This window comes from Sus scrofa, chromosome 15 (genome assembly GCF_000003025.6).
Source record: "Sus scrofa isolate TJ Tabasco breed Duroc chromosome 15, Sscrofa11.1, whole genome shotgun sequence".
Classification (NCBI taxonomy): Eukaryota; Metazoa; Chordata; class Mammalia; order Artiodactyla; family Suidae; genus Sus; species Sus scrofa.
In genome coordinates this window covers 54869929-55014107 of record NC_010457.5, presented here as the reverse complement: position 1 = coordinate 55014107, position 144179 = coordinate 54869929, and the positions used below count along the sequence as shown (strand labels likewise).

The 144179-nt window shown below is 41.9% G+C and overlaps 4 protein-coding genes across 5 annotated transcripts; 2 read left to right on the top strand and 2 right to left on the bottom strand.

The window, feature by feature from the left end:
- On the bottom strand, positions 61022–80118 carry SARAF (store-operated calcium entry associated regulatory factor). Of its 2 annotated transcripts, XM_001924775.4 has the most exons (6): positions 79783–80118; positions 72901–73079; positions 68406–68823; positions 65198–65327; positions 64450–64604; positions 61022–61797 (listed from the first exon to the last, which is right to left on the bottom strand). In XM_001924775.4, the coding sequence occupies exons 1-6, from the start codon at positions 79883–79885 to the stop codon at positions 61772–61774; spliced, it is 1011 nt and encodes a 336-aa protein (XP_001924810.1). In that variant the 5' UTR covers positions 79886–80118; the 3' UTR covers positions 61022–61771. The 2 variants fall into 2 exon arrangements, with proteins under 2 accessions (XP_001924810.1, XP_020932001.1); XM_021076342.1 differs by lacking the exon at positions 61022–61797 and having other exon boundaries at positions 62527–64604; positions 79783–80082.
- Positions 84250–98071, top strand: LEPROTL1 (leptin receptor overlapping transcript-like 1). Its single transcript, XM_021076343.1, has 4 exons — positions 84250–84463; positions 89678–89753; positions 92010–92196; positions 93012–98071. Exons 1-4 carry the CDS (start codon positions 84448–84450, stop codon positions 93126–93128), a joined length of 396 nt encoding a protein of 131 aa, XP_020932002.1. The 5' UTR covers positions 84250–84447; the 3' UTR covers positions 93129–98071.
- MBOAT4 (membrane bound O-acyltransferase domain containing 4) lies at positions 102859–111595 on the bottom strand. Its single transcript, NM_001190423.1, is given in 5 exon segments — positions 102859–103850; positions 103853–104178; positions 104181–104455; positions 107365–107589; positions 111407–111595. Coding segments are annotated over 5 exon segments (1302 nt in total). The 5' UTR covers positions 111526–111595; the 3' UTR covers positions 102859–103493.
- DCTN6 (dynactin subunit 6) lies at positions 118225–137895 on the top strand. Its single transcript, NM_001167644.1, has 7 exons — positions 118225–118247; positions 122398–122462; positions 130091–130196; positions 131769–131857; positions 134526–134573; positions 135600–135742; positions 137797–137895. The coding sequence occupies exons 1-7, from the start codon at positions 118225–118227 to the stop codon at positions 137893–137895; spliced, it is 573 nt and encodes a 190-aa protein (NP_001161116.1).

Here is a 144179-nt window from a genome sequence, read left to right as displayed (position 1 = left end):
GCTCTGCCACAGCTTCTCTTCCAAAAAAGACCCTCTGGGGAGTTTTCACACATCAAGAGAGTAGCCAGCAAGACAGAAGGAGGTGGGTTTTCTGAACTTATTGGAATTAACGTCATCCTAGAGGCAGGACCAGTAATCAAACAGCAACATCTGTGGAGTGTATTTCATGGGCCAGGCTCAGTGAAGAATTTTAGACACATCAATCTCTACCATCTTGGTGAAAGTCCTCCCAAAGGATATCAAATCTCCTTCCTTTCCTGTCTTTGGGAGCAGAATGTGTCCCCTGGGTTTCCAGGCAGGTGATTTTCTGATGTGAGCAAGAGGTAAGTGTGGGACATAGACTGGAAAACATGCTTCATGCTCGGACCTCTCCTGACCTAACAGTGTCACACTACTTGTAACAGCAGCCTGGTAGAGACCAGGATGGGAGATGAAATGCCAGAAAGAACAGGAGTGTTAGTATTTTGTGGGCACACAGGTGGGAGTGCAAATGAGATGAATGACACAGGGGATCTCACAGAGTGTGTATCCATAAACATTTATATCCAATAAATGTTTGTAACACGCATACATGAAGAAATTCTTTTTGGCCGCACCCACAGCATATAGAACTTCCCAGGCCAGGGACCGAAATTGAGCCACAGCAGCGGCCTGAGCCACAGCGGGGACAACACCAGATCCTTAAACCACTGAATCACCAGGGAACTCCAAATAAATGTTTTTAATGTCTATCATAAATGTTTTATTTATTTATTTTTTTTTCTTTTTAGGTCCACACCTGCAGCATATGGAAGTTTCCAGGCTAGGAGTGGAATCAGAGCTGCAGCTGCCAGCCTACACCACAGCCACTGCAACGTAGGATCCAAGTCTCATCTGCAACCTACACCATAGCTCACGGCAACACTGGATCCTTAACCCACTGGTGGAGGCCAGGGATTGAATCCGCATCCTCGTGGATACTAGTCAGGTTTGTTACCCGCTGAGCCACAATGAGAACTCCCTATTTTTTTTATTAAAGTATAGTTGTTTTACAATGTTTGGCCAATTTCTGCTGTGCCGCAAAGTGGTCCAGTTGAAGAAATATTTTTTAATTTAAAAATTAAAACTTTTTCCAATATAAGATAAGATAATCTCTCCCCACTTGCTACAAACTCAGAGCCACTAGAATCCAAAATTTCAGTACCATAGCCCAGAAATCATTTTTACTGAAGGAATTTTTAATATATTTGATCCTGATAAACATGTTTTGGAGTTACATATTCATGCTGTTGGATCTGACCTTATCAGCTGGAACTTGACAAAGTTTGTCATAATGCCCTATGTCTGGTATGAAGAGCATTTGTTCCATCCTGAGGTTGAATTCGGCCAACTATTTTTTTCCCCAGAGGACCCCCTGAAATGACTCAAAGATGCTGAGTAGTAAATTACAGCGTTGTTCTCTTGATGGGTGACGAAAAGTGGGCTGATTTAGCGAAGACCGTCAGAAGGTGGTCCCCACGTGTCACTGGTGGCTCAACAAAACTCAGTATCCAGGGGGATGCCTGGAGGGGCTGCCACTTAGATGAGCCTCTTCCATGGCTCAGGTCCTGGAGCAGCATCCAGATGGAGGCAGGAGCTTCTCCAGGGTCCTTACTTACAACTGACCAGATTCATCCTGGGTGGCCAGACATTTCTCTACTCACCTCACAGAAATACCCAGAACGGCTAAGCAAAAATTTACTATCTGTAGAAAACTGTTTTCCAGAGGGTGTGACGTTCCCAGCAGGACAGCGTTCTCCTCTGTGCTGGAAAGCCCGCAGGAACCAGCTGAACCAAACAATGCTAGAAGAGAAAAGGGCAGGCACCATGTGGTTCAGACACCCTTAGGGAAGGGGCATCTGGGTGGCAGTGCCCCCTCAGAGTGTTCTTTGTAACAAACACCACACCAAAAAGGAAACAAAGAAAATCCATTTGAGCAATGCATGATGCAGCTCTACAAAAGAGATGTAAGCGAATGTTCAAAAGAATGAGTTTGGGCTACATGCAATGATATGGAAATATCTCCAAAATACACAAAGAGACAAACAGGGAGGAAAAACTGGCTGCTGTGCAGAAAGGTGAAGATTGACTCAATGAGCACTTTAGTACAGGAGAGACATTTACAGTGAGGCACAATTTTAATAGGGACGTGGTCTTTGTTTCCGATATTTCCTGTTACTCTGTGACCTTTCTCCCGGTCAGGCAGCACTCAGAATACTCTAGGTAGGCTGCCTCAGAGAAGCCCCACACAGAGAACAAAGAGGTCAAGTCCTGGCTTTTGTGTTCTTAAGTGGGTCTTAATAACCCTGGCAGAAATAACAGCTGTGAGGGCTTCAATAGCCAAGGCTTTTGAGTTTTAAGAAGCTGGACTTTTCCCAAAACAGGTTAAATTGATGATGGAGCCATCCTGTGAATATTATGCAACTATTTAAAAAAAGAGGATGGTTTACTTGAAGAAATGTCAGTACTCAGAAAAGCAAATAACAGGCTAACGTGTAAATCTTTGGAGGGAAAAGTGTAAAGACCATTTACTATTACATGCAAATAACACATTTGTATATGTTTGTATGAGTATAAAGAAGGAAATAATATGGAAGAAAACAACCAAACTTTAAATTGGTTATTTGGAGTTTGGGGAGATCTTGTTAGCTTTTTCTTTGTTGTTTTTGGCATGTTGCCTCTAGCAGGACTTTTAGTTTGAACTGAAAATCTGGTAAGACATATTTTATAAAAGACTTTTCTTTCAGCCTTTTCTATGTTTATTTTAATGTGAATAAAAGAAATACATCTGCTTGGGTACTAGGTAAAGCTGTTCCATGAGACTTAATGTAGGTGATGTGAATTGTGTGGTATCCACAAGACAGAACTTGCGAATTTTGCCAGGTTTTGCCCAATGACTGAATTTTTATGTTGGTGTGGTAACTTTGAGAAATTACTCAAATTCTCCCAACCCAAGGTTTTTAATCTGTAAAATAAAGGTTTAAAGTATTTACCAAAAAAAAAAAAAAAAAAAAAAAGAAGGAGGAGTTCCCATCGTGGCGCAGTGGTTAACGAATCTGACTAGGAACCATGAGGTTGCGGGTTCGGTCCCTGCCCTTGCTCAGTGGGTTAAAGGATCCGGCGTTGCCGTGAGCTGTGGTGTAGGTTGCAGACGCGGCTCGGATCCTGCGTCGCTGTGGCTCTGGCATAGGCCGGTGGCTACAGCTCCGCTTGGACCCCTAGCCTGGGAACCTCCATATGCCACGGGAGCGGCCCAAGAAATAGCAAAAAGACAAAAAAAAAAAAGAAGAAGAAGAAGAAGCTGGGCTTTTGAGATGCATATCCCTTGATGCCACAAGCCATAGTTTTGAAAAAAACTATCACCAGCTGGGCCCACTCCTGCTCACTCCCAGACCCAATGAAGACCTGCTGGACGAGCTGAGGACAGTGAGATAAATGCTGTCCGGTCACTAAGAAAGGGCCCTGGGTCTTGCCACCACTCATCCCCACCTTGTGCCAGAGGAGAACATGATAGAAATCCCAGAGGGGTTGCTAGATCTGAGAGCAGAGGACCTGCGCCTGGCTTCAGGGAAGGAGAACCCTAGGGGGTGGCAAGTATGCCAGGGGTCCCCCCATGACCTGGAGAAAGAAAGGCAGAGACGGCAGAGTGGGGCGGCCCTGAAACATGGCCAATTGCCCCTTGGGGGACACCCACCACGAATGAGAAGATTCAGAAGGTTCCTGAAGCCCCCAGAGGTAGCTGGGAGGCCAGAGCTTAGAGGCCTGGAAGCCAAAATGAGAAATGTTGCCATTGCTCTCTGCATGGGCCAGTGACCAGACACTGAACAGGAACAGCAGCTCCGAGATATCAGAGTGGCAGTAACATGGAGGAATCATGCTTTGTCCATCCCGCACCTTGACTCCACCATCCTCTGTTCAAAACACCCTCAAAGCTTAGTCACAGCTCCAGAAAAGGGAATGGGTAAGTGCTGAAATGTCTACACTTAAGTGCACACCTCCCAATGCAAACGTTAAAATATTGCAGCAACATGGGTGGACCTAGAGATCTTCACACTAAGTGAAATAAGTCAGAGAGAGATAATATCACATGATATCACTTATATGTAGAACCTTTTAAAAAATGGTACAAGTGAACTTATTTACAAAACAGAAGCAGACTCACAGACATAGAAGACAAAGTTATGATCACCAGAGTCCCATTTTGGTGCAGCAGAAACAATTCCATTTAGGAACCATGAAGTTTCGGGTTCTATCCCCAGCCTCACTCAGTGGGTTAAGGATCTGGTGTTGCCATGAGTTGTGGTGTAGGTGGCAGACACAGCTTGGTGTACACTACAGCTGTGGTGGAGGCCAACAGTTACAGCCCTGATTTGACCCCTAGCCTGGGAACATTCAAATGCTGCAGGTACAGCCATAAAAGACAAAAGACAAAAAATAAAATAAAATAGAAGTTATGGTTACCAAAGGGTAAAGGTGGGGGGAGGGATAAATTAGGAGTTTGAGACTAACATACTACTATATATAAAACAGATAACCAACAAGGACCTACTGTATAGCACAGGGAAGGAACTATATTCAACATCTTATAATAAACTATAATGGAAAAAGAATCTGGAGTTCCTGTCGTGGCTCAGTGGTTAACGAATCCAACTAGGAACCATGAGGTTGTGGGTTCGATCCCTGGCCTTGCTCAGTGGGTTGAGGATCCGGCGCTGCCGAGAGCTGTGGTGTAGGTTGCAGACATGACTCGGATCTCACGTTGCTGTGGCTGTGGTGTAGGCTGGCAGCTGCAGCTCTGATTAGACCCCTAGCCTGGGAACTTCCATATGCCACGGGTACAGCCATAGAAAAGACAGAAAAGAAAAGAAAAGAAAAGAAAAGAAAAAGAATATGAAAAAGAATTATATCATTATTTTATCAATCATATATACCTGAATCACTTTGCTCTACACCAGAAACTAACACAACATTGTAAATCAACTATACTTCAACTAAAAAAAGAAGGAACTTAAAAGTACAATTGATTTTTGCTATAGGAAAAAAATATTAATCATATTCTTGCCACCTGTAGGGCCTGAAGTTTTCCATGGCTTATGCTTGTCTATATGCAGATATATATATATAACTTTCTGAAATCGCTAACAGTAGTCACCCCTACAGAACAAAACAGGAAAAGGAAGGATGGAGCTTTATCTTTTTCATTTTCCTACCTCTATATGGGTAGTTTTTCCACTAAGTGCAAGAACATAAATGCCCCTTTCATTTAGTAGAGGTAGTGGGGGAGGTGGTACTACCTCCCTACAATTTGGAATACTGACTCCCTTAGAGCTCACAAGGTTGTTGTGGTGTCACCTAGGTGAAAATGTGTCCCCAGATTCGTCCACTGGCAATTACAGATTGTTCTCTTCAAATCCTCTGCAGTCAAAATAGACCTTTCTCCAACCCAACCAATTACTTTTTTTTTTCTCCTCCCCATCCCCACACCGGCCCTGCACTCACGCATGCAGAAGTTACAGGCCAGGGATCAAACCAGATCCGTAGCAGTGACAATGCCATGCAGTTACGCTGTAGGCCACCCCAGAAGTCCTCAGGTGGGACTTTCTATTCATCTTCATTCCTTCAATTGCTGACCAGTCATTTCCAGGTTGCAACCTTTTTTATGTATAACTTTTAATGTCAAAGGATGTCCACCAATTCTTAACTGCTTTCTAAATTTTACCTCCTGCTTCTGCAATAAAGGAGGTAAAAACTCTCCTTCAAACTCTGCTTGAAAAAACTCCAGACACCATGGAATTCAAACTTTAACACCTGCCGTGTTTTCATTTGGTTCATGGCCGGCCAGCACCATCACAATAGACTGTTGACAACTTTGTGAGTCAAGACAATTCACCAGAACACAAAAGAATTGGTAGGGAGACCACAGTAAACAACACACATTGCAAAATACAGTCAGTAGAGTGATAGAGCAATCATTGGCTGAAAATATTTGCAGCATGATATATTAATGCTAGGTTTATACATGAAACCCAATGTAAGTAGAGTCAGAAGAGTTCTCTCTCACTGGCTGAGATACTGTGGAAGAACAAAACATACTTTGTGTGGGTCCAAATTTGAACAGGCACCCATTATTTCAAAAAGGCCCACAGGGAAAAAAACCAGAAATAGTTGCTTTCTGGGAGTTCCTGTCATGGCTTAGTGGAAACGAATCTGACTAGCATCCATGAGCAGGTTTGATCCCTGGCTTCACTCCGTGGGTTAAGGATCCCGCATTGCTGTGAGCTGTGGTGTAGGTTGCAGACATGGCTCAGATCTGGTGTTGCTATGGCTATGGTGTAAACCAGCAACTGCAGCTCTGATTCAACCCCTGGCCTGGGAACCTCCATAGGCTGCGGGTGAGGCCCTAAAAAGATGAAGGAAAGAGGAATTCCTTTCGTGGCTCAGTGGTTAACGAATCCAACTAGGAACCATGAGGTTCAAGTTCAATCCCTGGCCTCACTCAGAGGGTTAAGGATCTGGCATTGCCATGAGCAGTGGTATAGGTTGCAGAGGAGGCTCGGATCTGGCAATGCTATGGCTGTGGTGTAGGCCGGCAGCTGTAGCTCCAATTAGACCCCTAGCGTGTGGCCCTAGACAAAAAGACAAAACATAAAATAAAAAAATTAAAAGAGGAAGGAAGGAAGGAAGAAAGAAAAAGAAAGAGAAAGAGTTGCTTTCTAAAAAGAGAATACACAGAGTCATCTAGTGGAAAGTCAATTAACATAGAGCTGTCAAATTCATTTATGAGTGGTGAGTTAATTAACACAGGACTAGGGAGTTCATATATAGCTTAAGTAAGCAAATTCAATATTCTCTAGAAACAATTTACAACTTAAGTAAATGACTACAGTTTCCTACCACAAACACATTTTTCGATACTTTTGGTCATCGCCAACTTCCCAGTTAAAACACTATTTTCCCAGGAAGTAACAAAAAAGTATACTGTTAAAAAACAGAATGACTTAGGAGCTCCCTTGTGGCACAACGGGTTAGGAATCTGGCATTGTCACTGCAGCAGCTCGGGTCCACTGCTCTGGCACAGGTTCAATCCCTGGCCCAGGAACTTCCACATGCCACAGTAGCAGCCGAAAAAAAAAAAAAGAATGGCATAAAAACCCTATTGCTTCTTCTCCTCGTACATCCACAAGCATGAAGAGAGGAAGTACAACCATGATAAGAAACAAAGCACAGAAAGTTTTACATCTAAATGAGAGCTTTGCATGCTGCACTTAAAATTTTCAAAAGAATTCCCTCAACAAGACATATCCTACCAATTCTTCCATAAATTAGAATTGATAGACACAATTTCTTCTAATTTTATGTAAGGCTGATTCAAAGTTGCAGGGTTTGGTTTGGGGGGCTTGGGAGCGGTTGTTTTTGTTTTTTTGTTTTGGTTTGGTTTGTTTTTTGGCTTTTTTTAAAGCTTTTAAACTTCCTTCCATGACTCAATAGCCCTCAGAAAATGGAATTTTTTATGTATAAAATATATATTATATACTGTTTTCTATAACTGATTGTTTTACACAAACACATACATCTATTTTAGAAAAATGTTCCAGAGGCAAATAGCACTACAACAAATTAGCAGCTGCAGGGAGCAGCATTAAACTGTTATCCATATATTACTTTTCTAATAAAAAAAGAGCACCCAGTAAATGCAAAAAAATTACTTTTTTTAAAGCCTAAGTCCATTTTCAAACATCAGTAGAGACTCACGGAAAATGTTTTTAATAACATTTTCGTTATTAGCGTCTGTTCAACTGCTGCCTATGTCGGGTCGCCCATCTTGGGCTTCATGCTTTGCTCTCCCGTGCTTGATTGATGCCCTATGGTGGGGGGAGAAGCCACCTTTCAGGGGTGACATGGCAGGTCTTCTCTTATCTACTCCTCCTAAGGACACGGGGGAAGGGGGTGGGTTGAGGGGCCAGGAGCAGAGGAAAATGGCACCCAGGAGGCTATTCAAGCCCAACTACCCAAGATGCTCCAGAGAAACGCCCCAGGCACCTGAGAACGCTGGACCCAGAAGACCAACCAGGCTGCTGAAGCAAAGAATGGAATCAGGTGGTTCAGGGAAGGGCTCAGAGTGAGATTTCCCACCTGTTATTCCCACACTCCAGCCTCCTCAGCCCAGACTTCACTTCCGGCCCCCTCACAGGAGCGCACTGAGCATCCAGCCTCCACACATGGAGCATGAGCAGAACTGGCCTGTGCTCCTTGGTGCTGAGGTCCTTTAAAAAGCTAGCGTGTTTCCCCACCCTTCCCCTCCCCTCCTGCTGGCTTGAGGCAGCCCAGCTTGGGGACCTTGGGGACCTTGGGAGCTTCAAGTGAAAGATGGTGGAGGCCTGATGGAGGAGACCACGTCCCTTCTCACTGCCTGGAAGAAAGCCCTGTAACCAAGAACACAGTGGGACCACAGTGAGGGAGAAATGAACTCCTACTGTGTCTACTGTGTTGGAGTCATCATTCATTTTGGAATTTGTAATAGCCACTCACATATCCTAATTGATATGCCTGCATGCGAAATCCACTCCAATATTTTGGGAAAGGACTCTTTCAGATCCATAACATCTCCCTTAGCTTTCAGACAATCCACTACGCATTTTTTCTACTCAGGGCTTCAACATAACAAGTCCCAATGCATCCTCAGTTGCACTGACTTCTTTCAGCTATATTACAATTACTGACAAATAAATGTAATATATTTAACATATACAACATAATGATTTGCTACACATAGGCACTGTGAAAGAAATTCCACCATAGAATTAATTAACACATCCATCACCTCACAAATTTACCTTTCTTTTTTCTTTCTTTTTTTTTTTTTCTTTTGGTGAGAATACAAATTCTGCTCTCTTAGCAAATTTCAATTATATAATACAGTATTATCAACTACGGTCATGGCATACATTAGATCCTCAGACCTTATTCATCTTACAACTCAAAATTTGTACCCCTTCATCACTTTCCCTATTTCTCCCACCACCCAGTCGCCAGCAATGGCTCTTCTACTCTGTTTCTGTGAGTTTGACTTTTATTTTTAGTTTCCATACAGAAGTTCTACCACACAGTATATTCCTTTCTCTAAATTATTTCGCTCAGCAGAATGCCCTACAGATTCATCCATGTTGTTGCAAATGATAGGATTTCATTCTTTCTTATGGCTTAATAATATTCCACATATCTTTAGCACATTTTCCTTATCCATTCATCTGTCCACCTTAACAGACACTAAAGTTGTTGCCATACCTTGAAGGCTATTATGAAAAATACTGCAAGTAACATGGGAGTGCAGATATCTCTTCAAGATAATGATTCCAGAAGTTCCCATCATGGCTCTGTAATGAATCTGACTAGTATACATGAGGATGCAGGTTTGATCCCTAGCCTCGCTCAGTGGGTTAAGGATCTGGTGTTGCCATTATCTATGGTGTAGTTTGCAGACATGGCTCAGATCCTGCATTGCTGTGGCTGTGGTGTAAGCCAGCGGCTACAGCTCTGATACAACCCCTAGCCTGGCAACCTCCATATGCCATGGATGCAGCCCTAAATTATTTATTTATTTATTTATTTATTTTGTCTTTTTGCTATTTCTTTGGGCCGCTCCCGTGGCATATGGAGGTTCCCAGGCTAGGGGTCGAATCAGAGCTGTAGCCACTGGCCTACACCAGAGCCACAGCAACGCGGGATCTGAGCTGCATCTGCAACCTATACCACAGCTCACGGCAACGCCGGATCGTTAACCCACTGAGCAAGGGCAGGGACCGAACCCGCAACCTCATGGTTCCTAGTCGAATTCGTTAACCACTGTGCCACGACGGGAACTCCAATGCAGCCCTAAATTAAAAAAACCTGCACCAGAGCAGTGATCCATGCCACACCGTTGGAGTGACAATGCCAGGTCCTTAATCTGCTGTGCCACAAGAGAACTCCCTTTTGCCCATTTTTAATTGCATTATTTGTTTTTTTACTATTGAGTTGTATAAACTCCTTGTATATTTTGGATATTAAGCCATTATCAAAGTCTGAACATCTTGTGGTAATCACTCTTATATTCAAACATAATTCAGAGTATTTCTCCATCACCTGTGTTTTATTCTGGGAGTTTTGTGGTTGGTAGTCGGACATTCAAAACTTTAATCCACTTTGAGTTGATTTTTGAGTATGACGTAGGATAGAGGCCCACTTGGATAATCCAGCATGACTGCCTCATGTCAACTTCCTTAATCAGTGTGTAATTGCTTTTCCCAAAAAAGGTAACATTCCCAGGTTCCAGGGATTAGGATGTGGATGTGGACCTATCTTTGGAGGGGCCACCATTCAACCCACTAAATCATGCCTTATTAACATGATTTGGTTTTGTCTAACTGCAGATTAAAGCAGAGACTTGGGTTATTACACTGGCACTACCCACAGTGCCCAGAACAGGACACTGCCCAAAAGAACCCTGAATTTGTTTTTGGTAAATTAATCTGAAAGTCTAAGTTTGGACCAAGACGAAACAAAACGACTTCCCGCAACATGACCTAAGACTGCCTCCTGCTGCCTCTCCTTTCTCCAAAAGACACTTTCAGAGGAGAACTTGAGGCCACTGGGAAATGGAAATATGTCACTGAAAAGACCTACTTTTGTTGTTGTTGTTGTTAGAGTCCTTTATTCTACCTCCCTGGTGAAGTTAGAAAAACTTTCCTACACAAGTAGGGAAAAAAAGTTTTTATCGTTAGGCTAGTGTGAAGGACCAAGACATAAGAATACATCAATCATTCCCCTACCCCATTCCAAAACTTATTTCCTCTAGGAAGGTTTCTCTTGGAGTTCCCGTCGTGGCTCAGTGGTTAACGAATCCGACTAGAACCATGAGGTTGTGGGTTCGATCCCTGGCTTTGCTCAGTGGGTTAAGGATCCGGCGTTGCCGTGAGCTGTGGTGTAGGTCAAAGACATGGCTTGGATCCTGTATTGCTGTGGCTCTGGTGTAGGCTGGCGGCTACAGCTCTGATTCGACCTCTGGCCTGGGAACCTCCATATGCCGCAGGAGCAGCCCAAGAAATGGCAAAAAGACCAAAAAAAAAAAAGGAAGGTTTCTCTTAACTAACGTACACTACACTAATCCTTCTCAGCAGCTCATCAGTACTATTATACTCCATTTATTTTATATTAATTTATACTTGAAGCGGTTTTAATGCATGTCTTGAAAAGACCTACTCTTATATAATGACAATGAACTCTGTGGTGGAGAAATATTCTAAATTACATTTGAAAATAAGAGGAACTTCCACAGACTTCCAGATAAGTGACTTCTGAATATTCACAATTTAGAGCAATTCCTCCAAGTGGGAAAATCTACCTACCCTCCATCACAATAGAGAGACCAAGAAAGTCCACCTTCAGGAATTTACAGCTTTACATGTTTATAGTCAGAGAGGAACCAGATGCAAAATACACAGAGTACATGTGCAGAGAAAGAGAGAGAGAGGGCATAACTGTGCCCATGGCAGTGTTTGGGGCCAGGGGAATCTGTGACAAGTATAAGGCCAGGAGACCTTGCAAAGTCAGTACCTAAACTGAAGAGATTAATGATCTTAAAGCATCAACTCTAGGGAGTTCAGGTCTAGTGGTTAGGACTCAGTGCTTTCAGTGCTACGGCCAGGGTTCAATCCCTGCTCTGGGAACTAAGATCCCACACATCAAGCCACTGCACACCACAGCCAAAAAATAAAAAATAAATAAAATACAATAGAATTTCATAGATTTAAGGCGTTCTCATGTGGCTCAGCAGGGGTAAAGATTCAGCATTGTCACTGCAGTGGCTCAGGTCACTGCTGTGGCACAGGTTTGATCCCTGGCCCAGGAACTTCCACGTGCCACAGACGTGGCCAAAATATATATATATTTATTTATCAACTCCAGAAGTTGAAGCCACACTGGAAATAGCTAAGAAGACAGTGACAAGGCAAACTGGGTCACAAGGAGCTAACTGTCCCCACAGAGCACTGGGATGGGTGTTGGGGGCCAGTCAATCACAGGCCCAGTGGCGGTAGGTGGGACATGAGCTCCACGGCAGCAAAGCGGCTGGAGGGCAACACCCTCAACCTGACTTTAGGAAAGAATTTCCAGAAGTGGGCTCCAGCCTTCCTGTTCCTATTAATATCCCCCATTAGCAATATCAGAATCCTAAGCTGTCCCCTAAACATAGCACACTCAGTCATGATGCCAAGCCTGTGCTCATGCTCCTCCCCCCAATTCCAACCCCCTTTTGCTTCAGGACCCCTGAGGCTGCCTTCTCCATAGAGGTTTCCACGAGAGACCCACACCCATCCCTCCCCTGCTCCCAACTGCTTTAGCGTTGAAATCTCTGCCCCTCATTCTCTCTCATGATATACATCAGACTTGAGGCCAAGTTTCACATTTTGCTTGTATTCTTGTTCAGCTTCTGTTAAGGAGCTTTTCATGTAGCAGGTGTTCAATAAACACTTGTTGAATTAAAAGCTCATTTTCTGAGTTCCCGTCATGGCTCAGTGGTAATGAACCCAACTAGCAATCATGAGTACACAGGCCTTGCTCAGTGGGTTAAGGATCCGGTGTTGCTGTGAGCTATGGTGTAGGTCGCAGATGCGGCTTGGATCCCACATTGCTGTGGCTGTGCTGTAGGCCAGCAGCTGCAGCTCTAGTTCGACCCCTAGCCTGGGAATTTCCATATGCCACAGGTGCAGCCCCAAAAAGCAAAAAAAAAGCCCATTCTGAAAGTTAAATAGAATCTGGGATTGCTAGTGACTCAAAGAAACCAAAGAAAAGTGTAGGAAGTTGGTCTAAGGGAAATTTCTGGCCAATTCATCTTTCGAGACTCAGTCCATGAGTCTTCCTTCTACCTTGGAATTGACCCCGCCCTTCTAGGTACCCCAGAGACCTGTGCACATGCTTCTGTCATGGTGCCTATCACACACTTACTGAATCCCACCTCCTTCCCCTTCATCTATAAGATCCCTGGGGGCAGGCTCCATTGATTTGTGTCTGCATCTCTAACATTTAGAGCAATGGCTCGGGGCTCAGGCTTGGGGATCAGATAGGATGGTGTTCTAACCCTTTCATTCATGAGCTGTGTGACCTTGGAAAGCTTCTGCTACTTCACCTCTCCAAGCTGACTCGGCTGATGGGAGGATTATTGAGACAATCATAATTACTATTATTAATGCAAGTACAGCATTTAATTCAGCAATTGCCACAATCAATCACAGTTAAATAAATGGTGGAAAGTTCATAAAGGCTGATTTTTCACCCTCTTCTTGCCTGTCTTATTGCCTTTCCCAGGAAACTGTTCCGAGAAAAGATATGCACGGCTGCTAATTCTCGAACCCTTCAGATTCCTGACACAGACATTCTGAGTCCTAGGGCTTCAAATAAATGGATTCTTGATTACAGAATTTCTCTGGCTTCTCCTTCCCCACTGCACCCTCTGAGACAACACCAGTTTGTCCATATCTTCAGAGGCAGAGCTTGGATCACTGCCCCAGCCACTGGTACCAGCTTGATGTCACTTGTCACTTTGCCCCTTACATTTATGTCACTTATATTCATGTCCCCTTCCTTCTCTGGTCAAAAACGGGAGAAGAATCACAGTCCATCGTAGAGAATGTGAAAAGTGCAGAAATCAAACCAGGAAATTTCAAAGTGAAATTTCAGTTCTTTTGAGAAGTAACAACTGCAGCGTGGGCTTTTGAAGGATCACTCAAACCTCTATAGAAAAAAGAATAACCCGCACCAAAAGGGAAGACACATGACAGCTTATAAGACTGTGTTCTACCCATGTCTATAGTCCAGTTATACACACACACAGAGTAAGTTCCATTTTCCAGAAAAAAAAAAAAAAAAACAGAATTTGCTGTCAAGAAAATCAAGCTAGTAAATGAGGAAAGTAATGAATTAATGAGAAGATTCCAAAATAAAATTTTTAAATAACCAGAATAACTTCTTTTAAAAAAGAGAGAAGTCAAACCACAAAATTGGAAGATGTATAAATTAGCATTTAATAACTCAACCAAGCAAATAAGACAGCTAATATTCTAGAAAGCTCTGGATTACATATTTTAGGAATATCTGGAATATATGCTAAAGTGTCAATTTCATCACAGCAGACAGGGAAGCCAATAATTGGAACCAAAAAGAATCTGTTTTGTGTCCCAGAGCAAGTCCCCTGTCAGCATTCCCTCCGCCCACTCCATCCCCGTGACAAGATGCCACTGGTTTGTGCTTGCAGACCAAGTATCCAGAGAACAGAACCTACTGGACCTCAAATATGGTAACGTGGGCTCAGAACCCCTTGCTCCCAGTGCCCCCGGCTCCCGCCCTGGTCGGCCCCTTGAGTGCTCTGTCGGCCTTTCCTGTGGCGATACAGCAGGTGTTGACCACTGCCTGTGCCAAAGTTTGAATGGTCAAAGTCAACGTTTGAATGGGTCTGGGGAGCGGGGTCGGGAGTGGGTGATGTCTGCTAGGAATGCAGGGGCTGATTCCTGCCTTTCAAGGCCACACGCCTCTGTGGTAATGACAAATGTCAACACACCACAGATGGCAAAAACAGCAGGGTCAGGTTTTGACTCATTTCACATTTTTATTAGGGATCCAGGAGAGTATAAGTGGCATGTCAATAGCATCTGTGTGGGACAGCGGGCATAGGCCGACAGTCCCAGGAACTCCAACAAAGGAAGGAAACTGAGAGTCAACCCTGCAGAGAAAGCCAAACCCCGGGTGATGGATGGGCTGACCCATGGGCGCAGGGGATGGAAACTCGGGGTGTGAGTCATGTCCACACAGAGCAGAGCCGGCTCGTCAGGTCCATCCCCAGCTCAAACCCCCACTGAGGAGGAGGGTGTGTGCCTTCAGAGTACAAATAACTGGAATAATGAGTCTGAGGGGGGAGGGCGTGAAGACAGGAAACTGGGGAACCGGGGGTGGGGTGGGTAGTGGGGTGGGGACTGAGTCAAGGCCTTATGCAAAGGTCATGGGTACAGAGCTCACATGCCCTCTGCTTCCTTTGTGGCTAACCCATCCTTACTCTGTGTTCTCAGTGAATGAACCTCACACTCTCACTCTCAAATTGCCTAAGCAATGCATTGTTTGGGGACCACAAATGCTAAACCAGCTAGGTTGGCCTCATTTTAGCTCTCAGTTTCTCAATTTGGGTCTAACAATGAAGGGGACTCCTCTAAGGAAGAAATTCATCTTTGGGATTAGCCAGAAGCCTCTCTGCCCTTTACCACCACCACCACCAGCAGCTAAAGAACACCAAACTGTCTTCTCTGGAGGTGGATGACAATGCCAACTGCTACTGCAAAAATCCTGTAGAGAGAATGGGGTGAGTGGGGGCGGGGTGGGGCAGAGCAGCTCCCCTCTAATCTGTTTAATCTGAGGGTCTGTGGAGTTCACGGATAATTTGCTATTTGCTAACACGTTTTGAAGCTCTCTGTTGTCATTGGTTTCCTGCTTTATTCTCCCTGCCCCCTAACCACCCCTGCCACAAGCCCATGCTCATTAACACCTTCACAGAAAATAACAGGGGCAGCACTGAAAAGGGATGGGGGTAAATAAAATGCTGACTTGGCCTGAGACAGAGGCATAGTTTAGCTGATGGCTTAGGCATCACCTAAAATAACAATCTTAAGGATCTAAATCTAGAATGGTCCTTAAAACCAAGGTAAGAAAATTTTTCTTTTCTTTTTCGTTCTCTTTTTTCTTAAATGTTCATGTTATTATATAAGCCTTGATACTCAGGATCTTGGGATACCATCCATCTTGATGATCCATCTTTTGGAGTGCCCATGTGGCACAGTGGGTTAAGGATCCAGTATGTCACTGGAGCGGCTCAGGTCTCTGCTGTAATGCAGGTTCGATCCCTGGCCTGGGAATTTCCACATGCCATGGGTGTGGTCCCCCAAAAATGATAATCCTTCTTTTAATTTATAGAAAGGAGTCTGAATGGGATGAATCTTCTCTGAGACTTTGCCTCTGTTGAAAGTCGTTTTCTATTGGAAACCTGCAGTATTTCTGATTCTTCTGGGCAATGAAAGGGGGTGAAGAGATAAGGAAGACACTTTTCTGAGTCACCACAGGGAGCCTGGGGAAGTGCTTACCTCTGGAAAGATACCAGGCCCATGGTATCTTAGTCATCTCCACTCTGCAAGTTCGGTGGTGGCAGCAGCAACCCCTAAGAGGAAACAAGAATTTAGCAGGCTGGCAAAGACTCTGGTTTTGAATTAAGAAAAAAACTCAGGAGCCTCTCTCAGCCATCAGATCGGCCCCACCTATGCCAGGAATATTTGTGACAGAGACTCGTTCATGAAAATCACAGCTTTTTCCAAATGGAAAAGCCACCCTTAGCAAGCAGCAAACACGGATATTTATGCTAAATGAATGGGACAGGCTGAACATGCAGATTTCAGGACCTGGAGCTATGAAGATACATCAGTTTAGTTTGGAAGTGCCCCTCCAGGACATAACAATTCTTCACGTAGCCATAATGGTTTCTGTTTTCCAGTCCAATCCCTGACTCCTCCAGATGTTGAAAAGTCATCTCAAACTTAACATGTCCAAAACCATATTCACGTTCACCACCCCCATCTCAACAAATGGTGACCCTGTCACTTCAGCTGCTCAGCTGAAAAATCTTGGCATCTCTCCCTTGATCTCTATGTCTGTCTATCTGTCTTTTACACACACACACACACACACACACCACACACACACACACCCTAGTCCACCAGCAGCGCTTCCTGCTGACTGACCTTCTGTCTTTACACACACACACACACACACACACACACACACCACACACACACACACCCTATGTCCAACTCAGCAGCGCTTCCTGCTGACTGACCTTCCAAGTTCTTGGACATTCCCAGAACTGTTACCACCTCCCACCTTGACCCAACTGATCTCCTTCCACACTCACCCCAACAGAGCCTATTTCACTGCACAGCAGCCAGAACACTCCTTTAAAAACTCAAGTCAGATCATGTTACTTCTCTGTTCAAAGTCTCTCCAATGGCTTCTCATTTTACTCAGAGTAAAACCCAAAGTCTCTCCCATGGCCTTGAAGGGCCTGGCCATCTGGTCTCTTTGCTGCATCTTCCATCTCCTAGGCTGGCTTATCAGAAAGGCCTGCCTTTAACATCCTATGTAATAATTACCTACCCACACTTCCAAACCCCTTTACCAGACTTTACTTTTCTCCCAAAGCCTTTTACTGTGTATCTGGTTATGTTTTTTCTTTTTTTCCTTTTTTTTTTTTTTTTGCCAAACCTGCGGCATGTGGAAGTTCCCAGGCCAGGGACTGAACCCAAGCTGCTGCAGTGACAACTGCACCACAAGAGAGCAGCTCTGATTGTGTTTTAATCTGTCTCCTCCACTGTGCATCTGAGCTTCATCAGGACAAGTTCTTTGTGTCACAACCATATCCCCAAGACCCAGAACAATGACTGATAGTTCATAGAAGCCCAACGCGCCCCTGATGAGTGAATAATACCCCCATTTCTCTGTCTACATAGTTTCCTCACTATTTCCTTAGTGTTCTTTGTCTTTATCCATTAGAAAGTCTTTTTGAAAAATTTCTACCTTATCCATACTGTTCTAATGGAACAGGTGATCTGTCTACACTAGGCTTGAGAGCAAGGAAATTGTGCCTGAGAGGCAGGCACAGTGACAGCAGTGGCCCACGCCAGGCTGAGGTCCTAGAAGGAATGAATGAAACTGGGGGCAGGGCCAGAGAGAAAAACAGAAGGAGAAGACTCAGAATAGCTCAGAGCACTAATCTTTCCTCCCTGTGGTTTTCCTCATAAAGTTAGAGCCACAAAGAGTAAGCGACTTGCCCAAGGTCACAAAGATATTTATTGGCAGAGCTGGAATTACAAATCAAACTCTTCACTGTACCCTGGGGATATTTCCCTCCAAAGAGCATTTGTGGGGGAAAAAATTATTAAAAAAAAAAAAAAAGTTGCTAAGCTTAATTTATTTCTGGCTGTTGACTGATGAATCCATTTCAACCCTAACCCTTTTATGTTCAACATGTTTTTCATCAACCTGCATGAAGAAAAAGAAGGCAAGCTTATCTCATTTACATGTGACACAAATCGGGAGGAAAACAGCTAATATGGTGAATGACAGGACCATGATCAAAAAGATGTTGATGAGCAAAAGCAATGAGCCAAAACTGACAAGATAAATTCAGCAGGAGTCTCGAAATTAACTACAAAAACACAGGAAGGAAATGTAATGGAGCAGCAATGCATATGAAAACTATACAGGAGCTTCAGGTCACCAGAGAGGTTTAACCAAAGGAACCCAATGGAAAATACAAGCCTGGGCCCCCTCCCGTGATGCAGGACATTTCGACTCAATAGGCCCAGATATTGGTATGCTTTTTAAAAGTCACAAGTGATTCAGAAGAACAATCCAATTTCAGGACCACCAGTCCACAGAAAGATCAAGGTCAGTCACAAAGGCAGCATGGCCCCCACAAACACCACTGCAGTCCTGGGCTACATCAGTAGAAATATAGACTCTAAAATAGAGTTGATCATACTTCCTGTACACAGATCAAAACTTTTGTTTAGTTATTCATTCATTCATTCATAAATTTTTTTTTTTTTTTTTTTTGTCTTTTTTTTTTTTTGTTTATTTTGTGGCAATAGTCCGCTTTGAATCGGATGTCCCGCTCGCAGAACCACGCCCCCCCCCCCCCCCCCCCCCCCCCCCCCCCCCCCCTCTTCTCGATCGAACCACTGCCCCCCTCATTGAGAGGAGTTCCCGTCGCAGCACACTGGTTAACGGATCTGACTAGGAACCATGAGCTTGCGGGTTCAATGCTGGCCTTGCTCAGTGGGTTAAGGATCCGGCGTTGCCATGAGCTGTGGTGTAGGTGGCAGACCGGCTCGGATCCCGCGTTGCTCTGGCTCTGGTGTAGGCTGGTAGCTACAGCTCCGATTAACCCCTAGCCTGGGAACCTCCATATGCCGTGGGAGCGGCCCTAGAAAAGACAAAAAGACAAAAAAAAAGAAAAGAAAGAAAGAAAAAAAGAAATACCTTTGAAGATTCGGCACTGGGTTTACTAGGATTAAAAGACAAACCTAGTCCTGTGCTCAGGGAGCTTACAATTCAATGGGGTAGGGCCATGCCTTTGTAGCTGGTACCCAGGCTTCGCCAGCCTGTGGGTGCACAGGAGGACAGCTCTACAGATTAACACTCCAGATGTTGATGCTCCTCCTTCTATATATTTGCTTCACAAGATATCCAAACTCTCCCTAGGATTCCTCACTCGAGATATTTCCAACCCTCTCCAGGAGGGTTTCTAAGTGTCCACAGTTCACTCTGGATTTCTTCTCACTTCCTGGCAGGAGAAAAGGGGATGTATCCTTAGCCCAACAAGCCAGACTCTATAACCAATGGCTTCTATGCTAATCACAAAGGGAATTTCCAGCACAGTCAGTCTTTCATCCTTAGGGCGCTGTGACCTGTTTTGGAAGTGAAACAGCATGCACCCTCCCTAAGCCTAGGGGTCCCCATCGCAAAGCTGCCTGTGCCTCTAAATGTGACCACTCTTGGAAGTAACATCCGTGTAACCTGAGCCACCTGCTCTCACTGGGCACCAGCTACACCTACCCTGGCCTGGGTAGATCAGTAAGGGCTCCCACCCAGGATTATCTACCCCTTCAGGTGTCTGGATCTGATACTGAGGGTCACTTGCCACTCATCTCTCCTTGTCCTCACAATGAGTTCCAGCTTTCCTGATGTTGGAAAGTTAAAAACAGGAAATCTGCTCCAGGGTCTGGTAGGTTGGTAGGCAGGTGGTAAGAGTGATTTTGAAGAGTTTTGTTTTTAATGCAGAAGAAACTTGAATTTGACGACAAAGCCAAGAGAAATTAAGACGGAACATCCTGCTGTATAGCACTGGGAACTATATCTAGTCACTTATGATGGAGCATGATAATGTGAGAAAAAGAATATATATATATGTATGTATGACTGGGTCACCTTGCTATACAGTAGAAAATTGACAGGACACTATAAACCAGCTATAATGGAAAAAATAAAAATCATTTTAGGAAAAAAAAAAAAAAAGCATGGAACACTGAAAGAGGAAGGCTCTGGAGAAGGCATGAGTTTCCGGAAATGTGATGTTTTGAGCCTCTCCACAACCGACAGATAAATCCCCAGGAAGAACCCCCACACAATCACAGTCAACTACCACATAAGATAAGAGCAGCCCCACTCCTGCCCAGTCCCACCACCCTCCCTTTGGGGGACTCCTTTTCCTGTTCCAGAAACCAGGTGGCACTGGGAGAGTCCTCCTCATACACCTGCCCTCAGGACTAGTGAGGTCATGTCCTCTGAGCCCCTTAGAAACAAAGCTGCCTAGATTCAGGACCAAATATTGTTCTAATTATCCTGACAGAAGCAAAATAATTAGGGACCATGTTGCTTTCCCTCTTCCTTTGGGATGATCAATCCAGGATCCAGGGGCTCAAGGCTATTTCCCTTTCTCTCAATTTCTATCCCTCCCAAGGGCCCATGTGTCCATTCCTCCCTGGTGTCTATTCCTCCCTGGTCTCTAGGCCCGCCTCCGGTCCCCTCCACATCCAGTCTCCCTCCCTATCCAAAGGAACAATTAAGATCCCCAGATGCCAAGGTCTGGGTTTAGCCCCCATGAGCTTGCACAATCTTGTTCTTTGGGGTTGCAGCACAGATTCCCCCCGGAGGTTTTTTTTTTTTAGCATCCTCATAGGCTCCACAGCAAACTCTCAATATCTTTTGTTCTTGAAAGCACCCAAATAGTGCATTGCCAGAAGAAAAGAGAAAAACACAAGTCTCCAAGAGGCAAAATCCCTTTGCACTTCCGATTGTCTGAGATGACCATGCCAAGAAGTAAATGAAGAAGCATTTACTAAGCCATGTGCATCAGTGTCACTGACCAATTTCCCTGAGAGGACAATGCTAAGGAAACGTGAATAGAAGGGAAAATAGAACTATTTGGAAGCCACGAGCGCCCTCCAGTGTTCAGAACTGGGCCTTAACGCCCCCACAACTGGGAAAGAGGAATAAAATATGTGGATACACCAGGGATAGTCATTCCATAGGATCTTGATTTTTTATTGCATTACCTTTACCAATCTAGAAGATCTGTTCTTTTGACAAATTATTCAGAGTGAATAAAATATTTTTAAGGGTACCTTGGGTCATTTAATTCACTATCCAAAAGCAGTAATTATCACGTTTAATTAAACTCTGAGCAGAGTTACATTCTACATCTAGGGCACTAAACCCCAGAAAAGGTTTGATGATAGCATCAGGTACTGTCAAAATTGTAGAAAAACTGGAGTTCCTGTCATGGCTCAGCAGTTAATGAACCTGACTGGCATCCATGAGGACACTGGTTCATTCCTGGCCTTGCTCAGTTGGTTAAGGATTCTGCGTTGCCGTGAGCTGTGGTGTAGGTCACAGACACAGCTCAGATCTGGCGTTGCTGTGGCTGTGGTGTAGGCCAGCAGCTACGCTCTGATTCTACCCCTAGCCTGGGAACCTCCATATGCCGCAGGTGTAGCCCTAAAAAGACAAAAAGGTCAAAAAGTAAAAAAATTGTAGAAAAACTGATAACCTCATACTTTGCTGGCATCACTGTACATTGGAAAAACAACATGACAATATGTTTAAGTATCATAAAATATATCATAAAATATTTTGGATCTTGATTCCAGGAAATAACACAACAGGATTTCATTTTCTTTCATTTCATTTTCGGCCACACCCTCAGCATATGGAAGTTCCTGGGCCAGGGATCAAATCCTAGCTGAAGCTTTGACCTACACCACAGCTGCGGCAATGTCAGATCCTTAACCCATTGTGCAGGGCTGGGGATGGAACCCACACTTCAGCAGCAACCAGAGCTGCTGCAAAGACAACTCCAGAGCCTTAATCCAGTATGCCACAATGGGAACTCCACAGCAGGATTTTTTAAAATTACATAGACAGGAATGTTGGACCACAACTGTATCTGCAACAGCTTTTCACCATTATATTACTCATCCACTTAAAATAATAACTTCAAAACCTGTGTGTGTGATGATGTAAAATGAAAAGAGCAGATGACAAACTGCATTAATCACTACAAATTGTAAAATGTGTATACTGTATGGATATGTACTAAGACCAGCTTTGAATATAAAATAAGGGGAACAGTTTTATTAAAGTAGGGTACAATTGATAGTCTTTTGCCTTGTTTTTAATTTCTTATTGCATTTTTAGCAGCTTATTAACAGATATTTAGCTTAGGATTTTTTTTTTAATTTTATTTATTTATTTATTTTTGCCTTTTTAGGGCCACACCCGCGGCATATGGAGGTTCCCAGACTAGGGGTCGAATCAGAGCTGCAGCTGCTGGCCTATACCAACAGCAACAGCAATGCCAGATCCAAGCTGCATCTGCAAACTACATCACAGCTCATGGCAACACCAGATCCTTAACCCACTGACTGAGGCCAGGGATTGATCCTGGGTCCTCATGGATACTATTGAGATTCATTTCCCTCTGAGCCACGATGGGAACTCTAAAATTCTTAACTCTACAGGACCCTTCCCCAGTCAAGACTAAGTTGTTAACTCTGAGCTTATAGTTTGAAGCCAAAGGATCACTTCAAGGCTTTTGTTTCTAAAGGTCAAGAACCACATTCATTGGAAGGAAAATACATTAAATATACAGTAAAAGAAAAGAATTACTAAAAACAAAGTGGCCTATCAATAAAGTCACATTATACAAATTATACAATTCTCACAGATGATTGTTATCATAACTGAATGTCATAACTGGTGAGTATGTTGACACAAATAAATCAGAATAGAATCTTAAGAAAAATATTAGAACACAAAATTATACATTCATACTTCTCAACAGCAGTTTACTGGTATGTATACACACAGATCAGAGAGAAATCTGAACTACTTAGTGCTGATGAAATTGTTTTTTGTATGGCTGAACCTGCAGCATATGGAAGTTCTCAGGCCAGGGATTGAATCAGAGCTGCAGCTGTGACCTACACCACACCTGTGGCAATGCCAGATCCTTTAATCTACTGTGCCAGCCAAAGATCGAACCCATGCCACTGCAACAACTCCAGCTGCTACGGCCAGGTTCTTAACCCACTGCACCAGAGCAGGAGCTCCACTGATTAAATTGTTAATGTTCACTCTTATTTTGCTATAAAGTTTCTGTGGTTCATGGAGAGTTCCTTGGTGATGATGGTTAAGGATTCTGCCTTGTCACTGCTGTGGCTTGGGTTTGATCCTTGGCCTGGGAACTTCTGCATGCTACAGGCACAGCCAAAAAAAAAAAAAAAAGAGTAAAATTCCTGTGGTTCAGAAATTTTAAGGCCAACTAGCCTTAGAGATGAAGAACACTGAAGTCAAGACACTTGTGCCTAGTTCTGCTCCTGGCTCAGGAGAAGACGCTGTGGTCCTGGCAATTTCTCATGAGACCCAGAGTGTTTTCTTTTTCTTTTTTTTTTTTTTTGTCTTTTGTCTTTTTGTTGTTGTTGTTGCTATTTCTTGGGCCGCTCCCGCGGCATATGGAGGTTCCCAGGCTAGGGGTTGAATCGGAGCTGTAGCCACCGGCCTACGCCAGAGCCACAGCAACGTGGGATCCGAGCCGCGTCTGCAACCTACACCACAGCTCACGGCAACGCCGGATCGTTAACCCACTGAGCAAGGGCAGGGACCGAACCCGCAACCTCATGGTTCCTAGTCGGATTCGTTAACCACTGCGCCACGACGGGAACTCCCCAGAGTGTTTTCAAAAGGAGGGAAGCAGTTGACAAAACAATGTGATGGCCTAAAAGCTTTACAATGGCCTTTTGGAGATCATCATTAACATCCAGTTCAGGACTGGGGACAAAGATAAAAATTCCAGGCAGGGTTTGGTCTCTCCCTGAATTTTGATTTAAGCCACTGGAATAGGACAGACTGGAAATCACAAGTCATGCTCACACCCAAATAATCTAAAACTAATGAGACACCATCCAAATAGCTCTAAGAATCCCAGTTGTGGCACAGGGGAAACAAATCTGACTGAGAACCATGAGGTTGCGTGTTTGATCCCTGGCCTCTCTCAGTGGGTTAAGGATCCAGGGTTGTTGCCATAAGCTGTGGTGTAGGTCGAAGACACGGCTCGGATCTGACATTGCTGTGGCTGTGGCTGTAAGCTGGCAGCTGTAGCTCTGATTTGACCCTTAGCCTGAGAACCTCCATATGCCATGGGTTCAGCCCTAAAAGCAAAAAAACAAAAACAAAAACAAATAGCTCTAGATTCATGATATGGGGTTGGAGGTCCAGCCCAGGGAATGTTTCAGAAACAGGCAAACCATTCAAAGGCAGAACAAAGAAATGTAAGGTATGTCCTTGCAGCAGGCTAGACTGTGGTTCAGGGACAAATAAATCAAGTTAGCAAATAACATTAAAGTTCTCAGAGATGCTTTTCTGGCTGAAATATGTATGCAAATCAATTTAACAGGAGAAAGATAAGGGGGGAGATTGAGATTATTCACAATCAAAGTAAATAAAAAGCCTTCACCAAGATGAACATATTATAATAAGAAATAAACCCCTGGGGAAATAGGAAGAGTTTCAGCATGTAAGAATACACATTCCACTTGCCAGTGGAAACATCACAGTTGTGGTAAATGTAATAAGCAACTATCACTGAGAAGGAGGTCAAGTATCAGAGCTGCAGTTGCCTTTAGCTGCATGGTGTGAAATTCCACAAGGCTTATACTTAGGGGAAAGTAGGGCTTTCTTTCCTTTTACAGGGATAAATTCCACTCTTCTACTTTAGAACCAGTGTTCAGAGTCCTAGGCTGCTTCTCATTCCCTGCAATTTCAGCCTCCTCTCCTCACCCTCTTTTCTTCCTCTGACATCTGAACCTACAAAAGTAGGGAATCCCAGATGGGAGCGTACCCATATTCCAGTCTAATGCAAGGGCCTGGATCTTTTCAAAGCTGTTTTCACTGTCCTTTTCTTTTTTTTTTTTTTTTTTTTTTTTCTCTTTTTTTTTTTTATTAAAGTATAGCTGATTTACAATGTTCTGTCAATTTCTGCCGTACAGAAAAGTGAGCCAGTCATATTTTTTTTTCTCATATTATCTTCCATCATGGTCTATCCCAAGGGACTATATATAGTTTCCTGTGCTGTACTGTAGAAGTTCATTGCTTATCCATTCTAGATGTAATAGTAGGCATCTACTAACCCCAAACTCCCAATCTATCCCACTCCCTTCACTGCCCTTAAATACACCACTGAAAGCTCACCAGGATCTGAAAGCTCACCAGAATCTGAAAGCTCACCTTAAATGGCTTACCTGGAAAGCCAATAGCAATAGGGAAGGGTGGGAGAGGACATAGTGGGGAGTAGGCGGCCTAGAGCCAGAGGGGACATTCAGAAGGGGATCTTTTTTTGTAGGAAGAGAAAAAGGCAGCAAAGTAGCCAGCAGATAGAAAGTGGGTTAAATGAGTAAATGTAGAAAAAACTGAACAGAACAGCCAGACCTTGTACCGAGACAGGAGGTGGGGAAAAGAATATAAAAAGCAGAACTGTGGAATGCTTTGCATCTGCGACTTCAAAAGTCAGAAGACTATCTAACCAAGGCTGAGCCCCATATGCCCCCTGCTCAATGACCTGGTGCCCAGCCCCCTTCCTTTGGCAGTGGCTTTCTGGTAAGAATAAAACACATTCCAAATGAGAAAAGAGCAATGTGAGTCTAGGCTATGTGCAGACTAATTGGATCCATACTGGATGGGGGGAGTTGTTCAAGAGAGTCTGGGAGAGTTTGTGCTTTGGGCAAAGAATGAACAGGAAGACTCTGATTTTTTACTAAAAGGAGAAGTTGGATTTCTGGGGACTACTGACTTGTTGCTCTTCCCACTGGTCGACGGGGAATAAGCTGTGTAATTTCATATCCACAGCCTCACCCAGATCTACACATAAGCATCGGCCCAGACGGGTACCATAGTCTGGGAAATGATTAACGATCATTCTCCCAGGGTCCCAAGTGATCGACCTGGGTTAGAAGCAATCTATGCAGGCTGCTATTAGATTGCACTCTACTTGTTAGAAGTTAGATTAATCAACAAAGAAATAAACAATCAAAAAAGAAGAGTGACTTTAACAAATCTAAGTAAAAAACCCACATTTCAAAGTTTGTTTCACTGTGACAGAACCCAGATTCCTTGTGTATCTTGTTGCTCTACTACGTGGAGCCTTGATCTCAAGGTCCAAGAGCACAGCACTTCCTCCCAAGCAGCAACATGAAGAAAGTTTCTCAAAATCCGCTGCACAATATTTCCACTTCCATCCCTTTGGCTACCGTTTAATCACTGGTCATACCCAATGACTTCCTTCCTTCCTCTGAAGGAAGTTGGAAAGCAGGCTTATCCCAAAGAGTTAAATGCTAAGCTAAAAATTGGGGGTTCTATTAGCACAGAAGAAGGAGAGAACAAATATTGGGAGAAAATTAGCAGTCAGTGCCTTCCTGTTCTTGGCCTTACCATTATCTAGATAGAGTGGGGAAGGAGATGAGGATAAAATGTATGGAACACATGTATGGATTTGAGAAGTATCAGCACCTAGAAGGTCAGAGGTTTGGTTCAACATATATTTTAATTTTAATGCCTAATGTAGACCGAGAACTGACTTTTTCGAAGAAATGTGTCTTTTGGATGGCTACTGCCATAGCAGCAGGAGAGGGGTGAGGACAGAGTAGACAACAAGCGGACAGGGTGCTGAGAATCTGAGAAGACAGGTCTTAGGCTTCCAGGAGAAGGAGAGGAACAGAGATGGAGAAGGGAAGGCACACAGACGTCAAAGGCAAACATCTCCACGTTTGCACCACACTTCTTGGAGTGTCTTACGTTGCTGATACCCAATTAACCTGAAACATCACTTCAGGCGTCCTTAACTCCCAGAAGCCAGGCCTCATCTTTGAGGCACATCAACAAGGATATCAATCTGACAGAAGACCAAGCCCAGCTGACTGAGGCTGTTGTGGTGGGAGTCTAGGGGGGCGGTTCTATGGCTTCAAACAACCACAGGCTATACGCGAGGTCTTATTCCTGTTTCCACCAAAAATGTGCTGTGATCTAAGTCTCCTGGACTCTCTACCCCACATTTTCCTATTTATATAAGTAGGAATATTATTTCTGCCCTCCCGCCATCTCTTAGAGTCACAAGGAGGGTGAAACAGATAATTGAAAGCTTGAAGCTCCTTGGAAATAGTTATAATTATATATTATAAATATATGTCTATTTATATATTAATTATAGCATATAATATATAATTATACAATATAATATAAACATGTACACCTGTATATTAATTATATCATATATCACAGCATATGGTATATGTTAGTTATATTATATAATAATATATGCAGGAGTTGCCAAATAGCTCAGTGGGTTGAGGATCTGGCATTATCACAGCTATAGCTCTGATTCCTTCTGTGGCCTTCCACATGCCTGGGGCAGCCAAAAAAGAAAAAATAATAATACATGTAATATAATTATATTATTATGTGATTATATAATAATATAGTCAAACAATATGATATAAACTTATATTACTATACAATCATGTAATGTAATATATTACATACAATATATTAGAACATATATTGTCTCTACTTAATACATAGGAACATTAGGAAATATTATTATTTATAATATATATACTTATACATATAATACAAAAGTCCCATACCATTTTCACGGTTCCAACTATGAACTAGAAGCTCAAGAAAAACACTAGAGTTGGAAGAGGAAATTTTCAAGAGCCTAGGCCGCCCTGTCCCTGGACCAGCAGGGCCGAGAGGCACTTTCATAGCCCTCTGTCCCTGCCCACGTGCTCGGCGCCAAGGCGGCCCCTCCTGAGCTCATGCTGAGCCAAAGATGAAACCCTCCACGCACATTCCTTCTGAAAGAAGTCCGAAGCCACTGAAATAAGTTGTCCTGCGAAAGTTCACAGCTCACATGGTGTGCTTTGTGGAGGAGCACGGCCACACAAGAAAGGAAGGGGGCTGCAGGGCCTCTGCCTTTTGCTAACTCTTTCCCCAGGGGCCATCCGTCCTCATGGGCCAACCTGGTTCTTCTCACCTGGCCTCTGGGTCTGTGACAGTGCTGAGCAATCCAGTCCGCGGAACCAGTTCTCATGCCCCAACGGCCGCGGCCAAGCGCCCCCGGGAAACCCCGTTCCCACTGTTTCTCCCCCGCACCGCCACCAAAGGTGTCTGCGCCGCAACCTGCGCTGGCGGCGAGCCCTCCCGTCACTGTCCCAAGGTCTCTCTTACCTGGTCCAACTGCGCTTCGCTCCCTCACCCAGAAGTTCTCGCAACTCCCCTACTCAACTCCTGCGTGCAGAGCGGAGCCGGGACCCTATCACGTGACATTCTTAAAGCGCGACTCTGCATCCAGCTGCCGCTCAGCTAATTTTCCCAAGAGCAGGAAGTCCTCGCGCCTCTGCGTTCTCCTGCCTGCTTCACATCGGGACCTCCTCGGATCTCCAGCTCGCCTTTAATCAGAGGACCTCACGGTAAGAGCCAAGGCCAGCGCATTCTGCTCACCTTGCCAGGGTCTTGTTAGGGGAGGTCATGGAGAGAACGTGACCTTCAAGTGACCCGTGAGCCTGTTAGCAGTGGGAGACACCTCACGCCTCCTCTGTTCAGAACTTTTAAGATGTCTGGCGGCGAGTGCCGGGATCTGTTCCTCTTGCAGCTGCCTAGGCAAACCTCTAAGTTCCCTTGCTTGTTAAATATGCTTCTTTCTGGGTCTCTCCTTGCCCACTGTGTTGCCCTCTGTGTTTGGGTCCAGTTTCAGATTCCCCCAGGGAAGCTCTGTAGATTTTGAACCAACAGGACTATAATGCCTTATAGTCACCATTTCCACTCCTGGCCTCCTCTACCCTCACTCCCTGAACTTGGTCCTAATACACACTTTCTCTAGCGCCAGAACACCTAAGACCCACACTTCCAGGAGGAGGAAGAACCTATACCAGATGCTTTCCAGGAAAGGAGGGGAAATGTGCAAATGTGTCTGGAACCATCAAGCCTGACCTCTCTTCCCTCACCACATCCTCCTTCCTAGGACCAGCAGCTACCCCTCAAAGCCCCCAAGTGTGCGAAACCTTTGGGTTACAAATTGCGGATTCATATTTAAACCTCACATGTGAATAGAATAAATACATCTTAAACACTACAAAAGTTGGTGGTATGTTACCCTCTAAAAGCTTACAATCAAGTTAGAGATTGTAACTCTATATAAAATAGAACCATGTAACTCCATATAAAGTAGAGTCAGAATAAACAGCATAAGGACATATAACAGTACAGAATTGCATGTAAATCTATGTTTCTTTAGCACACAGCAGAGCACCTTAAAAACTTATTAAAACTTTTATTTAGAAAAAAAATAAAGAGCAAACCCAAACCATCACACAAAAAACATACACATACTTTTTTTTTTTTTTTTTTTTTTTTTGTCTTTTTAGGGCCAAGCACGAGGCATATGGAGGTTTCTGTGACCTACACCGCAGCTCATGCAACACCAGATCCTTAACCCACTGAGCAAGACCAGGGATCGAACCTGCATCCTCATGAATACTAGTCAGATTCATTTCCACTGAGCCACAATGGGAACTCCTGCACACACACTTTTTTTCTAAGAAAAATCCCTGGTGAGTTTGATGTTAGGAGGCCAAGGATATAGCACAGAGATATAACAAAATAAGCATCAGAGATTAGTCAGCAGTTTTGTTGCAACAACCAAATTGCAACTAAAACTATTTAAAACTACATTTTCTCTACTAGCCAGTTCCATTACTGTGCCAGTCACCACTCTTAGCAAAACCAATTATTCTGTGTCAAAAAGGAGAATCAAAGCCTACAGGAGAAGTGCCACTCTGTCTGGAAAATCTCAAACATATTCCTTGATTTATAGAGCAAATCAAAAGAAGTAAAAACCCATTGGTACCTCTGTGCATCAGGCAAAATATATATATTCACCTTTCCTTTGGAGGAATTACTAAATTTTGTTGCCACGGGCTGAATTAGGTATCTGGTGCAGCTGCTTTAGTCATTACTATAAAACTGGAATACTTTAAACTTATTCAAGCCTTAGAACCTGAAAGCCTTAACAGGAGAGGCCCAAGAAATGGCAAAAAGACAAAAAAAAAAAAAAAAAAAAAAAAAAGACACCTGAAAGGGGGAGAAAAATGAGTTCGTTTAGTGTGATTCAGATGAGTTTTTCGGCTGACTCAGAGGCAGAGGAGACCTCTGGTTTCTCGTGGTCTTGATCAGTCTGCTCAGGCTCCAGGTCCCTCAAACTTGGAGCCAGAATTGCTTATTCCACAGGCCAAACAGGCTGCCCCCACACGTTTGTGGGGATAAACTCTCCACCCAGCAAACTCTCTGGTGAGCTTTCATCCACCCCACCTGCTAGGAATGGACCCATGCAATTCAAAGATGGAGAGGATCGTAGTCATCATCTCCTCTTTTACCAACCTCTTTATTTTCCAAGTAAAGAAACAAATGAAATTCAAGGTCACAGAGCTAGAAGCACCTCTCCTGAAAGTATGAAGAGCCTTCACGTCCTCCCCGCCCCACACCCTCAGTTTTCCCTCTTTTGGCAAGTAGGTACCAGAAAGGACAGCAAGTTTCTCTTGCCACCTAGCCTCGTGTATTTCAAAACCATCCATTAATCCAGCTCCAGCCTTGTGATGACAATATATTTAGCACTGCTGGGGCCCAGTGAAACTTGTTGACTAGTGCAAATGGGGCTAAATGACTTGCAGCAAGAGAGATGAGTTCCTGGGGAGACAGAGGAGGACATCAGGAGAGAAACGTGGCTCATCCGATCACCATCTCCCTCCACACAGCCCAGAGCTGAAGGACACGGGGAAGGGACCCATCCAAGTAAGCCAGCCAGTTAAGCTTTGGTTGAAGGCTTCCTCTGTGAGGGTGGCAGGAACCTGAAAAAAGAGGGCGGCTGGGGAAGGCCCCATCTACACCTCAAAGGTCCGGCAGGGCCCTGAATTCGCCCACTGTAACCTAGAAGAGGTCTGAGCGCCAGCAGGACCAGGAAGGGAGGCTGGGCGGGCCTCCGGGTTCCGATGCCAGCGGTGTGGGCAGGCGAGGAAGGAGGAGGTTCTTTCCGGCTGACTCACCTCTCCCCCTGCAGCTGCTCTCCCTTCCCACTCTGCCCTCCTGCACTCCCACCCTCTTCCTGGTTTGGGTTCAAACCGTAGCAACTAAGCTCCGACAGCTAACACCTGCTTAACTCAAAAACCTGGCGCGCCGTCAAGCGAACAGCCCAGAATCTACTAGTATTTTGACACCGCACCTTCCGTGAAGCCAGGATGCTAGAGAGAGAGAGAGAGAACACAGCTCCGCCGCCTGGCCCCCAGCCACGTGGCCGCCGCCGAAGCTCGCATTTGCATTTGCGTCCTGGGCCCCCACCCCCATCCCGGGCCAGTCAGTGGAGCGCATAGGAACAGGTGGCAGGCGCGGACTCTGACAGATGCACTGTGCGCCCACAGCAGATGCAGCGTCATTCTCCTTGCAGGTTTCTTGGCTCCTTCGGGCCCTTTCTGAGCCAGCACCTCACAGGAGCTTGCTTCCTGGTGCGAGATCCAGCCCCTTCAGCATCACCGTCCAGGATTGTTTCTCCCCCCACAGGAACTGGGGGCCTGCACTTTCTAGGTCACAGGATCCTCTGCCTCAATCTCACTACCTGCAGCTCCTGTCTGGTCACAGACACACCAAGTACAGGTGTGAAGGCCAGGAGAAAAACCATCAACAGCCAAAAGGGGGATTCTGGGACCCTCTGGAACACAGGGACACTTACTTGTCCCACCCCAAACCAGGCCAGTGATGGGTGCTATTTTCACAAGGCTCTCCCCACACTCACATCACTTTTTTTTTTTTCTTGTTTTGTTTAACTTTTTTTGTTTTAAAAGCTACTGAACGTTAGCTTTCAAATTTCAGATCACTGGACTTTCCAAGCAAGATGTCAAGTGCTAGACCTCAAGGCATCTATGTTCTTGTAAGAAAATTCAGATGGATACCTATAGGTATGTTCACACAGCTCTATAACATGAAGGCATAAAAAATGCCTCTTTATTTTTTAGTCAAATTAAATCGAATAAGACCCTCCTTTCCAAAGGTGATGAATAGTCTAATGTCTGCCATTTTGGAAGGTTCTTTCCCCTTCCCATGAGCATAAGAACTCAGGGGGCTTATATAATTTTTTTAAAACAAGAAGGATCCAGGAGTTCCCTTGTGACACAGTGAGTTATGGATCCAGCATTGTCCCTGCAGCCGCTTGGGTCACTGCTGTGGCACAGCTTCGATCCCTGGCCTGGAAACTTCTACATGCCTTGGGTGAAGCCAAAAAGTTGAAACATTTTTAAAAATAATAAAAAAGAGAAGGATCCTGATCATCACCCCAGGATGGCATACACTGCCTTGCTCTTTGTGTAGAAGGTATGCTAGGTGTATGCAGTGACAGGTGCTTTTAATCTCTCCTCCATGTCAAGTTCAACCCTGAAGGAGAGTCCTCACACAGCCCAGCAGCTGCTGCCTCGTATGTCTCTCCATCTCTGAGATGCTGAGTTCAAGTGGGCTCAGCTCCTCCCTGTTTATGAAAGTCACACTCTTCTTTCAAGCCCTGGGGGACTTCGCCACCACCTCGCCATCCTTCCAGCTCTCAAGTCACACAGCACCTCCTGTCACTGTATGTCCCACAGCCCTGTCATAGCATCTTCATAGCACAGATCAGTCTCTGAAACCATTGGATTATGGACTTTGTGTTGGCGTTCTGTGTTCCTCAGAAAAACATAAATTCCATGAGAGCAGAATCTTTGCCAAACCTATTTGCTGATTGATCTCCCATGCCTAGAAAAGAGCCTGGCGCACATCAGTGACAAATATCTGTTGAATGAATAACTGAAAGTGCCAGGTCTCCAACCTCCTCCTTTCCTTGTACTGTCCAACATTCTTCTGCCAAGAGGCCCTAACCCCATATGGACATAGGTCTTCAAAAACAGCATATCTCAGGAATGGAAAATGGGAAAGTGTTTTTTTTGTTCTTTCAAGCTGAGTCCACAGCAGAAGAAAACTCAGTTAATTTTTCAATCACTTACCACAAACACATATATACAGATATAGCTATAATGTCAGGATGATTTTAAGGGAACAGTTGATTAGGAACTGAACTGGACTACATCACAAAACTGATTTGAATTCAGTGAACTTCAGAGTGATGATCTGGGGAGTTCCCTGGTGGCCTACCAAGTTAAGGACCCAGCATGGTCACTGCTGTGGCTCAGGTCACTGCTGTGGTGCAGATTCGATCCTTGGCCTGAGAACTTCTGCATGCCAAGGGTGCAGCCAAAAAAAAAAAAAAAGAGTGATGATTTGGACTTGACTTAGAGTGGCTTTTGCTTTTATTTGCTACCCAACTACCCAATGATCAGTGAAGTAAATATACACAAGAAGAACGCTATGGAAGAGTAGAATACTTCTCACTGCCTTCCTAATTCCTCACAGGGAAGCCCCTGGAATTGAGTGGTTTCTTTAGGTTAAGTAGAGTAAGAAATTGGCCAAGACAAAAGAGCCTAGAATCTCAGTTCATTGACTTTTATAGGCACTTCCTAACCATATGGGAAAGTCCTACTGCACAAAGGCACATCTGTCCTCTGTTTCTAACAGCACCAATAGGCCAGCTTCAGGTGTGGGGCATGAAGCTTGGCCACAACGCATCACAGGAATTATGGTAGGAAATAGATTGGTTATCATCAAAAGATAATAGTAACAAATGATAGGATCATTTGAGTCCTGATGTATAGTTTAAACAAAGAGAGTCATGTGCTATGGAAAACAGGAAGAAGATGCTCTCAAACCTACAAAGTGGTTTTGTTTATAGACCTGGAGAAGAGTAGAAGGTGAATATGCAGGGCACTCACCCACAGAAGCAAGCCTGGCTCAAAAGGAGGTGGCAAGCAGGGGTTTACACTGAGAGACTGGAGCCCCTGGTGGAGAATGTTGAAAGCAACCAAGAAGAATCAGTGATCAACTAGTGAAATCAAATCCCAGAAGTGGTGACTCTAAGAGAGTCTTTATTTTCATATATAAAATCGAGAGCCAGAAAAATGTAAGTGATGTGCCAAAGCTGAGAGAATTAGGTAACGGCATTGTTAAATGAGTGACCCTTGGATACGATGTATAGCCAGTAAGCCTTTCTTGCATGAATCAGTAACAAACGCCTGATTACAAGCCCTTCTCAAAAAGCAAAAGTCTCTACTTGACATGGAAGCATTGCAAGAGCTTTTGATTAAAACGGAACCCCTAGTGGGGTTGCACAGAGTAAATGTTAGCACTCTGGACTCTGAAACAGAACCCATAGTTGATAAAAAGGACATTTCTGTAGAGCTAGAGCTCCTAAAGGAAGAAAGGAAATTCCAGTGATGAGGTCAAAGTGACCCATCTCTTACCTAACTTACAGACTCAGCTTAGGCTATGAGGACAGGCTGCCATCTGCTGTATCTGAGAGTCCCAGGATCTACATGTCAAGCCATTTCTTCAGAACTGGGCGAGTAATAACAGTGTCTTGTTTCTTTACCATATGGTCCATCTCAGGAAGGTACCTTGATACCCATGTGTTGGAAGCAGCCAGCAGGTAGCAGTGACTAGGCCTGTATTGGGTATATATCCAGACAGTCCACATTCAGGTAGATCAGCACTGTTGAATCCACAGTCTCCTAAACAAGTCAAGCAAGCAAATAAAAAATCTGCCTTCCACCTCAATCACAGTTCATATTGAGGTGATGCTTTCATACCAGGTTCTCACAGCACACCCAGCCTAATACCTGGCACACAGAGACTTGATTCATGTTTGTTAAATGCATGGATCCATCCATCAATAAACCCAGGTAACCACATGAAAACCATTGCTAACTGCTCTGCAAGCTGAATTCCAGAATAAACACGCTGCCAGTAAAAAAAGCTTCCGAGGCTAAAGGGTGGTATATGTACCAGGAATTTTTGTCCAAATGCCAAGGGTTGATGGAGGAGGAAGATGGGATACATCCCAGCTGGCACAGCTCGGCAGAGCCCACTGCCAGAGGAGGAACAGAGGTGGAGGCAGATCTTTGTGCCAATCCGGTGAACTCGGAAGCTGGGAGGATTTCATCCCATCTCTCCTCATGAATTATTGAGGCCAGTCACTTACTCTTGTTCCTATTTTGTCATTTTTAAGAAGCAGGACTGGACAGAGGCGACTGAAGTTCTGATCATCTTGTCAATCACACAGAAAACCTTGCCCTGCTGAACAATACTAGGATCCCAGCTTCGAAGCCCAAATTTCCTGCTTGATTTGGGAATAGGGAGAAAGAACCAAAGAGGAAATCAGAGGCTTACCCAAGCAAGACAGTTACACACCCCAAGGTCTGAGTGGTTTAAGTTTAAACCCATCTTGATCTTTGAAGGAAGGAGTTTCTGAAAAAAATTCTTAGAAGACTATGGAAGGGAGTTCCCCTTATGGCTCAACAGTAACCAACCCAGCTAGTATCCATGAGGATGCAGGTTCAATCCCTGGCTTTGCTCAGTGGGTTAAAGATCCATCATTGCCATGTGCAGATGCAACTCGGATCCCTGCTGTGGCTATGGTGTAGGAGGCAGCTTCAGCTCCAATTCAGCCCCTAGCCTGGGAACTTCCATATACCACAGGTGCTGCCCTAAAAGGCAAATAAATAAATAAATATATTCAATCAAGCAAAAGAAACAATATACTAAGAACGCAAGGAAATAGAAGGAAATCTCACTAGATAGAGAATATCAATAAATACCTAGAAATTATAGAAAGGAACCAAATAGAAATGCTAGATTTAAAAATAAAGTACAGGAGGAGTTCCCATTGTGGCACAGTGGAAATGAATCCGACCAGGAACCATGAGGTTGCGGGTTCTATCCCTGGCCTCGCTCAGTGGGTTAAGGATCCAGCGTTGCTGTGAGCTGTGGTGTAGGTCGCAGACACAGCTCAGATCTAGCATTGCTGTGGCTGCGGTGTAGGCTGACAGCAACAGCTCTGATTAGACCCCTAGCCTGGGAACATCGATATGCCACTGGTGCGGCCCTAAAAAAAAAAAAGAAAAAAAAGAAAAGAAAAATAAAGTACAATAATGAAATTAAAAAGTCTGTGTCATTAGTCATTAAGAAAATCCAATTCAAAACCATAGTGAAATGCCACTAGGATGGCTGTAATTTTAAAAACTGGAGCCCTCATACATTGTTGGTGGAAATATAAAATGGTACAGCTCCTGCGGAAAACAGTTTGGTGGTCCTTCAGAAAGTTAAATATAGAGTCACTGTAGAGCCACTGTACAATCTAGCAATTCCACTCTTAGGTAGTATTACCTAAGGGAATTGAAAATAAAAACTCTACAAAAGTGTTTAGAGCAGCATTATTCATAATAGTCTGAAGTTTGCACCAAAAGGCAGAAACAACTCAAATATCATTAATTACAAATGGATAAGCAAAATATGGCATATCCATACAATGGAATATTATTCTGCCAAAAAAAGACATGAAGTGCTGATACATGCTACATAATGAGCCTCGAAAGCTAATGAAAGAAGCCAGACACAAAAAGCCACATGCTGCTTGACTCCATTTATATAAACAGGGAAATCCAAGACCAAAAGCCAATGTGTGTTTGCCGGAAACTGTTGGGAAGGGAAGACAGGAAGTGACTCCAATGGGGATGGAGTCTTTTTGCAGTGATGAAAATGATCAGAGTTACATGGTGGTTGATGGTTACAAAGTCTTGTGAATGTACTAAAAGCCACATTAAAATAGTTAAAATGGTGAATTTACATTATATGAATTTTGTCTCAATGTTTTAAGTGTGTGTGTTGTTTGTGTGTGTGTGTGTGTGTGTGTGTGTGTGTTCATGTGCATACCACAGTATTAAGTTATTCAAGCTATGGTTAGTCCATAGGCTGTATTTGACACCCAGCTCTACCAGGTAGGTGAATGAGAACAAAATGCTAAACCTCTTCGTCTCAGATTCCTATGCAGAAAATGGGCATCATAATACTGCTTGCCTCATAGAGTTGTTAGGATAAAATGAGCTAATTAAAGTAAAAAACAAAGTATGGGACCTAGAACATAGTAAGCTCTCTATAAACAGTACAAAACATAATGAAATGCACAGATAATAGATGCCTATACATAGAAGGAGAAAGAGAGGAGGATTAGACTCCTACTGGGAAGAATGAGCTAATAAGCCCACAGGAACTTTCTCGTCTTGAAACTTTACTGGCAGGAATTTTGTAATTTATCAATCATTCTCTTTTAGATTTGCCTAGAATGACTCAGTCTCCTAAAGGCAAAGTACCTGATAAGATGACAAACTGAAGTTATTGCATTAAAATTTTGACATCCTCTCAATACACACACACACACACACACACACACAGACACACACACACACACACACACACACACACACACACACACACACACACACACACACCCTGAAAGGCTGTCTGACATAACATACTAGTTCATCTTTAAAACAGCATCTGCAGGGAGTTCCCATTGTGGTGCAGTGGAAACGAATCCAACTAGTATCCATGAGGACTCAGGTTTGATCCCTGGCTTCACTCAGTGGGTTAAGGATCGGGCACTGCCGTGAGCTGTGGTGTAGGTCACAGAAGCAGCTCAGATCCCATGTTGCTGGAGCCCCTGTGTCAGGCTAGCAGCTGTAGCTCTGAATCGACACTAGCCTGTGAACTCCCACATGCCGCAGGTGCGGCCCTAAAAAGAAAAACAAAAACAAAAAAACCCAGCATCTTCAATGACTGAGGAAAGCTATTAGTTGCAAGGGAAAGTAAATGTGAATTTCCACCGTGTGCAATGCATTCACCAAAATTACAGCTCCACATAACTTAGCCTCTTTGCTCATACACATCTTTCCAAAACCAACTCAAATCTCATCTCAATTGGGCCTTTCCAATCACCCCCAGGAGATTTACTCTTCTATTGAGCTTCTCAGAAAAAGGAAGGAAGGAAGAGAGAAAGGGAGGGAGCAAAGATAAAGAAAAGGCACTAATTCAAAAATCCCAATCTCCTCCCATAACTTTTGCTTTCACATCACTTTCCCATCCCAAGACAAGAGTTCTTTGACCTCATCAATGTCCCCAACACACCGACACTTGCAAACATTTTATGCACTTGTTTCTCCTCAACTAGCTGCAATTCCAGGGTCTAACACTGCATTTGCTCTCTTGCTAATACCTTCAACACCTTGACCCTCTCCTTCCAAATCAAAACCCTAACTATGCATGGATCCAACATCATCCACCTCCTCTGTGCCACCACCTGAAACACTAGTTGTTGCTGGAGAAAACCCACAACTAGGCAGAATGGTAATGGGTCAAATTCATAGTGACCATCCTCAAACTTACATACAACCATGCCTCAAATATTCCTAATGCTCTGTGCTAAGCCACTCTCCCATTTTTCATGATTTCACGCCTCTCTCCTCCACTGAAATTCTGACTTCCTCCCTCTCTTCTATTTGGCCAATGTTCATCCCTCCCCCTTCATGAAGAATAGAGGGCCCTGTGTGCCAAGTTCCTCATATTCACCCACCAATCCTCCATTTGCAACAATCTTCTTTCTTCTTCCATTACACAGAGGCAGTGCCTTTCCCTTAACGAAACTCAGATGTCCCCGTATCTGCTCTGGACTCAATCTTCTCTCTACTCAGGGCCTGACCATACATCCAAGGTGTTAATAAGTCTACGTCTGAGTGATCATGGGCGGTCCCACTTTGGTTTTTTTCTTTTGTTTATCTTCACTACAGAAGTTATTACCAATTCCTTTCATAATTTTTTAAAGAATTTAAGAGAATTCCATAGTCATCTAAAAGTTCTGACAGGGAGTTCCTGTTGTGGCGCAGGGGTTAACAAATCCAACTAGGAACCATGGGGTTGCGGGTTAGATCCTTGGCCTTGCTCAGTGGGTTAAGGATCCAGCATTGATGTGAGCTGTGGTGTAGGTCACAGAGGCAATTTGGATCCCACGTTGCAGTGGCTGTGGCATAGGCCGGCGGCTACAGTTCGGATTCAACCCCTAGCCTGGGACCTAGCATATGGTCCCTTCCCATATTCCGCAGGGAAGCAGCCCTAGAAAAGGCAAAAAGACAAAAAATAAAAATAAAAAAATAAAAGTTCTCAAGGGCTTGGAGATGTTGATAACACCCACTTTGTCATTCCATCCAGCCCCCATTCCATTTGGGGAAGGAATAGATACTAAATCCTATCAGCCATGAAGCTAGATGGGCCCACATTTTGAGGAGATCAGATTAAGCATTGCTGAATATGATAACTCCATCTTGACATAGCTCATGCCTTTTCCATAGCAGATTTAATTGTCACTAATTTTCTAATTTTCCTTAATCATAAAAACTGAGTCAGAGAGGTTACCTAATCACCAATCTCTGAAAGACGACAGGATTTAAAAGGAGTCTGACAGCACTGAGGGGCTCGGGTGTGGGAGGGCTTTACTTCCATGGAGCCACTTTCCTTGTCAGTGAATCACACAGTCAAATTACAGGAACAAGTGACAGGAATCTGGCTCAATACCAGCTCCCGGTGTCCAAAGGTTAATCATCAACTCTACAGCAGTGGCTCTGTGTTTGGCAAGGGATGTTGTTTCTAATTACGTACTGCTCCCCATGGGCCACCCGGCAGGACCTTTATTTTTGCCACAGTTATTAATCAGCTCTCCAGAGTTAACAAGACCATCAGACTGAGGAGTATGTAAATTCACTTCTTTGTCCTAACAACTCAGCAGGCCACCTTACCATCTCACTAATGAGGTGCCCGCCAACTACTAACTAGCAAGCTGGCCGGCTCTTTCCCTAATGATCACTTCCAAAATAGGATTCTTTTTTTTTTTTAATTTCAAATACACAGGCCAACACACTGAAATATATAACTTTTTGGCAACTTTCTGGCAAAACTTTATCTAAATTAGGCCAAGTTAAATTGAGTAACTAAATTATGATAAAATTGAAGAAATGCTCAGAATGGAAGAATTCAAATGGGCATAAACCCAACACCTGGGGGCTTTTCTGTCTGTCTCCAGAGATTGATCCCTCATCTGTATTCTGTTATCAAACCTTCATCCTTCTGATGTTTCCTTCTCTCATAACTTCAAAACAGTATTTGTACTCTGAAGCAAGTATTAGATTGAACCCTATGAAATTGCCAATTTTCAATAATTTTTGACCTATGATCATTGCAACTTCAAACAGTTCAACTTAATGCTCAGGCCCTTGGAGAGTTTTTGAAGTGAGCCGAGTTTTTTAAGTATAAAAATAAGTAATCATATGAACAAAATAGAGAGCCCACAAATGAACCCATGCCCATACAGTCGGTTAGTCTACAACAAAGGAGGCAAGAATAAACAATGAGGAAAAGACTGTCTCTTCAATAAGTGGTATTGGGAGAACTGAATAACTACATGTAAAAGGATAAAATTAGAGCATTTTCTCACACCATATACAAAAGTAATTCAAAGTAAATTAAAGATATATATGTAAGACCTAAAACCATAAAACTCCTTGAAGAGAACATAGGCAGTACCCTCTTTGACATTGGCCCTGGCAAAAAAAAAAAAAAAAAAAAAAAAAATTGGGGGGGCTCTATATCCTCTAGTAAGGGAAACAAAAACAAAAATAAATAATTGTACCTAATCAACCTTAAAAGTTTTGCACAGGAATTCAGTGGTTAATGAATCTAAGAACCATGAGGTTGAGGGTTCGATCCCTGGCCTTGCTCAGTGGGTTAAGGATCCAGCATTGCCATGGGCTGTTGTGTAGGTCACAGATGCGGCTCGGATCCTGTGTTGATGTGGCTCTGGTGTAGGCTGGTGGCTACAGCTCCGATTCAACCTCTAGCCTGGGAACCTCCATATGCCGTGGGAGAGGCCCAAGAAATGGCAAAAGGACAAAAAAAAAAAAAAAAAAAAAAAAAAAAGTTTTGCACAGCGAAGGAAATCATCAACAAAACAGAAAGACAGCTCAACTTCTCTCCTAAAAACAACCAAATTTAAAACTAAATGCTGAGGAGTTCCCGTCGTGGCACAGTGGTTAACGAATCCAACTAGGAACCATGAGGTTGCAGGTTCGATCCCTGCCCTTGCTCAGTGGGTTAACGATTCGGTGTTGCCATGAGCTGTGGTGTAGGTTGCAGATGCGGCTCGGATCCCGCGTTGCTGTGGCTCCAGCGTAGGCTGGCAGCTACAGCTCCGATTGGACCCCCTAGCCTGGGAACCTCCATATGCTGCAGGAGCGGCCCAAAGAAATAGCAAAAAGACAAAAAAAAAAAAAAAAAAAACTAAATGCTGAGCAATCTTTAACCAAATGGACCAGAAACATTCATAAAGATATCCTACTCCAGAAGACAAAGAGGAGGCCACATCAAGAGGAAGGAGAGGCAATTATACAACATAAGCAATCCCATACCTCCCTGGTGGGAAGCCCCACAGACTGGAAACTAACTGGTTCACAGAGACGCACCTACGGGAGTGAGAGTTCTGAGCCCCACATCAAACTCCCACATGTGGGGATCTGGCACTGGGAGACAGAACCCCCAGAGCATCTGGCATTGAAGTCCAGTGGGGCTTGTGCACAGGAGATTTACGGGACTTGGGGAAACGGAGACTCCATTCTTAAAAGGCGCACACAGATTTTCACAAGCACTGGGTCACAGGGCAAAGCAAAGTCTCCATAGGAATCTGGGTCAAACCTGACTGCAGTTCTTGGAGGACCCCCTGGGAAAACAGGGGTGAATGGGCTTGTTGTGGGGGAAGGATATTGGAAGCAAAGCTCTCGGGAATATTCAGCAGCATGCCTTTCTCTGGAGGTGGCTATTTTGAGAAAATCTGGCCCACCCATCAGCACTGAGAAGCCCCAAGCCAAAAAACAATCCAGGTGCGATCACAGCCCTGCCCATCAGTAACCAGGCTGCCTAAAGACCCCTCAGGCACACAGCTGCCTCTAATCCCATCTGGAGACAAAGCCCCATCCACCAGAGGGATAGGAATCAGCTCTACCTACCAGTGGGCAGGCATCAGTCCCTCCCATCAGGAAGCCTACAGCAAGCCCCCATACCAACTTCAGGCATGACAGGGGCAGACACCAGAAGAAAGAGAGGCTATAACTCTATTATCTATAAAAATATCACCACACTAAAAACCTATAAAAATGAAAACACAGAGAAATACAACACAGATGAAAGAGAAAGAAAAAAACCCAGAAAATCAGCTAAGTGATCAGGAAATTCTCATCCTCCAGGAAAAAGTCTTTAGACTGTTGATGCTGAAGATGATGCAAGACAATGGAAATGAACTGGAGGCAAAGATGGATAACTTACAGGAAACACTGAGCAAAGAGATACAAGATATAAAACTTAAACAGGAGTTCCTGTCGTGGCACAGTGGTTAATGAATCCCATTAGGAACCATGAGGTTGCAGGTTCTATCCTTGGCCTTGCTCAGTGGGTTAAGGATCCGGCATTGCTATGAGCTGTGGTATAGGTTTTAGACACAGCTCAGATCCCATGTTGCTGTGGCTCTGGCATAGGCTGGCAGCTGCAGCTCCGATTCAACTCCTAGCCTGGGAACCTCCACATGCCACGGGAGTGGCCCAAGAAAAGGCAAAAAGGCAAAAAAAAAAAAACAAAAAAAAAAAAAAAAAAAAAAAACGCTTAAACAAGAAGAGATGCAAAATACAATATCTGAAATAAAAAATTCACAAGAAGTAGCTAACAGCAGCATACAGGAGGCAGAAGAACAAATAAGCGAGGTGGAGGACAGATTAGTTGAAATTATGGATACAGAACAGAAAAGAGAAAAAAGATTGAAAACAAATGAGTGTCAGAGAACTCTGGGACAATGTTAAATGCACCAACATCCATATTATAGGGGTGCCAGAAGGAGAAGAGAGAAGGGGACAGAAAAAATATTCCAAGAGATAATAGCTGAAAACTTCCCTAACATGGGAAAGGACCACTCACTCAAATCCAGGAAGAACAACGAGTACCATATAAGATAAACCCAAGAAGGAACACCCCGAGACACATATTAATCAAACTGACCAAAATTAAAGACAGAAAGAATATTGAAAGCATCTAGGAAAAAGAAACAAATAACATACAAGGGAACCCTGATAAGATTATCAGCAAATTTTTCAACAGAAACTCTGCAGGCCAAAAGGGAGTAGCATGATATACTTAAAGTGATGAAAGGAAAAAACCTCCAACAAAGATTACTTTACCCAGCAAGGCTCTCATTCAGATTTGAAGAAGAAATCTAAATCTTCATGGAGAAGCAAAAGCTAAGATAATTTAGCAACACTAAACCAGCTTTGCAACAAATACTGAAGGAACTCCTATAGGCAGAAAAAAAAAGACAGCAGCAGGAAAAAAAATTCCACAAATGACAAGGCTCACCAGTAAAGGTATATATACAGTAAAGATACGAAGTCATTTCTGATTATGCCACCAAAATCAGAAATCATGAGAAGAGAGGGGTACAAATGCAGGACACTAGAGATGCACTTGCAATTAAGAGACCAACAACTTAGAACAATCTCCTATATATATAGCCTCTTATATCAAAACTTAAGAATGACTGCAAACCAAAAATCTACAATTGATACACAAACAAAAAAGAAAAATCAACTCAAAAAAAAAAAAAACCACTAAAGATAGTCATCAAACCACAAGAGGAGAGAACAAAAGAAGGGAAGAAAAAAGAGCAACAAAAGCAAACCCAAAGTAATTAATAAAATGGCAATAGGAACATACATATCAATAATTACCTTAAATGTTAATGGACTAAATGCCCCAACCAAAAGACACAGACTGGCTGAATGGATACAAAAACAAGATCCACATATATGCTGCCTTCAAGAGACCCACTTCACTTCTAGGGACACATACAAATTGAAAGTGAGAAGATGGTAGAAAATATTCCATGTGAACAGGAAACAAAAGAACGCTGGAGTAGCAATACTCATAACAGGCAAAATAGACTTTAGAATGAAGAATATTTTAAGGGACAAGGAAGGACATTATGTAATGATCAAAGGATCACTCCAAGAAGAAGATATAACAATTTTAAATATCTACACATGCAACATAGTTTCACCACAATATATAAGGCAACTGCCTACAATCTTAAAAGGACAAATCAACAATAACACAATTATAGTGGGGGACTTTAACACCCCACTTACAGCCATGGACAGATAATCCAGACAGAAAATAAATAAGGAAACACAGATCCTGAATGAAGCATCAGACCAGATGGACTTAACAGATATATATAGGACATTCCATCCAAAAGCAGCAGAATACACATTTGTCTCAAGTGCACATGGAACATTCTCTAAGATTGATCACATCCTGGCCTCAAATCCAGCCATGGTAACTTTAAGAAAATTGAAATCATATCAAGCATCTTTTCTGACTACAACGCTATGCAACTGGAAATCAACAATAAGAAAAAAACTGCAAAACACACAAACACATAGAGACTAAACAACATGCTACTAAACAACCAATGGATCACTGAAGAAATCAAAGAGGAAATTAAAAAATACCTAGAAGCAAATGACAACAAAAATACAACACTCCAAAACCTATGGGATGCTGCAAAAGCCATTCTAAGAGGAAAGTTTATAGCAATACAAGCCCACCTCAGGAAACAAGAAAAAGTTCAAAACAACAAGCTAACTTTACATCTAAAGCAGCTAGAGAGAGAAGAACAGACAAGACCTAAATTAGCAGGAAAGAAATCATAAAGATCAGAGCAGAAATCAATGACGTAGAAACAAAGAAAACCATAGAAAAGATCAATGAAATGAATAGCTGGTTCTTTGAAAAGATCAACAAAATTGATAGACCCTTAGCCAGACTTATTAAGAAAAAAAAGAGAGAGGACTCAAATCAATAAAATTAGAAATAAAAAGGAGAAGTAACATCAGACATCACAGAAATACAAAGGATCATAAGAGACTACTATGTGCAACTATACACCAATAAAACGGAAAACCTGGAAGAAATGGACAAATTCTTAGAAAAGTGCAATCTTCCAAGACTAAACCAAGATGAAATAGAAAAGACGAATGGACCAATCACAAGAACTGAAATTGAAACTGTGATTAAAAACTTCCAACAAACTACAGTCCAGGACCAGATGGCTTCACAGGTGAATTCTATCAAACATTTAGAGAAGAGCTAATACCTATCCTTCTGAAACTGTTCCAAAAAATTCCAGAGGAAGGAACACTCCTAAACTCATTATATGAGGCCACCATCACCCTGATACCAAAACCAGACAAAGATACCACACAAAAAGAAAACTACAGGCCAATTTCACTGATGAACATAGACGTAAAAATCCTCAACAAAATCCTAGCAAACCGCATCCAACAATACATTAAAAGGATTATACAGGGGAGTTCCCGTCGTGGCGCAGTGGTTAACGAATCCGACTAGGACCATGAGGTTGCGGGTTCAGTCCCTGCCCTTGCTCAGTGGGTTAACGATCCGGCGTTGCCGTGAGCTGTGGTGTAGGTTGCAGACGCGGCTCGGATCCCGCGTTGCTGTGGCTCTGGCGTAGGCCGGTGGCTACAGCTCCGATTAGACCCCTAGCCTGGGAACCTCCATATGCTGCAGGAGCGGCCCAAGAAATAGCAACAACAACAAGACAAAAAGACAAAAAAAAATAAAAATAAAAATAAAAAAATAAAAAAATAAAAGGATTATACATCATGATCAAGTGGGATTTATCCCAGGGATGCAAGGGTTCTTCAATATCCGCAAATCAATCAGTGTGATATACCACATTAACAAACCAAAGAATAAAAACCATATGATCCTCTCAATAGACACAGAAAAAAGCCTTTGACAAAATCCAACACCCATTTCTGATAAAAACCCTTCAGAAAGTGGGCATAGAGGGAATCTACCTCAACATAATAAAGGCCATATATGGCAAACCAACAGCGAACACCATTCTCAATGGTGAAAAGCTGAAAGAATTCCCACTGAGATCAGGAACAAGACAAGGATGTCTGCTCTCACCACTGCTATTCAACATAATTTTGGAAGTCCTAGCCACAGCAATCAGAGAAGTAAAAGAGATAAAAGGAATCCAAATTGGAAAGGAAGAAGTAAAACTATCACGATTTGCAGATGACATAATACTATACCTAGAGAATCCTAAAGACTCTATCAGAAAACTGTTAGAGCTCATCCATGAATTTGGCAGTCACAGGATACAAAATTAATACACAGAAACCGACAGCATTTCTATACACTAACAGTGAAAGATCAGAAAGAGAAATTAGGGAAGCAATCCCGTTTACCATTACATCCAAAAGAATAAAATACCTAGGAGTAAACCTACCGAAAGAGACAAAAGACCTGTACTCTGAAAACTATAAGACACTGATGAAAGAAATTAAAGATGACACAAACAGATCGAAAGACATACCATGCTCTTGGATCGACAGAGTTAATATTATCAAAATGACTATACTACCAAAGGCAATCTACAGATTCAATGCAATCCCTATCAAATTACCAAGGACATTTTTCACAGAACTCGAACAAAATATTTTAAAGTTTGTTTGGAAGCACAAAAGACCCAGAATAGCCAAAGACATCCTGAAAAAGGAAAATGGAGCTGGAGGAATCAGGCTCCCGGACTTCAGACTAGACTACAAAGCAATAATCATCAAGACTGTGTGGTACTGGCACAAAGACAGAAATAATAGGTCAGTGGAACACGACAGCAAGCCCAGAATTAAACCCACACACCTACAGCCAACTAATCTATGACAAAGGAGGCAAAAACATACAATGGAGAAAGGACAGCCTGTTCAATAAGTGGTGCTGGGAAAACTGGACAGCCACATGGAAAAGAATGAAATTAGAACACTCCCTAACACCATACACAAAAATAAACTCCAAATGGATTAAAGACCTCAATATAAGACCAGACACTATAAAACTCTTAGAGGAAAACATAGGCCATAAACAACAGCAACATCTTCTCAGATTCACCTCTTAGAGTCATGACAGTAAAAACAAAAATAAACAAATGGGACCTAACCAAACTTCAAAGTTTCTGCACAGCAAAGGAAACCCTAAACAAAACGAAAAGACAACCCACAGAATGGGAGAAAATCTTTGCAAGTGAATCAACTGACAAGGGATTCATCTCCAAAATTTATAAACACCTTCTGCAGCTCCATACCAAAAAAACAAACAACCCCATCAAAAAATGGGCAGAAGATCTAGACAGACAATTCTCCAAAGAAGACAGGCAGATGGCCAAAAAACACATGAAAAGATGTTCAGCATCACTCATTATTAGAGAAATGCAAATCAAAACCACTCTGAGGTACCACCTTACCCAGCCAGAATGGCCAGCATCCAAAAGTCTACAAACAATAAGTGCTGGAGAGGGTGTGGAGAAAAGGGAACCCTGTTACACTGTTGGTGGGCCTGTAAATTGGTGCAACCACAGTGGAAAACAGTATGGAGATGCCTCAGAAAACTCAAAATAGAACTACCATTTGATCCAACAATCCCACTCCTGGCAATCTATCCAGAGAAATCCATGACTTGAAAAGACACATGTACTCCGATGTTCATTGTAGCAGTCTATACAATAGCCAAGACATGGAAACAACCTAAATGTCCATCGACAGAAGAGTGGATCAAGAAGAGGTGGTACATATACACAATGGACTATTACTCAGCCATTAAAAGGAATGAAATACCGGCATTTTTAGCAACATGGATGGACCTAGAAATTATCATGCTAAGTGAAGTCAGCCATACAGTGAGACATCAACATCAAATGCTTTCACTGACATGTGGAATCTGAAAAAAAAGACAGACAGAACTTCTTTGTAGAACAGATACTGACTCACAGACTTTGAAAAACTTATGGTTTCCAAAGGAGACAGTTCGGAGGTGGGGGGATGTGCTGGGGTTGTGGGATGGAAATCCTATAAAATTGGATTGTGATGATCATTGTACAACTACAAATGTAATAACTTCATTGAGTAATAAAAAATTTTTTTAAAAAACAGAAAGACAACCTACTAAATAAAAGATATTTGCAAATGATATGCTTGATGAAGAATTAATATCCAAAATACATAAATAATTCATACAATTCAATAATCAAAAAAAAATCTGATTTTAGGAGTTCCCATCATGGCTCATTGGTTAACAAACCTGGCTACTATCCATTCAGATGCAGGTTCAATCCCTGGTCTCACTCAGTGGGTTGAGGATCCAATGTTACCATGAGCTGTGGTGTAGGTTGCAGATTCAGCTCACATCCTTCATGCTGTGGCTGCGGCGTAGGCCAGCAGCTGCAACTCTGCTTCAGTCCCTAGCCTGGGAACGTCTATATGCCATGGGTGTGGCCCGGCCAGAAAAAGGCAAAAGACAAAAAATAATCTGATTTTAAAATGGGCAGAAGACATGAATAGACATTTTTCCAAAGAAAATAGACAGACGGCAAAAAGACACATAAAAGATGCTCTACATCATTATTCATCAGGGGCATACAAATCAAAACCACAATGAGGTATCACCTCACACCTGTCCAAATTGCTATAGTCAAAAAAATAAGAAACAACGAATGTTGGAGAGGATCTGTAGGAAAGAGAACCCTCATGCACTGTTGGGAATGTAAATTGGTGCTGCCATTATGGAAAACAGTATGGAGGTTCTGTAAAACATTAAAACTAGAACACACATATGACCCAGCAATTCTATTCCTAGGTATATATCTGAAGAAAATAGAAACATTAATTCAAAAGATAGATGCACCTCAATGTGCACAGCAGCATTTTTTATAAAACAGATTATTTTCATCATCAGATGGATGGATAAAGATGTGGTATATATTTACAATAGAATACTACTCTGTCATCAAAAAAAATGGGGTTTTGCCATTTGGCAAAACATGGTTGGAAAGTACTGTTCTTTTTTTTTTTTTTTTTTTTTGTCGTCTTTTGAGAGCCACACGCCTTGCATATGGAGGTTCCAAGGCCAGTAGTCTAATCGGAGCTGTTGCTGCCAGCCTATGCCCCAGCTACAGCAATGCCAGACCTGAGCTGCATCTGCAACCTACATCACAGCTCACAGCAACGCTGGATCCTTAACCCACTGAGCGAGGCCAGGGATCAAACCCGCAACCTCATGTGTCCTAGTGAGATTCATTTCTGCTGTGCCATGACAGGAACTCCGAAGGTACTGTTCTCAGTGAAATAAGTCGGACAGAGGAAGACATGTATGTTATTGCTTATATATGGAATCTAAAAGATAAAACAAATGAATATAACAAAACAGAAACAGACTCTTAGATACAGTGACAAACTAGTGCTTAATAATGGGGAGGAGGGAGAGGTGAGATAGGTGAAGGGGCTTAAGAGGTACAAATATTATTAAAGCAGGTTCCTTTGTCCAACATGCAGCAAACCTAATGCTGAGACACTGAGATTTGCAGCAGAGAAATAGTTTATTCCAAGGCAGCCAAGTGAGAAAATAGAAGAACAAATCTCAAATCTGCTTCCCCAAGGGTGAAGGGCATGGGGTTTTTATGGGATAGCTGAGGTGTGGGGAATTTATGGAAAGGTGATTGAAGAAGAGAAAAATGTAAGTAACCGTCATTCTATGCAGTTTGATCTCTGCATCTCTGAAACATCCTTTTGAATGAATAGCTAAGCTCACGATAAAGTAATGGGAAGTCCCAAAGGCCAGAAATGAAGAGGTTACTGAAAACCAGATCATTATATGAATGAGCTAATGTGGCAGTTAACTTGGATAAGTGGGGTTTATTTCCACTTTGACTGATATAGAGAACTGGATTTTAATGTGCACAGAGAGACAAAGATGTTGTCAAGCAAGGAGCTGAAGCTGAGACCTGCCTACCCTCTCTCCTCTGCCCCCACATAAAACATAGTAAAAGAGTGAACTAGAAAATATTTCTCCACCAGCATAAGGAGATGGAGTGGAAATTTGTCTCTTGGGGCCTAGATTCTGAATAGGATGGTGGAGAAGAATTTGCTCATCAGAATGGGTCAATGGACATGAAAGCCCAGCAACTTCCAAGCAAAATAATTAACATGTAAAGAGCTCCTAGGATGGTTACATCACCAAAGCACCTGGAAGAAGAAAACCATGAGAGACATACACCACTATTCCCACAAATAAAGCCCCGTTAACCATGAACTCATAAAGTCACAAAACTCAACATTTAATAATCCATCATGAACAAGAACAGATAACAAAGTCCAGGTGGAGGGAGATTAGACCCTCAGATCTTTGGATAATTGAATAATGCATCAATTAAAGGTGTGATAGAATGATTACAGACATTTGTAAAACAAATTAAAACATAGACAATAAGACTGTGTGTGGGGGGGGACTTGAAATGAAAATTCAGGAGTTCCCATCATGGCCTAGCAGAAACAAATCCAACTAGGAACCATGAGGTTGTGGGTTCTATCCCTGGCTTCACTGTGGGTTAAGGATCCTGCATTGCCCTGAGCTGTGGTGTAGGTCACAGATGCTGCTTGGATCTGCGTTGCTGTGGTTTTGGTGTAGGCCAGCAGCTGTAGCTCCAATTCAGTCCCTAGCCTGGGAACCTCCATATGCCACGAGTGTGGCCCTAAAAAGAAAAAATTCAATCACTGAAACAAAAACCCATTAGTCAAACTAAGCAGCAGATTAGAAACAACTAAAGAGGGAGACAGACTATTACTCAGAATGTAATAGAGATAAAAGATGGGAAATACTATAACAGAGGTTAAAAGACACAGAGGATAGAGTGGGAAGACAGATATATATCAAACAGGAATTGCATAACAGAAAGATGTGAGGGAGGTAATATTCAAAGGGACATGCTGAGAATTTTCTAGAACTAATGAAAGACATGACTCCTCAGATTCAAGAATGACAAAAAGGACCAAGCAGAAAATGTAGAAATTATAGATATATATAGTCACATTACAGTAAACTGCAAAACACCAGGACAAGGAAGATATTTTAAACATCAAGAGAAAGAATAGATTATCTATTATTATTGTTGTGGACTGCTCAACAATAGAAACAACAGCAACAGAAAAAAATAGAACATCTTCAAAGTGAGGACAAAAATAAATATCACCTAGAATTCTATCTATGCAGATAGGGAAGCTAAACTAATGATAAAGTGTGAGGGGAAAACTCAAGACATTTAAAGGCAAACAAAGAATGAGAGAATTGACTTCCACCAAGCTTTGACTGACAGGAATTCTCAATACCCCTTCCCACTGCTTTGTGCTCTGCTTGTTTGTAATCTCTTCTCTTATCCATCACGAGAATTATTATGTTCTTCCTTTTTTATGCATTTGATTCAGAATCAAAGGATTAAAAGTGGAGGAACTATCCCCCCCCCATTTCTCCAAATCAACTAAAGATTTTTTTAATAACTAAAACAAAAATCAAAAATGTTTTAAAAATAGGAGTTCCCAGAGTTCCTGTTGTGGCTCAGCAGTTAACAAATCTTACTAGCATCCATGAAGATGCAGGTTCGATCCCTGGCCTTGCTCAATGGGTTAAGGATCCGGTGTTGCCGTGAGCTGCAGTGTAGGTTGCAGACATGGCTCAGATCCAGAGTTGCTATGTCTGTGGTGTAGGCCAGCAGCTACAGCTCTGATTTGACCCCTAGCCTAGGAACCTCCATATGCTGCGGGTACATCCCTAAAACGCAAAAAAAAAAAAAAAAAAAAAAAAAGCAGGAGTTCCCATCATGACTCAGTGGTTAATGAACCGGACTAGTATCCATGAAGACTTGAGTTCGATCCCTGGCCTTGCTCAGTGAGATAAGGATGCAGTGTTGCCATGAGCTGTGGTGTAGGTTGCAGATGCGGCTCGGATCCTGAGTTGCTATGTCTGTGACGTAGGCAGGTAGCTACAGCTCCAACTCGACCCCTAGCCTGGGAAACTCCATATGCCTCCATAGGTGCGGTCCTAAAAAAAAAACCCAAAATTTTAAAAAGTAAAGGATGTCATCTATAAAGAAGGAAGAGGAACCAGAGGAAAGAAGTGAGCTGTAAATATGGTCAAATGTGGGTAAATCTAAACAAGCACTGAACATATATGACAGTTCATTTCATGCATCAACTTGACTGGCTATAGGTGTCCAGATTAAACATTATTTCTGTGTGTGTCTGTGTCTTCCAAATGAGATCAGATTTGAACGGTGGACTCAGTCAGGCAGACTGCCCTCCCCAGTGTGACCAGGCTTCATCCAACCCACTGAAGACCTGAATAGGACAAAAGAATGGAACACAAGGCAGAGGAAGGAGGGATTCACCCCTGTTTTGCTTCCTGTCTGCTGAGTCAGGACATCTCATCTCATCTTCTCCAGCCCTGGGAAAGGGATTTAAAACATCAGCTCCCCTGGTTCTCGGCCTTCTCATGTGGCCTGAACTGTATACCACTCCCCCTGGGTCTCCAGCTTGGAGATGGCAGATCAAGGCTCTTCTCAGTATCCATGATTGTATGAGCCAGTTTCTCATAATGAACCAATTGCTCCATCCTTCAGCTTTTCAAACAGGAAAAAAAAAATCCTTATGCCTCCAAAAATGGAAACTGTAAGAAATCTGTGTCCTCAAGACGTAAGCGATAGTGTGAGAGAGAAAGAGGGAGAGGGAGATTCTACGGTTTGTTTCTCTGTAGGACCCTGAATAACAAATACACTGTATAGAATAATGATAATAAAAGTTACAAAATTGCAGGAGAACAAAGCATTGTAGAACTAGAACATAAGCAAAGTATAACATTGGGAGTGATTTAAGGTTTTTCTATATTTGTAGTTCTGAAGAAGGTTGGTGATATTAATTTCAGACTGTTGATTACTGAACATATTTGGTTTTCTCTTTCCAGGGCCCACACTAAGATTGTACTTCCCTACCATATTAAAGTTAGATATGGCCATATGACTTGATTTGGTCAATGAAGAGCAAAAATGACACATCATTTCCAAACAGAGGCTTTCAGTATACTGCCTGATTCTCTACATGCCCTTCCCTCTGATGCACCAACAGCGGAACATGGCCAAAACAGCTCCAATCAGCCAGAATTCCTGAGTTAACTGTGATAAGCAGAAGCGCCTACTCATTTAAGTTAGTGGGACTTACGGATTGTTACTCATCTTTCCTAACAGAGGCAAGCACCCCAAGGAGACCGCACTGAGTGACAAATGATAGTGACTTGAGCCTGAGCACAACAGTGAAAAAGATAAGACATCATCAAAATTGGAATTTAGGGAGTTCCCATTGTGGCTCAGCAGAGACAAATCTGACTAGCATCCATGAGGATGCAGGTTTAATCCCTGGCCTTGCTCAGTGGGTTAAGAGTCCAATGTTGCCATGAGCTGTGGTGTAGGTCTCAGATGTGGCCTAGATCCTGCGTTACTGTGGCTGTGGCATAGCTGTAGCTCCAATTCCACCCCTTGCCTAGGAACCTTCATATGCTGAAGATGCAGACCTAAAAAGACCAAAAAAAAAAAAAAAAAAAAAATCAGTTAATGTATAGAAAAGTGTTAAGACCTATGTGACAAAAATGGGAGACCAGTGACACTGGTTCTAATATGTCAGAAACATCTTGTGTGAAAAACAACTGTAATATAAGCAGATCTTATATTCTGGTAGCAGTCTGGGAGAAGATGGTCTCCCTAGTAGGTCTACAACAGCATAAACAATCCACAAAATACTAAAGATGGAGACTTCATTGCCCACTAACTTTGTAGAGTGGAGTGTTACTGCCCTCTAGTGATGAAAGAAAAAAAGAATTTAGAAAAATCTAGGCAGTGGCAACCCATGCAGCTAAGACATATCCATTTTGAAGTTTTGGGTTCTCTTTGTGCCATGACAGGTTACTTCAAAACAATTTTTGTTTAGGAGATACCATGAGCAATTCTATGTTAGGGAAGATACAGTCTGGCATTGCTCTCCAAGTTATCCATAATTTTCAAGAAAGAAATTCTCCTAAAACCCATTGTTTAAGGTACAATGATTATTGTAGGTATAAAAATTAGTAGTATTTGTAGTGATAAGAATAACACAAATCTTTTCTTACCTCTCATGAAAGAAAAATAATGTAGTTTAATGAGTATAACTGAGAAATCCTGAATCTGTTTTGTTTGGCTGGTTGGTTGGTTGGTTTTGGATTTTTAGCCAATTGCGTAAATGCAGGATGGAACAAACTTCCTGACTGTAGTTCATATGAAATAGAGTGGTATTTTTTTATCATCTTTTTTTTTTTTTTTTTTTTTTTGCCTTTTTGCCATTTCTTGGGCCGCTCCTGCGGCATATGGAGGTTCCCAGTCGAATCGGAGCTGTAGCCACCGGCCTAGGCCAGAGCCACAACAACACGGGATCCGAGCAGCATCTGCAACCTACACCACAGCTCACGGCAATGCCAGATCCTTAACCCACTGAGCAAGGGCAGGGATTGAACCTGAAACCTCATGGTTCCTAGTCGGATTCCTTAACCACTGAGCCACGACGGGAACTCCCTTTTTGTCATCTTTATAAGCTTAATATAAGATAGTAGAGGGATGTAGCTGCCAAAAAAGCTGCAATAATAAAATGTTCATCCACATTCTTCACTGAATTTTGTATTGGTATAACAGGTATGATTTATTTAATAAGTTTGAGGAGCAAACATGGTTGCATCTCTTATTTTTTCTCTTTATATCCTTCTAAACTATTTGAATGTTTTACAAAGAACTGTGTTACTTTTATTTTTAATTATGGAGTATGTATATTGACTATAACTGAAATGTATTAAAATATATAATTTCAAATTAGCTTATATAATTTAACAAAATATAACAAATAATTTAACTTAATATTCACAATCTTGAATGTTTTAATATAAGGAAATTCTTATATATACATGAAGAAAATGTGTCTTATTTTAAGAAGAAAAATGTGTCTTTTTTCTTCTAATATTATTATGAAACTAAAAAATATTGTGCTAGGGATAGAAAGATAATTATTATCAAACCTAGAATGATGACCAGATGTTGGGAGACTTAAAAACTAAAGTAAGATATGACTGGAGATGTTTTGGATGTTTACCTTGGGCAAAAGATAGAACTGTCTTCAAATACATAAAGTAGAGGAGTTCCTTCGTGGCTCAGCAGTAACAAATCTGACTAGTGTCCATGAGGACGCAGGTTCGATCTCTGGTCTCACTTAGTGGGTTAAGAATCTGACACTGCCATGAGCTGTGGAGAAGATCACAGACACGGCTCAGATCCCACATTGCTGTGGCTGTGGTGCAAGCCAGCAGCTACAGTTCAGATTTGACCCCTAGCCTGGGAAAATCCATATGCCACAGGTGCGGTCCTAAAAAGAAAAAAATATACATGTAAAGTAGAGGAATTCCGCTTTCTAGTAATTGAGAACTGATGATTTAGACTAATCCTATCACATAGGAAAATTAGCAACACTGAACAAAATATGAAAAGACATCTTCTGAAGGCATCACAGAGTTTACAAAACCATTATGATTACTGCTCCTGGGTCCTGGGGAGGACAGAAGACCCTGTAAAATATATGGCTGCATTTCATTCACCATGAACCGAATTTCTTAGATAAAATGCCACACAGAATACTGTGATGCTTAATAAGGCATTCTGTAAGCTCACTTATTGTGGTTTTTACAAGAAGCATTCCGAGTGGGAAAGGCAGATCCAAATGTAGAGTAAATGTCTATTCCAGTGACAGCAAACTATGATTGAATCGGCCTGATGAAATCAAGATGCCACCAGGGAGCTGGCTGGTCCCCAAAGGGAATGGTACCATATCCAGAGTTCAGAGTTGATCTCTGCTATTGGATACAGGACACTCAGCAGTGGCTGTGGCCAGATCAGTTTGGTGAGTGAAAGCCTCTGCTGCTGAGTCATGCATAACCTTCATCCGCTCCCCCTTCCCCACCCCACCCCCACCACCACAGCCACTTTGCTCACCAACCTTTCAAGCAAGACTGGGCTTTGCTGAAGAAAGGGGCTGAACAGTAGCCATCGAAAATGTCATCTTGTAAGAATCTCTCTCCACTGCTCAAGTTGCCCTTTTATGAGCATTTACGTTAAGACCAAAAAATTTTGGTTTGTCCAGAGAAGTCCATCCACCTACTTATTTCACAGATCTCCTTGTCACCAGTTTTCAAATTTTATTTTTCCAAGTCTATGATCATCCAGCCAAATCACAAGACTCTGTCTTTGAGAAAGTATAAATGCATATCCCTTACCATGTATCATTTCAGATACACAGCACAAATTCCACCCAGGGACTTCTCTTCACCACTCTTTTGGTGGTGTCAGCAAATCATGAAGATCCACATGAAATCTAGGCCTCCTACCTTGCTGCCCGATATGGAATTATATCCACTTTGCCTCTGACAAAAGCTACAACCTGTCACTTTAGAAACCTAGCATCCCTGGAGTTCCCGTCATGGCGCAGTGGTTAACGAATCCGACTAGGAACCATGAGGTTTCGGGTTCGGTCCCTGCCCTTGCTCAGTGGGTTAATGATCCGGCGTTGCCGTGAGCTGTGGTGTAGGTTGCAGACGCGGCTCGGATCCTGCATTGCTGTGGCTCTGGCGTAGGCCGGTGGCTGCAGCTCCGATTAGACCCCTAGCCTGGGAACCTCCATATGCCGCGGTAGTGGCCCAAAGAAATAGCAAAAAAAAAAAAAAAAAAAAAAAAAAAAAGAAAGACAAAGAAACCTAGCATCCCTGTTGATACTAGGAAGTCCATTTCCATGAGAGCATCCCCTATTGCCAACGTTAGCCTACAGAAGACAGGCATCATTGAGCTTTTAAGAATGCCAATACTAAAGATCCAACATTGCCGCAATCTGCAGTGTATGTCACAGATGTGGCTCGGATCCCGTGTTGCTGTGGTTGTGGCGTAGGTTTGGTGTAGGTTTGGTGCAATGGCTGTAGGCACTGGTTTGGTACAAGGAGTTTCCATTGCTTGAAAGGCACTAAAAATATTCTCCTTTGAGGAGAAGCCTGATTTGGCATGAAAATGCCTTCTTTTCACAAGCAGGGAAAAGCAGCACATAGCGAGTTAGGGCAAACAGGTCAGAATGGCAATCTCACAAACTCCACAAAACAAGAGTATGGAAGCTTCCTCATTGCAAAGTATATTCAACTCAGTGAATGAACAACAGCCCCAATGCAGGTTTGCTCAGGAAAGCAATCCTTGCCTTTTTCCCAACAGCTGCTGCTCTGATTCGACCTCAACCCAGGAACTTCCTTATGCCAAAGGGGCAGACTTAAAAAGGAAAAAAGAACACCAATACTGCCCTTTCACCAGTACATTCCTTATTACCTTAGTAAAGAGAAATGAACAACACTCACCATCAACTGCCCTAGCACAAGTCCTCTAGAAAGCAGAACCCAAGGCAAGGATTAAAGTTCTGGCACTTAGGATCTTGGCCAGAGACACAAGAGTTAGGGGGGGGAAAGTGAGATAAGATGTTACACAAGGCCATAGTATGTACTTTGACACTTGACTATTGCTTCACAATGAGTCAGAGACACAGCAGGTGACCTGTGGACAGGTGTATTCACTGCACAGACAGGACTTCTCCAAGAGCTGCCAGACCAAAACATACCTTGTAGGAGCTCCTGAAAGGAGGGATAATTTCTTTCCCATCAGTCACTCCACATGTCATTGAGCTAATTCTCTGAACTTGAGTTCCAGGACCTGGCCCCCGGTAGCTATTCAAGAAGTCATAGCCCATGCCCAGCAGTAAAAGTTCCATTTGAATCTCAAAGTGGAGGAATGACCTGATGTGGGTGAGAGACTACCAAGTGAAAGAAGCGGGCAATGGAGAAAAATCTGAGGATATGCAGAAGAGTGTGCTGATGAGTGGATATGGAAGCTCTATGACCCAGGGAAGGAACCGTCCCATCAGGAAACCTTCATAATGACATGGAAACCTGAAACGTCCCTCTGAAGCTACTGAACAAACAGGCAAAGGATCATGTACTGACTGGGGTAATTCATCCTAACTGCCCAGGGAAAATTGGCAGCTACTACTCAGTGACAAAGGGGACCAGGCCTCTTAGTATCCCTTACCCAATAGGCCTTCAGGCCTACAGATACAGCAGCACTATACTTGCTAGCCCTGTTCTATTCCACCAACTCCTGTGGTTTCCTTACATCTGCCCACACCTTTGTAAATAGTCCATTTACTAGAATCTCAAATTATTCTAATTTGAGTGTGTCATCTATTTCCTGCTGGGATCGTATCTACTATTCTAGACAATGGAGATACAGCCATAAACAAAATGGGTTAAAAAAAAAAAAAAACTCGGGAGTTCCCATAATGCCGCAGTGGAATGAATCCAACTAGGAACCATGACGTTTCAGGTTTGATCCCTGGCCTCGCTCAGTGGGTTGAGGATCCGCATTGCCATGAGCTGTGGTGTACGTTGTAGATGCAGCTCAGATCTGGCATTGCTGTGGCTGTGGTGTAGGCCAGCGGCTACAGTTCCAATTCCACCCCCTAGCCTGAGAACCTCCATATGCCGTGGGTATGGCCCTAAAAAGACAAAAGACCAAAGGGAAAAAAAAAACCTCCCTGCCAACAATCAAATGAACAAACAAGAAAAACTAAGAAAGGGGTAGGAAGTGTCTGGAAAAGATGATCAATAGAATGGCAAAAGGACTTAGTGAGGTGACGTTTGAGCTTGTGTGATAGCCTGGACCTGTTGTGAAGTTTTTCTAATTTTGGGCTCCAGTCAAAACTAGCAGCTTGCTTGGAGTTCCATTGTGGCTCAGCAGGTTAAGAACCCTGCTAGTATCCATAAGGATGTGGGTTCTATCCCTGGCTTCACTCAGTAGTTTAAGGATCCAGTGTTGCCATGAGCTGTGGTGTAGGCTGAGATAAGACTCAGAACCTGAGTTGCTGCGGCTGTGGTATAGGCCGGCAGCTGCAGCTCCAATTGACCCTAGCCTGGGAACTTTCTTATGCCACAGGTTCAACCCTAAAAAGAAAAACAAAAACCTGGCAGCTTTCATGTCAGTCAGCAAATGAGCCACAGTTAACACTCAAATTCATTGTGTCCAAAATCCAGAGGTCCCCTAGGAGTTTTGCCTTGTTTTCAGTTGTAGGAGGAGTCAGCTGCAGCCACTTATGCTTCACCCCTGAAGGTTATTATGTCCTGCTTCCCACCACTGGACCCCAAGAAACTTCCCTGAGGAAGACCCCCGAATTTTTGTCAGACTTACTTCTCACCCACCAACACACAAATATCTTACCAATATGTCTAGGGTAATCGCTACTTGTTCGTTAACAAGTCCAATCAGCACATCACCTATGTCATGGACTAATGTGAAGTCTTAGGGAAGGGAAAGCTGATCAAGGTCCCTACAGACTAAATGATGAGCTGGGGCTGCAGAGCTGATACACCTGTGAGGTAGGTCAGAGGCCTTGCTAGCTGAAAGCAATCTGCTTCTGGTGGTCATTAGCAACAAGTGGAAAGGAAAAGCATTTGCCCGATCAAGGTGCTGCTTCTCAGGTACCAGGAGACGTGCTGATGTACTCAAGCAATGAAACCATGTCCAGAACAGCATTTGCAATTGGAGTCACCACATGATTAAGTTTAGATAATCCACTATTGCTCTCCAAGAGCCATCTGTGTTCTGCACAAACAGGCAAGCTGAATGGAATGTGGTGGGAATTGCATCCTGTCCTGCATCCTTCAAGTCCTTGATGGTGGCACTAACCTCTGCAATTCCCCAGAAATGAATGTGGTAATGTGGTACTGCTTTGGCTTTTTTTTTTTTTTTTTTTAAACAAAGGAGAGAGTCCCACAGTTGTAGAGGCTACCAGTCTGAGGTCAAGGTGTCAGCAGGGCCATGCTGCCACTGAAGGTGCTAGAGAAGAGTCAGTTCCAGGCCTCTCTCCTTGCTTCTAGTAGTTTGCTGTCAATCTTTAGGGTTCCTTAAAAATGGAAAAACAGCACAAAAAAACACTGACAAGGAGTTCTCCTGGTGCGGCAGGTTAAGGATTTGGCATTGTCGCTGCAGTGGTTCTGGTCGCTGCTGTGGCACAAGTTTGATCCCTGGCCTGGAAACTTTTCACATGCTGCAGGCATGGCCAAAAAACAAACAAAACAAAACAAAACACTGACCAGTTTAAACTGGGTTTGCTTCCTTAAAATGGGTTGTTGATTACTCAAACCTGGAGTTATTTTAGAGAAGCAGCACCGCGCATGTGCAAGACAGGAACCCCTTCTCCAGGGTGACCCTGGAACAAAGCATCTTCAGTCTGCAGAATCAAACAATAGAAATATTGCCACTGGGGCCCTTTACGAAGCTAGAGGTCCTTCCACAAGGATAATCCAGCTTCCAACGCTGATTACCATGTGTTTGAGACTAGCCAACAGCTTGTTCCCCTAAGCCTTTAAATCTCGCCCTGAGCCGTGGAATGGGGAGAGAGATTTGAGCTCTACTCCCTGTCTCCTTGCCAAGTGACCTCGAAAAGCTCTTTCTTTTCTCAAAAGCCAGAGCCATGGTATTGGCTTCTATGCACATCAGGCAGGGAGTCCTTGCTTGGTAACAAAATGACCAGTAGCCAAGGAGGACTACCAGGGCAATTACTGTTTAGGGAGACAGATGTCCACATGAACCCCCTTTCCTTTGAGAAAAAGGGAAGAAACCTACCACTAAGTTGTGGCAAGCCTGGTAAAAAAGCAAAGATAAAAACTTTGTTTTTATTTTTTCTGTCATTTTAATATAAGATTGAAACAGGCTGTTACAACACTTCAGATTCCACAGCGAACTGCATGCTTTAGCTATTAGAAAACCCTTACTGAAGCACTTCAACTTCACCTCTTAAAAAAAATGAATGTGGAAGTTTCAAGCATTTCTGTCGGCACACAATCATTCACGATCTTCTAGATAGATATTTTCTACCTTTTCCTAAAAAAGGAATTCTCTCTTACCAGAACCCGACCCACCTGAGTTCAGAAGTGATCAACACACATAGGTAAGTGTAAGTTGGTAGTCCAAAGCTTGGTTTAAATGTTTGGCGAACAGCAAACACCCAATAATACGTACCAAATAGATTACTATCATTTCTATGACATAACAACTCATCAGTTAAAGCCACCTAAGATTGAAAATTTCTATACTCAGTGGCTATTGGTATTACTGGTATAAAGACTTGCATCTTATGGCATCACAAGTTTTAGAAATTACACAACACATTCTCAGCATTTCACAGTAGTCATCACTTCCAAAAACTAATATACATCTGCAGGTTACACAAACATACAATTCTCTACATAAGCATTTTGTCATGTCACCTCTTAGTCTCAAATAACAGGATACAAAAAGCTGTACAGGACAAAACACCACAGAACTTTTGCATGTGTCCTTGTTAGGTAGTTTTTAAGAGAAAGTGATGAAAAATCAGAAATTCTGCATCCAGTGTTTGACCCCAACTTTGTACTTTTCTCATCGTCTTCGGGTACCACCATATCCTAGAATGAGAAGAGTAAATTTTAGATTAGCTTTTTCAAATGCATTAGGATTGCAGTAATACCTGTTTATTGTTAGCAAATGAGTAAGAGACAGGAGGGAAGAAGAGAGACAGAGTGTGGAGCAGGACTGTGCAGGACAGTGCATCACCTCCCACAACAGCCCCTCCACTCATCTAACCATCATCGAGTCTACTAAACACACACGTGCCTGCTGTGAGTAACAGCCAGGAAACCAAAGATGTGTTCTCTGGTAGGGCCAACGTGGTACTGACAACACTCAAAGTCTAAGCCAAACAGCAGAGAGGCCAATGCAGCCTAAGCCAAGCCCTGCTACTTCTGAAGACCCCAGCAGCAAAGAGAAGAGTTCCCGCCTTTTGATAATAAACCCCCCCCATTCCGCCCCCCGCCACGAGAGAGAGGGAGAGGGAGAACAGACAGGTTAGAAGACCACAAGGGTTCCCCTCTGAAAACTCAATTTTTTTCAGGTTTCCCTGTAGATTATTTGGTAATATTTTATGATTTTCTTCATATAAGCCCTATACATTTCTAGTTGACAGTTATGGTTTCTTACAATTTTTATTACCACGGAAAATAAGTTCTCTAACGTCACATTATGTCCAATGGAGTTAAATTTTTATATATCCTCTCAATCATTACCATCCCTTTGTCTCCCCAAAAGTAACCACTATCCTAACATCTAACACCATAGATGAGTTTTGCTTCTTCTTCTTTTTTTTGTTTTTGTTTTTAGGGCCGCACGCATGACATATGGAAGTTCCCAGGTTAGGGGTCGAATCAAAGCTGTAGCTGCCAGCCTACCCCACAGCCACAGCAATGCAGGATCTGAGTTACATCTGCAACGTACACTGCAGCTCACGGCAATGCCGGATCATTTAACCCACTGAGCGAAGCCAGTGATTGGAAACATGTCCTCATGGATACTAGTCAGATTTGTTACTGCTGAGCCATGAGGGGAACTTCCAAGTTTTGCTTCTTATTAAACATGTATATTTATAAAATATGAATTTTGCAGTCATAATGTGGACATTCTTTTGAGTTTGGCTTCTTTACATTTGGTAGATCTGTCCACATTATTGTACACAACTATTCATTCACTCCCCTGTTGCACAGTATTCCACTGAATATAACTCAATTTATTCATCCATTTTACTGCTGATAGGTATGTGGATTTCTTCCAGTTGGAGGTACTATGAATAAAGATACTGTGAACATCCTTGTACTTACCGTCTAGTGTACAAATGTATACATTTCTGTTGCTATCTATCTATGAAACTGCTGGATCTTGAGATGTTTATGTTCAATTTTAGTGGGTGATGCCAACAAGTTTTTCAAAGTGATCATATCAATTTATTCACACAGCACTATGAGAATTCTGCTTATATTTTAAAGCATATTTAAATATTTTCTGTCCATTTCCAGAGTTATTCAGTGTTCTATGACTTCCCCTGCTGAAGAAGGTAAATCCAGTACACAACCACCTAGCACTGCCTCATGACCCACGACCTTCCATTCTCTGCTAACAAGCTAGATGTTTAATTCCAAATAATTTGGCTTTTTTTTTTTTGACTTTCTGACTTTTTGTCTTTCAGGGCCACACCCACGGTATATGGAGGTTCCCAGACTAGGAGTGGAGTAGGCACTGTAGCCACTGGCCTACGCCAGAGCCATGGCAACCCCAGACCCTTAACCCACTGAGCGAGGCCAGGGATCGAACCTGTGTCCTCATGGATGCTAGTCGGGTTCATTAACCACTGAGACATGACGGGAACTCCCGAATAATTTGGTCTTTTATCTCTGCTTTTTAAAGAAAATTTCCTCTCAGCGATGGCAATAAACATATCTTTGGCAATTAAAGAATGTATCAATACAGTTTTGAGTTTGACCGAATTGAAAAGTCCAACCTTCTACCTAGAAAGGTTCCATTTTAGAGCATAAAAGACTCCCATATATTAAATAGAATTAAACATGTGGAAACCAATGTCCTAGAAGGTTTAAAACTTTGGTTCATGGTAGAAATGAGCTGAAATCAAATTCCTCTTTGAGTTTTAAAGTACAGAAGTGTTGAGGAATTCCGCAGTGGCACAGTGGGTGAAGGATCCGGCATCATCACTGCAGCACCTCAGGTCACTGCTGTGTGGTCCCTGGCCCTGCAACTTCCACGTGCTGTGGACATGGTCAGAAAAAAAAAAAAAAAAGACTAGAAGCAGGAGGAAGGAAAGGAGTACCCATTGTGGTTCAGCAGTAACAAACATGACTAGTATCCATAAGGATACGGGTTTGATCCCTGGCTTTACTCAGTGGATTAAGAATCCAGCATTGCCATGAGCTGTGGTGTAGGTCACAGATGCAGCTCAGATCCAAGTTCCTGTGGCTGTGGTGTAGGCCGGCAACTGCAGCTCCAATTTAACCCCTAGCCTGGGAACTTTCACATGCCACAGGTGTGGCCCTAAAAAGCCAAAAAAAAAAAGTGGTAGGAAAGAATGAATCTGAATTATTATTTTAATCTCAGCTGTGCAACTAATATTTCTGGTATTACATAAAACCATGATTGCTAAATATAAAATTAATCACCTTAAATTCCAAATTATTTCTGTACTTCACTGAATAGGGCTTCTTGGTTTTTGCTCTTACCTGATGCTGTTCTGGTTCTTGGCTCTGAGCTTGAACAGGCCGAATAGCTGCCTGGGCCTCCACGTAGTGGTGAGTAAGCCCGGCTATTCCATGTGCTGGTGTATGAGGGAGGGTGTGCTGGGTAGTACCACGAGTCTGAGAAGGGTGTTGCTGCTCTGTAAAGACAGAAACTCGGGTCAGGCGGTTTTCTTGTGACTATCATTTTTAAATACCTTCCTATTCCTAAACCATTAGGAAAAAAAACTGTATCAAGTCTTTTTTCCTCAATGTTCTGGTATGTTAACAAGAAATAACACATTGTTTTGTCACTGCTGGGAAGAAAACGACAGAGAATAAAGGCTCTTTCTTTCTGAATTTGCCCTCAAATAAAATCTAAGCTTAAACTACTGTTAATACTAGAGACATTCCAAAATCTGGTCCCAAGCTCTTGCCACCCTTGCTTCTATCATTTCAAATCAGAATGCGGACTGTTCCCCAACGCACTGATCTTTCCTGCCTTCTCAGAAGTCAACATTCTTTCTCCTCTCTCCTATCTACAGGCATGACATGTGAGAGAAAACTCACGTAATATAGATCACAGCATTCCTTTCCCCACCCACCAGAGAATCTGATTGAATAGGGTAATGTCACCTTAATTTATTTTCCTTAACAAAACCAAATCCAGTCACATTGTAAACAAAACAAAGAAGCCTCTAAAGAAAGGCTGAATTTGAGACAAAGGGCCAGGAGAGATAAATGCAAAACCTACCTATTGCTGCCAAACAAATATCCTAATATTCCTCCAGTTCCCAAGCCAGTCCAAAAGCCTGGTCCTGAATTTTCATGTCCTTGTTGTCCAGTAAAAGCACTGCCAAAACCGGAAGTTGCACCATGAGGTCCTAGAAACAAAGATGATTTAATTCTGTATCCTCTCTTAATAAACAAAACACCACCTACAAAACTAAAGATAATATGGCATTTCAATTGTTTCATCTGTATGACTTAATACTACTCAGGCTTCAACTTATAAAGTCATATTCCAAAAGTGTATTCATACAGTATTGGTTAATAACTAAGGAGTACCTACCTTTCCCACACATATGGAAAAAAGGGTGTTTTTAGGACAGGAGAGGGTAGTTTCTTCCTGTAAGGTCACATCTGCCCTGCTCAAGACTAGCTACAAGGAGTTCCCCTTATGGCTCAGCAGGTTAAGGACCCAATGCTGTCTAAGGATGCGGGCTCGATCCCTGGCCTCGCTCAATGGATAAGGATCCTGTGTTGCTGTAAGCCATGGAGTAGGTTGCAGATGCAGCTCAAATCCAGTGTTAGTATGGCTGTTGTGAAGGCTGGCAGCTACAGCTCCAATTCAACCCCTGGACTGGGAACTTCTTTCTATATGCAACAAGTGAAGCTGCAAAAAGAAAAAGAGAGGAAAAAGAGAAAGGGGAAAAAAAGGGGGAGGGACTAGCTATGGAAGATGACCCCACGTGTCAGTTACTTCCTTTCCAGATTGCAAACATCTCTAGAAGTTCCAGGAAACAGCTGTACTTAGGTGTCTAATGGAAGAATCCAAGTGGAGAATATTTGTTAATCAGGAAGTCAGGTCTTAAAAGGACCAAAAAATATCTTCTGCTCAGAGGAAGTTTTTCTTAAATTGCTGTATAATGCACACAAAGGAAAGTGTGCAAATCCTACATGTACAGCATAACAAATTTGTATGTGTGCACCCGTGTGTGTAACCACTAACCACATCAATAAAACCTTTCAGCACCCAGAGGCCCCCTCAGACAACTCACAATAGCTACCCACGTCATAGAGAAGCTTACTCTGTCTTCTCTTGCTGCACTTTGTTTTTACCCATTCTTAAACTTTTTAGCAATAGAATCATATGTTAGTGCTCTTCTGTGTCTGGTATATCGTTATGTCTATGCGAGTCCACCTCCACCACTGCATATATCAGACTTTTTGGTTTTTTTCTAAATGTTATGTATAGTACGCCAATGTGTGAAAAAAAAAAAAAAAGAAAAAAGAAAAACACCATCTGTCTCCTTCTAATGGTTATGGACATCTTTTTTCGTTTTCAGCTGTTGTGAATAAAGCTGCTGTGACCATCCTTGTGCAGATCTTTTTGTGCACACAAGCATGCATTTCTCTTGGGTGTGTATCCAGGAATGAAACTGCTGGGTTATTGGGTGGTGTATTCTAATTTTAGTAGATATTCAGGTTTCCAAGGTGTTTTTCATTTTAACTCCTTCCAGCAAGTTCCAGTTGACTATATCCTTGCCATTGCTTGGTAGTTCATCTTTTTAATGTCAGCCATTATGGTGGTTATATGGTGATGAACCAATAACTCAGGTTTTAGGAACCTCCCCTGCGGTGCAGCAGGTCAAGGACCCAGTGCCATGCAGCTGTGATGCAGGTCACAACCACAGTAAGGGTTCGATGCCTGATCTGGGAATTTCCACCCTCCTTAGGTACAGCCAAAAATAAATAACTAAAAGCAGATTAAAAATAATAATAATTCAGGTTTTATTCTGTGTTGTTCTAAAGACTAATGATGCTGAGCACCTTTCAGATTTTTATTGGACATCTGGAGATCTTCTTTTACCAAAAAAATGGCTCTGCCCACTTTTAAATTGGGTTGTCTCTCTTTTCTCAGATTTGTGGGAATTCTTTATTTACTGGAAATACACATCCTTTTTTGGAAGTATTTTTCACAAATACCTTTTCCCAGTCTGTGGCTTGCCTTTTCCCTCTCTTAAAGTGTCTCTTTTGATGACCAGACATTCTTAAATTTTTTTTTTTGGCCATACCCACAGCATGTGGAAGTTCCCATGCCACAGCAGTGACCTCAGCAGTGACCTAAGCTACTGCAGTGACACCACCAGATCCTTATACCACTGCACCAGAAAAAAACAGCTTTTGGGGGGTTTAGTTTTTTTTGTTTATTTGCTTTTTCAAGCATTCTTGTTTTTGGTTTTTTTTTTTTTTTTTGGTCTTTTTGCTATTTCTTTGGGCCGCTCCCGCGGCATATGGAGGTTCCCAGGCTAGGGGTCGAATCGGAGCTGTAGCCATTGGCCTACACCAGGGCCACAGCAACGCGGGATCCGAGCCGCATCTGCAACCTACACCACAGCTCACGGCAACGCCGGATCGTTAACCCACTGAGCAAGGGCAGGGACCGAACCCGCAACCTCATGGTTCCTAGTCGGATTCGTTAACCACTGCGCCACGACGGGAACTCCTTTCAAGCATTCTTAATCAAATAAAGTCTAACTTATCCATCTCTTCCTTTCGGCTACTATTTTTTGCATTCCAAGAAATTTCTGCCTGTCATGACAAATATTGTCCTATGTTTCCTTCTGGAAGCTTGTTTTACCTTTTATGTTGAGCTTATAGCACTTAATGAATAAAATTCTGTATATGGTGTGAAACAGAGTTCAAGATAAATGCTTATTGCCAAATGTGATCAAGTTTGATTAAAATGATTTATAATTTAAACATGTATCCTTACAACAATAATTACAATTAACCACAAAGAAAAATAGAAGATGTAAAAGAAGTTGAAAGTAAAAAAGTAAGAAGATAAACCTGGGAATTCCCATCGTGGCTCAGTGGTTAACAAACTTGACTTGTATTTATGAGGATGTGGGTTTGATCCCTGGCCTTGCTCAGCGGGTTAAGGATCTGGCGTTGCTGTGAGCTGTGGTATAGGTCGCAGACAAAGCTTGGATCCCGAGTTGCTGTGGCTGAGGTGTAGGCCAGCAGCTACGGCTCCGATTGGATCCCTAGCCTGGGAACTCCCATATTTCATGGAAGCGGCCCTAAAAAGACAAAAAAAAACAAAACAAAAAACAAAAAGAAGAAGACAAAGCTACTTTGGTTTCCCAATGCAACCATTTTCCATTTTAGAAACCAGCACAGGAGTCACTACGTGACTTCCACCCTACATACTGTCATTGCCTTGGGAAACATACCTGTGAACTCAGACTTGAAGCCTGGAGGAGGGGGTCCTGCCGAGTTGGTGAACCTCTGATAACGATGGGAATATGGAGGATACTCAGAATATGGTGGAGGAGGATCCTGACCATCACTAAGGAAGAATTTATAAACTCCAAAGGCGATAGCAAGTAGCAGCACAATGGTAATCACGCCACTGATGCTACAGGAATCTGGGGAGTACAACTTATTATAATAATTAGAGAAAGAATTAAAGCCATGGTTTTCTCCAGACTCTCTCAATTTCCTCAGGCCGAGTTCTGTGTAATCTAAGTTATACTCCAAACCACAGGAACCTCTTAGCACATACTGGTCTTCAGAGGAGTCATAGCCTTCACAGCTCACCACAGTTTTTCCAAATTTGTACGCAACATCTAAGTCAGTCTTACATTCCCACTGTGAAGAAAAGTAGAAACAGGTCATTAGATCTAAAAAGGCTTTTTTTTTTTTTAATATATACTATTTGGGCTATATAGTTATCATAAAACAGCAAAATGAAGCAAGGGAATGATAAAACTCAGGACGAGTATTTCTATGTTGAGGGAGAGCAAACTAGGGGCTTCAAAGATATTGGTGATGTTAAGGTTCTATTTAAGTTAAGTGGTGGGTACATGAGTGCTAGTTTTATTACTATTCTTTATTCCTTACATATAGATGTACATATTAATCATTCTCTAGTTAATAAATTTTAAGGAGTTCCCATCGTGGCTCAGTGGTTAACCAACCTGACTAGGAACTATGAGGTTGCGGGTTCAATCTCTGACCCTGCTCAGTGGGTTAAGGATCCGGCATTGCTGTGAGCTGTGGTGTAGGCTGGCAGCAACAGCTCCGATTAGGCCCGGGAACCTCCATACACCGCAGGTGCAGCCCTAAAAAGACAAAAGACAAAAATAAATAAATAAAAATAAATAAATAAATTTTAAGCTAATTTTAAAAATGCCAACTTTTTAACCACCGTTGCTGAAGATGCTTTCTTTAAAATACAGAAGTTTTTTTCAACATTAAGGCTCAAAAATCAGCATCATACATGAATATCTGGTAGCTACATATGGCATCAAAGATAATACATAACCTTCTGGGAAAAACTTTCCTCACAAATTCTATAAAAATCACGGACTACCTGTAGCAGGGTCCAATCCCTTTTTTTTTTTTTTTTTTTTTGTCTTTTCTAGGCCACACCCGCAGCATATGGAGGTTCCCAGGCTAGGGGTCTAATCAGAGCTGTTGCTGCTGGTCTATGCCACAGCCACAGCAACTCCAGACCCGAGTCACATCTTCGACCTACACCACAGCTCATGGCAACGCCGGATCCTGAACCCACTGAGCGAGGCCAGGGATCGAACCCGCAACCTCATAGTTCCTAGTCGGATTTGTTAATCATTGAGCCCCGACGGGAACTCCCCAGGGTCCAATCCTAGAAGTAATTTGCTCAGTTTTTTTTTTAAGATATTTGGAAAATGCAAAAGTAAACTGTGCTAGCCTCAAATTTTTCCAGCTTTAAAAAAAAAAAAAAAATTGGTTTAATGTAAATTCTTTATTCTGAGTGAGTAACATGCTTCTTTAGAAACATTTAAAAAGACATTAGCTAAACAAATCTGACTGGTACCACCACTTTTCTTTCTTTTTTTTTGGGGGGGGGAAATAAATTACCTTCCTTTCTCAAACTTCAGATACACTATTACAGCTTTACTCAGATACAATTCACATACTATAATTCACCCATTTCAATGTGTGTGTATTCACAGAGCGTATTCAGAGTTGTGCAACCACATTACGTTCAATTTTAGAATATTTTCATCACCCCCAAAACAAACTTCATCTCCATTAGCAGCCACTCCCCATTTCCCCCCAAATCTCCCAGCTTTAGGCAACCACCAATCTGTCTCCAAGGCTCTCCTTATTCTGGACAATTCATGTAATGGAATCATACCATGTGTGGTCCTTTCTGACTAGCTTCTTTCACTGGGCAGAATGTTTTCAAGGTTCACACATGTTGTAGCATGTATCAGCATTTCATTCCTGACTATGGCCAAATAATATTCCTCTGTATGGATATACCACCTTTTGCTCATTCACTCATCAATGTTGGACATTTAGATTGTTTCTACTTTTTGGCTTTTATGAATAATGCTGCTACAAACATTTATGTATGTTTCTGTGTGGATACATGTTTTCAATTCTCTTGGGTATACATCTAGGAGTGGAATGGCTGGGGCATATATTAACTCTAAGTTTAAACTTTTGAGATGCTGCCAGAGAGTTTTCCAAGTGACTACACCATTTTACATTCCAAAAGGAAGTGTATGAGAGTTTTTCCACAACTTCACCATTTATTATCTTTTTTGGATTTTTTTTATTTTTATTTTTTTCTTTTTACAGTCACACTCATGGCATATGGAAACTACCAGGCTAGGAATCTAATCAGAGCTACAGCTGCTGGCCTCCATCACAGCCACAGCAATATCAGATCCCAGCCGCATCTGCAAACTACACTGAACCTAGTGGTAACACCAGATCCTTAACCTTCTGAGTGAGGCCAGGGATTGAACCTGCATCTTCATGGATACTAAGTTGGGTTCTTAACCTGCTGAGCCACAACAAGAACTCCTATTATCTGTCTTTTTTTTTTTTTTTTTTTGTCTTTTTGCCATTTCTTGGGCTGCTCCCGAAGCATATGGGAGGTTCCCAGGCTAGGGATTGAATCGGAGCTGTAGCCACCGGCCTACGCCAGAGCCACAGCAACGCAGGATCCGAGCCGCGTCTGCAACCTACACCACAGCTCACGGCAACGCCGGATCGTTAACCCACTGAGCAAGGGCAGGGATCGAACCCGCAACCTCATGGTTCCTAGTCAGATTCGTTAACCACTGCGCCACGACGGGAACTCCCTATTATCTGTCTTTTTGATTAGAGGAATCCTATCGGGTGTGAAGTGTTACCTTACTGTGGTTTTGACTTGTATTTCTCTGACGGCTAATGATGTAGAACATTCTTTTCATGTGTTTATTGGCCATTTGTATATCTCCTTTGGAGAAATGTCTAGTCAGATGGTTTTGCTCACTTTTAAATTTGGTTATTTGTCTTCCCAGTGAGTCATAATAGTTGTTCTTCATATACTCTGGACACAAGTCCCCAGTCAGACATATGACTACAAAAGCTTTCTCGTTTGTGTGGGTCCTTTTCACATTGCTTCTTTTGTTTGTTTGTTTGTTTGCTTTTTGCTTCTTAGAGCTACACCTGCAGCATATGGAGGTTCCCAGGCTAGGGCTGAATTGGAGCTGTAGCTGCCGGCTTACACCACAGCCACAGCAACACCAGATCCGAGCCATGTCTACAACCTACACCACAGCTCATGGCAACACCATATCCTGAACCCACTGAGGCCAGGGATCAAACCTGTGTCTTCATGGATACTAGTAGGGTTCATTAACTGCTAAGCCACAACAGAAACTCTGGGGTCCTTTTCACATTGTTGATAGTGTCCTTTGAGCCTAAAAGTTTTTAGTTTGGATAAAACATATTTTTAATGTTGTTGTTGTTGCTACACTATTTCATTTTTAAGTAATTTTATTTGAAGAAAGATTTATAAGTTTGTTGATTTAGGCAAATAAAATAAACTCAATCTCTATTGGTTATTTTGAGTTAATTATTATTTCTTTGATAGTATATACTAAAAGTGGCTTCTACTTATTATATTTAAACTCTTGGAATTAGAAGCAGCTGTCTCTGCTACAACATAAGTCAATGTATAATGTCCTCATACTTCTTTGCTCATGCCATTCCTTGCCTTCTCTATTTCTTCAGCTGTAAAAATCATATCCTTCCTTGCTAACACAGTGAATACTTTAAGTCTTTCCCAATCCACCCCTGCCCCAATTGGACATGACTTTACAGCACTTTGTTGGCACCAAGATGTAATGTGAGTGTTTGTCTTATATTTTCTACTAGGAAGAAAGTTTCCTGAGGCTTGTGATTCCATCATTCATTTTTGTATAAAACTATTTCATGTACATTTAATTGGAATTCTCTGATGGCTCAGCAGGTTAAGGATCCAGTGTTGCCATTGCTATGGCTTGGGTTGCTGCTGTGGCGCAGGTTCGATCCCTGGCCTGGGAACTTCAGCATGCCATGGGCACAGCCAAAAAAAAGGAGGGGGGGTATTCTTGGAGGAATGATGGAAAAATGATAACCAAAGGAACTCCTCTACCCCTACCCCCAAATATATGAAAAATTTTGAAAATTTACTAACGTCTTAGAAGAAAGTTATGGCATAAAAATTGCAATGAATATTTCTGGGCTTTAAAATCAGTTCATTTCTTTTGGAGGATGATTCTTCCAGAAAAAATATTCATATATTTTAGGGTAACCTGAGATTTTTCCATATGTACTTCCCCAAAATACCGCATAATGTCTCAATAAACACTTGACTGAAAAAAATTTCATTTAGACCGCCATCAACATAACAAGTATTACCTGTACATCATAACCATCCCAGCCTTTGTTCTGACACTGTATGACCTTTGGGGTGTAAGAATCACATCCAGCTGTGCCTCCAACACACTTCAACTGTGGGATGGGATCCAACCTACGGGAAGTGGTATAGCGGTCATAGTGGAGGGTGAGAGCTTTTATATCCCTCAACAATATTCTGTCTGAAACAGTAAGAACACAGATAAACAGATGGTAAGTATCTTGTCCTACGGAGAGATTCATTCTAATAAAACTTTTATCATAGGAAATATTTTCAAAAGCAAAGGTCTTTCTGCCTTTTGAAGATGACTAAGAAAGAAGATCAAACAGTTTCCCAAGTCCCAAGTCTCAACAACCTTCAGGGCTTTTGCACAAAATTCAAAAAGTCACACTTTTCAGGATGGATGCCCACCCAAACCACTTCTCTGCCAAGAGTTCTACATAATTTCTGCCCAATTAGAACCAAAAGTTCATTAACCTGAAATGTTGGATAACTGTATGACAACATTAATGGTTAATTAAAATGGCAAAAAATATACATGAATACATGAAGCACATTTAATAACTTAAACATCTGTCAACAAGTGAATGGATTCATAAAAGTTCGGCCTATTTACAAAGAGGAATAGGCCAGCAGTTAAAGTGAGTGAACTAGAATTCATGCATCAGAAGAGAAACAGCAAAAACATTTTAAGCAAAATACAAGTTGTAGAATGTTTAGTATGATAAATTTATGTAAACCTTGAAAACACACACACACACAAAAAAAAAAAAAAAAAAAAAAAAAAATGGAGTTCCCGTCTTGGTGCAGTGGAAACGAATCCGACTAGGAACCATGAGGTTGCAGGTTCGATCCCTGGCCTCGATCAGTGGGTTAAGGATCCAGGGTTTTGGTGAGCTGTGGTGTAGGTTGCAGACATGGCTCTCATCTGGCACTGCTGTGGCTCTGGTGTAGGCCAGCAGCAATAGCTCCAATTAGACCCCTAGCCTGGGAACCCCCATATGCCATGGGTGCTACCCTAAAAAGACAAAAAGACAAAGAAAAAAAAAGAAAGAAAACTCGTGAAACAGTACTATATAGTGTTAAAGTCTGAACATGTATATAACAGTATGAAAACATGCATAGGAATGACAAAACACCAAATTCCGAGTATCTCTGAGGAGGGAGGGAGAGAAAGGACTTTAGCTATCTGTAATGTTTTATTACAGGGCGGGGGGGATGCTGAAAATATAGTAAAATGTGAGGATTCGATAAAACTGGGTGGTGAGTGTATGGGTTTTCATTGCGTACTTCTGTGTGTGTTTAAATATTTTAAATATTTCACAATTTAAAAAATTAAAAACATTTGACCTATTTCACAAATTAAAAATCACCTTGACATAGAGGTTGTTTGTTTGGTTTTGTCTTTTTATGGTCACACATATCCATGGCATATGGAGGTACCCAGGCTGGGGGTCTAATTGGAGCTGTTGCTGCCAGCCTACACCACAGCCACAGCAACACCAGATTCAAGTCACGTCTGCGACCTACATCATAGCTCACGGCAATGCCAGATTCTTAACCCACTGAGCAAGGCCAGGGATTGAACCAGAAACCTCATGGTTCCTGGTCGGATTCATTAACCACTGCGCCAAGACGTGAACTCCAAATTTTTTTTTTTTTTTTGAGTTTTCAAGGTTTACATAAATTTATCAAGAGAACTCCCCACAAGTGAATTTTAAAGTGTTACTGGAAAATGAAAGAGTCTTCATACTTATCACCCTTGAATTATGATGGAAGATACAATACATTGGTTCACTCAACTTCCATTCGATTATAAAACTGAATGATACAGTGCACATTACTCTTCATATGCTTTTCCACTAATCATACACCAGGGATAGTCCCTCACATTGGCAATATAGATTTATACTTATTTACCAAAAATGAACATGATAAATTTGACTAAGACTTATTAGCCATATTCTCTCACCAAAATACAATAAACCAGAAATATAATAACACAATACAAAAATACAAAAGAAAAAAACTAAAAGAAGACAGCTGAAAATCAATAACAAAGAAAGGAAAACTGAGCTATAGCTATAAAACATATGAAACATATATGTTTATATATGTCCATATTAAATCTATGGTAATACAGACAGTAACACAGGATTAGGAAATTGATCACCATGTGCACAATATATAAAAGTTAACCCTTGATGGTTAGAAACTTACCATAAAACACACAACAAATTAAAAATACTGAAAGGAGGCACAACAGTATGTTTATGATCATGGGATGGAAAAGACCTTAAGATATCAAAAGCAAGACTGACCAGCAAGATAATGACTTCAGTTGACAAGTCATGTTCAATCTATGAAAATCCAAGAATCCATAATAATATTCAGAGAGAGAGACAAAAACTCACTTGTCTACACTAAAAGTAGCTACCAATTACCTCCTTACTTTGAAAATTGGTAATAAAAGATTTAAAATTAAATGTTTATCCTGACTTTCCAGCCAGAACTATAATCTGAAATAGCCTCAGCTGAGAGGGAAAATCTCAACTTCACTAAAGAATACCAGCCAATAAATGCAGAAGAAATGACAGAATTAGAAAAATCATCATTTTATCAACCCCTAAAAACTGATTCAGATATAAGGATTAATTAGTTTTAAAATAATTGAATGGATATTGGTATGATGCCAAGTAACACCACAGAGTGCCTTCTAGTAGTTTGAGAGGGGAAAAATGTAACCACAAGAGAGAAACAAAGCCATTTTATTTCAGCAGTCAACCTTAGCATTGCTAACAGTAGAACAGCATCAATCTGATAAAACACCATCTCTTATGATGTAATCCCCAAAAGTACTGAATATGAATCTAATCAATCTTCTGGAGCTAACTTTCAGTTTTTTACAACTACAGGGAGGAAAAAAATAAGCTAAAACAATGCCATGAGAAAACAGAATAAAGAAAGTAGGATATTCAGAAGGGCAACTGGCCCAATCCTGACAGCAGAGTAATAGCATAAAAAAGGGACAGTTCTACATTTTAATAAGACTTAAGGGCTAATTCAATCAGATGCATTGCATAGTCCTGGCCTGGGGCCTGGTTTTAACAAACTAGCTCAAACGTTTTAAGGACAACTGCGATATCTGAATATGGAATGAGTAATTGGTCAATATTAAGGAATTGGGGGGAGTTCCCGTCGTGGCGCAGTGGTTAACGAATCCGACTAGGAACCATGAGGTTGCGGGTTCAGTCCCTGCCCTTGCTCAGTGGGTTAACGATCCTGCGTTGCCGAGAGCTGTGGTGTAGGTTGCAGACGCGGCTGGCTTGGATCCCACGTTGCTGTGGCCCTGGCGTAGGCCGGTGGCTACAGCTCCGATTCGACCCCTAGCCTGGGAACCTCCATATGCCGCGGGAGCGGCCCAAGAAATAGCAACAACAAAAGACAAGACAAAAAAAAAAAAAAAAAAAAAAGAAATTGGGATTAATTTTGCTAGGTGTAATGTTATTTTTATTATGTGGGGAAAAGTTTGTTTAAAAAAAAGGTTTAGGAGTTCCTGCCCTGGCGCAGTGGAAACGAATCCAACTAGGAACCATGAGGTTGTAGGTTCGATCCCTGGCCTCACTCAGTGGGTTAAGGATCCAGCACTGCCATGAGCTGTGGTGCAGGTCGCAGATCCCACACTGCTATTGCTGTGGCTGTGGCACAGTCCAGCATCTATAGCTCTGATTCGACCTCTGGCCTGGGAATCTCCATATGCCTAGGGTGCAGCCCTAAAAAGACAAAAAACAAAAAAAGAGAGAGTTGAAAGAAAGAATATAAGATTAATAACTTTCCATCATAACTGAAAATATTTTCCCCAGAATCCCTCCACTACACCAATTAGAATGACATGGCATCAAGGGATTCTAGTAAAATGAGTATTTGGCTTTTCTAGTATTTACACAGAGGTAGACAAGGAGAAGAAAGTAGAGAACAGCTTCTGAGTACTCATCCAGCAGTATCTCTTATGCTTCATACAAACAGTAGAAGAAATAACATTTTATTTAGAATTGCTGGACCTACAAAATCCAAGAGAACTTCCCAAAAGACAACCCTGTCATAATACAATTTGATAAAACAGCTGGATATTTTATCAATTACCAAGTCAACAACTTTATCTATACCTGTGATATCCAATTACATGAAATTGTAAAGGCCTATCTCAAATTAGTGACAAACTACACACATACATAAAATATCTAGAAATAAACTTAAAGTCAATATGTGACATATATAAGAAAATATACATACAATAAAACCTAAATAAATTTAATGCACTTCCAAACAGGAGCCCAGCTGGGCTCTTTTGGAACTGGAAAGGAATTATGTTCAAGGTTAACATCTATAAATACCCAAAAATTTCTTGAGAAAGAATACATTGCTTAAGTAAGCAAATAAGATATATTATATAGCACAGCAAAGTAGAGACATTACTTTGTAATAACTTTAAATGGAGTATAATCTATAAAAATATCAAATCACTACACCTTAAACTAATACAATATTGTAAGTTAACTATAAATTCAATTTAAAAAATGCACTGTTTTTATAGTCAATTAAAACAGAATGCATTGCTCTACCAGATAATGAAGCTTACTATAAAATTAGAATAATCAAAATAATACAGAATCATAACAAAAACAGGCAAGTGAACTGTGAAACAAAAGTCTAGAAATAAATCTAGATATGTGTGGGAATTCAATATAAGATAAAGTGGGCTTTCTAGAGTTCCCGTAATGGCTCAGTGGTTAACGAATCTGACTAGGAACCATGAGGTTGCGGGTTCGATCCCTGGTCTCGCTCAGTGAGTTAAGGATCCGGCGTTGCCCTGAACTGTGGTGTAGACTGCAGACGCTGCTCGGATCTGGCGTTGCTGTGGCTCTGCCGTAGGCAGGTGGTTACAGCTCCGATTAGACCTCTAGCCCGGGAACCTCCACATGCCGAGGGTGCGGCCCTAGAAAAGACAGAAAGACAAAAAAAAAAAAAAAAAAAAAGATATAGTGGGCTTTTTAATTTAGTGGGAAAGGAAGTCTTCTTCAATAAATGGTTTGGGCATAACTGAGTAAATAGCTAAAGGAAAATCCACCTAAAGCTATATAAAAACTTAATTCCACATGGGCCAAAGATCTAAATTTTCAAGAAACATATTAGAATGCCTTCATGATATAGTTCCTCAAAAGAAATTTAAGGTGGAGTAGAATTTATAAAAACTAATTGAGTTTACACTGCAAAATATTTTGGTGCCTTTTGTTCCAGAAGAGTAGTTTTATAGTGTAGGTAGACTAAGAACTACCAGGAAATGGTTCACCATTAATTTAAATATGGTTCCTTTTTTTTTTTATTATTCCCCTGACTCTTCATCTATAAATTTCCTTTTTTTATTTAAGAACTGATTGAGGGAGTTCCCACTGTGGCTCATCCAGTTAAGAACCCAACTAGTATCCATGAGGATGTGGTTTGATCCCTGGCCTCACTCAATGGGTTAAAGATCTGGCTGGCATTGCTGCAAGCTGCAGCGTAGGTGGTAGATGTGGCTCAATTGCGGTTGTGGCATAGGCAACTGAGTTGCTGTGATTGTGGCATAGGCCAACAGCTGCAGCTCCAAATGACCTGTAGCCCAGGAACTTGCAAATGCTGCAGGTGCAGCCCTAAAAAAAAAAAAATAAAAAAAAAGAAAGAAAGAAAGAAAAGAACTGATTGAGGGTTCAACTACTTAATGTTTTAATCTAGTTTCTAAACTATAATTCTGATCAAAGTCCTATTTACATGAAACTTTCTAGGAATACATTAGGAAAATTATACCGACATCATTTAAATCCAACTTGACTTTTCATTTATTAGTAATAAAACATCCACATCAAAGGAGTACTCAAAGTCAAGTACTTACAAATAGTGCCTTCTCTCTCATTTTAACATTTAAGAATAAAATAAGAAACTACAGAAAAATCTGTTAAGTTCAAAAACACAGGCATTTCCTCTCACCAAGTCATGATTGCAACATTAGTACACATTCCATACCTCAACATCTTTCCTTTCCAAACCAAAAATGATGTTTTCATAGTTTAAGTCATTTTTTTACATCACTCCTATTTAAAGCATACATCATTTATTAAATGGAAATCTGTATTATGTGTACATACATACACACACAATATTAATTACACGGAATACTATCGATCCCATAAAAATTTGTTAGACAAGTCTAATAACATAGTGATATAAAAGAAACTTTTCCCTAGAAATCACTTACCGTGTACCATCACACACACAAAATTTTTTTTTAATTCAATGGGAAAAGCTGGTGTAACGCAATGTACTTTGCTGTAATAGAATAAACAGCACAACTTGTGCTCAGGTAAACAGTACAGTTTATGATTCTGCTAACCGACTTCCAAGGTTTGCAGCCCTGTTCACTAAGTGTGACTCAGAGATTGCCGGTGCCATGGCAACTCTCAGGTGTAGCAACAGGCAGCCAAGAGAACAGCCATGACATCAGACACTCTTGACAACAAAACAAGAGGCGCAGGTGAGGGACGAGATTTCCAGCCAGACTCAGGGGATGAGGGGTGTAGCCCGAGGAAGGAAAAGGTGGGCAAATTCTAGGAATCCAGGGAAGGGAGATGGGAACATTAATTACATTAGATCGTCCCGCCCCGCCCCGCCCCGCCCACTCCCCAACAGTCTACACTTGTCTGGGAAGAGCAAAAGATCCAGGCAGGACAGAGATGAACAGCGAAGAGGATGGAAATGAGCAAATAGGGTAGAAGGGATATGGTCCCCAGCCGGGGTCCTCTCAGCGCCTGCCGAAGAGAGCAAGAGGAGGGAGTGAGGGCAGCACTCACCAGGGTCGTTCCAGCCCCGGGTAGGGCCCGCGATCAGCAGAAGCAAAAGGAGACCGAAGAAAGGGCAGCATCTGGTCGCTTTCGGCCCGCCGGCCGCCGCCATGGCGCTTGGTGAAGATGGCGCGCAGCTGCGGGGTGCTCGCGGGCCAGAACACCAGGCTGCGGAAATCCGCGAGGCCCTACGCAACGAAACTGCAGCTCGGGCCGCGGAGAGAAGACGATCTCTCCGTAGACCCGCAGCCTCAAGGAAGGTCGGTGCGCCTGTCTAACGTCACTGCCGCTGAGGCGCGTGGGGGAACAGGAATGGTCGAAGCTTGGCCCCGCCCCAGGGGCTCAGAGCCGCTGAGGGCGGTGGTGGGGGCAGGGTGGTGGTGGGGGCGGGGCGGGCCGCGTTAAGGGCGGAGCCAAGGGCGAGAAGCAGGGCCTGGGGGCGGGGCCGCGGGCCGGCCTCCTGCGGATTCACGGTGAAGGTGCTGTGGTTGAAGAGAGTGAAACCATCGCAAAGCAAAAGCTAATGTAGTTAAGTGATGTATTTACAAAACCTCAATAACCTTCCAGAGGAAAGTTACTGTGCCTTAATCAACTTTATGGCTTCAGCACTTAGCATAATTCGTGTTCTATTAGTTTGCTAAATACATAGGAGATTTAAAGAGAGAGAGCGTGGAAATATATTGTCTAGTTTCAGAAGCTCAGAACTTTTATACATTTCCTCCAACGTGGAGGCAGTGGGAATTTACAAGATATGAGGAGTAAAAACTAACACCTAAAGAAAGAACCAGCCAGACAAAACTGTTCTAAGAATGCGTAAGAATTATCTTTGAGGTCTGACATGTCTGGGGGAGAATTCCTTCATTCATTACTTCAACAAATACAGGATGAATGCCTAGTATGTGTCAGGTGCTATTTTAGGCTGGAGGCGACACCATCCTTGAACTCATGGAGCTTACATTGAGGAGAAATAGGACAAACAAATTACATACTAAGTTAGTAAATGAAGATGAAGTGATAAGTGCACTGATGGAAATAAAATAAGATGATACAAAGAGACTGGGAGACAATCAGGGAGGACCTTGCTGAGGAAGTGATTTTGAAGCTTTGAGACCTGAATGATGGGAGAATATACAGATCAGGGGAAGAGGTTTCTCCACCTGAGGAACAGTGGATGCAAAAGCCCTAGCTTTGTGTTTTGAGGAACACCGTTCACTAATTTGATGAGTATCTTAATATATTTAGTACCTACCACTACCTAACAGTACCTGCAGGCACTGTTCTAGGCACTGGAGATTCTGCAATGAATGAAACAAAATGTAGTGGTTGGAAGAGGCAAACAAAGCCAGTACAACTGAGGCAAAGTAAACTTGGAGAAACGTGGAACAAGAGAAGGCGTAACAGTGGTGGCTTGGAGTGGGACTGAAATAAAGATAACCACATGTCAGGTTCAAGGTAACTGTCAAGACCCAAGCAGATGTCAAATAGACACTTGGATATACAAGTCTGGACTTCAAGGTAAGGTAAACTATGCAGTTGTTATCAAAATAAAAATAGTATTTAGTGCTACAGGAAGAGATACAATACATAGGATCCGGCATTGCTGCAGCTGAGGCATAAGCATAGGTCACAATTGCAGCTTGGATTCAATCTCCGGCCCAGGAACTTCTGTATGCCATGGGTGCGGCTGGTGCGTGGGGGGGGGGGGGGGGGGATTACAGCTTTACAAAACTGTGGAGAGTATTAAATCAGATAAATGTTTATAGCAGCTGCTCAATAAACAATAGCTCTCTTCCTCTCACCCTCATCCTATCTTTGCAAATTGAGGTGGGAAGATAAGCCATCTGAAAGAAAAGTTTTGAAACTTTGAAAGGTAACACTGATTAACTATTATATAAGAATATTTAGAGAACATTCAAAGGATGTAACATTAATGCTTAGATTCACTTGGAAAACTAATGAAGAAAAATTCCTGACATTCTTTCTCAGACACTTACTATCAAGCTTTAATATGCATAGGACTCCTTTGGGATGCTGGCTACAGCTCCGATTAGACCCCTAGCCCAGGAACCTCCATATGCTGAGGGAGCGGCCCTAGAAAAGGCAAAGACAAAAAATCAAAAAAACTTGAGATTCCTGTGCTCTGCCCACAAAAGTTCTGATTCAGAGGTCTGGAGTGGGAGTTCCCATTGTGGTGCAGTGGAAACAAATCTGACTAGGAACCATAATGGCTGCAGGTTCAATCCCTGGCCTCGCTCAGTGGGTTAAGGATCTGGTGTTGCCATGAGCTGTAGTATAGTTCGAAGTTGTGGCTCGGATCCCATGTTGCTGTGGCTGTGGCGTAGGCTGGCAGCTACAGGTTCGATTATACCCCTAGCTTGGGAAACTCCACATGCCTCGGATGCAGCCCTAAAAAGCAAAATAAATAAATAAATAAAAGGTCTGGAGTAAGACCCAGGAATTTGCATTTTGAGGAAGCATCCAAAGACTTCTGTTGTAGTTGGTCTTTGAAATATAACATTTAGAAATATTGTTTTTAAGGTCTCAACTGACTCTAGACAACATTTGTAGGCCAAAAAGTAGTCCTTAAGGCAGTGAGTGTTTTGTTTTGTTTTGCTTTTTGCTAAAACACTGTGGATCTAGTGGAAAAAGTCAAAAGAGCATCATCACTTAGAATTTCTTCATGATTAGGAATGCAAAAAAATATAGACCCCCCCATAACCTGAAGATCAATCCCAGTTGCCCATTAATATCATCAAGGACAAGTGTCTGTAATACCCATTTGTCTTCACAAGAGGAAATTAGGGGACTACCACTTTACTCAGCCACTAGGGCTTCCTAAAATGCAATCTTCCTCCCCACCCCCCAGCCAAGCTATGAGCCTATGAGATGAAATCCTATCACCCCATCACCACCCTCACAGATCAGCTACCTAGACTGTGTTCCTTCAACCATCCCTGCTTTCAAGGACACAATACCATGGAGCAAAACAAAAGGTATTAGTGGTGACAATTTGGGATGGAATTATGTACTTCAGGAATTCTACCTACTCCTTTCAAGATGGTTGGGGAGGAGAATGCATATGCCTGCTTCAATAGTTAGGGAAGGAGCTGGTGGTTCCCAGACCCTCTAAACAGAGCATTTCCATAGCATATGCTCAAGAGTGCCTTGTGTTTTGCTAGCACATCCTTAAATGGAAACTCTTCATGTTTCAAAAGACAGCCAAACTTTTTTGCAGTAACTCGAGTAGAAAAACAATTCTCCTCCACAAGGAGCAGAAGCCACTTGTTTTTTTTAAAATTCTAATTTTGGAAGTTTCCTGGAGGGAAGAAGGTTGGACAACACCTTTAGCTTCCCAGAGCTCTCATTTTAAAGCATGCAGTTAAAATCTCGAACCATTCACTCCCAAAGTCTTATACACCAGTTAATCTTAGTCTGATAACGGAAAAGACTGAAAAATTCAAATTTATGTCACCCCCATGCCCCCCTCCACTCCTGCCACCTGTATCTTTTTAAATCCTTCGAAAGATTCTCATTGCTCAGATGAAAAAACAAAACTTCTTCTCTAGGACTCTGCTGTATTACCAATCTGGCTCACCTCAACCCCGATTGGCACCATTGGCCTTCTCTCTCTCAACAGACCAAGCTCCAGGCTCCCACAGTTGGCCGCCAAAGCTCACCGCTGGCCCGCCCAGGCAGACACTATCCCCTCCCCTTGATGCCTTTCCCTTTGACTCCTAGTTACACACCTGGTCATCCCCCTGTAGTCCCTTCCTCAGGGAAATCTCTTCTGATCTAACTCAAAGACTTTAATAGGACTATCTACCGATTTTCCTAGCAATTATCATCGTTGCAATTTTACGCTTTTTTGAGTCATTCTCTCACCAAACCGCAAGTTCCTTAAGGGTAGAAGTCATACCTAGTTTTGCACACCTCGGTGCCCACCCCTATTCCCCACACATAGTAAATGTTCGATTTCTAGGATGACTTAAATAATTGTATTTGTACCTCTGCTTTCACCTTTTTTGCTTAGCTCTGTTACTACCAAAAACCGATTCTCACAGACTCCCAAGAGCTCAGATTTGTATTAAATCCACCTGTTACTGGGTCCCGCCGCTCCTATCTCCGGAGGTGGGTCCCATCAGAACGCTAGCTCTGTGTCGGAAATCGAGGAGCTGCATGCAGACCAGTTAACTGGCCTTATTGTTCCTTTATCACAAGATGAGGAAGAGAGAGAACTGGTTGGGCTTTGAAGAGCAAAAGGATCCCCCAAATGCCTCCCAAAGGACAATGGTCACTCTCGCTCCCTTCTCCTCCAAAGATGTAGGGGGTTGCGGGAAGCACGATGGGGGCTCCAGAACAGAGCTTCCCTGACACTGCACGGAACACCGCCCAGCAGTCTCCACCACCCCGGAACCCGGGCGGCGGCGGCGGCGGGAAGCCTCAAAGGGCAGCGACCGCGCAGGAGCGGAGGCGCGGAAGGAGGGGTCGGCCCGACCGCCCCCACCCCGGCGCGCCCCCCACACCCCCGCGCCCCCGCGCGAGCGCGAGCCGGCGGCGGAAGTGCTGTGTCGCGCACTTCCGGGTGTTGTCTGGACGCCGTCGCCGCGAGTCTCCGGTCTCCCCGCAGCTGCTGCCGCCGCCTGGGGTCCCGGAGGCAGGAGCGACGTCACCGCCATGGCCGGCATCAAAGGTGGGCCTGGGGCGTTGGGCGCTGGAGGGCTGGGCTGCCGCCTCGAGGGATGTCGAGAGGGCCCACACGGGCCCCGCACGCCGCCTCCCGGGGCCGGGCGCGCGCCGCGGAGTCCCTGCTCTGGTTGCCGACCCCCGCCCCCCCGCCTTGGAGCCGAGGCGGGCACTGTGGCCTCGGGGCAAGGACGACGGGGTCGGAGGCTTCCCGGGCAGCCCCCACTTTTTGCTGAGCTCGGCAGCCTCGTTCCCACCACTCGCCCCCCGCCCGGAGAATGAAGTGGCTTCGGGGTGTTGGAGTCCCGCAACCGCTCGGGCCATCACATGCGTTTTGCAGAGTTCGCATCCGAGAGCGAGGCGGGCTGAGTGTGGTTCCGAGGGGGATGAGGTCGCTAGAGATGCCAGTGGTGGAAAATCAGTGTCATTTCCCAGTTAAAGGCACAAGTGTGGTCTTCGCTGAGTCGAACTGAGTCCCCCAGAAATGCCCTGGAAGGACTCAGGGATGCTTCTTTCCCAAACCTTGGCCATCACATCCACTTGCACTCGGAGTTTTATGCTCCGAAAACGGATGCATTTTGATTTGTGGTGTTGGTCTGAGAGGTTAGACCCTGTGGGCGACCCCAAAGGCCCCTGTTCCCTGCCCTCTCCACAGTTGCACGTCGAGGCTTTTCACGTTTCGAAGTTTTTATTCAGTTGGGTTTTTTATTCTAAGGTAAAAGTTCTGTTTTTACCAAAACTTAATAAAAAAGTACTCATTTATTCTATATTCCCTTTAGAGATACGGAATGTTGCATTCTTTCCAACTCTGGTAGTTTTGTTGGCGTGGTTAGAAGCACATACCATTAACAGTGTTTTTTAACTTGACAACTAGTTACATTGATTTCCTGACCTGCGGCTTTGTAGAAGAGGCAGGCAAGCAGGAAGTGAAGAATTTTAATAGCGGTGTTTTTCTCTATTTTTTTTTCCATTTTCTTTGTGGAGAATTTTGTTGAGCTTCTTCCCCAGAGTCACATTTTTACTGTTTATTAATTTGTAACATCTGAAAACATTTCGTTTCCCAGAAAACATTGTCAGTTGAGCACCTGAGGTACTTTTCAGTCTCCTTTTGAACTATAATAGATAGACCTTTTAAAATCCTTATGTGAAAGATAGTTATGGTAGAATGCTGTGCTTTATAGGATGTTGACAATTTCCCAGGTTTTCTCCATTTCTTTACTGTCAGTAAATATAGGGGTCTCTCTCTTGGGAAAATAACTTTGTAATTGTGGACCTTGAAAAATATTAATCACCTGAAAGTGTCTCAAATGGAATTGTACTTACACTTTTGGTTTCAGTAAGATTTTCTGATTGTTACCACTGTTTATCAGGATGTTTTCTTCCAGTTGGCTCATCTTTATATTAGGTGGGAGTGTTATCATTGAATTCGTGACTTATTTCTTAAACCATTGGCCTGTTACTCTGTTAAATACTGGATTTTTCTGGTCATTCTCAAGTTAGGGAATTGGTCCCTTCTCCTAATCTCTTTGTAATGGTGGAACCAGCACCTAGTTGATCTCTTGAGAGTTTTGGTAATTGGGCTGTTCCATCCCTAGCCTTCAGGCTTTGGGAGGAGAAACCAGACTCATAAGTTTTGCCTTCTGAATGTTGCATCACTCAATTACAGTATAAAATTTTGCCTTGTTGATGGGTCATCTAGGACAACCATTTATACACAAATGATGAAGTTTGTATATAAATCAGCCTAGTTGCTGATTTTATAAGATTGGAGAAACTTTACAACTTTTTTGAGCAGTCTGTTTAGCTCCTCTGGCATTTATCTCATCCTATATGACAAGGAGTTAGATGTCACATAAAATTATTTTTGATACCTGACTCGTACCTCATTTTAGTTTCTTGATTTTTTTTTTTTAAGAAAATTATCTTCAGTTACTTTTTAGGAGTGTACTCAAAGAATTTAGACTCTTTTTTGACGATAAGAACTTAAGTAATTGTTCTGTCATAGAACCTAGTTAACCTCAGCGAGCAAGTCCTAAGGCTATTTATCTCTTGGCCAAGATAATCACAGATCTGATATGCCTTTTGAGATTTTTAAGCCCAATTTAACCTTTTTTTTTTTTTTTTTTTCAGTCTCCTCTGTCCAGAGGGCAAATTTTGCTTGTATGCAGCTCTCCCTCTTATTTCTCATTTGTTTCCCTATGGGAACAAAATAAGCCTACCAAATTTTTTCATCACAAGATACAGATAACAGCAGTCACTTCCCAGAAAGCAAAGTTACTTTTTACTTTTTACTAAACTTTGTTCTGGGTACTTTTATTCCTATTGAGATATATATATGATTCTTTAAAATAAGGTTTTATTCCACCAGAATTCACACACAATTGTCACAAAAAACGAATGACTTCTGAATAAGAGCCTAAGTATCTGTTTATAAAGAATAGTAGCTTTAGGAGTTCCCACTGTGGTGCAGCAGAAACAAATCCATTTAGTATCCATGATAATGTGGGTTTGATGACTTGCTCAGTGGGTCAGGGATCAGGCATTGCCACCCTGAGCTGTGGTGTAGGTCACAGACGAAGCTTGGATCCTGCACTGCTGTGGCTGTGGTGTAGGCCGCAGCTGCAGCTCCAGTTTGATACTTAGCCTGGAAACTTCCATATGCTGTGAGTGCGGCCCTAAAAAGCAAAATAAAAGAATAGTAGCTTTAGTGTGTGGGGCTTTGAGACATCCATTTTCTCTGTTTCCTTCAAGATTCTAAGATATGTTCTGGATAAATGGCTTTCGAATAAATAAGACATTATTATAGTGATGAATTTAGCTGTTTAGCAGTTACATCTCAAAAAGTGGAGGTGGTTTTTTACTTTTTTGTATGTCTTGTAACAAGTATACATAGTGTTCAGAGAAGTGTTTGTATTTTTTACCTAGTCCAGCACTTACAGAAGAAAGAACTGACACTAAGAGAACTTAGTTGGTCAGCTCGTAAGTGGCTGGTGGGAGCTGGGACCCAGGGCCTCCTGACTCTCCATTAGGTGCTGTTTCTGTTCTGCTACATTGGGTTCTCCTCTCTTTATTTTCATCTCCCTCTCTCTTCTCTTTCATTCCTTTCCTTCATTCTGCAAATATTTATTATTGAGTGTTAAAGCTAAAGCCTGAGCATCAACCACAGAAAACCTTTTTCCCTGCTCTTGTGATGCAAACAGCTTTAGAAGGAAAGCCAAATAGAAATAAATCAGTATAACATCACAGCTGTGATCGATGAGTACAGGGGAGGCGTACAGAGAAAGAGTATCCGCACAGGCCTATGCCTCAGCCTGGAATGTTCCCCCAGATAGCCACATAATTGATTCACATCTTCATTTCATATAGGTCTTGGAAGTCGCCTCCTCAGAGGTGTCTTCCTGGCCACTGTGTCTAGAGTAGCACTCCCACCCCCTTACTCAAAAAATTCATAGCGTTTGACATTTATTTGCTTACTTTTTTAAAATCCCTTTATTCTTCAACCACAACTAAGCTTCATGAGAGCTGGAGCTTTGATTTCTTTTCATTGCTCTGCCTCCAGTGTCAGAAACGGTGTGTGACACATTTTAGGTGCTTAATAGATATTTGCTGAATGAATGAATAAACGTAAATAGGGAGAATTGGTTTAGTCAGGGGGGTTGGGAAATTTTCACTGAGAAAGAAGGGGCTGGGCTGAGATCTGAAGGAAAAATAGTTCTTGGTGGAAAGAGGCAAGGACTGGGACAAGAATGCAAGCTCTGTGAAGGAGATACAGCCTGGCCTTGTTTATTAACATGTCCCCATCACCCTTAGGCTTTCTGTAGATGTTTCTTGCATGAAAGGAGTGAATGGAAATGTGCTTGAGGTAGAAGGGACAGCATATGTAAAGGCCTTGTGGGTGAGGGAGCCGGCCGATTTCCAGGGAAAGGAAGGGGACTGGTGCAGCTTCAGGGCTGAGACCAAGGGCTGCCAGCGTGGGGTGAGGTGTGTCCTCACAAGGCATCAGGACCAGCTTATGAGAACCTGTCTTGAACCAGACAAAACAAATGGTAAAGTCAGTATTTTTCTCACTGTTTACATCACATTTCCTTGTAAACCTGAGGTTCCTCATCTGCCATAAATTAAAGTACAAGTGTTTCTTTTTCTTTTCTGTGCGTAACTGATAATATAATGGCATTAAGGCCTAAGTGAATGTGTTCAGGGTTGACACGACCTACATCAGTGATCTGAATGAAAACTAAATCTGCCTGGCTCCCATGTCAGTGAATGTCCTTGATTATGACCATTTTAATTCGGAGAAGTGTATCAGTAGTACTGAGCAGTATTTAACTCCTTTAGTGTTAATTTTGGTTTGTATATGTTGGATTTTGTCTCGGTAACTTGTTGACTTTCAACAGCTCTTCTGAGTTTTAACATTTCTGTTAAAGCTAACAGACTGCATCTTTTTTTTTTTTTTTAAAGATCTAGGTTGTTCTCTTAGCCACTGTAGTTGCAGAAATATAGGTTATATGGAACTCAAAGATGAATTGATTATTTATTTCTTTGCTTAATTATAGGTCATTGATTAATTATGCATATTCAAGAAGGTTGTTTCTGCTTGCTGATACATATGAAAACACTTTATAATATAACACTTTGTGTAGGTTTGTGTGGGTGTGACTTTAGAACTATATTTCATCTATAGAATGCATCACTTGTGATAATGTCTTAAAATAGTGATACCACAGAGGGATTATTCCTATTATCCTGAACATTTTCTAATGTGTAGGAACTTAAGAAACCAACTATAGTTTTGCGAACTATTTAAAGATCTGTAGCAACAGTAATTGATTGAGATTATTGACTACAGATATCCTTGGACACCCTTTCATCTGTGCAAGTTGGGGGTGTACGTGCAAGAAGCAGGAGCTGATCAGGAGAGGTTTTCCCCTAGACGAAGCTTCTCAAGTCCAGTAAAGCTGACTGCAAGAAGTCAGGGCTTTGAAAATCAATATTGCTTTCTTTTTCTTTGAAGATGCCACAAAGGACTAATTCTGAAACCGGATAACATCAGCTTTTGACTTACTTTCAATACATTTTGTTTTTTTCATTTGTTTTGTTTTGTCTTTGCTTCTGGGATCCCAGGTAATGTTCAGACTGTGAATAGTAATATTAATTAAAAATTGTATTAGTTTAATTTTCTTGATATTTCTGTTTGACTTTTTATCGTTTACTTTATTTGCAGCTTTGATTAGTTTGTCCTTTGGAGGAGCAATTGGGCTGATGTTTTTGATGCTTGGATGTGCCCTTCCAATATACAAGTATGTAACATTTTTGTCTTTTTGAGTGTTTAAGCATACTTTTTTTTACTGAAATAGAAGTAATCCTGAGAAATGGTCATTTACCAAGGACAAACTTTAAGTCTTCACCTAAAATTTGTTTGTAAAAATTTTAGGACAGCAGTGTACAAAAAAGCCTTTGGCTATTGTTCCTTGACTACTGCTAAGTCCTTAATGGCAGAATAACTGTGAGCAGAGTTAAGAGCAACTGACAAAGAAAAAAAAGTCATGTAAACACTTACTATCCTTAGGACAGAAAGAACTTTTAAAAATTAGTAGGATAAATTATTAAGAAAAATATAGACAATTCAATAGGAAAATAAACAACAGATACGGGAAAAAGCACATTAAAATATACTCAGCCTCACTCAAAATTAAATGAAATCCATTAGCAAAGATAAAAGATAAGGCCAAATAAGAATTGTCATGTACTATGGGTAGAAGTTTACATAGGTACAATTCTGGGAAGCTGGTTTACAGCTAGCTCTCAAAATGTATGTTTTATTTGAAGCAGCCATTCCACTTCTTACAATTACTCATACAAATATACTTGCAGATGTTAGCAAAGATGTGTAGTTGGGGGAGAGTATGGATGTTCATGGTAGCCTTGTTTATAATAACAACAACAACAAACCCTGAAAGCATTCTGAAAGTCTGTCAAAAGAAAAATGGTAAATTCTAGTTCATCTGTTAGTGGAAATACTAGGCAATTTTGAAAAGAATGAGGAGGAGTTCCCTTGGAGTGCAGTGGGTTAAGTATCTGGCATTATCACTGCAGCAACTTGGGTCATTGCTGTGGCATGGGTTCTATCCCAGTCCAGGAACTTCCACATGCTGGAGGCATGCCAAAAGCTGAATGAAGAAGAGCTGTGTTTGCTAATATGTGGAACAGGATATATTGTTAAATGAAAAAGTGCAGTGATTCATTCACATTTTTACAGTTTATCTATGTGGAAATACGGAAAGATCCACATCAGTAGGAGAGTAGGAAGGAGAAAGCAGGCAAGGCACAGGCAACCTTGATTTTTCACTTTTTGTGCCTTTGTATTTTTGGTATGCTTTTCCCCTTCTTTCCATTTTTTATTCTTAAAATATTTAGGAAAAGATTTTTAGAAAAAAAAGAAAGATAAATCTTGCTTATCATGAGCCCTAAGTGCAAGTAAATCTCCATTATGATGTTTATTTTATTTTATGGCAGTTTTAAAAGCTATCTCTCTCTCTTTCTTTTTCTTTTTTCTTTTTTTTGTCTTTTAGGGCCACGTCTGCAGCATATGCGAGTTCCCACACTAAGGGTCAAATCAGAACTGCGACCCACACCACATCTCATAGCAGTGCCAGATCCTTAACCTGATGAGCAAACCTCCTGGTTCCTAGTCAGATTCCTAGTTAACTACTGAGTCACGATGGGAATTCCTTTTTTCTATATTTTGATTTCAGTATTTTGGGAGTTCCTAAGTGACCTAAGAAAAGTTTGGGGGATATTCCAGTTTCAGACTAAGGCAAGATATTAGAAGTCAAGGGCATGAATCTTGAATTTTAAAAACTACTGAATTAGGAGTTCCCGTCGTGGCGCAGTGGTTAACGAATTCGACTAGGAACCATGAGGTTGCGGTCCCTGCCCTTGCTCAGTGGGTTAACGATCCGGCGTTGCCGTGAGCTGTGGTGTAGGTTGCAGACGCGGCTCGGATCCTGCGTTGCTGTGGCTCTGGCGTAGGCCGGGGCTACAGCTCCGATTCGACCCCTAGCCTGGGAACCTCCATATGCCGCGGGAGCGGCCCAAAGAAATAGCAAAAAAAGACAAAAAAAAAAAAAAAACTACTGAATTAATAATCCCACTTTTCATATGCCTTTTTACTTATAACCCAAAATGAAAAAATTCCTTTTTACTCTGGGTTTTGATTCCAACTGTTACAGTTCATAAAGCATTTTCTTATAATTTAAGGAATATTTACTCATTGTATCATAATTAATTTTAAAAATACTATGACTCTAATTGTTTCTCTTTTCAGTGCTCGGATTATAGCTTTTCTTTCTTTTCTTTTTTCTGGCTGTGCCCATGGCATGTGAAAGTTCCAGGGCCAGGGGTCAAACCTGTGCCAAACCATTGTAGTGACAATGCCAGTTCCTTAACCTGCTGCACCATGAGGAAACTCCCTATGTCATATTTTATACCTTGCAGTATGTAGGAAAATGACAAAGATAGCAAAAACTTACATTAATTTATTTTTCTTTTTTTAGCCAATACTGGCCCCTCTTTGTTCTGTTTTTTTATATCCTTTCACCTATTCCATACTGCATAGCAAGAAGATTAGTGGATGATACAGACGCTATGAGTAATGCCTGTAAGGAACTTGCCATATTTCTTACAACAGGCATTGTGGTCTCAGCTTTTGGACTCCCTATTGTATTTGCCAGAGCACACCTGGTAAGTGAAAGCATTTTTCTACACAGGATTTTACATCAGACTGGGTCGAGTTTCTCTCAGAAAAAAAGGTTTTTGTTAAATGACATGAAAAAGAGACCAGGGACATAGGAGCCTAGAGAATAAGAGCTAAAATCTTACTCTTGTTGTTAACTGATGAAAATATTGGGGAGCATTAGCAGCAAGAGTTGGCTTGCCAATACTTCGATCTCAACCAGTGCCAGACATCCCACAGGGCTGCCCTGTGCAGCTTAAAACATGGAAGGCTGGAGATCTTGTGTTTTCTGCAGGTGGGAGAGTAGAAGGGGCCTCCCGGACTCCCCAGGCAGATTCACTCCTCCGCCTCTGGGGAGATAGAGACTGCAGAGAGGACAGGCTTGGCACCCTTGCACCTGAAGAGGGCAATTACTCCCCTGCCTCTTTAAAAGAATGTCCCCAAGTGTGTCTGCATCTCTGATACTTTAAATTGAATCTGCTCTCTAGATAAAAATTTTTAGATTCACTAAGGAAGAGTTGGAACAGATTGATCTGTAAACAGAAAATTGTGGAGTTCTACACTGCCTCCTCATAGGCCGGAAGCAAGCTTGCTTTTGAATAATTATTCATCTTTCATGACTCTCTGTCTCTTTAAAGGAACTGGAGCTAGACAAGAACAGCAATGTAGAAGTACCATTAAGTGTTCTGCAGTGTCAGAGTTATCACTACAAGTCCCATTTGTTTTGGATCATGATTGGAATACAGCTAGAGCCTTGATTCGCTCTTCATTTCTTGTTGTTTTTCCTGTCTATTAACTGAGCATTTCTGTCTAATGTCCACAGATTGAGTGGGGAGCTTGTGCACTTGTCCTCACAGGAAACACAGTCATCTTTGCAACTATCCTGGGTTTTTTCTTGGTCTTTGGAAGCAACGATGACTTCAGCTGGCAGCAGTGGTGAAAGGAGTTACTGAACTATTGTCACAGGGACTTCCTGTCATTTCTCAGCCGACAGTGCACACGGGAGATGGGGCGGTGATGCTGAGCAGTGCAGCAGGCCTCCCGGGGGCATTTCAGGTGCTCCCGGCTCACTTGCATTGTAAGCATACTATTTTCAGAGACTTGCTGAAGGATTAAAAGGATTTTCTCTTTTGGAAAAGCTTGACTGATTTCACACTTATCTCTAGTATGCTTTCTGTGGTGTCCTGCTGAATTTAAATATTTATGTGTTTTCCCTGTTCAGTTTTTGTTTAATCAATATACAATGTTAAACATTATTTAAATGTAATAACCACATTTGCATTGGTTGGGAATTAGAGTTCTGCTGGCTGTTACTGGGTTAAAGTTGTTTATTTTTTCCTTAAAATTATTTAACTTCCATGCCTACACAAAGTTATAAAAATAATATTTTTTCAATCAGTCAGGTTGACATCACTCCCAATTTTATGTAAACATGCAGACCATTAGCATACCTTATAGACTCTTTTCTCAGTGCAAATATAGCTGCATTGATACCTCACAGGGGCCAAATATTAATGCAGTGCCCTCCATAAGGGTTGCTGGTTTTGCCAGAAAGCAGGTGTTTTGTGAATTGAAAATTATTTTACAGAATTGCTACAGAGGAGTGCTTTTATTCTCAATTGTTAGAAGAATTTATTGTTAAAGGTAGGGTGTGAAAACAGATGTTTGAGATATGGTTTTTATTTATGTTTATTATAGTTAAAGTAGAGTGAGTTGCATTGTGGGAAGAAACAGCATTGGAATTCTGTTTTTTGAATCCTGTTTCTATTTATAAGTGAAATTTTTATCTTCTTTCAGCCTTTAATGTCTTATGTGAGTAAAGGGACACATGGGACTACTACTGACGTGGCAAAGTTGTATGTTTGCATCCTACATAGAAAGTCTTTCCCTGCTTCCTCTTTTTAACTTATTTTATACATTGTATATATTGAGTAAAATAACTTTTCCAGTATGATTTAATAACACGTTAAATTAGAGATGCTTAATGCACCTGGAAGGTGATTGCTACACCATACATTCAGAGTACCCCTGCCTTCAAGGCCTTCACGTGATTAACATGTCATTCATGTATTAATAGCTCAAGATTTAGACCATGTCATTGTACTTCTTATTCCCTAAGGTTATATCGTAATGTAATTTTAAAAAATTTAAGACATGTTTCTTGTATACCTCTCAGCTGTGTTGATTTTTACTTTCACCCTCATAGATCTGCTGTTTCCTTTTATAAATGGCCTTGATTGTGTGAATTAATGCAGAATAGCCAAATTCAGCTGCATAGCAGCTTCAGACACAAACTGACCAAAAAATTCCCAGTAACCAGGCATGATCAAATTGTAGTGGTCGTCTGCATCTCACAATTATCAGTGCTTTTTTCAGAAGCTAGTTATACAGATGTTCAAGGTGGCCTGATGGTATTTTGTTAAGGACATTTGTTTGTATGTTTGTTTGGTGTACTTACATCAATAGTTTTGCCTTCAGACAAAACTGAGTAATCATGACAAGCTATCTTTCGTTGTTTTATAAAGTTGATTTCTCCAAAAATGGGAACAAAGTATGAGTTTGTTCAGCTTTTTACTAAAGATGTCTGAATGCCACAGGTTTTATTGCCTAACCCAGGTAGCTACTTTTAGCTGTGAGATAGGAAGCAGCATGACATGCCTGCACGTGGCCAGCACCATTACACACAGGCTGAAAATGGCTCACGGTATGACCCTGTGGTAGATTTGAAGAGCAAGGGCCAGGTCCATGTGGACTAGGCAGCTGGTAACACAGTTGGGAACTCAGTGCCTGTGATCTACTCAGTTTTGTTGAATTTTTTGTTTTTGCCGAAAGTACATTTTCTGGTCCTTCCCCATTTTCTGTTCTAGAATGTCAGTGCAGGGCACTGCTACTGTTTTATTTACTTGGCCATAGATTCTTTTTCTAACAGCTGCGTATTCTTCCTGTATACTAATCGCACTGGCAGCATTGTGTCCCTGACCTTGCACACTAGCTTGACATAGTGCTGTCTCCGATTTCTAGGCTAGTTACTTAAGGTATGAATTTTCCATAGAATGTGCACTGATCCTGCATTGCCATTCTTCTATGGAAAGAAAACTTTTGATGATGAAACAATAAAGATTTTAAATATCTGTTTTAGTTTGTGGGTGTTTTTGAAATGAAAATATACAACACACTTCAGTTCCTGAAGTGTATTATCCCATAATGTGATATAAAGCAAGGGTGATGTTAGATATAAGGTTAGACTTGCAGAAGTTTCACTTCCAAAATAAAATTGAAGCCATAGTAATAAATAAAACGAAGCCCTAGGCTATTATAGTAAAAGGATTGATAATCTCAGGGAGTAGAATTTTTACCTAACCTTTTATAAAATCAGCCATGGAAGGTCTTGTTGACATAAAAAAACTACTGGCCATCTAAAGTCAAGGTTGTGTTATACTTGTTCTTAAAGTTTCAGAACCTTTTTTATGACTACATGTTATTTATAATTATTCATCAGAGCATTTTGCTTTTTGCAAACATTTCAAACAGTTTAAGGAAAAAAAAAGCGTCTGTGTGGTATACTATAAACAGAGAAAACTACTATTCTCCTTTATCAAACATGAATCTTTTCCTAAATTGTCCTAGTTATAATCTCATTATACTTAAAAAAAAAAAAGTCAAGTCATAGATTCTTAGTGTCTGCTTTAATATGATTTTTTGGGAGCTTTGTGAAAATAGTCCAGATTTTTTAAGTAAACTCTAGAATATTTATATTGAATGTGACTAGATGCCTAAGTTTCAGGTAACTTTAAATCAGCACATCTACTTTAACAAGTAGCAAGCAACATTACTATTAAGTGATATGTATGTTTTAGACCTCAGCAGGCTTTTGATACATAAAATTGGTGGGAGTTTTCAAAGTTATTCTTCAACAGAAAATATTTGGGAGGAGTTCCTGCTGTAACACAGGAACTCCTCCCAAATAGGAGATACAGCGTTGATCTATTGTTGTCTCTGTGATGGTTCAGGTTCAAGCCCCAGCCCTGGGAACTTCCACATGCTGTGGGTGTGGCCAAAAAAAGAAAAAGAGGGGTTTCTGTGGTGGAACAGTGGTAACAAACCTGAGAAGTATCCATGAGGACTCAGGTTCAATTCCTGGCCTCACTTAGTGAGTTAAGGATCCAGCGTTGCCATGAGCTGTGGGGTAGGTCGCAGATGTGGCTTGGATCCCGAATTGCTTTGGCATAGGCCAGTGACTACAGGTCCAATTTGACTCCTAGCCTAGGAACTTCCATATGCCTCGGGTGTGGCCCTAAAAAAGACAAAACAGAAAAAAGATTTGAAAACTCATGTTTTTACTGCAGGCCTCCTAATTTTCTGGCAGTCCCTGGAAAGAGTACATATTCTGCAAAATAAGTATTCTGGAGTTGCCCTGTGGCTCAGCAGGTTAACGATCTGGTGGTGTCGCTGCTGAGGCATGGGTTCAGTTCCTGGCCCAGGAACTTCCACATTCTGTGAGGCACCCCCAAAAAAACTGTCCTTGTTAACTGTCTATCTGAGAAGGGGGTGGTGAGAGGGAGCACCGGGTCACAGACCGCTATCTAACTTCTGAGATCTTAAATCTCTCTTCACCGTTTGTTATCTCTCTTCACTGTTTTCAGTTGCCAGAAACTCTAGAGATGGAGACAGTTTTGCAGTTTGTTTTTATAGGAAGCATTGTACTGTGTATTTTGCATCCAGTCTTTGAAGATTATCTGAATTCATTCCTGGGTTTAGAACTCTGTACTGTAGTCACAACAATTTAGATGTTAACTCTTAATCCTGTAAATTCCAGTTGGAGAGAACAAAACAGCGGGAGTCAAAAACTGTTCCCACGAGTGAGAAATTAAGACCATAAAACATTCCTTTTTCAATTACAGTTCTGTTTTCCCTTGTGTGCTTAGAGGCAATACTAATAGGGGGAAATCAGGAAATTTTTATGTTAGGAGCCAGTAAATGGCTAACACTATGAAAGAAATTTGCTGCAGTTTACAACCATAGGGACTATCAAATAGAATACAGCATTATAGAATGAGCATGAGTATTTCCATATGTGTTTGAAAGAGCATTACTGCTTTATAATTTGGTAATCTTGATTTATAGCTTGGAATTTAATATCAGAAATGTCTTTCTCTTGTCAGATCAGTTATTTGGTATTATGTAAATAGAATGTGGCATAAATGTCAGTGAACATGTATAGATTTGTGAACCTCCCCACAATAGGACAGATTTTCCTGAAAGCTCGGTATACATACTACTTACAGAGAACATTTGAAGATGGTTTCTAAAAGTGTTCACAATTGAACAACTTCTTAGGACTAAATTAAGATGGATAGATTTTGACTTATCTTTGTCATATGCTATTTTATTTTTAGGGTCACACCCATAGCATCTGGAAGGTCCCAGGCTACAGGTCAAATCAGAGCTATAGCCGCCAGCCTACACCACAGCCACTGCAATACCCCATCCTTAACCCACTGAGCAGAGCCAGGGATCAAACGTTCGTCCTCAAAGATACTTACCACTGAGCCACAACGGGAACTCCCCAGTTATAATTCTTGATAAACAACTCATATAACTAACTGTAACCTTGTGGGTTTTGCTCTTATAAGCCCCTCTTCCTGTGATGCCAATGCTTTGAAGATAAGGAGTATTAATTATCTTAGGGGTCATGCTGACTCACTGTGTACTATCTGTAGAAACCTTGAAGACGTGTAACCCTGTCATGTTTGATGTAGGCTCTGTTCTGACCAGATACAAAACTGTAGTGAAAACCATGCTTCTCCCGAGCACTTTCTTCTTTGGTGGAGACTGCACTCCCAGGCCCAGCTTGGCTCGAATAAAACTCTCTTCTACTCCTTATTAGAGATTGTTGTTCGATTATTTGCATCAACACCAGCATTCTGAGCTTTTCAGTTATCATGGCTAATCCCACTTGTCGGGATTTCCAGTCTCTAGAATCTCACATGATAGTGTCACGCAGTGAGATGAGGTCCCCTGGAGGGGCAGGTCTTTAAGGGCTCCTACCAAACCCCTCAGAGTAATCTGGCTGATATGGAGGTGAGAGGCCAGAAGTCAGGACATGTATACCCACTGGGGGCATAGCCCTAATACTTGGCCCAGAGAATCTAATTCACTTGTCCAGGGCTTTAGCCCACAGGTCAGAGGCTGCTGACCTTTAACTGGCATTTGCAGAAGATGAGCATGATTTGTCAACATAGGAGCCAGGAAAAACTAGAAAGCAAAGGTGGGCTGGGGCCACTTCTAGATCAAACAAGAGAAGAAAAACATCAAAGCCAGTTCTAGAAGCAAGGTCAGAGCCATGAGATTTATAGTAAGAGGAAAAGAAGCAGGTGCACTTGGCCATGTGTCAAAGGGAATCTGGGAGGCAATGGCAGGGTCCTGGGAGTGACAATCAGTAACTGAGGGAAATGGAAACTAAAGTTGCCAAAGAGGAGTTCCCTGGTGGCCTAGAGATTAAAGATTCAGTGTTGTCACTGCTGTGACTCCGGTTACTGCTGTGGCGTGGTTCAACCCCTGGCCAGGAAGTTCCACATGGGTGTGGCCAAAAAATAAAAAATAAGTTGTCTGAGTTCCCTTTGAGACTCAGTGGATCAAGGACTTGATATTCTCTCTATGTGGGTGCAGGTTTGATCCCTAGCCTCACTCAGTGAGTTAAGGATCTGGTGTTGCCAGGACTTTGTCATAGGGATCAGCTGCAGCTCCAATTTGAACCCCAGCCTAGGAACTTCCATATGTTGCAGGTTTGGCCATAAAGAAAAAGAAAACGCTGTCAAGCAGCCAGGAACTGAGAGAGTTAAGTGCTAACAAAGGAAACAAGGACAGAAGATGCAGACTCTGTTCTCTGCCCTTCTGGGGTCCCAAGATCGCCTCTGCAGACAGACTACTCCCAGGAGTAATTCCCTCACATTGCCTCACTCTTGAAACTGTCAGCTAAAGGAAACACTTCCTAGAAGATGCAACTAGAAAGACAAGGAAGTAGATGTCCTGATTTTAACCAATCAGAGAAGCAGAAATTACCCCTAGCCAGATACGAGAGCAAGTTGCACTTTAAAAGACTTCATTAACCAACTCCTTTTAAAATTGAACATTCCCATAATCACTTCCCTAACCATTAAAAGCACTCACTTAAAATCAGTGAAGTGTAACAGATACACAGAAACTTGGATGAATCTGAAGTGTACAGTTTGAAAGATTTTCATAATTGGGGAACCATGTAGCCAGCTCCCCACAAGTGACTCTATAAAAATTCATTTTTAATGGCCCTATAACAGTCCCTCATAATTTGAGGGACTTAAATTATTCTCTTGTTGAATCTTTTTTCCATAATAAATAATGCTACAATGATTAAACTTTTCCAGCAATTTATGACACTACTATCCCACTTGCCTCTCTGGGTGGATTCTAAGGATTGCCATTTCTTTTTTACCTTCCCCCCCCCCCCAGGGCCTCACCTGCAGCATATGGAGGTTCCCAAGCTAGGGGTCTAACTGGAGCTGTTGCTGCTGGCCTACACCACAGCCACAGCAATGCAGCATCCAAGCCGTGTCTGTGACCTACACCACAGCACAAGGAAATGCTGGGTCCTTAACACACTGAGCAAGGGCAGGGATCAAACCTGCAACCTCATGGTTCCTAGTCATATTCGTTTCTGCTGAGCCACAACAAGAACTCCCTAAGGATTGCTATTTCAGTGCTTGTGATGATCTTAGAGTCTTAACACTCTCTTGGCTAGTTACTGTTTCCTCTTTGTCCCCAACCCTGGAAACCCCATTTGTCCGCATTGTCTCCTCTGAGCTATTGGGTGTAGTGAGAGAAAGTGTAGATTAAGACCACAACACATTCATGCCACCTGTTCAAGGCCCTTGCTGCTTGTTGTGCTGTTTTCTATGTGTTAAGATTGGGGGCTGTTTCTTTGCTCTAATGTTAGTGAGTGATAACTGCCATAACTTTTTTTCCATTGCACCCACAGCATGTAGAACTTCCCATACCAGGGATTGAACCTATGCCACAGCCGTGACCTGAGCCACAGCAGTGACAATGCTGGATCCTTAACCCACTGAGCCATCAGCGAACTCCAAAATAACTTTCCAAGTGATCCATAACTTCTTAGTATTATCTTTGTCAGGTTAAAGATTAAAAGCTTTCTTGCGTTTTTATATTTTGAGGATGAATATAATTGGTTTTAGAAGTTTAGATACTTGTACATTGCTTCATGTGATGGCATAGATGTAATCCTGGGGTTAGCAGATGATTTTAAGCAGTACACAAATGCTTCTCATTTAAAGAAATAACGTGTTTCTTTTAGTGAGCCTCAGAACAAAATATAATTAGTACACAAAAGCCAATTTTCACCAATGCTACTGCTTAGAAAGAGGGCATATTTTTAAAATAAGGTGAGTTAGGAGTTCCCGTTGTGGCTCAGTGGGTTAAGAACCCGACTAGTATCTGTGAGGATGAGAGTTAGATCCCTAACCTCACTCAGTGGGTTAAAGGATCTACGTTGCTGCAAGCTGTGGTGTGGGTAACAGATGCAGCGTGGATCCTGAGATGCTGTGGCTATGGTGTAGGCCAGCAGCTGCAACTCCAGTTTGACCCCTAGCCTGGGAACTTCCATATGCCATGGGTGCAGCCCTAAAAAGGAAGAAAAAAAAATAAAGTGAGGTGAGTTAAAGTTAAAGAAAAAAGTAAGTTATATCATCATCCAGGTGATCCACTGATGTAGTAGTACTGGGGAAATGCTAGTTACAATGATATTGGAGTCCCCTGTGGCCTAGAGGCTCAATATTCAGCATTGTCATTGCTGTGGCTTGGGTTCAATACCTGGTTCTGGAACTTTGGAGTTCCCGTCGTGGCACAGTGGTTAAGGAATCCGACTAGGAACCATGAGGTTGCGGGTTCGGTCCCTGCCCTTGCTCAGTGGGTTAATGATCCGGCATTGCCGTGAGCTGTGGTGTAGGTTGCAGACGCGGCTCGGATCCCACGTTGCTGTGGCTCTGGCGTAGGCCAGTAGCTACAGCTCTGATTAGACCCCTAGCCTGGGAACCTCCATATGCCATGGGAGCGGCCAAGAAATAGCAAAAAGACAAAAAAAAAAAAAAAAGATATTGCTTCACTGTAACTTGGGAGTCCTACATCTTTCTCTTGGTGTATTTTAAATCCTAACAGAGGAAGTTATTTAGGATATGCCAAGAAAAAGGACCAGACCCTCAAGGCTGTACCAAAACAATGTTTACTTTTGTTACTGATCTCTTTGTGGGACATATTTCATGAGTCAGTTTTGCAATTAGCAGTGATGTAAGTGGTTATTTAGTCTTCACTGGATTTTTGGTTTAACATATCTCTGATGTAATATCAACCTTTCCATTTTTTAACCAAGTTTTTCCAATTACCTGTAGAGAGGGATGAGTCTCTAGATCATGTGAAAAATCAGTATGATAATATGATTTATGTTTTGTTTTGTTGTTGGTTTTGTCTTGCTAAATTCATATTCCAGGACCAAGTGGACCTATTGGACACTCAATTTTTGGATGTCCACATACAGATCTTCCTCCACTGATAATAGGGTTCCACCCTGATAAACCCATCATAAGCTGAAAATGCATTTAACACACCTAACCTACAGAACATCATAACCTAGCCTACATTAAACATGCTCAGAACACTTAACATTAGCCTACAGTTGGGCAAAATCATCTAACACAATGTCTCTTTGTATTAATGTGTTGAATATCTCATGTAATTGATTGAATACTGTACTGAAAGTGGATGTTGTCTGAGTCCAGAATGGTTGGAAGTGTATCAGTTCTTTACTCCTGTGATCACGTGACTGACTCAGAGCTGCGGCTGCCCTGCCCCAGCATCACTAGGGAGCATTGTATCATAAATTGCCATCCAGGAAAAGATGACAATTCAAAATTCAAAGAAGTATGGCTCCTACTGAATGATATTGCTTTTGCAGTACTGTAAAGTCGAAAAGTCGTAACTCAGGAGTTCCCGTCGTGGCGCAGTGGTTAACGAATCCGACTAGGAACCATGAGGTTGCGGGTTCGGTCCCTGCCCTTGCTCAGTGGGTTAACGATCCGGCGTTGCCGTGAGCTGTGGTGTAGGTTGCAGACGCGGCTCGGATCCCGAGTTGCTGTGGCTCTGGCGTAGGCCGGTGGCTACAGCTCCGATTCAACCCCTAGCCTGGGAACCTCCATATGCCGCGGGAGCGGCCCAAGAAATAGCAACAACAACAACAGCAATAACAACAACAACAAAAAAGACAAACAAAAAAAAAAGAAAAGTCGTAACTCAAACCATCAGGGGGTTTCAGTGGTTAAGGATCCAGTGTTGTCACTGCTGTGGCTCGGGTTCGTCCCTGGCCTGGGAACTTCCACATGCTGCGGGCACGGCCAAAAAAAAAAATCTTAAGTTGGAAATCATCTGTATATACGATTTCCCATTTGGTTTGCAGTGCCGAATGTTTTTATGTATCATATTAAACCTAAACTTTACTTCCACACCTAAACCCTAAACTGTAAACCTAAGGGAGGAAATCATGTCTTTCTCTTTTCTCAATCCGTAGTAACATTATTAATAGCTTATTAAAGTAGATACGCAAATCCCTATGCCAAGGCATCAGGTATAGACATTCAATACTTTTATTTATTTATTTATTTATTTATTTATTTTTGTCTTTTTGCCTTTTCTAGGGCCCCTCCCAGGGCATATGGAGGTTCTCAGGCTAGGGGTCTAATCAGAGCTGTTGCTGCTGGCTGTGTCTGTGACCCACACCACAGCTCATGGCAACGCTGTATCCTTAACCCACTGATCGAGGCCAGGTATCAAACCCTTAACTTCATGGTTCCTAGTCGGATTCATTTCTGCTGGCACTTTCAATACTTAAACACTTTTATTATGGAAAGGCTCAAGCACATGCATCTTCAAGGCACCATCTAGCACTTTCTTTTTTGTGTGTATGTGTGTCTGTCTTTTTGTCCTTTTAGGGCCATACCCACGGCATAGGGAGGTTCCCAGGCTAGGAGTTGAATCGGAGCTGTAGCCACCAGCCTACACCAGAGCCAGAGCAACGCCAGATCCGAGCCACATCTGTGACCTACACCACAGCTCACGGCAACACTGGATCTTTAACCTTAACCCACTGAGCAAGGCCAGGGATCGAACCCTCAACCTCATGGTTCCTAGTCGGATTCATTTCTGCTGGCACTTTCTAAAGTCTGTTTCAATAGGTGTATAAGGTGAAGGCTGGGGAAAGATGTCAGTTACATTTATGCTTTCTCTTTGCTAATAGAAAAAACAAAATACAGTACACCATGGGGAAGACACTGTTGTAAGAATTACACAGCAACCAGAGAGAGGAGAGACTCCTGGCCTCCACAGCCAGTATTATGTAGGCAATGATGAGCTGTGTGTGGGCCCAGGTGAGAGTTCTGTAGAGCAGCCACATCAGCTGGGACCTGATGGATACCTTGGCAAAGGTGTGGATCAGGTAATCGGCTTTCACCATCACAGCCCAGCAGAGGAAACCAAACACTTGCCCTGGGTGGAGTCCGTGCCACCAGGCGGAGAAGACGAATGTCTGCAACAAGGGCCAGGTCCTGCCCTGCTGGAAAACAGGCGCCGGAGCCACTGTGCTGTGCTGTGGTTCCACTTTCTGGTGAATAGGGATAGCTTGTGGGTGGTTTCCAGCGTCCAAATGTCTGCATCAGGGACAAAACTTTCCTCACCGGTGCTCCCACCAAACCCAGAACCAAAGCCCGCTGCTTGGAGGAGGGACTCATCCAGGATCCAGTGGGAATAGTAGGTGAGTTTGAAGAGCCCAGCCATGGACCACATGACATAGACGCATTGCAGGTGCCGACAATCAGTCAATCCAGCCCCTACGCTCACCGCCCACCTCATGGCCACCTTCAGACACTCTAGTCCCAGAATCTGCAGCCCCTGCAGGTCAGAGCCCAGAGAGAGTGCCTGGGATCCCAACTCCTGGGCCCTTGAACACGAGACTGAAATCTCTGGAAGGAACACAGAGGGCCTCCAAGAAGAGCAGGGAAAAAGAGCAAGTAGCTGCAATAGGGCAGTGCCTTCCACAGACGCTTAGGCAGAGAACTCTCGCTTCCTACAGCTTCCGATGCCACCTCCACTTTGCCCTCAAAAATGTCCAGGGAGAGGGATGTGACCCTCTGGGTCAAGAGCATGAGGGAAGAAAGAGTGATGCAGAACCTGAAAGAGATTCATTTTGTTGTTTTTAATTTTGGCCACCCCATGGCATGTGGGGCTCCTGGGCAAGGGATCAGATCCAAACTGTAGACGCTGCAGCAACGCCAGATCCTTAACCCACCATGACAGGCTCGGATCAAACCCATGTCCCAGGGCTCCCAAGACACCATCTATCGTTTTGTGCCACAGAGGAAGCTCAGAGATTTTGTTTTTTAATGTAAAAAAAAAAATTCCACATTCAGGATTTCCTGCTGTGGCACAGTGGGTTAAGAATGCAACAGCAGCGGCTTGGGTCACTGCAGAGGCGAGGGTTCAATCCCCCACCCAGCACAGTGGGTTAAAGGATTCAGTATAGGTCGCAGCTATAGCTCAGATTCAGTCCTTGGCCCGGGAACTTCCATATGGTACAGGTGTGACCATTAAATAAACAAATGAACAAACCAAAAACTCCATGTTTATCTCCTTCCAATCTCTCACACAAGACCCACGGCAAACAGGTAGCTCTAAACAATTACTGCCAATTTCATGGCTTGCCGTGCCCCCGCAAAGATTCTTGGGTTAATTCAGAACCACAAGCTCCTCTGAGCAGGATGGAAAGCTAAATGGGGAAATGAATCCTTACTCAGAGAGTCAAATAGAATAATGACAAGGAATATTGTGGTGAAATATTGATTATAGTATTTCTAGGAATAGCTTATAAAGCTTAGGATCAGGGGTCTGGGTGAAAATTGTCATAGAAGAAATGAAACTTTAGTTGTGTTTCATCTTAGTTCTTCCTACAGAGATTATAGGGAGTTGAAGATTTGGAATGTGAACCAGTCTCTGACTGTGAGATTCTGCAGGCTCTGGGACTGGGCCTGAGGAATAGTGAGTCAGGCTAGAAGTTCAGGGGTATGCTGAGTCTTAGCAAGTTGAGGTGTGTTCTTAACTAGTCACCCGAGCTGTTCCAGCCTCACCATCACCGAGTACAGAAGGTCCTCTTGGCAAGATTATCATGGAGAAAATTAATGAAAATTGTAGAGTGACACACTCTACACTCAGAAATATTGTCCCACGGGAAGAAAATGGCACTGGTTCCTAACCACTGCTGTTTCTATCTGTGGTGTCTGAGAACTTAACGACAACTGACCCCCTTATTTGACTTATCCTAATAGTCAGCAAAGTTGCCGACAAACGCCACCAATCCCTGTTCACTCACCTTCTGTTAAGGGCTGACTGTGCAGCTCCCCCCCACCCCATTCATATGTTGGAAGTCCTAACTTGCCATACCTCCGAATGTGACTTTTTTGGAGATGAGTCTTTAAAGATTAAAGTAAAACGAGGTCTTGAGGATTGGGCCCTAATCCAAAATGACCGGTTTCCTTGTAAGAAGAGATCAGGGAGTTCCCATTGTGACTCAGGGGTAATGAACCCAATTAGTATCCATGAAGACCTAGGTTCAATCCCTGGTCTCGCTCAGTGGGTTAAGGATCCGGTGTTGCCGTGAACTGTGGTGTAGGTCACAGACACAGCTCAGATCTGGCATTGTTGTGGCTGTGGCGTAGGCCGGCAGCTACAGCTCTGATTCAACTCCTAGCCTGGGAAATTTTATATGCCTCAGGTGCAGCTCTGAAAAAAAAGAGAGAGCGAGATCAGGACACACACACACAGAGGGACAACCATGTGAAAGCACAGGGAGAAGAAGGCACCTACAAGCCAAGGAGAAGGGCCTCAGGAGAAGCCGAACCTGAGAACACCTTGACCTTGGACTTCCAGCCTCCAGAGGAAATAAACGTGTGTTATTGAAGCCAACTGTGTCTGAGTATTTTGTATGAGAGCCAGAGCAATGTAATGCATCTTCCCAACTCAGCTCTGGCTCGGTCTCCCTCCCATCCAGCCAGATCCTGTTCTACTTGCTTCTCCAGCCCCTATCATGTCCGACTTCCTCCTGAAATCCTAAGTCAGTACTGTCCACTCACTACCCACCCACCATCTTGTCTTTTCTTCAGAGAAGCAGGCCCTGTAGTCTTTGGTGAAAAGAGTCAGAACAAAGGAAAGGAAAGGGTGTGGGAGGATGGCAAAAGGAGGAACCAGTGGCAGCTGGAATCAGAGAAGTGACAGTCCTGGACAGGGCATGGCTCCAGTTCACTGAGCGACCATGGAGCCAGACCAGCGGTGGTAGCAGAGGGCACAGCACACCTCAGGATGACGGAGGTACTTGTTTCCCTCTAATCTTGGTGAGCTCACTGATCCAGAAAATACATTCCCTAGATTCTATTTAGCATCTGATTTTTTTTTTCCTGGATTGGGTGACCTCTTTTTCGAGGTTGGAATAGCTGAGTCTCAATGAAAGTTAAACTCTTGCAAAGCAGGTGCTGTGGGAAGGCAGCAAAGGTTTACAGTATATTTAAATCTTCCCTGTCCTGTGACAAGGGAGGGGAGGCTGCTAGCAATGTGTCTGAACCACCCACACTAAGGCATGTGTCCTGTGCTTAGTCACCTCCAGGCTGGCCTCATCTGTAGGCCTCAGGACTCCTGGTCCCCACCCCCTTTTTCTGGCACAGTGACAATTACAATAATGCCAGGCAATGTGCCACACAGGCAGCACATAGTAGTCATTAGGATGTTAGTTGCATAATTACACTTGTATTCATTACCTATAACATAAGAGGCTTGCAAGATAGGTATTGTTCTCCCCCCAAAACACACACATGCGCGCACACACACACACACACACACACACACACACACATCCTTTATTTCAGAAAAACACACCGAGGCTGAGAGAGGTTGAGTGACTCACTCAAGATCACACTGCTGAGATGTGGAAGAAATCGGATTCAAACTCAACACCCAGGTGCTCTCCACCTCCGCCCAGGTGCAAGCAAACCCCTGGCGTGCTGGGTCCCAGCACAAGAACCGGGCCGCTTTACCTTGTGGAAGGAGATTCTTGCAGATAATACTCCGTGTAGTGCAGTCCCAGATGGCACAGCGTCTGCCAGCTCATCTGAAAGAGGAAGGTCGGCCTGTGGACGTGCCGGGGGCCGAGCGAGTGGATCAGGACCACGGCGCCCAGAGCCGGGACGAAGACCAGCACAGCGAAAGCACCCATGGCGGCCACGGCCAGTGCGCCCCCTCCCGCCAGGAGGAAGAGGTACCTGAAACACAGGGCACCCGGCACAGCGACACCTAAGTCACTCCAGATGGCAATTCACCCGGGGAAACCAATGGAGGTGGGCCGCACCCACCCTCCTTCAAGAGTCACCCTGTTGTCACTCTGGTGCCTTCCTTGTGTTCTTCTGAAGGAGAGAAACGTGGGGGGAAGAGCCAGAGTCGATTTGTAAACCACTTCCTCTGGAGACAAATCTTGACAACACCGGGCACCCCTCTTTGACACCTGCTCCCCACGATCCTGTGGGACAGGTCCAGAATGTTTCCCATTAGGGCCACCCCCGGCCAGGTACCCGCTACCGCTCCACAAAAATGACGGGGATGGAGGCATCACCATGTCCAGGTGAGGCTCTTCCTCTTCACAGGGTGGCACTGCCCTGGGCCTTAGAGGTGGGGGCGGGGGGCTCAGTACCTCCCTTTGATAACTATTTGCAAATTCAATTACAGCCCCTCTAACTGTATTGTTTAACAATCTGTACCTCAGGAAGGGGGTTCTTCAGGGTGCAGCTTCAGGAGGGACACACATAGAGCGGTGAGGAAGAAAGGGAACACCAACCTAGCCCACCAGATCAGCTGAAACAACTCTGGGAATCAACAAGGTGACAGATGTCACAGCCAGATCTCCCTCACATCCTATTTAGTAATTTTTGACAAATGCATACATAGTTTAGCCTACTCTCCTAATTAATACAAATAAAATCATATAATATGTGCTTTGAATAAAGCTATCATTAGTATAATATTTTGGGGGGTTTTAAATAAATTTTATTGGAGGATAGTTGACTTAGAAAGTTGTGTCAATTTCAGGTGTACAGCAAAGTAAATCAGTTATACATATATCCATTCCTGTTCAGATTCTTTTCTCATATAGATTATTACACAGTATTGAGTAGATTACCCTGTGCTATATGGTAGGTCCTTGAGTATAATATTTTGTTTTGTTTCCTTTTTCTGGCCACACCTGCAGCATATGGAAGTTCTCAGTCTAGGGGTAGAATCAGAGCTGCGCCTGCTGCTTACATCACTGTTTGAGGCAACGATGGATCCTTAACCCACCGAGTGAGGCTAGGGGTCAAACCCACATCCTCACAGAGACAATGTTGGGTCTTTAACCCAATGAGCCACAATGGGAACCCCCATGGTTTTTTTTTTAATTTATTGAAGTATAGTTGATACATAGTGCTTCAAATATACAGCAAAATGACTCAGTTATGTATATATGTATATATATATTCTTTTTCAGATTCTTATCTATTATAGGTTATTATAAGATATTGAATATAGTTCCTTGTGGTATACAGCAGGCCCTTGTTGTTTATTATATATATAATAGTGTATATGTGTTAATCCCAAACTCCTAATTTATCTCTAACCCCCTCATCCCCTTTAGTAACCGTAAGTTTGTTTTCTATGTCTCTGAGTCTATTTCTGTTTTGTAAATAAGTTCTTCATATTATTTTTTAAGTTTCCACATATAAGGAATATCATATGATATTTGTCTTTACATCTGCCCTTAATTCTCTTTATTGCCCTTTAAGACCTCATGATTTAGCACTTTCTGTAATGCTGGAAATACCCACATCAATGAAGTGGTTTGGGGAATGTGTCTCCTTTGGAAGCCAGTGAATCTGCAAAGGCCCCAAAGATCCCACATTATTAGGACTTGGCTCCTCTTTCCATGTGTGAAGATGTGTTTGCTTTTTCCTTTTAATTGGTACCTAATTAATACATCTGAACAAAGAGGTCAGGAAAAAAAAATTGTGAAACAGGGACTGAGTGGTCCAGGACAGGAAAAGTGAATCAAAGAGGAATTTCTCAGGAGATCCCTGGTGGTTCAGCGGGCTAAGGCTCCAGTGTTTTCACTACCATGGCTCTGGTCACTGCTGTGGCACAGGTTCAATGCATATGCCATGGTGTGGCCAAAAAAGAAAGAAAAAAAAAAAAGAGGAATCCTCTATATCACAGCTTCTTGGTGCTGATGCACATGCTTTGCAAGAATTTCTTTCTTTCTTGAGGGAGATGGTAGGTGTCTGGGTGTGAGAAATTCTATTCCACAGGCCCTGCAGTTTCCTGAGCTGCATTTTGAACCTATGCTTAGGAGTGAATCCTCCCCCACCCGCCCTGATAAACACTGTGGCCCAAGCCTTCGCCTCCCTGCCATCGTAAAATAAGGGAAAATGTTTATTCTTTATACCGCAGAAGTGAAACATGAAACAGTACTCTTCCCGGAAGTAACTGTCCTGAAATCTGTAAACATTAAAATGTGCACATATGGACAGTGCAGAATGCATGATTCTTTTTAAGTGCTTATTTTATTCTGGGTATTATGCTAATAACCCCTTTATAAGAAACATCTTTGTTTAAGTCTTAAAATAATCCCATGAGGTAGGCATTATTATTTCCATTTTATTTATTTTACAGATAAACTCAGTTTATTCACATACACAAAGGACACCCAGGCAGTGAGGGGGGTGTCATGACTCACCAGGTGACTCCAAAGCCAGCAATCTTAACCTACAGGATTAACCCTTATTTTTTGCATTCATTTTGCATGAGTCTGATTCCCCCCCCCCCTGCACCTGGGCATAGAGATTGAACCCATACCATAGCAGTGAGCCAGCCACTGAGGTGAACACCAGATCCTTGACCCTCTGAACCACAAGGGTACTCCTAGTGTTTGTGATTCTTTATCAATAGGAAACTTTTTTTTTTTTTTTGTCTTTTTGCTATTTCTTTGGGCCGCTCCCCCGGCATATGGAGGTTCCCAGGCTAGGGGTCGAATCAGAGCTGTAGCCACCGGCCTACGCCAGAGCCACAGCAACGTGGGATCCGAGCCTCGTCTGCCACCTACACCACAGCTCACGGCAACGCCGGATCGTTAACCCACTGAGCAAGGGCAGGGACCCGCAACCTCATGGTTCCTAGTCGATTCGTTAACCACTGCGCCACGACGGGAACTCCTTTTTTTTTTTTTTTTTTTTTTTTTTTAACAACTGCTTCCCTCATCTCCCAAACAAAGGTAAGGGTCTGTCAAAGAGTGTGAACATGTAATAACCTACCGTAGTTTATCAAACTCAGCCATCCTGATTGCTACAGACAGCTAGATTTTATTTAAGAATCCCCGATATATACAAATCCTAATTTCAAAAATAAGTGAATTATTAGGAGGTAGAACTTTGGCAATAGATTTTTCACCTTACAAAAATATTCCAATAAAGCTTTTTTTTAAAAAAAAATAGGGACTACCTCTGGTGTATTGAGTTTAGTAGCTATAAAAAAATTATTTCAATCAAGTTAATCAAATCTCTAGTGACAATAATAATTGGAGCCCAGGTTGAGATATAGCTAACCTAGAAAAATTTGTTTTGACTTGTTTCATTTCTCTGAGAAATCATACAAAGGCGTTTAAAAAAAATCACATAGTTTTATATTTAATAAAATTTATTTTTATTGAAAATGATAGAATTCTTCAGAAACATCTGGGGCATATGGATGTACCCATTTGGGGAATACCTGTACCATCTCAACATACATCTCTCCCCAGTTTATTTTCAACCTTTTCCCACTTAATGTGGACCTGTGCAACTCTGGCTGGGTCAATCCAGACATGATGTCAAGTTCTAGTTCTGATTCACTCTATTGGACATATTTCTGTTCAAGCAATCAATCATCAGTGGCAGTGGTGATAACTTAAAAACAACCAGTGTAGTTAATATTTAATATTCACATCTGCACTCCAATCTGGGCTTTTTGATCTACTCCAGTATTCACAGACATAAGAGCAAAATTAGCCATCAGACCTACCTGGCACGAGTGGAAAATGAATCCGTAATGCAGAGATAATTAAACAGAAGTGCAAAAGGAAAAGCAGCCCCTTGATAAAATAATACAGGATGGAGAAAGAACAGCTGAAGCCAATCCATCAGGAACTGGAACAAAAGATATTGTACTTTCCAGAGTCCTTAGCTGGTGCTGTCCTGGAAGAGATGCCCCAAGCGGGCTGTCTTTGATCTTTTTATATGGTTTAGGATGGCCTAGGTGAGCAAAAGGCAAACAAGAACACTGGAGATAAGCAGTGTAAAAGTTGGCCTTCTGACAAAAGGAACTCACTATAGAGACCAAAACGCATTTGGGGTTCTATTGCTTAATGACGTGTAGGAAAAGCGTTGCTTTCAGAAGTTTTGATTTTGCTCACATACTGCAGTATTTGCCTTTCCAGTCATCTGACTGTCATATTTTCTTCACTAAGTTAACAGAAAATCTCATTTTCTCATTGTGGGCTGTCAACATGCTGGATTGGGGACAGGGAGCAAGATCCTGAACTGTGAGGCAGGGAGACCCAACCATTCCCTCCTTAGGCTCTGTCTGTTATTTCCTTATCCCCTTTCTTTCTTTCTCTTCTTTTCTTTTTCTTTTTCTTTTTTTTCCCATAGTATCGTTCCCACCCCTTATAGATCTATTTCTCAGTTCTTTTACTGCCCATCTGCTTGCTCTAATGTGAGCTCTACAAGGGAGGAATTTTGTTTTGGGGCTTTTTGGTTTGTTTTTTCTAAAGTATTATTGAAGTATAATTTATTTACACTGTTGTGCTAATTTCTGCTGTACAACAAAGTGATTCAGTTAGACATAGGAAATTTTTTTTAAATTGCTATATTCCCTGCACATAGAACAGTGCTGGGTACATGTGATGTACTCAATAATGACTTGTTAAAATTCAAAGGTTTTGGAGTTCCCTGGTGGCCTAGTGGGTTAAGGATCTAGCATTGTCACTGCTGTGGCACAGGTTAGATCCCTGGCCCAGGAACTGCCACAGGTTGTGGGTTTGGCAAAAAAAAAATTTTTTTTCCAAAAGGTTTTAAGGAAGCAAAAATGTGAAGAGGAACATTTAAAAAGAAGCTTTTCTTTGGGGTGTGGACAAGAAAGGCCAAAGACACTGCTTAAAGGCAAGACAAGAATAAAAGTCCATCTCTTGGCTGGTAGAGATTTATCCACTGAGCCCAGAGCATTACAGGCTGTCCTAGACCAGCCATTTTTCATCTCTGAGCAAGCATGCAAGAGCAAGCTGCCTTAAATAAGGGATGGAAGAGGACAGCCTGATGTAAAAGCATCTTAAGGGCAAGGACCACCTGCTAGTGACAGAGAGCTCTACACAGCAGAAGAAACATGAAAGGAAGCCTCCTGGTAGCTGGGAAACTCTGAGCAAAACACTTCACCTCTCTGATTTTGAATGCCTTCATCTTAAAATTAGACATGGAGTTCCTGCTATGGTGCAGTGGGTTAAGAATCCGACTGCCTCGGCTTAGGTTGCTGTGGAGGGCAGGTTCAATCCCCTGGGAGCAGTAGGTTAAGGATCCAGCATTGTCGAAGCCATTAAAAAAAAAAAAAAAAAAAAGATGTAATAGGAGTTCCCTGGTAACTCAGTGTTAAGGATCCAGCATTGTCACTGCTGTAAAACAGGTTCAATCCCCATCCTAGGAACATCCACATGCCATGTATGACACCAAAAAAAAAAAAAAAAAAGGATATAATAATGCCTATTATTCAGTAGAATTGTTCTGTTGTCATCAACAGAATTGTTATGAAGATTAAATTAAGTTAAAGCCTGGGGGATAAAGCTGATTGGCTGAATGTAGTTGAAGGTAACACAATTGAATAATTAAGATGATGAGCATTACTGGGCTATCATCTTTTTTTTTTTTTGGCTTTTTGCCATTTCTTGGGCCGCTCCCTTGGCATATGGGGGTTCCCAGGCTAGGGGTCGAATTGGAGCTGTCGCCACCGGCCTACGCCACAGCCACAGCAACGTAGGATCCAAGCCGCATCTGCAACCTACACCACAGCTCACAGCAACACCAGATCCTTAACCCACTGAGCAAGGCCAGGGACCGAACCCACAACCTCATAGTTCCTAGTCAGATTCGTTAACCACTGAGGCACGACGGGAATTCCTGGGCTACCATTTTAAGACAGACCTGTGCTAAGCATTAGGAATAGAAGGAAGAAGGATGAATAAGACATGGCTCCTGCCCTCAAGTAACTTTGAATCAACTAGGGAGAAGGAAATGGCAGCAAATGCTTTCATTAAAGAACTATAGGTGCAGTATACTACCTGTACACTGTAGTGGCTAAATAAAGAAACAGTCATCCACAGAGACAGGGAATTTTTTTTTGCAAGGGAAGTGGAGAAGGGGGAATGTTTAAATTGGCTCTTGAAGGATGTTTCCAAACAGATGGAGAGTTTATTCCAGGCCACAGGTGGCACAAAGACCTTGAAAACAGTAGAGCAATTACTGGGAGAAAGGGGTTCTCTAAGCAACGAATAAGCTCCCATCATATTAAACTTATTAAAATGCAACCATATTCGGTTTACCACATTAAATAACAGTGGTTTGTAATAATTTCAAAGTAGTGGTGAGAGTAAATGCTATTTTGTAAAATCTGCAACAACTGTGACATGATATAAAATATTTGTGATTTCTAATGGCTTAAATATTAGCTATTGCTAATAATATTGAGCTTTATTATCTACATATATTATCTACATATAAAATTTTTTTTTTCCAAAAGGTTTTAAGGAAGCAAAAATGTGAAGAGGAACATTCCATTGTTTATATGTTTTCTTTATCCATTTACATGTCTCTGGGCACTTTCTGTATCTTGGCTATTGTAAATAACGCTGCACTGAAGAAGGTGGTGCATATATCTTTTTATTTTTATTTTTATTTTTTTCAAAATGTTTTGATATTTAATTTAGCTTCCTGGAAAAGGGATAGTCATTTTTTTTAATAGTTTTTTTTATTTTCCCACTGTACAGCAAGGGGGTCAGGTTATCCTTACATGTATACATTACAATTACATTTTTTCCCCCACCCTTTCTTCTGTTGCAACATGAGTATCTAGACATAGTTCTCAATGCTATTCAGCAGGATTTCCTTGTAAATCTATTCTAAGTTGTGTCTGATAAGCCCAAGCTCCCGATCCCTCCCACTCCCTCCCCCTCCCATCAGGCAGCCACAAGTCTCTTCTCCAAGTCCATGATTTTCTTTTCTGAGGAGATGTTCATTTGTGCGGATATTAGATTCCAGTTATAAGTGATATCATATGGTATTTGTCTTTGTCTTTCTGGCTCATTTCACTCAGAATAAGAGTCTCTAGTTCCATCCATGTTGCTGCAAATGGCATTATGTCGTTCTTTTTTATGGCTGAGTAGTATTCCATTGTGTATATATACCACATCTTCCGAATCCAATCATCTGTCGATGGACATTTGGGTTGTTTTCATGTCTTGGCTATTGTGAATAGTGCTGCAATGAACATGCGGGTGCACGTGTCTCTTTTAAGTAGAGTTTTTTCTGGATAGATGCCCAAGAGTGGGATTGCAGGGTCATATGGAAGTTCTATGCAAAAACTTAAATTCTGAATTTCAGTGAGATGTTAGCGAAAATAAAGATGTAAACTTTTTGCCATCTTAAATAAATAAATAAATAAATGCAACCATAACCTCCATTATATATAGTTGCTAGGTTCAGAAGAACCGAGTTGCACTTAATTTGTTATTAGGGAAAAGGTTTTACTTTTTGTCACTGATTTAAATCTTTATTAATTCCTACTTATACTTTTCTTTTTGCATTTTGGAATCAGCACATTTTATTTTCAGGTCTCATTTTTGGGTTCCCCAAAAGCTGATTAAACCCTAGACACCATAATATTGATGAAATGGTCCTTCTTACAAGCATGCTGTGATGGTAAATTTTGTGTCAACTTAGGCTATCTGCCCAGCATTTTGGTCAAATACCAGTCTAAATGTTGCAGGGAAGGTTTTATTTTATTTCTTGCTTTTTAGGGCCACACCCATGGCATATGGAAGTTCCCAGATTAGGGGTCAAATTGGAGCTACAGCTGCTGGCCTAGCCACAGCCACAGGAGTGCGGGATCCAAGCCTCCGAGCAGTGTTTGCAACCTACACTGCAGCTCAATGCTGGATCCTTAACCCATTTAACCCAGGCCAGGGACTGCAACACTCATTCACATGGATACTGGTTTCTGCTTGCCTCCTGCTCAGCCTGCCACTGGAAACTCTGGTATTTTTTTAGATGAGATTAACATTTAAATCAGTAGACTTTGAGTACAATAGATTACCATCCAAAATATGGGTGTGAACGGAGTTCCCACTGTGGCACAACAGGATCAGGCTCTGGGACACAGGTTTGATCTCTGCCCTGCATAGTGGGTTAAGGATCCAGTGTGTGGCTTAGGTCACAGCTATGTCTATCTGATCCCTGGCCAGGGAACTCAGTAGGCTGTAGGGTGGCCGCCAAAAAAAAAAAAAAAAATTCTATGCGTGAGCCTCATCCAATCAATTGAAGGCCTTAAGAGCAAAAACTGGTTTCCTGCAGAAAGCAATCCTGCCTCAAAGATAGTGTAACATAGAAACCCTGCCTCATTTTCCAACCTGTAGGTTTTGAATTTGAGACTGCAATATCAGCTTTTCCCTGAATTTCCAGCCTGGGTGGGGGTCTGCTTCCATGTAATCATGTGAACCAATTCCTTAAAATAATATGTATGTATATATTACCTCCCAGTGCTTCTGTTTCTCTGGAGAACCTAGTCTATTACCCATGCCATGAAGTGTTTCAAATTAATTTAGACAGATATTGCTTGAAAATGAGTAGGTATTTACATGCTTGGAAACAATAGGGTGTTCTAAATTCATCCATATATTTACTCAACAATTTTTTTTTTGAGTACCAACTATGTGTCAGGTACTGTGGTCAGTGCTAAGAGGATAGACAAACTCATATGGCCTTACTTTCATGGAAATTAGTCTTTAGGAAAGACAGTGAAATAAAGAGGTACAGCTGGTGATGGGTGCTACCATTATCCCATGGGGAAAAATAGTCTAGCAAGAGTGACCTATTCCTGATTGAGTGGTCAGAGAGGGTTTCTCTGAGAATGAAGTTCAGTTTCTTCTATCAACTCGGCTGGGCCACAGTTCTCAGTAATTCAGTCAAATGCCAGTCTAAGTGATGTAGCGAAAGTATTTTGTAGTTGTGATTAAAGTCCATAACCAGCTGATTTTAAGGAAAGGCAATCATCCTGGATAGTCTGGGTGGGCTTTGTTCAGTCAGTTCAAAGGCCTTAAGTGCAGAGCTGGAGCTTCTGGAAAGAAATCCACCTGTAGACAGTGGTTTCACTCCATGTGTGAGAGTTCCAGCCAGCCCCCAGCAATCATGTAGGCCCATTCCCTGCAATAAACTTCTTAATACACGATCCCCTATTGGTTCTGGTTCTCTGGTCAAACCTTGACTGATTCACCTAGTGTGTGACTTAAAAAGTCAGCAGAGGGCAGGTGGAAGCGTTTTGGGCTGAGATTCAGCCTGGCTTCTTGAAGAAGAAAAATGTGATTAGAGGAAGAGAAACATGAAATTAAAGAAATAGGGGTCTCTGGATCAAGCTCAGAGACAGGATATGGAAGAGTTCGGATTTTTAAAGGAATGGTAAGTAAAATAACTGAATTTGGTTTTTGTTTTGGGGTTTTTTGTATTTTTGACTTTTCTAGGGCCGCTCCCGCGGCATATGGAGTTCCCAGGCTAGGGGTCTAATCGGAGCCACAGCCGCTGGCCTACGCCAGGGCCACAGCAACGCCAAATCCAAACCGCGTCTGCGCTCACTGCAACGCCTGATCGTTAACCCACTGAGCAAGACCAGGGATCAAACCCGCAACCTCATGGCTCCTAGTCGGATTCGTTAACCACTGCGCCAAGACGGGAACTCCTGAATTTAGTTTTTAAAGGATGATTTTAGCTGCAGAAAAATGGCTTGGATGGGGGGCAGGAGGGGGATGGAAGCCTGATTTTAGAGGTCCAGGGTGAAAGAGGCAGACTACAGGGGAGAGTAGTAGCAGAGACTGGATTAGAGAGGTGGTAAATTTATGCAAAGTGTAGAATGAGATGTAGAACCAGAAGAACTTGCCGAATTAATTAAATACGGAGAGGTGAGGATGACTCGGACTTTTCGGTTTGAGCAACTGGGTGAATGGTGGATTCCTTTAGTGAGACAGAGATCCAAGGACCAACTGGTTGGAGAGAAGGCGAGGGCATTAAATCAAAAGCTCTGTTCTGGACATTTTAGATTTGTTAAGACCGTGAAGCATTCAAGTGGACACGTTAAATAGGCACTCGAATAATCAGGTGTGAGACTGGGCAAAGACGACACAACTAGCGCTGCTAACCTGAGGACAGCCTACAGAGGATGCTTAATTTATGGCAATAATGACCTCACGCTGAGAGGGAAAAGGGCCTCAAAGTTTAGCAGGAGGATCTTTAAAGAAAGGAGATGAGAGTGACTATTGCGGTATAATGAGGTCACAGTGAAGTGCGCTGGATCGGACTAAATCCGAGTCCATCGATCCCCTGGCTGTGCTAAACCCAGCGTAGAGCCACCAACCACACCAGCAAAGGACAACCGAAAAACCAGAGCTGACCCCGCCCACGCCGCCATGCCCCTAGAGCAGCCCCCAGGCTCCGCCCCCTCCCGATTCTGCCAGGCTCTGCAATCGCTCGTAGAAATCATCGCTTTGCCCAGGAGGTTGTGTCGATCCAATAGGAGCCGGGGGCCAAACCATGGCGGAGAAGACTCAAAAGAGGTGGGTCTGCTGTTTGAGAAAAAGTCTTTCTCTCCTCTCCGCAGGGGTGGAACCTGTTTCTGGTCGCCAGAGGTGGGGATTGAGGTGGTGTTTTATTCCAGGCGCCCGGCCTGGGTGGTTCCTAAGGCTCAGAGCCCACGTCTGCGGAGGGAGGAGGCGAAGGAGTCGGGGTAGGGAGGCCGGGGAAGGGATGCAGAGTCCGTGGCGGGAAGGTATTTGCTCTTCGTCCTTCGGCAGCCTCTCGGGTCTCCTCCTCAGCGCTCCTGCGCCGAAGGGGTCTCGGGAGGGGCCGCCACCCAGGACTCGGAGATACCTTCCTCTTCCTTTGCGCTGCGCTTCGGAGGCCTGGAGCTGCCGGGTGTCCCCAGACGCCACAGGAGTGCTGGCCGCTCCCCAATCCCTTCCTCCCTATCGTGGACGCTGTATATTTGTGTAGACGAACTCTCGGCCGCTTGTCAGAAAGGGGGCCACCACTGGGCCAGAACTAGCCGCTTCGTAAACGTGTGGGGATAGACTCCGGGGCTGCTTCTCTAGCGGCCCTCCTTGCTGGCACTGTTGGTGAATAGGAACGGCTTGGATGGGAGATGGACACCTTTAATAAGTCAAACTGTTTCCCAAAGCAGCAGTGTTGAGCACCATCTGCTGACTATTCCTGAAAAAGAAAACCGACAGACCTTGTTTGGGGTGCCATAAACTAACATTTAGGCTTTTCTTCTGTTTAGGCAGGTAGCTCTCATCTTGTTCATAAAGCCTAAGAGGAGATCTTCTAGGAATATTCTGTACGTTTTATCTGTACGGAATATCTGGTAGTGTGCAGTGGGGAGGAGGGTGTTGATGGTTATTTTAATAGTTAGGTCCTTGGCTAAGCCTTCTTCCAGCTGCCTGCTCTCCCCTGCGCGTCACTTCCAGGTGCCTCGGAGTCTACACGGAGATATTTCCACCATGTTTTAGTTGGTCTAGTGGTGAACTTATAACTGCCACACAAAGAAGTATGCTGATTGTCCCATACACTACCTGAGGTCTCTTCGTTGGGCATAAACTGAAGACATGAGTCTCTCCCATTCTCGCTTGCCCAGGATATGTTAAATGTTATAAATAGTGTCTTTTTTCCCCAAAAAGTTCATAAAGGGAGGCTGAGGGAATAAACACTGAAATGGGAAATCGTATCTAAAATGAGATATTTTAGGAGCTCTCCTTTGGCCCAGGGGGTTAAGCATCTGGGTTTGTCCCTTCAGACACTTGGGTGGCTGCTGTGCTGCAGTTGGGTAGGGAATTACAACATGCCTCTGGCGTGATGCCACCCCCCCCAAAAAAAAAAGATTTTATGGAGTTAAGCTTATTTGGCCAGGGTTTAATGAAATTGCTTTTTTAAATGTGTAAACCCACTTTAAAGGAAAGGTATCAGAGAAAAGGCATTTATAAATGACTATACATTTAAGGGCAGCATCATTCAGCTGTCAGATGAAAAAGATGCAAAATGATAGGATGTTTCCAGGAAACTTTCAGATGACAGAAAAGAGATCGTTGATATTGGGATCATGATGCCCCAAGAATGAATTTTGCTTCAAGAAATTTCAAATCTCTGGGCTTCAATTTCCTCATCTAGAAAATGAGAGGTTTGGACCGTTTTATTGCTTTCTACTCCTTGTCACTAAAGTTTTTGCTTCTCTTACTCAGTAGAAAGGTTATAATTTTTTTTGTGATTTCAGCAGTCACATGACACATAGTAACCCAGGTGGGTCATTTTGAAATTTCAAATTTCTGCCTTGTAGAAAGTCACTGCCTGTCAAAGTGATGGAAACAGATGTAGCTGTGTCTAATCTCACCAGCATTTCTTAAAGATAGACCCAGGGATTATTAGTTTTTGTTTGGTATTCTTTTTTCTTAGAGCTTTAAAAATGCTTTATGGTAGGAAGGTTTGTTCACAGAAATTTATAGAAGAAAAATTTGTGCACGTCTTTTTTTGTTTTCCATATCAGTAAGGCAGTTGTGATTTTTTTTCTTTTTCTTTTTTTTTTTCTTTTGCTTTTTAGGGCCACACCCGAGGCATATGGAAGTTCCCAGGCCAGGGATCAAATTGGAGCTGCAGCTGCAGGCCTACACCACAGCCCCAGCAAAGCAGGGTCTGAGCTGAGTCTGCAGCCTATACCATAGCTCACGGCAATGTCAGATCCTGACCCACTGAGTGAGGCCAGGGATCAAATGCACATCCTCATAGATACTAGTCTCATTTGTTTCCATTGCGCCACAACGGATATTCCTAACAGTTGTGATTTTTGAAGGGTCTGTATTTTTGGTGTTATTTTGCATTTATATTAGGAAATATTTCAGAGGGCTCTAGAACATGAATGATGAAGAAACAGGTTAAAGAGTTTTACCCTGCTGGCCCTCAGAGCTGTATTTCTGGCCTAGAACAGTCTCATGGCTCCAAATCTGTATTTTCAATTGTATACTGGATCTTTCTCAGTGGATACCTCAAACTGAGCTCATCCAAAATTTAACCAAATAGCTTCATTTTTCATTTTCTTATTTTTTTATGTACTGATGTTTTTCAGATCTTCAGACAGATATGTCAAATGTCTAGTCATATTTTTTCTAAATGCTCATCACATAATCTTTTTGTTTCTTTTTTTTTTCGTGAAGATCTTCCCCTTGAAGTCTTCTGTCATTTTTGCTAAGACAGATGTACAGCTCTTGTCCTGATGTATCTCTCTTTCGTGCACACCTATTGGTATACTTTTATTTAGCTAAGTACATCCTTCAGTAGCTTCCTAAAAAAGAGTACGTAAGAGATTTTTTTGTTTTTAAGTCGTGGCAAGTCTAAACCTGTCTTTATTTCCTTCCATACTTGATGACTAGTTTGGATAAACGCTCTCAGTTAAAGATAGTTTTCACCCAGACTTTTTTTTCTTTTTTTGCCATTTCTTGGGCCGCTCCTGCAGCGTCTGGAGGTTCCCAGGCTAGGGGTCGAATCAGAGCTGTAGCCACCAGCCTACACCAGAGCCACAGCAACACAGGATCTGAGCCTTGTCTGTGACCTACACCACAGCTCATGGCAACGCTGGATCGTTAACCCACTGAGCAAGGCCAGGGATCAAACCTGAAACCTCATGGTTCCTAGTCGGATTCGTTAACCACTGTGCCACGAAGGGAACTCCTCACCCAGATTTCTGAAGGAATTATTACTGGTCTTCTAGTATCCAGTATTGCTATTGCTGTGGAGGAATTTGATGCCGTTCTGATTATTTTTTCCCCTCTGATTATTTTTTTTTTATTATTGGGGGGAGGGGCTTTGGGAGCTTTTAAGGATCTTTTCTATAGTGTTTCAAAATTTTATGATAATGTTATTTGGCACAGGTCTTTTCCATTTACTGAGTCCTTCCAGAGTTAAGATCAGTAGACTTTGTCCTGGGAAATTTTCTTGTATTATTCTTTCATAGTTTATTCTTCACCAATATTTCTATTTTCTCCTTTTGAGATTTCTCTGTTTCTATGTTAATATTACCTTGTTGGTTGTTAAATACTTTGAATTAAGTCTTTTTCCTCATTTTTACCAAAATAGTGGCATGTTCTGTCCATCTTCTGGCTTTGATTTTTTTTTTTTTTTTTCCACACCTGCATCATGTGGAAGTTCCCAGGCCAGAGAGCAAACCTGAACTATAGCAGCAACATGAGCTGCTGCAGTGACAATGCCAGATCCTTAACCCACTGAGCCATAAGGGAACTCCCTGGCTTTGATTTTTTTCACTTAGCAATGTAGCTTGGAGATCATTCCAAATCTTTACATGATGGATTATTCATTCTTTTTTATGCTGTATATTAGTTTATGGCATACCATAATTTATTAACCAGTTCCCTACAAATGAATATCTAAGTAGTTTTCAGCTTTTTGCTATTTAGAAACAATGTTGGTGTTAAAGAGTCCAAACCTCTCAAGCTTTTTTGGAAGGCATGATATGATTTTAGCTCGACAGATGGTATGCCTCCTGAGAAGTTTGTAATATATTAAATTTTACCCTTGTACAATTCACTTTTCATTTTTCCATCAATTTGTTTTAATCTTTTTCTCACTGTGGTATCAGCATAGCACCTATAACAATATTTTATTTAAGACTTGCCCATGGTGAATGTTACCTTTTTCTTCCTACAGTGTGAAGATTGCACCTGGAGCAGTTGTATGTGTAGAGAGTGAAATCAGGGGTGATGTAACTATAGGTAAGACAATAGCTTATCGGTGAATTGGTGGATTTAATTTATTTTGGTGCCTCACAGTTCATTAGGTATTATTTTCTATGTTTCCCTGTTTGACCGGTGTTCTAATTTTTTTGACAAAACAATGTATTTCTCTAAGTGTTTAATATTTTTAAAAGAATTTAGTGTGATGGAGTCTGTTTTAAAACTCCTACCAGATAAAATGACAAAGCAATATAATAAGGTCATTCATTTATTCAAGAGACATCTATTGTGTACCTACCGCTATGTGCCAGGCACTGTGTTAGCACTAGGGACCCAGCAGTGAACACAGCAGCGACAGGTGCTGCTTTCACAGAGCTTGTATTCTGCTGGGTAGTTGTTAAGAGTGTGAACCATGGAGTCTGGGGGACTTGGGTAGCATCCTCGTCCTTTACCTGCTGGGTTACTTTGGGCATATTGCTTAAATCACTAACGTTTATCTTCTCCATCTCTGAAGTTGTGTGTATCAGCTGTTAGGTTCAGCTGCTTGTAGTGGCGGATTAAACACACAAAGGCTTTTACTCTAGGGGTAGGCAGTTCAGGGCCTGTCAGTTGATTGTGCCTCCCTTATAGGTGTTTTGAAAGATTAAATAAGAGAATGTTGGTGGAAGTCATTGCCCAATACCTAACACATAGTAAGTACTCAATAAATGTTAGCTTATTATCACACTGTTAAATCAGTGTAGCCTTGCTGGAGATGAAATCCAGCATTTAAGCTAAATGAACAGTGTACTTCCTCAAACACACATTTTAGCCACTAGTTCTTTTACATATGTTTTCACTGGATATGGTGCCCTGATAGCTTTATTAGCATGAGCACATCCTGACTAGCTGCTGGATGTTACCAGGGTAAAGCTTTCAGGGAATTAAGCACACTTTCAGAGAGAAATATGCCTTGTTCCCTTATACTAACAGTATCTGTAAAAGAAAAACATTTCTTTAATTTTAGTAAGTCTAAGCCTCCAACCAGTTCAGACATCATGTCTTATAAAACCACTGAAGATGGTACCAGTATGATGGAACATTATTAGGAATTTGCCAGATTGGATTTATTTAGTTATTTGTAATTGACAAAGTTTGAAGTTGAGGAGGTAGGTGACCCTGTTTCTTTTCAATGCGCTATTGATTCTTTGTTAACTGTTAAACTACTTGCAAAGTTTTTATGAGGAGAAATTATGATGGCCACATGTTTAGCAAATGTTCCTCTGCATTATTTTTGTTGTGATTTTTTATGGTTTCTTCCTTGATTTGAGGAATGATACTTAATATTAGCTCTCAAAGTATTCTATGATTTGAAGGAAGGTTAAGACTGAAATAATTATATACTTTCCCTCATTTCATTTTCTCCATTTTTTTTTATTTTTTATTTTTTTTTTTGTCCCTTCAGGGCCGCACTTGCGGCACATGGAGGTTCCTAGGCCAGGGGTCCAATCGGAGCTGCAGCCACTGGCCTATGCCACAACCACAGCAATGCAGGATCCTTAACCCATTGAGCAAGGCCTGGGATTGAACCCGCAACCTCATGGTTCCTAGTTGGATTTGTTTCCACTGCACCATGGTGGGAACTCCCTCATTTTCTCCATTTTAAACAAAAAGTATTCAACACACAGCAGATCTATAGATGGTATGGTATCTCTACAGGCACGAATGTACACACAGGTATACACATACATTTGTATGTGTGTGTGTATGTATGTGTGTGTTAGATTTGAAAACAGGTCCTGTACTTGCAGAAGCTTTTCTAGAACAGCAATAAAGGCTGTATCCTGTGAAACGGAGAGCTGGACCACTGCATAAGACTGAGGCCTGGGGGTTTCAGGAGTCAGCACTCACTTTCCTGTTCTCCCTCTGTCTTTCATTTCTTGGTCCTTCTCCCCATTCTTTACCCTATTCTACCCTATTCTCTTATCCTCCTATTTTCCCTAAAAGTTTAAATTTATATAAGGAAGTACAAAATTTAAATCTACTTTTCATATAGTTTTTGGCAACCAGCTGATCATGCACAGCTCTGACAGTTAAAATATAAAATGATTTTTTTTTTTTTTTGACTTTTTGGGGCCGTACCCTCAGCATATGGAGGTTCCCAGGCTAGGGGTCTAATCACAGCTGTAGCCGCCGGCCTAGGCCAGAGCCACAGCAACGCCAGATCCAAGCCGCATCTGCAGCATACACCACAGCTCACGGCAATGCCAGATCCTTAACCTGCTGAGCGAGGCCAGGGATCAAACCTGAAACCTCATGGTTCCTAGTCTGATTTGTTAACTACTGAGCCACAATGGGAACTCCTGATCTTCTGTTTTCCTAGAAAATCAGGTGTTTGGTTTATCAGAGAAACTAGTCTAAAGCTTTGAAGCGTTCTCCTTAACCAGAAATCCTATGGCTTGTGGCTCTGCTGGAGCCTGACCCCTTTCATTAGAGGCTGCTAGGAAACAGACTTTGGGAAGAATAACAGCTCTCTTGTTAACCATAATTTGGGTAAATAAGGTTTTGTAGCATCAAGCCTGTTTTTACTTAGACTGCCTTGATTCCTGGGCCATGCATTATTTCCTGACAATCTTGTTTTGAAAGCTGAAAAACATTTCAGAAAGGTCCCTCTGAGCAGAGTCAAGGAGTCCTATTTTAAGGTGAGGGCAGTCTTCTGGGGTTAGAACAGGACTTGGTTGGGACACTGCAATGTGAAAGCAGAACTCAGTGCCTTCAGTGGAAAAGCTTTGTGATGGAAGCTCTTTGTTCCACTTTTTCTTTCCATTAGAGTTTTTAGTATCAAAAGCTTCCCTTTTATTGTGGAAATCTTTTTTTTTAATTTAATTGGAGTATAGTTGGCTTAAAATTTGTGTTAGAATACTGCATAGAAAATTGACAGAACACTTGGAGTTCCCGTGGTGGCGCAGTGGTTAACGAATCCGACTAGGACCATGAGGTTGCGGGTTTGATCCCTGGCCTTGCTCAGTAGGTTAAGGATCCAGCGTTGCTGTGAGCTGTGGTGTAGGTGTGGCTCTGGTGCAGGCCAGTGGCTACAGCTCCGATTGGACCCCTAACCTGGGAACCTCCATATGCCGCTGAGAGCGGCCCTAGAAAAGGCAAAAAAAAAAAAAAGAAAAAGAAAATTGATAGAACACTGTAATCCAGCTATAATAGAAAAAATAAAAATCATTTTAAAAAATAAATAAAATTTGTGTTAGGAAATCTTTTTTTAAATTGAGGTAACTGGTTTATAACATATAAGTCATATATACAACATTATATTAAAGTCTTTTTTAATAGGCAGAATACTGGCTTTGACTTGAGAAATTCATTGCATATAAAGCAGTTCTTACAGGTACTTCAGCTTACAGGTCATAGGAATTGTTTTCATTTTCAAGAGACCTTGTGGCTTTTGGAACTATTTATTGACATATGAAGATGTCCACAAAGATTGCTTTCCTAGGCAAAGATAGACAGGAAAAATGCCCTTTACTAAATGAGGGGAATGGAAATTTGATTCAAGGAATGTCTTTCTGGCTAGGTTGCGTCAAGCCCAGCCAAGCATTTAGAAAAATAATTCATCAGCCAGTAAGGCAGCTCCAACTCTAGACACATTTATCCAAACAAGGAGATAAGCCAAATAGGGTTTCAGCACATTCAGTAAGAAAATATACAAACTACCCTGTCAGAAAGAGCTCTAAGAAAATTCACAACAGCCTTTAAAAAAAAAAAACTTTCCATGGTGACAAATTTTTATTTTTAAAGCATTTTAACCTCAGGACCCTTCAACTGGGTTTAAATTCAGTCCCATTGGAGGTAAAAGTGCTTCTTGCGTGTAGAGAAGTGTGGAGCAGACTGTGCTCACATTTCAATATGTGGGCGCTGCCCAGGGTCTTGCCCAGGTTGCCCTCCTGTCTGGTGCCAACCTTCAGTGCTGTGTAGAGACAAACCACCTGAGTCGGAAGTTCCCTTTAAGAAGTTCAGCAAACTGAAGTCTAAGCAGTCACATGTACAGCAGTTCTGTGTACATACTAATCTCTCTAGTCTCTGCCCAAAAAAGAGAGGTAAAGGGGAACTATTTGGTTTATTGTCACTCATGACATTTGCTGTTAACTTCACAACTCAGTTTAACCTAAGTCCTTTCAGCCTTGAACTCCAGGACATGTAATTTGGCAGCGTGACCACCAGGTGGAGGTGTTGTCTTGAACACAGGTCTCACAGAAGCCGGTGATGATGCTTTATATCCTAGGGCCCTCAGATTTATAACCAGTTTTTCAGTTATTTACTAACTTACTTATTAATAATGATCTAAAAAAAATGACAATAATGAAACACTTGGCTAAATAAAATAGCTTCAGAATTATTTTTAAATATTACATAAGAATACATGGGATTGGAGATTATTTAATTTTTTTTTAAAGTGTGTTCAGAGCTCCCGTCATAGCTCAGTGGTTAACAAATCTGACTAGGAACCATGAGGTTGCGGGTTCAATCCCTGGCCTCGCTCAGTGGATTAAGGATCCAGCGTTGCCGTGACGTGGTATAGACGTGGCTTGGATCTGGCGTTGCTGTGGCTGTGGCATGGGCCAGCGGCTACAGCTGTGATTAGACCCCTAGCCTGGGAACCTCCATATGCTGCGGGTGTGGCCCTAGAAAAGACAAAAAAAAAAAAAAAAAAAGTGTGTTCATCTCTCTGGGGGTTTTGGTATACTTAATATGTATTATTTTTGAAAGGGAAAAATGAAGATGTCAATTGTTTTCAAAGCTGTACTTTAGAGGAACTTTTAAAGAAGCCCAGGTCCTAGTGGTACCTTTGTCTTATTAGCCCTTTCTCAGGGAGCTTCTTACAAGACTGCTTGTTGTCAAAAGCTACAGCCTGAGGACAAGGGGAATATCTAGTGCCTCTGGATGTTTATCTGGCTGCCAGCAAAGGATCTGCTTTCTGTCATGGCCATGACTATCTCTTCCTCCTGTCAGATTTTTAATGCTAGTATGGAATATTTTTATTAATCTTTTTTATTATCTAACAATAAGGTGAAGAATTTTCCTCCCCTGTGAAAAAGAGGTTTTACCCCAATACCTGAGAGGAGAGTAAAGCAGTCCCTTTTCTTCTCTTTTGCAGACCAGGTGTTATTTTGTTTGCTGTGATAGTTGTTAGCTCTTAGTGTCAGCTAGTGATGAACCTCCCATTTTGAAGAACTATGAGCCAGACCCCATGATCTCCTTTTCAAACCTTACTTTATATAATCCATACCTTAACCCAGTGAGGTAAGTTATCATAGATCTTATCTTTGTATAGATGAGAAAACGGAGGCATTTGAGAGATTAAGCACATAGCCTTTAAGTGATAAAGGCCAGAGCCTAGACTTTTGAGACAAGCAATGGGGAGCTAGCTGGGGCTTTAGCTACAAAGAACCTGAAATGGAAATATCGTGTCTCTTTATCATAGGACATTTTGATGTAAGACATAAATCTGGTATTGTGCAAACTACAGATTCAAGTTGATTCACCCAGCTGGAAGAGCCATAAGAAATTTCTCACTTCACAGGAATCCAAGTGTTGTTTCAGCATTGTTTTTGTACCTCTCCCCAAAAGTGGAAACTTCTAAATGCCCATCGTTAAAGAATTAGTTAAATAAATTATGGCATATTAATATGATGTGAAATAATATTCAGCCATTCAAAAAATAGATATATGATTTATTAGATGAAAAAAGCAATTTGCAGAGTAAGTAGTATTCCTTGTTTTTTTACGGTTTTGTTTGTTTTGGTTTTTTTTGTCTTTTTAAGGCCATACCCTCGGCATATGGAAGTTCCCAAGCTAGGCTCGAATCAGAGCTGTAGCTGCCTGCCTACACCACAGCCACAGCAACACAGGATCTGAGCCACATCTTTGACCTGCACCACAGCTTATGGCAACGCTAGATCCTTAATCCACTGATTGGTCATGAATCTAACTAGTATTCATGAAGACAATCAGTGTCTATAGGAGTTCCCGTTGTGGTGCAGGGTTAGGAAATGGGATTAGCAAAAGAGAGGATCTTTCACTTTTGTGAGGTTTTTGTAGTGAGTGTATATTCCTTTTATAAATGTGTTTGTGTGTGTACTTTTTTAACAAAGAAAAAAGGCCTGCATGGTCACCACCATAGTCACCTCAAGAGGCTTCCCAGGGATCTGAGTGATTCCCCTTTCTGCATTTCACTTTAGCAGCTGAGGGTTTGAGGGAGCCAGAGGTGACAGAAATAACCAAGCCACTTTGTGCAACCCCAACCCTCTGTCCCGTCTTGGGCCCCACCCTCTTTCTCAATCCCCAGTTCTTCGTTGTTAGAGAAGAAAATAAGCTGCACTGAGATTCCTTCCAATTCTCTGGGCACCAGGAACACCTCCTTATTTATTTTAATACATTTGTGAGTGAGCATGTTAAGTATTCCCGCTTTACAAGATAAACAAGCTCCAAAGGGCAAAAATAGCACGCATTCCTTTTTGTTTCCCTGTAATATACAGCCCTGCATCTTGCCTGTCACAAGCAGACAATGATTATTGAATAAATTAACAATTTATTAATACAGTATATTAACAGTTGAGTACTGAATTTCATGGACAGTGTCATCTTCCCGACTCCCTCCCTACCTTCTGTCAGTTTTCTGTTCACTCTCTGGTTTTCAGAGTCAGTTACCTCCTCTTTGCTTGTTTACAGATAAAGATGGCCTTGGTATGGGGCTGGGCATGGGTACTGGAGGCAGAGGCTGCTGTGAGTTTCTGTTTTTCTCATCAGTGGTTTCATTATCACCAAAATGCTAGGCCTTTGGGTAAATAACAGTAGGGGGAGGGGTGTTACAGTCCAGGACTGGCGTCCGGTGTCAGTGTCTGGGTTTGGGCAGCTTGGTGCCTCCTCTACCTCGATGGTAAAGTGGTGAGACCCCTTCCTGCTCTACCACTTCACACTGGCACACTGCCTGAACTCTCCATTAGCAGAGTCTTAGGATGCCAGAACCCACGTGTGGTTCCTTCCTCTGCCCCCCTTTCACCATTTAACTGGATAGAATCATGTCCTAGACCAAACATCAAAAGCTCTGCCTTCTTCCAGTGGATAAGCTTAATAGGGATGGTAACAAGTAACAAAACTAACATTAGTCTTCATATTTTCTAACTCCCATCATACCCGTATTTCCTCTTAATCCTTTAATAAAAGGGCTAATTCTCTAAGGCACCAGTATGACAAAGTATTGTATAGTTCGCCTACATAAGCAAGAACCAGTGTTGTAAGCAAAGAGCATCTTACCTTTATGAAGGAAAGGAAGGAAGGGAATTAATTTTTATTTCCAACTATGTGCCGGGAGAGTGTGTCTACAAACATTTTTTTCATCTAACTTTTAAAACAGCCCCACAAGCCTGGTATTATCACTGTCCCCATTTCACCGCTGAGATAACGGAGGCTTCAGCATAGAGGGTGACCCAGGGCTGTCTGGCTCCGAAGCCTGTGCTGTCTTCACTCACCTCAGCCTGAGATTTGGCAGAACTACAATGATAACATTTGTAATGGGCCTAGTGTGGTGCCTGGCACGTACTTTAGGAAATGTTCCTCCCCACAGCCTCCTTGGAAGTGCAGCCTCCACAGTTAATTTCTTTCCACCGTACCTTGAACAGGACCCAGGACAGTGATCCACCCTAAAGCACGAATCATTGCAGAAGCCGGGCCAATAGTGATCGGCGAAGGTAACCTGATAGAAGAACAGGCGCTTATCATAAATGCGTGAGTAAGATTTGACAGGTGCTCTGAACTGAGTGCCACAGAGTATTTCCATCGTTTCAGCCATCTCTAGGGACCTTTTACATCTGACATCTGGATAAACCCACTATTTGAGAACTAGGGCAACACTAAAGGTCTTTTTCAGCACAAGAGACCTGTCCAAGGTGAGGTGGCGCATAGGTGGATAACTAGAGTCTGAGTCTCACTCTGATAATCTTCCCTTTACATGACAGCCTCTTCTATTCCTTAAGCAAACGTTTCTGAGGACATTCCCACATCCCAGTGCTATGCTGACTGCTTCATAGGCAGTTTTTTGGTTGGATTTCTTGGTTCTGGCAAAAATGTTTTACTCATGCCCAGACATGTGATTGTAACTCTGATACATATTTTCAACTGCCTTGTGGGCTAACACCCAGAATTACATTTGAAAAATTGGAGATCCTGGAGGCAACCTTTTTTTTTGCTTTTTAGGGCTGCACCTGTGGCATATGGAAGTTCCCAGGCTTGGGGTCGAATCAGAGCTATAGCTGCCAGCCTGCACCACAGCCACAGCAACACAGGATCTGAGCCACATTTGCAACCTACACCACAGCTCACAGCAACGCTGAAATCCCCAACCCACTGATCAAGGCCGGGGTTCAAACCCGAATCCTCATGGATACAAGTCGAGTTCATTACCGATGAGCCATGATAGGAACTCCTATAGGCAACTTTTAAACTTTAAAGATTAAACAAATTATAAAACATTAGAACGTGTATGTTATCTTAGTGAACTAGACTGTAATACCTATGAAATTTTTATAAGCACTTGTAAAGCTTTCTAGATAAAATTTTGGCAGGAAATTCAAGATTATACCTGATTTATAGCAACAGTATATGGAATTTGTAATAAAGGCCTTGGGAAAATATTTAACTGTGATAAAGAGATTGATTCTTCTTAATGCTTGCTTAGGACTTGGGAGTTTCTTACTATATTAAGCTGTTTCTTTTTAAAATATATTTTGGCACCTTTAGTGTAAGTCAGTTAACAACAGCTATATTCTGCAGTCATTCAACTGTCAGAGATAAAGCACCATTTTTAAATGGCTTCCTCCTCTTAGACTGTAAACACTTTATATTCCAGATGTTTCAGCTAACTACCTAATAGCACAAAACGATTATTTTATGTAGATATCTGTTTTTGTTTCACCATCTTGAATGATTATGAAGAATGGAAATTTTTCAAATTAGGCATGATTTTGATTTCACTTTAACAAGCTGAAAGTCCTAGCCAGCATCTTTTTTACCTCATCCTGGGAAGGGCCGTCTGGGCTTTGAGTTTAAAAAACAAAGGACTGCTGACTTTCTATATACACTTATGACTTCTTTACATTTCAGTAGTTCTTCCTCAACTCAGAACCAAGTCTTCTCCAGCACAGAAGATAAATAATTCACTTGGATTAAGGAATTACTTTGATCATTACGTGTATTAAGCTTGGTGGAAGTAAAATTGAGAGAATTAAATTCAAATTCTAAAACAGGAGAATTTCCTCTTGAATTATTAACTTTTTGATAATTTTTCTTTTCTCTATATAGTCACCCTGATAATATCACTCCTGATGCAGAAGATTCAGAACCAAAACCCATGATCATTGGCACTAATAATGTATTTGAAGTTGGCTGTTGTATCCTTTATGATAATTAAAGAGAAATCATTCCCAACTATTGTTTTTTAATTTTATTGGAGTATAGTAGACTTACAATGTTGTGATAATTTCTCCTGTACAGCAAAGTGAATCAGTTATATATATACATAATGCATTCTTTTTCAGATTCTTTCCCATATAGATTATTAGAATATTGAGTAGATTTGCCTGTGCTATACAGTAGGTCCTTGTTACTTATTTATTTTATATATAGCAGTGTGTATATGTTAACCCCAACCTCCTAATTTATCCCTCTCCCCTACATTTCCCCTTTGGTAACCATAAGTTTGATTTTGAAATCTTTTAATCTGTTTCTGTTTTGTGAATAAGTTCTTCTGTATCCTTTTTATTAGATTCCACATATTAGTGATCTCATATGATATTTGTCTTTCTCTGTCTGACTTACTTTACTTGTATGATAGTCTCTAGGTCCATCTATGTTGCTGCAAATGGTATTTTTTTTTTCTTTTATGACTGAAGTAATATTCCATTGTATATATGTACCACATCTGTATCCATTCTTCTGTTGATGGATTAGGTTGCTTTTATGTCTTGGCTATTATAAATAGTGCTGCAGCGAACATTGGGTGCATGTATCTCTTCAAATTACAGTTTTCTCCAGATAAATGCCTAGGAGTGGGATTGCTGGATCATATAATAGTTCTATATATTTAGTTTTTTTAAGGAACCTCCATACTGTTCTCCATAGTGGTTGCACCAATGTGCATTCCCAGCAGTGTAAGAGGGTTCCCTTTTCTCTACACCCTCTCCATCATTTATTGTTTGTAGAGTTTCTGATGATGGCTGTTCTGACTGGTGTGAGGCGATACCTCATTGTATTGTTGATTTGTGTTTCTCTAATAATCAGTGATGTTGAGCGTCTTTTCATGTGCTTTTTGGTCATCTGTCTTGTTAGAAGAAATGTCTATTTAGATTTTTCTGACCATTTTTTCATTGGGTGATGTTTTAGTTTTTGTTTTTGTTTTGGATATAAAGCTGAATCTCAGCTATCTTTCGGTACCCAAATCTCCTCCATTAGAAAGTATCGTAATTTGTCTATCAAATACTTATATACATATATGGTTATATACAGTATACTTACATATAACATGTTATATATCATATAGTATATATTATGTATAATATATAAATTACATTTTTAGGACTAGGCCATCCAGCTCTTTGAAAAGACTTATTTATGGTATATCAATCAGAGAGGAAGTCAATAAACTAGAGATTCAAAAAACAATAGAAAAAATTAATAAAACCAAGAGCTGGTTCTTTGAAAGGGTAAACAAAATTAACAAACCTCTGGCCAGAGTCACTAAGAAGAGGAGATAAAGAACTCAAATAAAATACAGTATATAAAAAAAAAAAAATTGCCCCTTCTGTTCCATTGAATAACCCAATAGAGTAAATTAAATAGCTGTTTTCAGCTGTGTGTGCATACACACACACACATGCACACACATGCACGCACACTCACACTCACCTTTAGGAACCTCCTTGCTCCCTTTGCTATAACTTGTTAGCAGTGACCGAGTGGCAGTAGATATAAATCAGAGTAATCTTGACTTCTGTCCTGATTTACAAACCACAGCTCTGTGCATTTGATTCCTGTATAGTTGTAGGTTGACAGTATGTTGTCTGTTGCAAGTAATGGTGGATAGGGATGAAAATATTTCATTCTCTGTTTATTTTTCCCCTCACGTCTGACCAATAACTTTGCTGATTTTGTACTCTAAACAATAGAAAAATCTTTCCATGATGTCAGCAAAATACTATTTTATAATAGAAACTACTTCAAGGAGAAAATCTAAATTTTTAACAATAGCAAAATATTTAAATAAGTTAAGCTACAAGCATAAAATAGACCATTAGAACCATTAAGTCATTTAAAATTATGTTTTTAAAGATTTTCATGGCATGGAATAATGTTTGCAAATGTAAGTGAACTGAATAAAGCAAGCTATAAAAGTTTATACTGTTTGATTTTGTACAGTTTGATTTCCAGTTACAATGGAATTATGTATATAATTATATAGAGAACCATTAATAATATTATCTTTAAGTTATTGGGTGTTTAAATTTTCTTAAAACAGGAATTCTGGTCATGGCTTAGCAGAAACAAATCTGCCTAGCATGCATGAGGACGCATGTTCAATCCCTGGCCTCACTCAGTGGCTTAAGGATCTGGCATTGCCATGAGCTGTGGTGTTGGTCACAGTCACTGCTCTACCCCCCGAATTGCTGTGGCTGTGGTGTAGCCAGCAGCTGTAACTCCGATTTGACCCCTAGCCCATAGGGAACTTCCATATGCCCCCAGTGCGGCCCTAGAAAAAGACCAAAAATAAATAAATTAAAAATTTTTTTTTCTTTTAACAATTATGAAAGTGTTACTAATATTGGGGTATAAAGTGCTCATTTCTTTAAAAAATAGAAGTGTATTTGTTTATGCTTGCAAATATTTCTGTTTAAAGATTAAAACTTTACTTTCAGACAGCCCTGGGCGAGGAGTTCTTGTCAGGCCAGCCTGCATGGCCCCTCCCATGCCTCTGTCTCTGCCCCAGTGCAGGATAAGGACAGAGTGAATTACTAGGGAAAAACATGAACATGTTTACAGTGTTTACTTAACTCCTGCTTACAGATTCCCAAGCCATGAAAATGGGAGATAATAATGTTATTGAATCAAAAGGTAAGCTATGTTTGGAATTTTATTGTGAAAAGTGATTATCTCCTTTCTCTTTGTGGTGTTTTGGAAAACAGCTGAAGGAAAAACCACGGCAAAGTCACGTTCTTAGAAGGAAGGAGTTGTTGGACGTAGGCTGACGTAGCTGTGAGGCTCTTTGCCTGTAAGGAACATAATCTAATGATGTGCTCAGTACATTAAATTAAAATTTTAGCTGTGTACATTTAGATCAAGGTGTATTTGAACCATAAATTTCAGATGAAAGATTTGAGAAAGATCTCTACAAAAAACTAGTGTCAGTAGTAATTTAGTTGATTAACATTGCAGAATTAAAAAAAAACTCAGTTTCTCTAGCAGTTTATTTTCTTTAATTTCAGGTCTGCTTTCCTCTAGCTCATCAGAAAGAAATGTAAGCTACTTACCATAAGTGGGTCTAGGCAAGGGGCCATGTAAATCGCCACCACTGCCGGGAGCCATCTCCAAGACCTTGCCCAGAGAGAACCAGAAGGATGAGACTTTAGAATAGTGCCCTTTCTTTTATGGTCTTGTGTGGCATGAAAGAAAATGCTTCTTTTTTTAAATTATGAAATCAGACTTTTTGTTAATCTACTTAATGGTTTTTATTTCAGTTTCTATTACCAGTTACGATGAATGTGATGATTATCCCCGTCGTTTCCTCCTTATTTCGTCCTCACTCTGTGTCAAACCTGTGTTAGCACTTTACATTTACAACCTCATTTACAGCAGACTGAGAAGTGGGATGGTCTCTGTTTTATAGATGAACTTGCTCAGAGAATTTACAGCGAGTTGCCCAAGGTCACACCAATAGTCAGCCCCAGAGCTCCGTCCTGAGTCCATTTAATACTAGTCTGGTGGCTGCTTCCCATCTGTGCACAAACTCTGAACTAATGTATTTTCTTTAATATTTTTAAGGCCAGTTTGTATACTTATACCTGCCACATCTTAGGGAAGAAAATAGTGTTCTAAACATTGAATGCCTTACCTGGTAATTCTGTGTGTCTTTAACCGCAGCGTATGTAGGCAGAAACGTAATACTGACAAGTGGCTGCATCATTGGGGCTTGTTGCAACCTGAACACGTTTGAAGTCATTCCTGAGAACACAGTGATCTATGGTGCAGACTGCCTGCGTCGGGTGCAGACTGAGCGGCCACAGGTACCGGAACCTCTCTTGAAAACACGTTTTTCTAGGGCCAGTGATTTTTCCCAAAATACCACATAATTGTTCTAATGAGGGCAGCAAGCTTGCTATTTAAAAAGCAAATGATAAAAGTAAAACATCAGAGAAATCTTCTTAAAACTAGAATTTCTCTACAATGGAATTATTGAGTCTTTACTATTTAATATCAAAAATATGTCCAAAGATGACAGTGACACATTAATTATGGGAAAAGAAAATCCAGAGATGTTACTCTTGGTCTTATGTTTTTCCTTGGAGCTGTATCTCCAAACCTTACAAATTACACTGATTCCCTCCTAAAATACCAGCCTTCTAGGGTAAGGAATGAACCTACCAAATTTATATTGGACAGCCAACTTGGGTCCATCTATTAGTTTACTGACATAGTTGGCTTGAAAATAAAGGCAGCTTGTGAATATGCAAGTATGTTTAATTATTTTCCTGAGAAATATGAGAATTTCCTTATGAGAAATTGTCCCCTCCTAATAACCAGGAATAATGGAAAGTACATCTTTGGAATTTCATGTTAGAGTAGGAGATAAGATAGGGGGTTTGAGGCTTCCTATGGTAGAAGACCTTCTGTCTTGATTGAAGGTTGGAGCCTCACTGCTTGGCACACTCAATTATTTCCTTATTACCCAGCCTCCTTCCACTCCCCCACAGAAAATATTTTTCAAGACATTTAGCACTTTTGATTCTTAGCCATATTTTATCAGAAGTTAAAATTCCAGTTCCTTCTGGGTTATCCTAATTCTGTAATGTTTGGCTTTTATTTTTTATTTTTTAATTTTTTTTTGTCTTTTTTTGTCTTTTGTTGTTGTTGTTGCTATTTCTTGGGCCGCTCCCGCGGCATATGGAGGTTCCCAGGCCAGGGGTTGAATCGGAGCTGTAGCCACCGGCCTACGCCAGAGCCACAGCAGCGCAGGATCCAAGCCGCGTCTGCAACCTACACCACAGCTCACGGCAACGCCGGATCATTAACCCACTGAGCAAGGGCAGGGACCGAACCCGCAACCTCATGGTTCCTAGTCGGATTCGTTAACCACTGCGCCACGACGGGAACTCCTGGCTTTTATTATTACTGTTAAATATTATTACTTCTGTAGACCAAAAAAGAAATAACATATCCAGTATTTTTTCACTATCTTTCTGCATAATAGCAAAAATGAAGAGGGAGAAGTGAAGCTGCAGTTGGGGTAAGGGAGATTAGAATTAAGTGAGCAATAATATCTGAAGTTTAATACATAATGGTATGTGTGCAACACTGTTTTCCATATTTCACTGATAAGAATCATGTAGAGGTTCTTATTAACAAAGGATTCCCCAGATGTTTTGAACCAAAAGTGTCTAGGGCAAGGGCCTAAAAATCTGTAATTTTCACAAGTACCCTAAGTGAGTTTTACAATGAGGGAAGATTGGGCAAAGCTGATGTATGAAGAGTGAAGATCGGGTATCACAGCTGTGTGCTGCGTAGGTTGTGTAAAAGCAATGTACTCAAGGTGTTTTACTTACATTGTTTACTATAATTGGAACCCTTCACTTCTTAGAGGCCAAAGTAAAATCTACGGAAGGAAGGTTGAAAACTGATTAACACACACACACACACACACACATATATACATATAATTTTCTTTTTAAATTTTATTGCTGCACCCATGGCTTGTGGAAGTTCCCAGGCCAGGGATTCAATCTGATCTGCAGCTTCAGCAATGCCAGATCCTTTTACCCATTGTGCCAGGCCAGGGATCGAAAGCGTGCCTCCACAGTGACCCAAGCCACTACAATCAGATTCTTAACCCACTGTATCAAGGTGGGAACTTCTACATATATTTTTAAAATATTTTAAAATTTTTTGGTTTTTTTCTTATTACCAAACTTAATGTGTGTCCATTGTGAATTGAAAAAATAGGGAAACAAAAATAAGTCAGTGAAAATCACCTGTAATTCCATGACCTACTGATAATTATTTCTACCTGGTAATCTTAACTTTGCTTTCTGCTGGCCAGTTCTTGATTCTCTTATCTCTTTAGCCCCAGACACTACAGTTGGATTTCCTGATGAAAATCTTGCCAAACTATCATCACCTAAAGAAGACTATGAAAGGAAGTTCAACTCCAGTTAAGAACTAAGAACAGTGTTTGACATCAAGATTGCATTTGACTTTGACCACTGTCTTTTCAAAGACATGGTGTTTATGCCCTCTTAAGCAGTCCACAGAATAATACGTGTTGACTTTATTTTGTAAAATTGAGTTAGAGAGGAAAGCAATGGGTTTTCATTGTTCCTGCCCTCTATAATTTATATAAAATGTATTGTTTTCTTATATCCTTGTCCCTTTTCTCATAATTTACGGATTTTTTGTTTTGTGTTGTTTGGTTATATAAAATGTTGGCCTTGAATTTTAGTTATATGAAAGACTACCTGTTATAAGAAAGAGAATATTGTGTATTTATATTCTAGCATTTACTAAGCTAATTAAAATAAATAAAAATGTTGACGACAGGACTTTTAGTGAATATACTTTAATCAGTATTTCTCTTGTATTAACTTTCCCAAAATAGCTCTTCTAATTTTTATTGTGTACTAGCTATATATTAAAGCTAATGTGTTTACCTTTTGCTTTTTTTGGATTTGTAGCTGTTTAAAATTTCAAGTGAAATTTCAGTGGCTGTTGAATTAGTTTAAACTTAATTTTTTTTTTTTTTGTCTTTTCTAGGGCTGTTCCCGCAGCATATGGAGGTTCCCAGGCTAGGGGTCTAACCAGAGCTGTAGCTACCGGCCTACGCCAGAGCCACAGCAACGCAGGATCCACGCCATGTCTGCGACCTATACACCACAGCTCATGGTAACGCCAAATCCTTAACCCACTGAGCGAGGCCAGGGATCAAACTTGCAACCTCATGGTTCCTAGTCAGATTCGTTAACCACTGAGCCACGACAGGAACTCCAAACTTCATTTTGTTTCTAAAAAAACTTTCTTTTTTTTTTTGTCTTTTTGCTACTTCTTGGGCTGCTCTGGAGGCATATGGAGGTTCCCAGGCTAGGGGTCAAATCGGAGCTGTAGCTGCTAGCCTACACCGGAGCCACAGCAACTCAGGATCCGAGCTGCGTCTGTGTCCTACACCACAGCTCACGGAACGCCGGATCCTTCACCCACGGAGCAAGACCAGGGATCAAACCCGCAACCTCACGGTTCCTAGTCGGATTCATTAACCTCTGCGCCACGACAGGAACTCCAGAAAAATTTTCTTTTTAGTAGAACAAAAGTAATCAGGGAAAGATGTATTCAGTAAACTGCAAAGTCGAAAAGAATGCTCTTTGATGAAAATGACATAAATGACCATTGAGTGGTGTTCTTAGGCTTCCGAGGATAATGTGACAATGAAGCTATTTTGACGTATTTATAAACGTACAAAGTTATTTTGGCATATTATTAATTATTGACCTTTTCAATTCTACTTACCTAGTTACGTAATGGACAAAATATTGAGGATTTCATTGTAATTCTAAGGTTTTTTTTTTTTTTTTTCTTCTTTTCAGGGCTGCATCTGTGGCATATGGAAGTTCCCAGGCTAGGGGTTGAATCAGAGCTGCAAGTGCCAGCCTAACACCAGATCCAAGCCACATCTACAACCTACACCACAGTTCATGGCAACACTGGGTCCTTAACCTACTGAGCAATGCCAGGAATCAAACTTGCATCTTCATGGATACTAGTTGGGTTTTTAACACGCTGAACCACAATGGGAACTCTTCCAAGTATTTTTTTTTTTTTTAGTAATTTAAGAGCATACATTTAATGGCCCATACTTTTTAATTTTTGAATCAATAGATATTGGTATTAAGACAATAAATGCTAAAATATTTTCCATTGAAACATTTTTTTTTAAATTGAAGTATATTGATCTACAGTATTATGTTAATTTCATGTGTACAGCAAAGTGATTCAGTTACATATATATACTTTTTTTTTCGGGGGGGCCTTCCTGTGACATATGGAGTTCCTGGACCAGGGATCAGATCTAAGCCGTAGCTTCGAGGGGAATTAAGCTGCAGCTGTGGCAATGCCGGATCCTTAACCCACTGTGCCGGGCTGGGGATCAAACCTGCATTCCAGCACTCCCAAGATGCTGCCAATCCTGTTGCACCACTGTGGGAGCTCCAGTTACATATATATACTTTAAAGTGTGTTTGTGTGTGTGTGTATACACTTTTTCTGAACCTTTTCCATTATAGGTTGGTTACTACAAGGTTTTTTTGTTTGTTTTGGTTTTGTTTTGTTTTTTTTAGGGTCGAACCTGTAGCATATGGAAGTTCCCAAGCTAGGGGCCAAATTGGAGCTGCAGCAGCTCTTGATCTATACCACAGCCACAGCACACAGGATCTAAGCCGAGTCTGTGACCTACACCACAGCTCACAGCAACACTAGACCCTTAACCCACTAAGTGAGCAAGGCCAGGGATCTAACCCGCATCATCATGGATACTAGTTGGGTTCGTTACTGCTGATCCACAACGGGAATTCCTACAGGATAAAATTTTAATTGTAGATAGTAAAATACTATTTTTGCCTTTTTTTTTAGGGCCCCATCTGAGCATAAGGATTTTTCCAGGCTAGGGATTGAATCAAAGCTGGATCTGCTGGCGTGTGCCACAGCTATAGCAACACAGTATCCGAACTGCATCTATGACCTACACCACAGCTCATAGTAACACCAGATCCCCAACTCACTGAGTGAGGCCAGTGCTCGAGCCTCTGGCCTCATGGATACTAGTAGATTCATTTCCACTGTGCCACAACAGGAACTCTGTAAAATATTATTTTTGAATTTCTGAAACTGGTACGAATTAGCCTTTGATCCAGTTGTGAAATGACTTGTTTTTGGTAAGAATATTCACAAATCAAATTTTAAAACTATGCTAGTACATATAGTGGTTTAAAAAAGGAGAACATCAGAGAAATGTCCTGTTTTTGATAACTGCTGTTTATTCATTTTTCAGACCCTGGGGATCAGCTTTGGATTTTGTTGATCATGAAGATTTCTAGATAAAAGATCAGACATTACAAAACGGCCCTTGAAATGCCATGCCAGTTCTGAAAAACTATCTCTGGACAAGCTCTGATATGCTGATAAATGCCCTGTGCTCCCAACCCGACAGGTAGTATGTGCAAACAGCAGTGAGATCCCACCCACATAGTTGGTAATTGGATATCCCCAGAGTGCTGAACTAATTAAATCATCATATGATAAGAGCCTCAATCTTCCTCCTCAGGTACATGGTGGCTTTTTAAGTACCATTAACTCATTTGAGGAAAGAAAATGTTAACAGAAAATGTCAATTTACCAGGAGTTTAGAGAAAGAAAATGTGATAGTGTGAATACAGTGTTATCCATTTATCCATGGAGGGGAGGGACTGAATCCAAGAGCTATTCAGTGACCAGAAGTGTTCTCTACTACATGTAGTATCAGTTTATCAAGAATCGCTGTGGGGGGGGGGTGTCCCATTGTGGCTCTGTGGTTAGTGAACCCAACTAGCATCCATGACAATGAGGGTTGATCCCTGGCCTCACTCAGTAGGTTAAGGATCTGGCCAAGCCATGAGCTGTGGTGTAGGTCTCAGATGCGGCTCAGATCCAATTGGACCCCTAGCCTGGGAACCTCCATATGCCTCAGGTGCAGCTCTAAAAAGGAAAAAAAAAAAAAAATTGCTGTGGCTTGGAAAGAACATACTTCAAGACTTGCCACTTTGTCTTCTAATTGCAGGCTTAACTGAGCCACCTTCTGACTGCTGATATGGCCTCTAAGCTGTCATTCAGGATAAGGGGGAACTCTGAATGAGAAAACAGCAGAATTCCATTCTGTACATAGTAAATTTAGAGAAGCCTTGTGATTTATACATCAGTCTCATGTGAATTTAGTTTATATATTTCTGCCCCCATGTCTATCAGATTAGCCTTTGAGTTTTGAATATTCTGATAAAATAGTTTCTGACCCTTCAGGACAAAGAATCAAAGCCCTGACAGTTTATTGCAATCTTCATTCTTTGGGCTTCTCCATAACCAGGCTACCTAGCCTTCTAGTAGCAGTCTCTGTCTCACTGAGACTACATTCAACTCTCGAATTTCAGTACAGATATTCTAGGCAGTTATGCTAATTGGTAGGACAAACTCTGACATGCTGGTGACATAAAAAGTAGCAACTAAACAAGGGGAAGAAAGAAACTATTTCATCACAGCAATTTGGCAACAGTTCTTGGGTCAAGATGATGGGTTTTCATCAAGTGAATCATGTCAGGTCTAGAAAGGTCAAGTCTTTCATCCTGCCATTTTCACTTCATCCGTTAACACACACTGTAGTGGTTCTCTATTCAGTGTAGAAAATTACCCTAAAATATAGCAGCTTAGAACAATGAACGTGTATTATCTGACATGGTTTCTTGCAGTCTAATCCAGGAGGGGCTCAGCTGGTTGTCCTGGCTTAGGGCCCCTCATGAGATTTCACTCAAGTGACACTGCAGTCATCTGAAGACGACTGGGCTGAAGGGTCTGCTTCCAAGATGACTGCCTCACATGGCTGTTGGCAGGAGGCCTCAGTTCTGCAGACACAAGCTTCTCCATGTGGCTGCTGAATGTCCTCATGACGTGGCAATTGGCTTGAGCGAGGAAAGACCTAGTCTTTATTTATTTATTTATTTATTTATTTATTTTGAAGAATGATTTGTAGGTTTTATTTTTTTAATTTTTATTTTTTTAATTTTTTTCTTACTCAGTGAATTTATTACATTGTAGTTGTACAATGATCATCACAATCCAATTTTATAGGATTTCCATCTCATAACTGCAGCACACCCCCCCCCCCCAAACTGTCTCCTTTGGAGACCATAAGTTTTTCAAAGTCTGTGAGTCAGTATCTGTTCTACAAAGAAGTTCTGTCTGTCCTTTTTTCAAATTCCACATGTCAATGAAAGCATTTGATCTTGGTGTCTCATTGTATGGCTGACTTCATTTAGCATGACAATTTCTAGGTCCATCCATGTTGCTAAAAATGCCGGTATTTCATTCCTTTGAATGGCTGAGTAATAGTCCATTGTGTATATGTACCACCTCTTCTTGATCCACTCTTCTGTCAATGGACATTTAGGTTGTTTCCATGTCTTGGCTATTGCAAATAGTGCTGCAATGAACATCAGAGTACATGTGTCTTTTCAAGTCATGGATTTCTCTGGATAGATGCCCAGGAGTGGGCTTGTTGGATCAAATGGTAGTTCTATTTTGAGTTTGAGAGGCATCTCCATACTGTTTTCCACAGTGGTTGCACCAATTTACAATCCCACCAACAGTGCAACAGGGTTCCCTTTTCTCCACACCCTCTCCAGCACTTATTGTTTGTAGACTTTTGGGTGCTGGCCATTCTGGCCAGGGTAAGGTGGTACCTCAGAGTGGTTTTGATTTGCATTTCTCTAACAATGAGTGATGCTGAACATCTTTTCATGTGTTTTTTGGCCATCTGCCTGTCTTCTTTGGAGAATTGTCTGTCTAGATCTTCTGCCCATTTTTTGATGGGGTTGTTTGTTTTTTTGGTATGGAGCTGCAGAAGGTGTTTATAAATTTTGGAGATGAATCCCTTGTCAGTTGATTCACTTGCAAAGATTTTCTCCCATTCTGTGGGTTGTCTTTTCGTTTTGTTTAGGGTTTCCTTTGCTGTGCAGAAACTTTGAAGTTTGGTTAGGTCCCATTTGTTTATTTTTGTTTTTACTGTCATGACTCTAAGAGGTGAATCTGAGAAGATGTTGCTGTTGTTTATGGCCTATGTTTTCCTCTAAGAGTTTTATAGTGTCTGGTCTTATATTGAGGTCTTTAATCCATTTGGAATTTATTTTTGTGTATGGTGTTAGGGAGTGTTCTAATTTCATTCTTTTCCATGTGGCTGTCCAGTTTTCCCAGCACCACTTATTGAACAGGCTGTCTTTCTCCATTGTATGTTTTTGCCTCCTTTGTCATAGATTAGTTGGCTGTAGGTGTGTGGGTTTAATTCTGGGCTTGCTGTCGTGTTCCACTGACCTATTATTTCTGTCTTTGTGCCAGTACCACACAGTCTTGATGATTATTGCTTTGTAGTCTAGTCTGAAGTCCGGGAGCCTGATTCCTCCAGCTCCATTTTCCTTTTTCAGGATGTCTTTGGCTATTCTGGGTCTTTTGTGCTTCCAAACAAACTTTAAAATATTTTGTTCGAGTTCTGTGAAAAATGTCCTTGGTAATTTGATAGGGATTGCATTGAATCTGTAGATTGCCTTAGGTAGTATAGTCATTTTGATAATATTAACTCTGTCAATCCAAGAGCATGGTATGTCTTTCGATCTGTTTGTGTCATCTTTGATTTCTTTCATCAGTGTCTTATAGTTTTCAGAGTAC

Coding starts and splice junctions, on each gene's coding strand:
- SARAF (XM_021076342.1), bottom strand. CDS start 79,885: ATGGCGGCGGCCGGCGGGCCGAAAGCGACCAGATGCTGCCCTTTCTTC. Junction 73,080..79,782: donor CCGGGGCTGGAACGACCCTG/GTGAGTGCTGCC, acceptor TTACTGTTTCAG/ACAGAATATTGTTGAGGGAT. Junction 68,824..72,900: donor GGGATGGTTATGATGTACAG/GTAATACTTGTT, acceptor TTTTCTTCACAG/TGGGAATGTAAGACTGACTT.
- DCTN6 (NM_001167644.1), top strand. CDS start 118,225: ATGGCGGAGAAGACTCAAAAGAG. Junction 131,858..134,525: donor TGTATTTGAAGTTGGCTGTT/GTATCCTTTATG, acceptor TCCTGCTTACAG/ATTCCCAAGCCATGAAAATG. Junction 134,574..135,599: donor TAATGTTATTGAATCAAAAG/GTAAGCTATGTT, acceptor CTTTAACCGCAG/CGTATGTAGGCAGAAACGTA.
- LEPROTL1 (XM_021076343.1), top strand. Junction 89,754..92,009: donor TGTGCCCTTCCAATATACAA/GTATGTAACATT, acceptor TTCTTTTTTTAG/CCAATACTGGCCCCTCTTTG. Junction 92,197..93,011: donor TATTTGCCAGAGCACACCTG/GTAAGTGAAAGC, acceptor TAATGTCCACAG/ATTGAGTGGGGAGCTTGTGC.